Source organism: Orbicella franksi, chromosome 1 (assembly GCF_964199315.1).
Source record: "Orbicella franksi chromosome 1, jaOrbFran1.1, whole genome shotgun sequence".
NCBI lineage: Eukaryota > Metazoa > Cnidaria > Anthozoa > Scleractinia > Merulinidae > Orbicella > Orbicella franksi.
This window is the reverse complement of record NC_138145.1, coordinates 17,549,893-17,694,071: the sequence shown is the minus strand read 5'-3', so window position 1 is coordinate 17,694,071 and position 144,179 is coordinate 17,549,893. Positions and strand designations below refer to the sequence as shown.

Below are 144,179 nucleotides of genomic sequence, written 5' to 3'. Positions count from 1 at the left end.
ATAGTTGACGAGGGCGCAGCCCGTGTCAACTATCACACATAGAAATCTAGAGGTAATAATCTTGTTTTAGTATAAATCCAGTTGTTCAAAACTTTTTCTAATTCCACTTCAGAGACACTTCGAAAACGCAAAGAAGTGGCCGCCAGTTTGTTAACAAGCGCACACTCTTAGGCTACTATGTACAACAGAATAGCAACCTCGTTCCCAGGGTCTTTTCCCTGGCTTGGGGGTGGGGCGGGAAAAGGCCCTTTTCCCGCCCCACCCCCAAGCCAGGGAAAAGACCCTGGGAACGAGGTTGACAGAATAGATAGCGAGTAGCGTAATCATTCAGAGAACGCCATTCGTGATAGAACGCTAATAGATTTATACTACAATACGATAGAAACACGGTGCATGTTTTCTATTTCTCAAATAGAAAGGTACTAACGGACCTCACTGTACAGTACCGTTGAATTGGTACAGTACAGTTGAATGAGCCCAACGAGAGTTTAATATATTGTAAATGTTGTTTGTGTTGTTTTCTAGTTGGAGATAAAAGCTCAAGTGGAGGAGTATGCCAGACAGAGATCGGAAGAACAGGCGATTTTAAATGCAGCACGGCAAGCTAGACAGGAACAAGAAAAATTGGCCAAAAAAATAACAGCAGAAGAAGCTGCAAAAATACAAGAAAGAGTAAGTTGAATTTAGACGCCTACTTCTTGCATGATCTTTCCCGTCACTGCTGCAGTTCAGTGAAAAAAATGGTACTCAGTGAGTCGAGGATACCCCGTACAAAAACAGCCCAGGGAACATAGAAGGGACTGGACTAATGAATTATCAGTGGCTTATATTTACAAACTAGGGTAGATAGAGACACTAAAGCGCACTACATGGTCAAACGTGATTCCTTACTCCGAAGTTATTGTACTTTCGCCAAGAGGACAAGTGTTAAATCTTTTAAGTCCCAAGGTTGGAATGGTTTTAAACGGTTCTTACTGATTTCAATGCTTTTCGTTTACTGTTGGTTCTTAGAATTTGTGGTACATTAAGATAATATCTCTGGGTTTGTCATGTTCTCTATTCTCATCACGTACATGCTTCACAGTGCGTTGATGTTGTTGGGAGAAGTGAGAATTTTGTCTCAAAGTTAAAAACGTTTTAGTTATCTTGAATCTTTCACGGGAGACTACAGCCTGTGACTCCCTTGTAGTTGGTTATTATTTTGTTTCATGTATGCTTGGACTTGTTTTAGAGTCAAAAGATGTTGGATGAAAAACAAGTCAAGAAGAAAGTGAAGGAGGTAGAGAAAATGGAGAAAGAAAAACGACTTCAGAAACTGAAAAGCCAGGTGAGTTATCGTTATGGTTAGCATAGTCTACGGGAAGGTTTTCCACTAAAGGGTTAAAAGGGCAAGTGGTGGGGTGTGGAGATGGCGAAATAATAATAATAATAATAATAATAATAATAATAATAATAATAATAATAATAATAATAATAATAATAGGGCATGGAGTAGGACAATATTATGGGACATGCCAATACACACAGACAGGAAAATAACAGCCAACAGACCCGATATAGTGATTAAAGACCACAAAACGAAAACCTGTAAATTTATTGAGATGGCAGTACCATCAGACAGAAACACATCCGTAAAAGTCAGTGAAAAACTATCCAAATATAAGGACTTGGAAATCGAAACAAGCCGAATGTGGGGCATGAGAACGGAAACGATACCAGTTGTCATTGGAGCACTTGGAGCTATCAAAAAGGGACTAGAAACTTATCTTGGAAGAATTCCCGGCCAATTAAGCATCAGTGAACTACAAAAGATAACCTTGCTACAATCTTGGACAGAATAAAATGGAACAATTATCCCCCATCCCCCCCAAAGCAATGATGAAGGCGCGAAGGAGCAAAAGCGCGCCATTTTGGCATCATTGAAATGGGGGGAGGGGTGGTCCAGATGTTCCATTTATTTTGTCCAAGATTGTATTTAAGGTTTCAACGTGACAAGACAAAGGGAACCAGTAATTAGGAACCAATATGTCAACACATTTATCGGCAGTACAAGGAAGTGGTGTCTGTCGCAGTCACGCGCGTCAGAGCTCAATGGTAACGCTGATAGCCTAAGTTTAGGCACTACAAGTAGAGTGTATTTTGATAACAATGAATAAATAAAAGCGTCATTCTAACCCCAACTTTCCAGAGTAGTTCTGCGATTAATAACGAATCATATTAGTGCTCGAAAAGCTCACTACAAACATGCCATTGAAAAAAAAAAGAATACCGAACGAAACACTGAGTTTCAGTACAAATTCCTGAAGACAACTTCGAATTTCACATTAAGCGAGATGTTTAATACAGAACAATCTGTCGTATTTCACAGGAGTTGATCAATAAAACTATCGAGTCTGTGAATAGTCGTATCACTGCCACAATACGAAGTAATGACGGAAGACTGAAGTCAATAAAACTACCGTTCTCTATAGGCACTTGCACCATGTTAAAACGATGCTTACACGTTTAAGTGACGGTTTACGACATATTTCCTACGATTTAGGTTGGTTTTTGGACGGTTTAAAACGGTTTTTGACGATTTAAGCGATCAATAAAATAGAAACTAAGCTAAGAATATTATTTTACTGCCCTGCTACAAAACCGTGCTAAACCGTAAAAAATCGTCAATAAAAACTTGTAAATCGTTGAATTTGATTTCAACGTAGATAAAAATCGTGCAAGACTCTTTTATAAAGAAAACTATTCTACAGAAGGAAAATACTTCAATAGGAAAATATCCAATAACTGCCTGAAAAGTTAAGGCTTTCAGAAAAATAATGGAACGACAGCGTGAGGGCTTACGTGGCGCACTGGAGTAGCGCGTAAATCGCGGGTCAAGGTGGAGTGTGAGAATTCTCCCGGGTTCGAGACCGTTCTCCTCGTCTGCTGTTTTTCTTTCTTTCTTTTTTTTCTTCTTTCTGCGGGTAAGTTGAAATCTATTTTTTTTTTTTGTCGTAAAATCTGCTGGCAAACAGTGCCAATGCACTGCTATCAGTTCACTCTGTCTCCCTCACATCAATGAACCCTCCCTCCACGTGCACCATTGCCATCCACATATTGCCACCACGTCAGAGGTGCAAAAAAACAAAACAGAAATCAACTTGTGAAGGTATCGATAAGGTACTTTTAAAAGGATCGCAATTCAAAATTAAATTCTGAAAAACTAAGAAAGCGAGCTTAATCAGAGATGTGCAACGTTTAATATGTTTATTTCCCGCGCGCGTAGTACCAACAATAAAAATATATTCGGCTTGGCTAAAGAAATAACTTTGCTTTTGGCCAACGCTTCAACACGCACTTATGCATATTCAATTTTCATATTAATAAAGTACATGACACACCAAAACTAAACCATGTCGTGATTTTATTTCAATTCTGCTTCAATCGCTCACAGAGATCATCAGATTATATTTCGGCTAACGTTCTTTTCCCTTGGTTATCGAACGTGCGACAACAGATCAGATGTGATCTGCATAGCAAAGATAGCTTCTTGTAACGCCAGTGTGGTCCTCAGACAATCTTGGACAGAATAAAATGGAACAATTATCCCCCATCCCCCCCCCCCCCCCCAAAGCAATGATGAAGGCGCGAAGGAGCAAAAGCGCGCCATTTTGGCATCATTGAAATGGGGGGAGGGGTGGTCCAGATGTTCCATTTATTTTGTCCAAGATTGTAGGTACAGCACACATTTTGAGGAGGGTGCTATCAAGCTAAAAACTGGCTATCCCCTAGTGTCCCAAGACCATGGTTTGGTCTCGGCCCTAAGGACTCTAAGCAAACATTACGTGAGGACGATAATAATAATAATAATAATAATAATAATAATAATAATAATAATAATAATAATAATAATAATAATAATAATAATAATAATAATGGCATTTCGGGCAGTATATACACAGGGTGGCTCTTCGCTTGCCCGATGCTAACTAAATTTACAATTGTAAAAAGGTTAAAAGATATCAAAAAATTTATATCTATATGTAAACGAGATAAAATTTTAAGATATGCTAAAATAAATAAATGAATAAATAAATAAAAGGCGAAAGACTTCTCCATGTCTTACGCTTGAGCAGGAAGCCTTTTCCTGGACTATGCAGACGCTGTGTCAGTGAAGTCATCATAGAATACCTGTAGAATCTCTGATTAAAAACTTGACCTCGTTGCTTTGTAGCCTCCTACCCAGACATGACATTCTCTAGGGGTAAGATTGCGTGACGAGCCCATAACGCGTCTCCGTAGGTTAAGTAACGCTCTTTGGTAACATTCGTACCGAGTTCTTCTTCTTGTGTTAACAGTATACCTCGTTGTGAAACAAGGGACAACCACTGGTAGCCTCGTCAAAGACGACATGTGAAACCGTGAGGCCCTGAAGTGAAACCACAAAACCACCCCCATAAGAATCTTGTGGGTCCGTCCATCGCTTATGAGAATTACTTTAGAACTATATCAACTAGCACTTTTTTTATTTTCCAATACGTTGAACAAGGCTTGTGAGCTAATATGGTTCAACCTTTACCTTTTGTCTTAGGTTGAAGTTAACGTTTCACGTGACCCATCTCGACTTTATAAGCTCACTGCGGGCTGGGAGCAGAGGAAAAAAGATGGGCCTGGGGCAAGTGGTTCAGGACCCACCCTTCATATGCCACACAGGTACGTATGTACGTCATCAGTGATGGACCCGGGTGATGGACTTGAAGTACATTCTTTTACTTGCAATTTTTCCCTTTATTACTTAGCAGGATGTACATGTTATAACACTACTGACCAGACACAAACGAACTGCGACAAATGGTGATAATACATAAGAACATTTATACTATGCCATAGAAACCTCAGTCAATGAGAATAAAGGAGAACCGTTGTATATTCGACGGTATTACATCCAACCTTCCCATCATGCGCCGCGCGTATGTTCCATTGATTTTGTTGGCCATTGTTTTTTCTATGGCATGGTATAAAATGGTTATGCAACACTTTCTAGTAGTATACCATACAATACCTAGTCTCCTTCGCAGCCGTGTTTTGGGATGTCACGCAACTCTCCCAACGAGCGTTACGTGACATCCAAAAAACGGCTGCGAAGGAGACTATACAATACCCCACTTGTATTTACTTGGTAAACACACTCCCCTGAGGGCTCTTGTGTACACCGAGAAAATACCTACTACTACTAATACTACTGATGGCACTTTTAAAGCGCATATTAACATGTGGATATGATCACATGCGCTTTACAAAATTATTGATAAAATTATTCACAAACAAAAAATTAAAATGAAAATCATAATCCTAATTCTAATCATATTTACATCGAAATAAAGTAAAATGCATCACAATCAGTGATAAAATAAATTAGAAGAACAAAAGGATAAAATAAATAAACCTAAAAGATTGTCTCTATATATCATCGTTATGAACATTGCTCCAATATCATAAAATATGTGATTAACGTCAGTTTATATTATAAGCCACTTTGAATAAATATGTTTTTAAAAGAGATTTAAAAGTTGTAAAATTGTCTGTTTTTCTAATGTTCAGTGGTAGTTTATTCCGTAATGAGGGTGCAGCTGCTGCAAAAGATATCTGTCACTTAACGTCTTGCAAGTGACTCGTAAGATATTCCATGGTATACCACTCGAAAGCGTTGAATAACTAGTATTTAAAGGAGCTCAGTCACGGTATTTTGAGTTGTTTTGGCCACATACAAAATTACCTTTAAATGGTAGGAAACCTGAAAATAATACCTTATTACATGAAATTTTCGCGACACGTTAATTTCGCGAATTTCGCGATTTAAAAAAAATCGCGAAATTTAAGTGACGCGAAAATTAAATGTCGCGAAATTATGATGCGAAAATTGAGTGACTCACATTACGTCAATAATTAAAAAAGCGACTTTATTACCATTACACACGTTTATAACAATCATTTTGAACTATTCTGTGGTAATGTTCTAGTCCTCTTCATCACTACTGCTTTCCGTCTCCACTCCAGGTAGCACTTCGTTTGTACAATCCTCAAACTGTCCATTTACTGGCTCCTTGTAGTGCTGTTCCACTAGTTGCTTAAACCTTTCAATTGCCTTGTAGACACTGTGAGAACATCTTTCTTGTTACTGTTTACATAATCGGTAGCGTTTCTGTTTATTTGGACGTTGTTAATTAAGTTGTTTGATCAAATTCAGGGACATCTTAAATGACATTGACAAAGAAATATAGTGTCTCATTCAAAAACGCGAAATTAACGTGAGTCAAAATGCAAAATTTTCGCAAAATCGCGAAATTAAGGTGTCGCGAAATATGCGAACCTCAAAATCGCGAAATTAACGTGTCGCGAAAATTTCATGTAATAAGGTAGTTTAATAGGATAGAAAAACACCACAGAGATAATGATAAATCATAAAGGAACAAGAATGGCTAAGGATGGAAAAGATTAACACGGATTACAAACGACGAATTTGAAAAATTGAGGCTAAACTTTTCAATATGTGCAAACCGTGACGTGCCTCCTTTAACATCGATTAACAAGGCACTCTATGAAGTGGGACTCTTCTTAAAGACACTGCATTTCCTAGTACACTTGACTTGGAACATACAACTCTCAACCAATGGCAACAAACGTCAACCAGCATTTTGCAAACGACGCAGTCAGGTTTAAACCAACCCGACGGACGAATTTTGACTTGAAACAGAACTGACAAGATTTTGTCTTACAATAGATCGAAACCAATAACAACCGTCCAATCACTTTTTACAAACTGTACTCAAGTTTCATCCCACGGCCTGTAACATCATAACAAAACTGACCAATCGACTTCAAGGGCCAGATGATGACACAATACAGTACAAAATACTGATACTTCTGGGTTCGAACCACTTACTTGGATAATATTTACACCGCAAAATTAATTTGCCTCTTTCACTTTACCTGTGTTTGTGAACATGTTGTTGGTTGTCTCTGATGGAGGATTCGCTTTCTTTCCATCACTCTTGTTTTCTTTATCTGTGTTCCTTTACTGACCCAAGTACCGCTTATAAGTGATACCAGTACTGTTTTGTTGCAGGGCGGTTCCGTCATGGCGGCAAGGCTTGTCATAGCTGTTACTGTACACAGCATTCGTCGCCTTCGGACTCTCACTTCACTTGTGACTTTTCCGTGGAATATTCAACTCTTTTAGATCAATATCAAAATTGTGCTTCCCTGACCTGGCGTGTTTTCTGTAATTCTCTTTGGAACAGTGTTTTTAATACAAGAATTTTCCTCTTCATTCTCACAACCTGTGCGCTCGCATTCAGTACGATATGGTAAGGAGGAGACGCAAGTTAACTATCACTGCTGTTAGTCTCTTTCACGCCTCATATATCTCTTTGGTCTCTCCTGGGTCGCAAAGAGATCTGGGTAGGAGGTTCACTGTGTGGTGAGCTGGGATGTGGAAAGAAATATTTGATAGTGCATAATTTATCAAAGACCTGTACATAAATTATACAGCTGCGAGCAGAACTGTGTTTCACCACTCGTGCAATAACAAAGAAGAAAGCAAGAGAATAAATAATGTACAGCTTTAAATCGAAAATGTGTAAATAAAGTATTTATTATTCCATACCGGGTATTTTCAGGGCCATTTCTGAAAATCAATGCTACTTTCTTTATTTTGGAAAGTCAATGTTAACACTGCGACTATGCCAACCAAGTCCACCCAACAAAATGCTGCGCAAATTGATCTAAGGGAAAAAAAAATGATGTTCACAATTAAGATTTCCCAAAAATTATGGAGCTGATCTTTCTTTGAGACATACCTCATTTACTACTACAATGAATTTTCTACTATCCCAAAAGTTCATGCCAACCCTTCAGAAACAATTATTATGCATGCTCTTTATACACCTGGATACCACACTTGCATGCTACAAAGGACAAAAATGTCGGGGGGAAAAAACAGTCCAGGAAAAACCATCCCTAACCTTCCCCTACCACCTCTTTCGTTTAGTTTGGCTTGAAGCACTGTTGAAAAGTACACTTTTTTCTTTTACTCGGGTGTTGCCAATACACATGCGAATTAAAGTAATGTGTACCACAAGGATGGCGAACAACTTTCTTTAAACACTCCCTACATACAAATCTACTACATTAAATACTACAATTACTTACTACTACTTACTACTGCACAAAAAGAACAGTTTTTGGACAAAAAAAATTAAGTCTTTGGACAGTCCTAATACAGAAACTTGAAAACAGTTTACATGTGCCGTGTTTCTACCGAGTTTTAGTATAAATCTATGAGTGTTCTACCATGAATGCAGTTCTCTGATAGGCTACGCTACCCACTGTCTATTCTCTCACTATATATAAAGTTTTATATAATAATCAAATCAATGCGCGCACTCTGATTGGTCAATCAGCAATGGTTTATTGTGCCAGTAAACTCGTGGAAATTTCGCGTGTCTTCTGTATTATTATATAGAAGCAGAAGCATATCACCTCTGATAAAAGCAATAGACCACAAGTTTCTATGGTTTATAGGCTGATAAACCACTTGGGATGTTGGAAGAACACGAGATGAATTCGTAATTCCTATTTAATAGATTTGTACGAAAACAATAACATTATTCGCTCTCGATTTCTATGTGTGATAGAAACGTCGAGCGCATAATCTAATCGCTTAATAGAAACACGATTTTAAACCAATCAGGGCGTGTATTTTCTTTAGGTAGTTATCTACATCACGACACCAACTCGCGCGGGTAACGCGCGAGATGAGTGGACATTCCCAACATTCTTTGCAACGACAGTTCGTCCATGTTGCTCGTTGTTGAACCGCGAAAGTTGAACGAGGCCAAAAAACGGCAGACTAAAAGGTTAATTTGTTCTTATTTACTGCATAGTTAGTACCTTTCCTTGTAGTGCTTTCATGCTTTGTTCGCATGAAGGACTTTCTCCTTATCGGTGTAACTGTTGTGTGTTCAGGGAAGAACTGCGCTTGGAGCTGGAGAGCTTTGTTGGCGAGCGATTGAACTCGGATTGCAAGTAAGCTTTTTGGACAAACAAAATATATTTGATTTATTTACATTGTCAACTGTAGTAATATGTATTTCTTCCCCTTTTCATCGGGTTCCAGCTTGCTTCTAAGTTAGCTTCGTTCTGCATGAAACGTCATCATGTCCCCCACCCCTCCCTCCCCCGCCATATGGGTATTTTCGTGAATGTTGCCCCCCACCGACGGTATCTTCAGTATTCTCGCGAGTGTTGCCCCCCCCCCCCCCCCCCCCCCCACACACACACACACACATACACAAACACACAGCAGGCAAGATCAAATAAAAAGAGTAGCTATACCTGCCTTAGAAGGTGAGTAATTTTATCTCAGATGAATTATTTGTCTTTGTTTAATCATCACAAGATTTTTTAGAGTGATTTATCCAGAATGAGACAACACATGACAATTAAGGACATTCGCGCAAAAATTTTCCAACATTGATTCTTTTCTGAGACTTTTACCACTGTAAGATGAGTAGTTAGTTATGACAGATATGTTAAACAAATGGGGGATCACCATTTGGAGAGAACATGCCCAGAAGAACACCCTAAATCTGAAAAAATTGGGCTTCGTTAGCGAATAAGGCCACAGTGTCTGTAAGCCCAAAAATATTGCAGTTAGATTAATTAGCTGCAAGATGGCAGAATTCGATGCCCCGTGGACAGAAATCTTGAAATTTTTTTAACTTCCCACATTGATTGTTTGTTTATTTTTGGACAATGTAGAGATAATAATATTGTACATAGATTCTGTTGCTGGAAAGAAAAGTAGGGGTCACCAAACGTCCAAGATCGTTAAATCCAATCAAAGCTATACATATAGCAATGGCCATCGGCCCTATCACTGTTCATTTTAGTACTTGGCATGTGCACTCGATGCATGACGTGGCTTGTGAATTTGTGTGCGCATAAAGGATGCGCTGAAACAATTAGTGTGAACATCCTTAAGCTTATGTGTAAACTGCTGTTTTCGAAATTAATTTCTTTGAAATGCTTTTACTTGTAATGTACATATTTGTATCAGTCAATTTGAAACCACCAGATTCCTTCCCTATGCCCACAGGGGAGGGGTTACTCCCAGAAAAATTGGGTGGGGACATTTCCGAAAACCCTTACCCTATTTAAGAGCAAAATCAATTTTTTTTTTCACTACAATTTTTCCTACCCTATTAATGCTCGGACCAAAAATTTGATACCCTATATAATTTAAGATTGTTTTGTACACACAACGTAAAGCTTGCAAGCGATGTTACCATTTCAGCCAATTTTTTTTATCAAGATAGGTTAAATTAAAGCAAGAAATTTCGCCAGCTACCCTATTTATTGTACTAGTTTTCTCTAAGATTTTTCTCGATGCTGATTCATTATCAGATATTTTGTTGCTTGCCTTGCCTGTAGCCGCCAACCACCAAATGTATGATATCTTATCCAAAATTAACATCTGCTTAAAATGCTAGTTTGCAGCCTGATATGTATTTTTGATTGCAGTAACTGATCTCAGAGACCTAACGACAATTTTACAGGAAATTAGACCTACAGGCAAACATTTCTGGATAAATATTGGAGATAATGATCATGGTATGAAAGGTCAAAAAGTCAGGCAATTAGCTTATAACAAATGCATAGTCTTTAAGATGCTCTCAATATTTGTTTTTTATAATAATATTTCATTTTTTGTTTTGCCCAAGCTAGATTTGCAATAAACCATGTACCACGAAATTGGTCCACAAAATTGAACTAAATTTTGACATGACACAACATTGTCAAAGCATATAATTTTGAAAATTTTATGAAAGTTCAGGTTTAAATCACATACAAATCTGACAGTGCTGAATAACTGCTAAATGATGATATTTTAGTACTGTGGGTTAGCTTTTCCAGCCACACTTATTATTTTGGCTTGCTAGCATTTCTAAAAAGTGTAATTTTAGAGGTGGGTTTTGCTTTTTCCAGGGCAAAATATGTACATGTAAGGCTGTCTCAACAAGAAAATAGTATTCAAACAACCTAAAAGTTATAGTTTTGAAACAAGTTACTGAAAGTCTCCTTCCTGACAAAGTTTGAGAAAATCAGTTTTTTTCCTCACCTGCATAAGGTATAGGTGATTGTTACAGCAAGCTGCTCTTAATATCTGGTCGCAAACACCCAATTTTGGATCTCATTGGTGACCAGAGAATCGCTATTTTGAGCCTTGAAATCACTACAATAAGCAGATATTTAGTAATTAGTACATTAAAACAATGATGCATGTAAATAAAAATCACCTCAAGCTAAAACTATTTGACTTTTTTTCTGTGTAAATCCATCCTCTTTGAACAATGTTAAAGGATATGTAGATTTGAAAGATTTCCATGAAACTTAAGGGGACATTGTAATGAATTGTGCATGTGGTAAGTTTGGTTTACAACTTAGAAGTTTAGGCTGAATTTTTCAAACTTTGACAAATTCAAAATGGTGATGAGTAGTGGAACAAGTGGAAACTAGCCGGCCAAATTTTCATGGCCCGTTGGTGACTGTATTATCGGGGTTCCACTGTAGGTTGCTGGTATCAATTTATAATCCTTGGTGAAGTAAGTTACTGTTTGAGTAAAGTGCTGTGTTCAAGATCATAACTCAAGGACTTTGGGAAGGCTTCTTAATCTGGGGACCATTTCACCTGGTGTTATGCCACTACACCATAAACATTTGTACAGTATCTAAATTTTTCTATTTCTTCTTTTGAACAGCTGAAGACAAAATACCTGAGGATAAGACAGGAGGAGGATACTATCCACAAGCTTATTTTAGCATGACAATTTTTTTTTTTTTTTTTTTGCAATCCAGGACCAGGTAAACACTTGTGTTCTTATGCAATGATCAAATCAAACCTTAATCTGGTTCCTTCAGGGGAATCCCCCAAGGGCATCCTACAGGGTACCCAAGTCACCAAATTCTACAGCAGAAAAATATTAATTATTGTTGCAGTTCCTAGGGAGTATGCTTTAAATACCCCGACAATCACAAGCAATAAACATGCATTCTATGGTGTAAAGGGGGGAACACCGCTCCGCAATTGGCAGGACAGACAAACTTCCATTGCGTGACCAAATGCCAAACTTATCTCCCCAGCAATTAATTCTGCACTGGATCAGACAAGTCAGCGAGGCCAAAAGCTTATGCGTCCTGGAAGTCTAACTCTAAACGGCACAACCAGCTGACCTCCGGTTAGCATTGTGCTAGAGTGTAGACAGTTCTCAAGCCTTACTTATCTGCCCAGCACTACGAGCCGATTCCGCCGGCATGTGCTAGATTGGACAAGAAGAGGCATAAAAGAATGTTAAATAGCGCCGCTAAATTAGCGAAAACAAAGCTTGGGGATGTGGCTGCAGGACTTAACCGATAGCGTGTCACGAGAGGTGAACCCCAGCTTATTATTTATATTAATGAACAACAACAATAAACCTCCAAAGGGAGGGAAGGGTGGGAGTTACAATTTCGAGACCTAACAAAAAGCTACAGTAGTGATATAACAAGCGAATGATGCTCAAGTCCAAGCTAAGACTCTTTTGTAGGTAGACAAATGTCTGGGTTTAGAGCAATATAAAATCGTGTACCATGAAAAATACAGAGCCCATGCGGCCTTGAACAAAACAAGAATAGGGCTATTTAAAAGACTAGCCATACAAAACGCATGATATAGTTAAACCAGACATTGTTGCGACATGCATGCGTGAAAGGCTATTGTGAATATTGTTTAAACTAGACAAGAAAGACTTATATAATGTTCTAATGCGTAACAGTTCCATTGCATTACATTTAACAATAGTAAGCGAGTGACTGTATGTAAATAGCGTCACGCTCCATTAACTGCGCTTTAACAATTGACTTTAAAGCTTTATTAAAATGCACCACTTTTTTTTCCTTTTTAACTTGGAAAATATTTTCCAAGTTGTAGTGGTGGAACGATTTCACTCCATCACTCCTTCACTTCCCGTTAGACATTTGGAAACTCGGGAGGAACTCCCATATGAAAAGGCAGGGGATGCTCGTTGCAAAATTTGAATTTAGCTCCTAAAGGAGATTAATGTGGACATTGCTTGAGCTTTATTAGACCCCTAAGAGATACCACTTAAAACGGAATAGGTTCAGTCACTAGCCACTGTTCAAGAAAGGATCCCGCCCGCATTTGTAGAGCCGACTCACGTACTTGAGAGATCAGCAGAAATCAAGCCTGAAACCAGAAATTAAATGAGAGCATTTCTTTTATTATTTCCTCGAGTGCACCTTAAAGGATAGTTTGACAGCTAAAATGGTGACGTTTCGTCATCACCTTCCTAAGTGAGACCAGAATTCTTGATTTGTACCTGAGACAACGAGCATGCCCTCCGACCTTTTCATATAGGAATCCCCCCCCCCCCCCCCGCCTTGGCTTTTGAACATCAACCGTCTGAGGCCGTTTTACAGTTGCTTGCAGCGTGTCAAATTAATTATTTTTGAGAGGTAGAAGGTATAACTATTTTTTTTTTATTGTGAGGAAAATACTTATGGTTCTTCCTTAGCGATTTGATTTAGGGAAAGTCTTCGTGGTTTTTCCTTCACAAACCTATGTGATATTGTGAGTTCGAAAGCAATTGATATGAAAAAAATGATTAAAAGCTCCAGACGATTTTTTTAACTAAAGAAACGGAAAGACAAACGCTACCTATTGGTAAATGGTTTCTTAACAGAAAAAGAAAAACAATGAAGAAGAAAAGGAAAAATAATCAGTGGTTACCATTGGGATATGAACTCCCAATGTCTCGCAGAGGGCGAAAGTATTAATCTTTTATCTACGTACTGCAGGCTCGAGTGTTTCGCTCAGTCTATACCTCACTTTTGACCAAACAAAATAATCTTGCCGTTTCTGGCTACAGCACAAGGAAAACATGTGCAGATACATGTAATGTAAAACATGTAGGCAGGCCTGAGTAACAAACAGTTTCTTAACATTGAACTTTTTCATTTTGAAATATCACAACACATCCCTGTATGGAAAAAAGCTTTATGGGCTTGTTTGAAAGCTATACTGCCCTCACATCACAAGTTGTTCCTTAATGAGCAATGCCTCATAACACCTTTTCATAATTTATTGTCCATGTTCAGAGGCTCACAGCAACTTTGTTTAATTAATGCACTATTACTGTATTATAGGATCCAAAATAGTTGGGGAAATTTTTGTTTTTCAAAATCAGGGAAAGTTCAGGGAATAAATGGAGAAAATGGGAAGGTTCCCTTTTGTACCGTACCTTTGAAAAAAAAAACTAGACCAAACTACTGAACTAACTCCATTCAAATTAAAACCTATAGTACAACACACTTTCAATAAGTGACCATCAAACTAACTAAGAACCGACACTACTCAACTTATACCAACAACTACTCACCCCTACAGTAGTCACTACGGTATTTCTTGACCTCAACAGAACTCACATGACGTTCTTCAACCAGCCTCAACACAAACTTCACCTAAAGTAAACCAGTTGAATCAGACCATAACCGATCAGTCACTGATTACTACCTTTTCATAATGGCTTGACAGGTTCTCAAAGCATCATTGCTTTTACATGTACACTAGACAAACTACTTAATGATACTTGTCCACTTTTTTTCTTTGTGGTTGGCAACTTGACAGTTCTTCCTTTGGGTACCTCAGAATGGGACATACTGTAATGACTTCCTCAATGCCCACCATCCCTTCCCCCCCCTCCCCCCCTTACTCTCCAACCTTGTCATGATTCACTATTTCCCAGGGTTCCCCAGGTTAAGGATTAGTTTTGAGTTGATCATTGCATTCCTTGACGTAAACCAAGTTCTGCTTTTAATTTTGAAATACCACAGACATGTAGAGAATTTAAAATGCTTTCATTGGCTCAGTAAGTAAATTACATGTAGTTTTAAAGTGGATAACATTTCATTTGGTCATATTTTATGTTTTTGCTGTATTTCTTCCTTGAAACCCTTGTTGGACTTCCTGATTTTTGCCCATACATGTATTTAAGAAGGGAAGCAGGCTTACATGTAATAGTAATATCAAATATCAAAACTGCAATTTGTGGGTTGAAAAGGAGATTTGGAAAGACTTCATTGTTAGCATGGAGACTCGATACAATCAACCAATTCAAAGTTCTGGGATTGTACAAAACTATCAGATGATCTGTATAAATTTATCGTTAACACCACCAGAAAATTCTGTCCTTTTTGACCTCAACTGGAAGGGCTTAGAAATTTATGGCTGAAAGAGTGCTGAGCTGCTGTTTCACGGCTACTCTGTAATATGATCGTGAACCCACCATATGGATCAAAACAGGAAAAAGAAAGAGATTGGGAAACTCTGACTAAAATTCATCATTTTTAAAACACCCCCTCCCCCTTCATTCTCCCCTTTCAAAAACTTCAAGCAAACTGCAATTTTTCATTGTTGTTGAAAAATTGTACTGGGCCAGGGATTGGGTTGGTGTCCTAATTCAGATGGGCCTGAGGATCAGTGGAAGAGATTATTCTCTGATAATGTGAGAAATACACTTACATGTACCCCTGATTGGTTTCACATTCTAGACAACACCCTGCCATTTAGATCATTAGAATCAAAAATAGATTGGCACAGGAGCAATTAGGGGGAGGGGAAAAGCATACTACAACATGGCAATCCTGCCAGTGCATAGATAATGTACACCTGGGGGTATGTACATTGTATGCTTTCTTGCTTTCAGAAAAAACTACAAAACTTCAATTTCTTATAGTTGAAGGGTTGCAGATAAACTTTAAGGCAGGTTGTCAAGAACGAATTCCATGGATGGGTCAATAAATCTTTGACCCAGAGATGGTGAGACTACTTTTTGGGGGGTGGGGTGGGGTGGAGGGTATAATTCTGCTTTTATCCCTGATAGGGGTACTGAACAACAAGTACAGTGTAAAAGTAAATGGGCAGGTTGGACTCTAAAGAGGGAAGGGGCCAACTGAGGAAATACAGTAATTTTTCAGGAGAGTGAGAACAATTTTGAATGTAGATGACTTGTTCTACATGTGCATGTATATTTCAAAATATTTCTGCAGTCCAATTGCAAAGAAAATTTTTTCAAAAAATTTCCTTTCTAGCTAGTGAAGGGATTTTTTTCAACTTAAGAAGTGTCACTCCAAAAAGCTTACTTTTTTGTCTTCACCTGTAGCAAGTAAACATTAGGTTTTTCCTTTCATCGAAGTTTCAACGTTTGAAGTGCCTCCTATCCTGAAGAAATTTATCTCGGAAGAAGCGACTTCATAGGCCGCTATTTCAAAACTGTACTTGGCAGCCAGGCCGTGTTTATGTGACGTCATTCCATTTGACTTGAAATTGGTGGAAAGGAGAAACACCTGCAACTATCCACTTCACTATCTTCAATGCTATCATTTCTGAGTCTGGAGCATGTTTGGCTCAAAATAATATGGCTCAAGAGCAGCCATAACCTAGAGTGGTAGTTAAAAGGCTTGTTGGAAGCCATTTGGACAAAACCTCTTGAACAGAATGATGCAATGGAAATGCAGCCTGGCTGCTGAGAACTGTTCAAAATGGGGGCAACAATGTCAAATTTTGGGCTTCCTTGGAGAGGAATTTCATAAGGAAAACCTGCACTTTAGAAGCTGAAACTTCGGTGAGTGGCTAGACTTAGTGCAAGGTTTTTATTAGCGTTGACCAAAAATATACGTTTATTTACGTTTCTTGGAGTGACTGTCTCCTTTAACCATTTCAAAACAAACAACAAGAGATTTCATTTTGTAGTACAATGAGTATATATTGACATGCTGAACAAAAACTCGCCGGTTGCAGGCATAGTGTCTTGATAAATTAATTGCTAGGAAAGTGAATTTAATTTGGCAAATTGATAATTGAGTAACTGCTAAATTGAAGACTCCTTATCAAAACATTTTAAGGACTGATTGATTTTGGGTGATGTAGCAGCCCTCATAAGGTCTCACATGAATGGCTTGCTACTCTTTGAGAGAACAATAGAACAAAGAACAGAAACAATGCCCCTAGCCCTAAAACAATAACAGCTGCTAACAATGAACAGAATTACAAGCTCACAAGAGCTGCTACACTTCCGTTGATTTTAGCAGTGGTTGTAACAGTTGACAACTAGAATAAAATTATTGAGCAACTAATGTTATTACTCTCTGAAAAGCTGTTTTACAAACTCTATGGCTTGTCTGTAATTGTTTTGAAGAATTCTTTGTTTATGTTTATTCACATTTTTCTCTGAGGTGTTATCCACTTTCAACAAGTTTATTTAGAATGCATGATATTGTTTGCAATGTCTGTTAGACTTCAGTTGACCTCTGTTTGGCTATGCATGTCTGTGGTATTTGTAGTTACTGTACAGTGGCCCATAGGTACAAGTATGACTTCACCATTAAGTTTATATATTAACACTTATCCCTTCAGCATGAGTTTCAAGACAATACATTTTGCAAGTTACCCAAATCTGCAAAATACTTGGAAAATATGGCGACTGGCAATGAAAAAGTTTGAAATATTTTGCTTTGTTCAATCTGTTAATCACCAGTAAAGTGCAATGTGCAAATGTTAAAATGAATTGTTAATGAAAAAAAAATAATAATAATAATAATGGTAACTGCACTTTGGTATTCAAAAGTCCTACAGGGCAGGGGTACAAGTGTTTTCAAGTTCCAAAATGTCAGTTGTGTATCACCTCAATCAAAGAGATTTAGTTTCGATTTCTACTGAATTCCAATTACTTTGACTACAAGGCTTAATCAAAACGAATTATTGATCAGTAGAAAATGAAAACGGTGATTCCACTTTGCTATCCAGTGGTTTTATCGTTGGTTTTTTGTGGAGTGCAAAAACGACTTGCAAGTTTTCAAAAAGACTTAATTTTCATTTCTGCCAAACTCTCATTACTTTGACTATGCAGATTTATTACAATGCATTATTGATTAATTTAGAAATCAAAATTGGGATTTCACTGTGTGATTCAGATATTTTATTTCCTTTTTAAAACTGAACTCACATAACTTTGTTTGAACTTTCGCTGAAGTGATAAGCAGAAAATAAATGTCGAAAATCTGTTCTATTTATGAATCCCTTTGAAATTAGGCTGTGAATTCTTGGTTGTTTTATGGTCCAGAACTCATAGAAAATCCATGAAAATAATTACACTCCATTTGGGTTGTGTTTTAAGTGACGTCTCTTGACAAAACAACATGGGCCATTGTAAAGTTAGGGATATGAGCGTACAAGGAAATCGCTGCTGAAACGCAATGTATGTTATAAAGCTCTCAGAACCACAAAGATGCACAACTTGGGGATATAGCTGTCCCTACATTTCGATACAATATAATCTCGAAATCATATTTACAGATTCTCTTGAAATATTGCAAAATTCTTTGTTATAAATTTACATTTAAAGAGAAAAAAATTAAAAAGGCACTTAATTTTCTTGAGGATTTAGCCGTCTCAAAACTTGGATACAATTTAATGTGTATTTCATGTTTAAAGATTTTCTTGAAATACTTGAAACTTCTTAGTTATTTGAAAATTTACAATTACAAGGAAAGTTAAAAACATGCATTTAATTTCCTTGAGGATGTAGCCGTCTCCAAAGTTGGATACTATTTTAATCTTTAATTCATATTTTACAAAATTAATTGTCTTGAAGTAATTCTTTAATTATTTGAAAATTTACTCTCACAATTTAAAGTTTGTAATCCCGTTTATAGTGCGTCTTTGTGTTTAATACCTCATTTCATTGCTGTATTTGTGAGACACCAAATGTGCTTAGTTGCTCAGTTTGGAAAATGGCTTTTCCGGATTATTATTTTTTTCTGGACCAACGCTTTTGACGTCAACATCGGGCAAAAAAGTCAATTGTCGCGTTTCGCCCGTTTTTAAAAAATTAGCATTTTCTTTGACATGCTGAAATTTTATCGCCGATTTTCAAGGAGCTACAGTGAGTTACAAGTTCATATCTTGCAAATTCGAGGGGATTTTCAATCGTCCGTACTTCTATTAAATTAGGAAAGCCTAATTGGAGTTTCCGATGTTACGCATTTTTACGCCTGTGAATTGTCTAGATTTCTGTAACCAAATTATAGCGTGACATGCAAAGACTTATCTCACGCTTACGTTAAGACGTTCTTTGACAGTTACGCAAAGTGTGAATAGGGAAGGGCCAACTTATTTTAAAGTCGACTTCTGAGCAACTAAGTACAGTTTGCAACTCGCAAATACTACAGCGAAAACGCGATAGAAGTACAATGAGAGTTTTATGGCAGACATTTTTTTAGGTAGTGGTTTTCTTAAAAGCAGAACTTGGTTTGTGGTCCTCTTATTCAGTGTACTCTCTTACGCAACTTATCTCTTAATGTTTTCTATGGCGGCGTGACAAGTGCGTTGTATGAAACATTGGGTCGTTATCATACCGTGTAACGGACTGAATTTATGCGAAACAGTTTCTACAGCGGTTGGAGAGAGTTGGAACTTAGTTCTACTTTCTGTAACTGTTGAAGCGACTTGTTTTGCAAACGTTGTGTCCGTTGCGCGTTGTGTTACACGGCTCGATGTTTCATTAATTTGTCACGCCGTTTTCGAGAAGATTGCGGGACAAGTTGCGTGACAGATTACACTGGAAATTGGGACTTAGTCATGGACACAAGTGTTTACCCGGTTAGTTATGATGGACTGCTGGTAAAAACGACAACACACAAAACTGTCTCTTTGTCTCTATTTACGTTTTTATTGTGTAAAAACAAAAATAAAAAAAATCTAGCCGATCTTGTCCCTGCTTGTCAGGTTGTTTCCACTGTTCTCTGAAGCGTTTCTTCTGTTCCTCATTAATATTCCAACTTTAAAATCCTGGTTTGTTTATCCGCTCCGCCATGTTTGATGACGACACTTAACCACTTTAATGATATGGCCGCTTGCTCTCAAGTGGAGATGACATAGTGAGGGGGGTGAGAGTTTGTTCCCCATGCCTCCTCGGTTTCACTCAACTACGTCATAATACCACACCATTTGAATTGGAATTTTTATTAGCTTTGAGAGCCGTGAGTAATGCGCGAAAAGAGCAATGCCAAAATAGTAAAATTTAAGATGCGTGTTCCAAGCATTGTATCTAGAAATTTATGTTGGAGGAACAAGGAAAACAGGAGCGCTAAAGCACAAGTCATGTTTAGTAATGTCCATGGATACCAAGAAAAGAATCGAACGCAAAAAATCATTGATCTGACTTGCCGACCAAACCTCCTGCCGACTGTCCTCTTACAAACTTCACCAAAAGAACACAAGTCACTTGAAACTCTACGTCCAAGCTGATACAAGTTTAGGAATTTTCAAAGTTAAAGCGATGAAACATTAGTAATTCGTTTTCATGTTTAAGCGTATTTTGCTAAAGTAAATAAATACTAATGCGAAAGCAAACGGGCGATTTTCGTCCGTTCACATCACCTAGAATTGCATTAACTTTGTTTCGATATTTAATTTCAGTTGTTTAAAATCGATCGAGTCTAAGTTGTACAAAAAAAAAATCCAAATATTTTTCGAAAGAATCGTAGTGTAAATATTCATAGTAAATCTTATTAAATGTTCACAGTTAAAAAAGGCAAACACGGTGGAATTTTGAAATTTATTTCTGCTTTTGTTATTGTTAATCTTGGCTTTGAATAACATTAAACAACGAAGGATCCTCGGAAACTTAGGGCATTTAGTCGGAAGAGTCGACGTAAACCGAGCGGCAAAATCGACTCGACGAAAGGTTTTACCGCTCGGTTTACTTCGTCTCGTCACGACTAACTGCCACTGCATCCCCGAGGATGACAACGAAGTTGAGCAAGTATTAGGCAAAAAAACGATGAGAAACGTTTCCTAGGTTTAGTTTGTTTAAGACGTAAAGATGAACAATTGGCCTACGAAATTAAAAAAACAAACAAACCTCTATGCTTGGTTTTAGAAGATGAATTTATAGTACTGTTTTGGAATGCAATATTGATAATTAGCTTACAGTTATGTACTTAGAGTTTTCGCGGTAAGTCTCAGGTTTTGGAAATCAAAATGAGCAATTAGCCTAAGTTTAGTGAAAAAAAAATTAAATTAAATACTAACTTAAGATTAAGTAAGTTAAAGAAGACAAGATAAACAATAGGCGTACAAAATTCATATCGAACTACTGTATGGATATGTTTGGTTACAAAGAACGTTTACGAGGTTAGTTAAATGTTTTGGAAGTCAAAATGAACAATTGACCTACGCTTTGAACTTTGATCACGGAAAATGTAACTATATGTTTAGTAGCTAAGATAAAAGTTTTCCAAAAAGAAGCCTCCTTCATAGGTGTTACATGTATTTGTATCTTCACGCAACACTACGGGAAGAAGTGTTGCGTGACAACTCAAGTAACGCCGGCGCAGGAGTTCTTTTGGGTTAACTAATTCGTGGAGTTAATCAGAAAAAAAAGCCAAAGTTGTAATTCCAGATAATTTTAATTTATATTTTAAGCCGTTAATGTTCTTAATTTTTCTTTGAACCGTGGACTGATAGTGTTTATAAATTCTGTTCTTAAGATAATTATGACTAATTTATTTCTATTTGATACCTAATTTGTTTTTATCTTCAGAATTTAAACGAAAAGAAAATTATTATTTTTAATTATGAAAAGCCCCAAACGAGAATCAGCTCTTTCAGAAGAATCCCAGATAACTATCAGCTCAATCTAGTGTCGCTTGTGAAATTCCAGTCAAGCCAGATCAGTGACCTTTATTGTTCAAAACTAACCCCAACATCCTGGAAATGTCTAACCGTGACCTGCACTAAAGCACTACTCTTTTACGTCCTCAACAACAACAAAATTTCTAGAAACACTGATTGAAGACAAACATCTTTCAAGCCAATTGGAATAAAGGTGTGGTTTTCTGACATAGTCAAGTAAAGCCAAAAAGACATGAAAAGCAAACCCTCACCTTCCCCCATGATGCCTTCTCCACTTGAGAGCAAATGACCACACCATCAAAGTGTCCAAGTGTCTCCATCAAAAATGAGTGGAACAGATAAACTCACCAGGATTTCTCAGTTGGAATATTGCAGAGGAATATCAGAAACACCGTCCTCAGAGCAAGAGTTTCCACAACCCTGCAGGGACATCGATCGGCTAGATTTAAACCTGACCATTTGTGTTGTGTGCGGGTGTATGGGCCATCTCAGCTCCTGAAAATAATCTAAAATATACTAAGTTCAGTGGAAAATATGAAATCCACAAAGAAAAAAACTAACAAGCTCATTAGCACAGTAAAAAAAAAAACTATTCACTTGAGTGAAAAGAAAAAATTATACCCTAACTAACTAGTTCGGCTATTGAATAGATTCTTAAGTGGTAATAATACTTAGACATACTCAATCTGCCTTTTCTTTGGAGAAAAGTAGGATTAAAAAGCCTGATTCCCTTAGTGGTTTTGAACTACTGAAAACTACTGCATTGAAACCCTAACGAAAATAACCATAAGGGTTAATTTTCTCTCTATTATACATGTACTATGATGCCAATATTATGGCTGACTAGGAACGCCCACTAGATCTGAAGGGTTTGTTCTACACCTCTGTTCTTCTGACTATCCCATGTTTGGCCTATCTTTAACATGTTAGTGTCAATGCTAATGTGAAGACCTTGTGACACCAAAATTTGTAGTGTTTTCTTAGCTGAGTTAATTAGTAATTGTTTACTTCTGTGCTTATGAGCTTGCTGTAGCACCTTTAAACAAAGGAAGCAAAGAAATTATTTTAGAAAAAAATCGTTTTTTAAAAACTGATCAAGTAAGAAATAACAATTTTATATGACAATAAATGCATGTGAAATCCTACAGATTGGTATTGCATTGATTTCATAATTTCTTAATCCTACAATTGAATATACTTTAAATGCATTATTTTGGAAAAGCATAGCTCAGAATTTTTTGTAGTACTGATCGAGTAGTAAATACCAATTTTGTATTAGTAACACTTAGTGAATTGAATAAATTTGTGAAAAGCAGCAGATTGGTATTGCATTCAATTAATAATTTCTTGATCAGCCAATCAAATTTACTTGCATTACCACAAAAGGGTAGTTTTAGGAAGCTTCCTTTGTTCAAAGGTGATAAAAAAAAACAATACTATAGTTTCAAGCACCATCATGCTATTGATCTGAACAAAAAAAAAACTCAGTGACAAAAATGAAAATGTTGCTCACCCAAAGAAAATAATTGTGATCAGTGAAAACCGAATTAGCCAATGATTTTAGAGCATGATGCACGTTGAAACTACAAAAAAAAAAAACAAGTAAAATATTTTCTTGAATACAAGTTTCCTATTGAGCAGCCACTTTCCAAAAACAAGCTTATTTGGATTACAAAAATGTATTTTATTTTTGAAAGTAAATACAGGAAAAAATTTTCTCAAGAAAAGCAAATAGCTTAGCATTCTGGCAACAGTATTTTAAGTACAACATACATGTATATTTTTTTCAAAATCAGACAAAAATGAAGAGAACCTTAAAAGGTTTCTTATGTTGATGTTGGCAAATTTAAGATTTCTGAGGAAAACAAGTGGAAGTGAACAGATTTCACCATAAAGCTACTCAATAGGAATCTTGTGAGAAAGAGAAACTAGGTTTTCATGAGCAAATAAGTGGCTTCTGTAAAATCAAATTTACTGTAATGATTATATCCTGCTGTCTGATTTCTTTAGTGGTACACCAAAATGCCTGTACATATATCAAAAAAGTGTAACTTCAATTTTGTTTTAGGTACTGAAATAAATTGTCGTTAGAACTCAATAGGAATATTTTTAGCTTTGCATTTAAGAGCATCCTAGAATTTAAAAATGAGCATTTTTAATGAGCACTCAAAATGTCTGTACACGTGTGAAAAAGAAATGAAATGGTAAATAAGCTTTGACTGTATTTTCTAGTTACAGAGGCTTTGGGCAAACAATTAAGAATAACAATCAGTGATAATAATTTTGAATGACGTTTTTGATGATTCATTGATCATTTTCAAATTCGTAAAACTAGAAGTCAGATTGAGTGTTCAGTTTAGGTTTCTTTTCTTGGATAAAGAGCATTTGATAAATTATTTCTAATTGAAATATATTTTAGTTTATTTTCTGCATGGGTTTTTGAAATTTCATGGTCTGTTTCTGAATTTGACAATAATAATTGCAAAAATTTGCTTTCTAAGGCAATTTTGAACAAAATGTGGGCTCTTTTTTGTTTTATGTCTGTTCGCATGAAAATACAACAAGAATTACCAAACTTTTAATTCACTGAAACAAATTTTACCATAATTGAGTTTCAGTTAATTTTTAGTGATGATCACTATTGTCATAATTCCCGGCTCTGATATAATGAATTGTGTGGAGAATGTGACAAGCAAGCCACTTATTTACAAATGAACAACACCCACACAACACACTGGTCAGTTCAATACTCTGTTTACATGGGTACTAGTTACATGTGCATCAAAGTGGTATTGGAATACAATGTTAAAGATCTTCAAATTGCAAAGTCTAGATACATTCTAAGACTGGAAAATTGCTCTTTTAGTCAGCTGCATATCGTGGGCTTTTTATCTTAACTATTAATTGAGTTATTGAGTGATTTTTTGATTGATTGATTGATTGATTGATTGATTGGTTGATTGATTGTTTGGTTGGTTGATTAATTGACTGATTGATTCAGTGATTGATTGATTGATTGATTGATTGATTGATTGATTGATTCAGTGATTGATTGTTTGATTGATTGATTGATTGATTGACTGATTGATTGACTGACTGACTGACTGACTCGGGAGTTTCCCTTTACCTATGATTAAAAAAGAGATCTTTGAAACAGACAGAAAATAAATAAAGCTCTTCCCAATTTGCTCATTAACTAAAATAAGAGCTACAAAGGAGACTGTGAAACCACATGTGCACATGTAACTAGGAAATAAACAGAGAGTAATAAATTGGTATTACAAATGTTTACCTTGAGTAATCAAAGAATTTTTCATCCCAGTTGGCCCACAGCAATGTGTCACCAATTTTGTTAAACTGGAATTTGGTAATGTTGGTTTTTCAGGAGTGAGGGAAACCGGAGTACCCAGAGAAAAACCCTCAGGGCAAGGTGCACTGTGCCATCCCTGCTGCCAGTAATATCTCATATACCTTAATATATCTATAATTCAACTTACGAAAGTTTATCATTCAAGGCTTGCTTTAATCTACTGTCCTTGATCCCCAGTTGTTGGTCCTCAGTCCTATCCTTGCTCCTTGATCCTCTGTTCTGAGTCCTCAGTCCTCTGTCCTGGGTCCCCTGTCCTGGGTCCTCTGTCCTAGGTCCTCTGTCCTAGGTCCTCTGTCCTGGGTCCTCTGTCCTGGGTCCTCTGTCCTGGGTCCTCTGTCCTGGGTCCTCTGTCCTGGGTCCTCTGTCCTGGGTCCTCTGTCCTGGGTACTCTGTCCTGGGTCCTCTGTCCTGGGTCCTTTGTCCTGATTTTCTCTGTCCTGGGTCCTCTGCCTTGGGTCCTCTGTCCTGGGTCCTGGGTCCACGTTCCCTGATCTTGTGCTGTATGCCTCTAACAATTTGCCTGCAAATCCAATATGTAACTAGTAAGTATTCTGTACATGAAGTTTGCGTAACTTGCATAAAAACAATGTGCAAATAATTCTTTTCTCCTAAAATTTTGCTTCAGAGTCTTAAGAATTTCACAACCTCCTAAAGGATTTCCCAAACATTTGTACCCCACCAAAACAAACTAATTTCTTGTGCAATCAATCAGTGTTTTTGCAGAAGAATGTTAGCCATGAGCCTGGCAATGATGTTCGTTGTTGGGATAAATGATTCTGAACCAGACATTAACTCTGAAGTCAGAGGCAAGAAATTCTGAATCATTCCAAGGAATAATATTGACCCAGGAATAAATAAGCTTGAATGAGAAACTTAAAATCCTCTGAACTGGAGGACATCTCAATGAAAGAAGACTCTTCTCTGCTCATTACTCTCCTTATTATGACAACATAAAATTTAAATAGTTTGCATATACATTACCATCTGAAATTTTTAAGTGCCTGAAATTTTAAGCATCCAAAATATTTACAGTGCAGTATAAAGTACATACCTTCTTCTTGGACAGTGCCATCACATGCATGATGAAGCAAGAACTTGAATTAGGATTTGCTTGTTCTTTTTATCACCTGAAAGGAAAATTTTTGTTTCTTTTATGAGAACATGCATGTAATGCAGATCAATTCCATAAATTTTCCAGTCTGACTCAAGTTTTGTAGGCAAAAATTTAACTATGCTATGTTCTAGCAAAGCAACCCAAAATTAAACGTCCAACATTTTTTAAAGTAATGTACCTTTGGCAATTATTAAAACAAAATTAATGCTTATCAAAAACATATCACTGTCAAGCCTGCAAATAACAGTCAGTCATCGGACAATTGTCCAGTAAATTTGAGGTTTTGACAGGTAAAAGCTTAGCCTGGTCAGACACTGACCGGGCATTTCTGCTACAATGAAAACTAGTAGTAATCGTAGATTAAAGAGTGCCTTCAAGTTTTGGCAGGTTTGGTACGTTAAAAAAGCAAAAATCCTAGGAACAGCATTTTGTGCCTGAGCTGTTAGGTAGACATGAAATTGGCCTCCATTCAGCAGGGGGGAAAACAAATGGATTGATTGAGAAGCACATACACACGAGATGTTTTGTTCTCATTTATACGTGTATTATGACCAGTCAGTAAAAAACACTGACTGCAGTCGGTAGGTCGCATTTAGTCCACAGTCTGCATTTTACACCTGAGTCCGCATTTTATACCCAGTCCCTAATGTTTAGTCTGCATTTTGTACCGAATTCTGTAGTCCACAAGACTTTCCACAGTCTGCAGTCTGCAGTCCATATTTATACTGACCATGTAATGGTACATTTCACTGACCCCTAGTCCATGGACTACCCCGATGGACCTGGTCCATAGACTACTTGGACTACCCATGGACCACCCTAAATGGACCACCCTGAAATTTTTGACAAACATAAATTTAACGATGCTAGAACCCGAACAAAAGATGCAATCAATCGAAAAACACAATTATGGAGCACTTGCGATGTAACAGATTTCACGATCATGGCCGTGTAGTTTGGAAGGCGGTTAATTCTAACCCAGGATTAAAAGTTAACCGAAGTATAATTTTTCTTGTGTACAAACTTTTTTGACTGCTTATGTTCTGTGTATTTTGAGACTATTCAAACTCAAAACAGAAGGCCAAACAATAAAAACAGAAAATCTCACCGCAAAGTTACAGAACTCAATCAAAATTCTCGCCAATCCTAGGTTAGCTCAATCGGGCTTTGAACAACCCGGCCCAGGGCTTCCCTTTTAGCCTTGCCTAAATCTAGATATTATTATTTTCTAAATAGTTATCTACATCTTGCACAGGTCTCTCATGCCTGATTAGGATAGAAGCTCTAATGGCTCTTCAGTTCTAGATTTTAAAACTTGATGATCTATACTTTGTATTATTCTGCTAAATCTGTAGGCAGCTGGTCCACAGTCTGTTTCATGTGTTCTAATATGCAGGACTGTCAATAAGGGCTGTAACCTGTAACACCTGTTACAGCTGAGCATGTTTGATGGACCCTTGATGTTATGGGTGAACTGGCCTGTAGCTGATACAGTCGAAGCTCTCTTAATGGACACTCTCGTAAGCGGGCAGCTCTACTTCCGGCTGCCTTACTCAAAACCCTGTTTTAACTCCCATACAAACTCTGTATTTTTACATTCTTGTAAGAGGACATTCCCATAAGCGGCCACGGACACTTTCAGAGATTATGACTTAGACTTTTTCTTTGTTTTTAAGTTCCTGTAAGTGGACACCCCAAAGAAAATCCTATTGACAACCTCTGTATCTTGTTTTCATCAATCAACTTCACATTGTCATTCGTCACAATGATTTTACAGTAATTACAGTACCATATTTCAGTGTTTGTTTTGTCGTCATCCACCTCCAGTTACATTTCGAAACACCACTTACATGCAAAGGCTCCCATAAGCAGCCATCTATCCCCTACACCTCTAGTGGCCACTTACGAGAACCATTCTTGTAGTGGCCAACATCCCGAGGGTGTCTGCTTATGAGAGCTTCGATTGTACAATTCACCCATACAGTAACAAGTTTGCTATGGGTATCAAGATCAAGGCTACAGGTGATTTAAAACTTAATGACAGCCCTGAATATGAGGCCCACATAAAGACTAGCTCGTTCAACATAACATTAATTGTCTTGCTTGTCTGGCAAGATTTTACTTAAAAAGAAAAGTTTTATTTACAGTTTCTCTCAATGTCCATAGTGGGGGTCTGAGAAGCGAGGGTCTGTCTTTGGGTTACCCATTTGAGATGCAAAATATGCAGTCTAAGTGCTATGTTTTGGACGTAATTGAAGTAAAATGCTTAACTTGTGTCTGACTTGTATTATTTTGATGTTTCTGTGTTCCTGGAAATTGTCCCTGGGTTTTATTTCCAATGAAGAGTATTTTTAGTGGGAGAAAAACCCAAGAAAACATAACTGGTTTTAAACTTGCTCCAGGAGCACACAAACATCAAAATAACACGACAGGCAAAAGGTAAGTCAATTGTAATCAAATTCTTTACGAAATATAGCATTTAAAGGGTAAGCTTATTTCGTGCATTTTATGACACGTAAGCTTACTTCAAAGAGATTGGCCTTTGCATACAGAGCCTGAGCCACCTGCGCAGAAAACACCTTTTCTCATCCAGCAATAAGAGTTAGATATAAATTCCTCGTACTGACCTTGTGCTGACCTTTAAAGCTTGAAGAACTCTCCTAAGCCAACAAAATTTGCTTTAAACACTGCAACAAACACCCACTTTCCAGCATCTTACGCGCCATCGCGCGCCATTATTTTGAAGATTAATTAGTAACCTGGCCTCTCTGGACTGCGAGCACCTCCTGGATCCCATCAAGAAGAACAACTTTACTTGAGTCTGAAGTTCTGGCAAAAACAAACCAAGGAAAGGAAATCAAAGTGCTTGCAAATAACGTGTCTTTATTCGCACAACTGTATGTCGCAATGCAGAGTAGAGACCGTGATCTGGATGGGTTTTTCTCTCACGAAGTTCAGGCCTTTCCACCCTCCCTTTCTGATCTTGGGAACTCATTATACCTTCCTGGTACGAAGTGAGAGCTACTTAAGAGGCTGTCCGCGTAAGAACGGATAAGGTAAGTAATATGTTTACTCTGCGCTCTACAACCTATAGTTTACGCGGTAATTATATTCTATCTCTTCCTGATCCAAAAACAACAACTTACGGCCTGCATTCCTTTTCATTTTTAGGTACTAAATTGTGGAACTTTCTTCCGTACTCACTTGGAACCGCTACTTTTGCGGACTTTAAGCGAAAAATACTACAATATGACTCTTTTCAGTCGCATTACAACTTGTCTCTAGTTTTATTATGTACATAGTTTAGCTCTTTCATTATTTTAGCATATTTATTGTATAAGTATTGGATTTTGTTTTATTTATGTTCTCGAAGATGTTAGCTAATTTTAGTTACCTAAAATTCGACAGTAAATAAAGTATCTGTATTTATTTTTTTCTCAAGCATCTGAACGGGCAGGAATCCTAAATCCTCGAATTTGACTGGCTAATCATAACCACGTGACCGGTCCAGCTTTTACGATACAGCCCACGGGCCGGATTTTTTTCCCGCTGCCTAAATTTCGCTCCTTAAAGTCAGCGGTAATCGTCAATCTTTTGCCTTTTTTACACATCCATCGACGATTAGTCAACGCAAGTTTATCTCTGTTCACTTTAAAATGGCAAGGAAAGTCACTGTAAGTAAATTCAATTGAGTGTTTTGAAGTTGTGAGAGTTTGCTTGGTTGTTTGTAGCTTGGCGCTGTAATGGCGCGTAATCCTGTGTTTCTTTCGCCGTAAAATTTGCGTCAATTTCAGTCAAGTTTACCTCTTTGATCGTTGCTGTATTTAGGAGAATTTCTGTGGAATACACTTAACAAATTTCCTCGCTTTCTGCTATTCAATTTACGGTAGAAAAGTCTGATTTCAAGTGATTTTAAAAGCAACGACTGACAGTAATTGTTTTTGTGGTAAAACATGACGAGACGCACGGGGCTTCTACTGTAAGTACCGCACAGAAATGGTAGGAAATTTTCCTAGCATTCCTTACATACTCTCACTAGGGTTCTTCGTCTTGCGGCCAGGGAAGGCGTCATAATCTGTGACATGCCGATGATATTAAACAAAAAATAAACCAGAAAGGGCCGATGGAATATGAGACAAGCTTTAAAATGAAGTCACGATATTAATAGTGCTTTAAAAGTAAATAGTGCGTTCGAGTCATTCCCGATGCGTTCAAATGATGGCGGACTCCACCGACGCCAATAATCTGGAACAAAACAAAGTCATTATATATTGGATCACGTCTAAACACACGTGAAGAAAGACTTGGGCAGGGCAAAAAAACGTGACCGGACAAAACCGGGGAATGCCGATAAATCAAGTGATCTCGCAATGATGAACGAATTACACAACATGAACCTCCCTCTGCTTCTCCGATCCCCCTGAACCAAGTTCAGATCTACGAACTGAACTTAAAGATACCAACGTGCCTACGAATGGATGTTGAGCGCGGCGAGCAGACGTAAATTAATGTCTTGTTTACCCAATGAAAGCCATGACAATAAACTCTGAGCTTGCAGCGAGATGCCTGTCCGGGCGTAAAGAAGCGTTTGATTAATCAATCTAAAACAGATCTTAACCGAAAGTTAAGGAATGAAAACCAAGATGATCTCGAATACTTGTCTGAGTATGTCGTTGGCAGTGGGAGCCACGTGCACTATTATCATGCTCGGCAATTGAAGTTATTGTGTAGAAAATATCGCAATATTACACAGCCGAGGGCAAAAAAAAAAAAGCGTGAGGAGAAACTTAGCGCATGGAGCTAAGATAGATTGTCAGTGCTTTAGGTGACCATTCACGGCTACCAATGGCTTGGCCAATGGCTCGTACACGCAACGAATCGTAAAAGTCCGTAAGTAACGACCTCCGAAAGAAGTGAGCCCACCTCCCATCCACTGAAAATAGAGGAACTAAGGTTCAAAAGTATAATTATTTCTCCAATCAATAACCTGAATAACGTACGATAAACTGATGACGATTCAACTAGGGAAGGTATAGCTTATTCCAGGAGGCGTCATGAAGCGCCCTGGTAAAACAAACCCCGCAAAATTTTCAAGTACTAACATGAACTTTTCTTCAAATTGAAATTACTAAAATTGAAAACTTTCCATCATTTTTAACAGGAACGCATAAAAAGAACGTTTAATCATAATGAAATTAAAAACTCGACTAAAGCAGTTAAATATTTATAAAGCAGATTAACGTAACAGTGCAGTAGTTTAAGGTATCTTACATCACGGCCAACCCATGTGCCAGCAACATAAATTAAGAGGAGATACTTACAGTAGAAGTCATTTGCCTCCCCTCATGGGGTAAGAGATTCTCGCCCATATCAACTTTCTTTTCTCTCGTAAGTTCTCGCGCGTTTACAGATGCGCCACACTCGCGTTTTAGGCGCGGGAATCCCAACCAATGCTTACCAAACTTTAAAGATGCTACTTTTAGCCCTCCCCCACATCTACACACGTGTATCTCACTTGTAAAACACTATCGACTTGCACAGTGTTTGGATTGAACATTCTCGCCTATACCAACTTTCTTTTCTCTCGTAAGTTCTCGCGCGTTTAGAGAGGCGCCACACTCGCTTTTCAGGTGCAGGGTTCCCAACCAATGCTTACATAACTTTTTAAAGATGCTACTTTTAGCCCTCCCCCAAATCTAAACACGTGTATTTTACTTGTGGAGGTCTATCGGTTTAGACAGTGCTTGGGTGAGAGATTCTCGCCCCTGTCAACTTTCTTTTTTCTCGTAAGTTCTCGCGCGTCTCGAGATGCGCCACATTTGCATTTTAGGTGGTGGGATCCCAACCAATGCTTACCTAACTTTTTAAAGATGCTACTTTTAGCCTTCCCCCAAATCTACACACGTGTATTTCACTTGTGGAAGTCTATCGATTTGCACAGTGTTTGGGTTGGGCATTCTCGCCCATATCAACTTTCTTTTTTCTTTTAAGTACTCTCGCGTTTAGAGATGCGCCACACCCGCGTTTTAGGTGCCGGGATCCCAACCAATGGTTACCTAACTTTTTAAAGATGCTACTTTTAACTTTCTTCCAAATCTGCAACGTTTAATTCACTTGTGGAAGTCTATCGATTTGAACAGTGCTTGGGTGAGAGATTCTCGCCCCTATCAACTTTCTTTTTTCTTGTAAGTTCTCGTGCGTCTAGAGATGCGCCACACTCGCGTTTTAGGTGCAGGGATCCCAATCAATGCTTACCTAACTTTTTAAAGATACTTTTTTTTAGCCCTCCCCCAAATCTACACACGTGTATTTCACTTGTAAAACACTATCGATTTGCACAGTGTTTGGATTGGACATTCTCGCCCATACCAACTTTCTTTTCTCTCGTAAGTTCTCGCGCGTTCAGATATGCGCCACACTCGCGGTTTAGGTGCAGGGATCCTAACCAATGCTTACCTAACTTTTTAAAGATGCTACTTTTAACCCTCTTTCAAATCTGCAACGTTTAATTCACTTGTGGAAGTCTATCGATTTGAACAGTGCTTGGGTGAGAGATTCTCGCCCCTATCAACTTTCTTTTCTCTTGAAAGTTCTCGTGCGTTTCGAGATGCGCCACACTCGCGTTTTAGGGGCAGGGCTCCCAACCAATACTTACCTAACTTTTTAAAGATGCTACTTTTAGCCCTCCCCCAAATCTACACACGGGTACTTCACTTGTAAAACACTATAAATTTGCACAGTGATTGGATTGGACATTCTCGCCCATACCAACTTTCTTTTCTCTCGTAAGTTCTCGCGCGTTTAGAGATGCGCCTCATTCGCGTTTTAGGTGCAGGGATCCCAACCAATGCTTATCTAATTTTTTAAAGATGCTACTTTTAGCGCTCCCCCAAATCTACACGCGTGTGTTTCACTTGTGAAAAAACTATCGATTGCCAATGTGTTTAGGTTGGACATTCTCGCCCATATCAACTTTCTTTTCTCTCGTAAGTTCTCGCGCGTTTCGAGATGCGCCACGCTCGCGTTTTAGGTGCAGGGATCCCAACCAATGCTTACCTAACTTTTTAAAGATGCTACTTTTAGCCCTCCCTCAAATCTACACACGTGTATTTCACTTGTGGAAAACTATCGATTTGCACAGTGTTTCGGTTGGACATTCTCGCCCATATCAACTTCATTTTCTCTCGTAAGTACTCTCGCGTTTAGAGATGCGCTACACTCGCGTTTTACGGGCTGGGATCCCAAGCAATGGTTACCTAACTTTTTCAAGATGTTAGTTTTAGCCCTCTTTCAAATCTCCAAGGTTTATTTTACTTGTGGAAGTCTATCGATTTGGACAGTGCTTGGGTGAGGGATTCTCGCCCGTATCAAGTTTCTTTTCTCTCGTAAGATCTCGCGCGTTTCGAGAAGCGCCATACTCGCGTCTTAGGTGCAGGGATCCTAAACTTTGCTTAACTCTCTTTTTGAAGATGCTAGTTTTAGCCCTCTTCCCAATTTCCAACGTGTATTTCACTTGTGGAAGTCTATCGATTTAAACAGTGCTTGGGTGGATATTTTTAACCATGCAATTTACTTTTCCCTTGTCTTTTCTCGCGCGTTTAGCTCTGCGGCACACTCGAACTTTTTCTGTCGGGATCTTAAACTATGCTCACTGGGCTTTTTAAAGATGCTAGTTTTTGCCCTCTCTTAAATTTACACCTGTGTATTTTTTACTTGTGCGAGTCTTTCGATTTGGACAGAGTCTGGGTAAGAGATTCTCGCCCATATCAAATTTCTTTTCTCTCGTATGTTTTCGGGCGTGTAGAGATGCGCCACACTCCCGTTTTTGGTGTGGGGATCCCAAAGTATGCTTACGGGACTCTTTAAAAATGCTAGATTTGGCCCTCCCGAAATCTACACACGTGTATTTCACTTGTGGAAGTCTGTCGCTTTGGAGAATGCTTGGGATGTATTTTTTTCTGTCCCGTGTTTTCGCGCGTTTAGAGATGCGCCACACTCGCGATGTTGGTGTCGTGATCTCAAACTATGCTTACTGGACTTTTTAAAGGGTCGATTTCCAGGAACTTGGGCGATTTTTCCGAGTCCCAGGAACTCTAAAGTAATTCGAGAAGACTTTAGTTTTCAGTTAAATGGACAGAGGAAAAATTTTTGAACGCTTGGTAATAAGCAGTCTGACCGAAATATAGGCACTTAGTGACTAGAACGTCGCCCAGACCGGGCTACGCGCAGCGTGATTTTGACCAACTTTGGGTCGATTTCCAGGAAGTTGGGCAATATTGCCGAGTCCCAAGGACTCTAAACTAATTGGGCGTTCCAAAATTTTCCCTTTGTCCAATTCACTGAAAATCAAAGTCTTCTCGAATTAGTTTAGAGTCTCTGGGACTCGGAAATATCGCCCAAGTTCCTGGAAATCGACTTAAAGTTGGTCAAAATCACGCTGCGCGTAGCCCGCTCTCGGCGACTTTCTAGTCAGTAAGTGGCTATATTTCGGCCAGACTGCTAATAACCAAGCGTTCAAACATTTTTCCTCTGTCCATTTCACTGAAAACCAAAGTCTTCTCGAATTAGTTTAGAGTCCCTGGGACTCGGAAATATCGCCCAAGTTCCTGGAAATCGACCCAAAGTTGGTCAAAATAACGCTGCGCTGCTGCATCCATCCCAGATTTAATACTCATATTCCCAAGGAAACTGTTTGGAGACTTTGGCGCTTTTGTCCACTTTGTCACGATCCAGCTCAAAGAAGCCACTAGACTACAAGTTCAACGACGAGGAAGAAGAAAAAGAGAGAGAAAGACTGGTGCCGAGGTTGCAGGCGATAGCGTGTGAGGTGTGAAGTGTGACGTCATATAGTCCAAAATAACTTGGAAACCCAACGTTCGCGCGCAGGGAGACTTCTCAGATGCAATGGTGTTGCGAAGAATGTCGCATTATATCGACCACAAAAAAAGTTTATTTACCCCCTGAAGGTGTAAAATATGGAAACACTGTTGTCTTGACAGCCAGAATTGACGTGTAATACACCGACTTGAAAGGTTTCCTTCAAATTGTTCGGGTTAGTTTGATGTCAGACAGTCCATACATCGTACGATTGTTTGACCAGGCATCCCTACTCAATTAAGTGCTCATCCGTTCCGTTTTCCGTTTAATACCAGTTTTTTGTTATGGTTTTGGGTCTCGTTTTTCGTCCCCTTTCAAACTCAGTTTTTTCGCATCAGAACGTACGTGGTAACCTATGAGGGAATGCACGAAGAAATGCATAGCCGGGGGAACCCCCGGGAACTGAACCATTTGGGACGCAGCCAGCAACCAACAAGAATCGTAAAGGTATGCCTCGGGAACCGTTTGGAAAACGTGCGAGGAAATGCATTAGGGAACGCAAGGTAGAACAGACAAGCAAAAGCATGGAGGAACCTAAAGCGAATCTAATGGATAACGTAGAAGGGAACCCACCTGGAACCTAGGCGGAACATACAAGATTGAGTTGACCGGAACGAACGGGGATATTGGAATGTAAGGTAAACGCATGGAAACGAACGGGAAATGTGGCAGACGGGATCCACAATGGTGCATAGGGAAAGTAACAGTACGCCGCCAACCGATAGACGATCGTAACCTAGTGGGGCAATGCACGAGCATGTGTACAGCGGAGCGTACTGTGGGAACGTACTAGGAAGTATATAAGGTGCGTACAGAACAAAAACATAAAGAGGAATGTACACATTTTATTTTCTAATCACTTCCAACAGAAGCATAAAACCATACGCTTCTGCCTTCACATATTTTTTACATTTTTTTTCACATGGATGTGCAAAATAACCCGCTTTTAAGTACGACTTAATTTAACTATTAATTTTAGGTAAACCAAGTTGAATTCAAGATTGCCAGTTAAATACATTCGACGACCTACCTACAGTATTATCTCAGATATCCGAACTCCTGAAACACCAGACTCGATGTTTTATTAACCTAAATAAACCATTGCGTTAGTAACTAATTTCATGTTCCAAGGGTCCTGAATTACGTTAAACTAAACTTTATAGGAAAAAAAAAACATTTGAAGTAAGACATCATCAGACTTACATCACACATCCTTCTACTAAGCTATTCGTCAGTCAAACCAATAGAAATTTTCTCCGCCAATATTGTTGTTAACCCAAACTCAAAGACCAGATATTTCAGTACAACAGATAAACCTTTTTATTCTACTACTATTTGCGGCAAGGAAAACCGCTCCACACCTTCAAGTTTCTCTGAAAACAACAGCAATGCACCTATCTAGACTATGGACAAGAAATTATGATCTTTTAACTACTCAACGACCATGACACTACAAAGCAGAAATTCATAGTACAATATCTTTTCCGGTTTAGTCATTAACTTGATATAATCGTTGACAACAGTCATGAGATATTTGTCATTTCCATTCATTCGTAACATACCTAGGTATTCTCCAGCAGAAAGACTATTGGCAGATACAACGTGAGAACATTTTACTACTGTATTTAGATCATTTAAGCGAGTTTCAATGGAACACGTTTGACACGATCAAGTGAATCAATAGTGAAGTGGAACAACACATGAAGTGTCTACTTGAGATAACAATGTCTTTGTAAATCACCACCAAACTAAACGGGCAATTAAATATCACGAGATTAAAAAAATTGAATTGTCTTTAAATCTCGCTAAAATATTTACATAACCGTTGACAAAAAAAGTAAACATTCTTTCATTTTTCTCATTTCTATTAAATCTTTTCAATGTAGTTACTGGGAAACAGTCCTTCGCGGCCACGTAGCTTCCCCGTCCACCATCCTGAAGGATCTGGGAACGAAAGAAATAGAGATCATACCAAAGTCAGAATGGACAAATACCCTCACAGGACTTACAATAAAATCTACCTTTATGATAGTGAGAACCTGTAAATGCCATTGAAATTTAAACTGAAATGATATGAAATGTCTGGGTAGGTTATACAACCGCCTCAGTCCTAGGGTACCAATCTTTTCCAAGATAATTTTTGAAATGCTATGCAACCAATTAGGATTGAGTACAACTAAAAGCAATCGTGATTACCGTAAGCGCGTTCTTCCACGCTTGGTGCCGGTTGCATATTTACAATCTGAAGTCTGATTTGCTCACTGCATTATTGCGTTTGTTATGCTTTGTCAGCTGCTATCAATTCGGTTCAACCATCAGAACACTATTCTACCTCTGAAAAGCTGACACAAACAACGAACACAATGATATCTCTGGAACAATGTCTTAAGGATGCCCTACAGGAGGGCCCACTGTTCTGAGGTTTTCTTACCTTCTTTAATGATTTCAATAATTTCATCCGGTTGGAAACTCAGCTCATCCACATCAGTTGCGTCATAAGGGTAAATCGTCTTGCACTTGGGTAGGGACGGGGTGGGTTTTGGTTTTAACCTGGGTTTGCCCGGAGCTGGAGGACGTCTAGACATGGACTTTTTCTTGGAGTTTATCCTTTCAATGCTAAGTAAAAAGCAGAAAATTTTCAGTTGTTCAATACTTCTGCTTTAGAAATTACTCCAGGGTGCAATTGTAGTGTTCGAGAAATCGTTGTGTAAACACCAGAAGAGTTACCGACTCAACTGTGGAACGGACACTCACGATTACTCACGAGGGACCTTAAGATTGGACTACGGGTACAAGATTAGGTATGAGTACGATTTCCGCGCTCTTCACGAAGCTTATAGGATGAGATGGGTATGTGACGTGATAATGTGGAGCCTGTAAACTAGAATTGAAAAGTCATTCTTGCACTCGATCTCGTACTCGTCCTCAAATCTTAATTCCCCTATTGAGCCTGCAGTTTCCATCACTTGAGCACTTAAAGCTTAGTCAATTTTTCGTCCGAGAATGACTTGCGTAAGCAAGTGCACAATACGCCTTACTCCTCCTTTAACTGCTTTGAAATAATCATCAGAAAAACTTTAGATTTTAAGGCACCAGCTCGCACAAACAAGGACTGTTTTGCGGTCTAGTGATTGAATACTCTCAAGGAGGGTTGAAGAATGTTTATGGCTAACCTCAGGATTAACGCGATCGACAGTAAGAGAATGGGACTGAGATTAGTTCAGACCTTTCTAAAAATGTTGCTCCTCAGGATCAGTAGGTCAGTGATAACTATTGTCGTCTGTCCTGTTATGACAATGAATTTCGTCATAACATTGTCAAAATGGCCGTGGATCCACAAGGCGAGTGGATCCGCAAACTACTTTCACAATGGTATGACAAAATTCGTTGCAGGGCTCGAAATTGCGATTCACTGGTCGCCAATGCGACCAAAAATTGAGCACTGGCGACTAAATTTTCAGAACTGGTCGCCAGCTGGCGACTCGCGTTTTGTCCGATAACTAAAGAAAACCACGGCACAACTTTTGTTTTTAAATCTTTATATTAGGAAATCAATCGAATATGGTAGCTAGTATACTACTCACCTTTCTGTCCCCAGTAAGATAATGTCTGAATATTACAAGATAATCGAAAAAATTGAATGTATTTCGACACGTCGATACTGCGTTCACGGCGTGCCATATTGTTTTAGCGGCTTCTTCCGTAACTGGGATCGCAGGCGCACTTCACCATGTGCTTTTCATTTGCCGCGAAAATGGCGGCAGATACCAATCAGTTGAAGGAACTACGTGAGTTTTTACGTGCGGGGAATGAAGATTCAAGCATGGCGTTGTTTGTCGGCAGCGAAAGGCATCGAGGGAAGAAAGTCGAAAATAAAGAACGACATTTCGAAGCAGTAGCAAAGGGAAAATACGCAAGGACTCCTGTTTGTCTCACAATGAAAACCACGGACTTGAAACGTTTTATGCTTCGCCTCATTTAAAATGACTATGGAGACAACCGTCTCCTTCGGACCAGAGACATATCACCTGAGAACAACAGTAGCTCTATAACTTAGTGTTACTCGTGTTGTTTTTAATTGTTTTCGCTCTTCAATTGTGACTTTTCTTGCATGCGAAGTGACGTATAAAATCGTGTTCTTGTGTAAGTTATATATAAAATAAGTTGGCGACCAAAATTTACGATCTGGCGACCAAAATTTTTCCGTTAGTCGCCAGCTGGCTCCCGAACGAAAAAGTTAATTTCGAGCCCTGCGTTATCGATACCACGACAGACGCATGAAAACCTGACCTCACCTTTTTTTTTACAATGACAAATTGTTAAATTGATCGCTCTCGCTCGTTGCGTCAAAATCACATAAATTGTAAATTCATGTGTCTGTCCACTCATTGACAATGAAAACTAACCAATGAGCGCGCGAGAATTTCTGCAGGTACCGTAAAATATATTACCGTGTGAACGGAGACTTCACTATGAAGCTTTTTATGCCTCATGTAACTGCTAAAAATCTGCTACATCGACACAGGTTAACTCACTTGGACAGTAAAGCAAACGTAGACGACACAAATACACAAACACGGTGGTCCACAAGGTGAGAAATTGAAAACAAAAAAAGATAAAACTCTCTGCCGAGTCCGGCGCCAAGCAATGGTTTAAACGTATCTTTCTCCAAGTCAGAATGATATTATGTTTAGACATTCCGTTAAAAAAACACACTTTGTATATGACAGCAAATCCAGGATTATGTTAATTGCTTTAAGCCATGGAAGAAACAGGTAAAGGTTTGATTCATTGTTTAGGTCATTTTATACGTGTAGGATTTTTGAGGGCATTGTAAGTTTTATATCAGGCAAGGTATGCAGGTAGCTTATGACTAAAGAGGAATTGGAATAAATGTTTTTATGCTTGAAGCTTTCAACTCAAAACGAAAAAATACAAGATGGCAAAAAATGAATGTAATCAATTCCTATACGCCACGACATGGGGTGTGAAGCTAACGACTGGAAAAATCGTCGCGCGAACAGGGGGAGCAAGATGCACATCTCGCCTCCAGTTTTCGCGCACCATTTTTTCCTCGTGATTGCCTTTTCGACGAACTAGGGAGATAGGAGGGAGAAGTCGTATTCAACTTACAAAGAAAAATCAGCTGCAACAATCACAGACCATTAGAATGGGAAACCATTAGAACATTATGATGGTTATAGGGTTGGTTTACTCACAACGAAGTAAATGAATTTAAGATCTTAATTTACATGTCATCACTTGCCGAAGGTATTTTATAATTACGATTTAAGTAATATATTTGTTTTTTTAAATGACTTATCTCCAACCAAATTCGACGACTCATTTACAAACCACAGTTTATAAAGTGTTCTTCATTTTAGCGATTGGTCAGTGCAAAAACATTACTTTAACACTATGTGTGAATCATCTATTTTATGAGTGCTCTTTCACAAACCTAATCTGCAATGAGTTTGCATCCTTTTGGTCTCCGGTTTCTGGCAAAAGAGTCGACCGCACGCTACAAGATGTGTTATTACGTAGATTAGACGCAGAAATAGAAATACTGAATTACTTTATTACACTTGTTAAACTACATATTTGGATAACTTTAAAATTACGGAATTAGACAAAGTAAATATTAGAAAGTTCTGAGAAATGTATAGCTATGAAAAACAACACAGAACTTAGATGTCTTCCAAACTCTGTAGTTACTTCCCAGAACCTCGTACTGAGGTCTATTGTTTTAGGCTGAATTTGAATATATCGAAATTGATGTTAATAATGTCACGTGTGATTAAGAATATGTATTTTTTTGTTTTTGACTCCTAAAAGATGATAACAAAAGTGGAAAAGTGAAAAAAACTTATCTTAACGTTAGGTATAAACATGTTAGCAAAAGACACATGACGACACGGATGTACAAACGCTCTGCAGCACACCACACAACACTACATACAAAATAAAGTAAACATGGAACTACTTACAAAACTGTTAATGTTGAATACAATTCTTATTTCCGTAGAATCACCTATCCTGGTCGTTACTATCTACTTAACAAATAGATTCCATGTTGCTGTGCGTCTGTTCAGTAATAGATCACAGATGACGTCGAAATGTGGTAAGAACAAAAAAGTGGCACACGAGGCGATAGCCGAGTGTGTCACTGATGATCTTACCACATTTTGACATTGTGATCTATTACTGAACAGACACACGGTAACATGGAATCTATTTGTTTTATATAATAAAGAAACCAAACAATTGTTTCCGACATCATCTTTGCGTCTGTCCTCCAATGGATCATAATAACAACCAATCAAAATGCGAGAATAATTCGACATATAATATATAAATCCCAGAATAAATTCGTTTTGCAAGAATACCGGGTATTAAGTTTCTGCCAACCAACTGTGGCAATGTTCAATTTATCGACTCTAGAGCACTTTTTGATTGACAGGTGTTGGTTTTACAACTACGTTCTAAAACTTGATAAACCGGTTCCGAAACTCGATCAACGTCCTCTAACCACAACGAAAACTTATTGTTATGTATGGTGTTATGCAATCTGTCATTGGCCATATTGTGATTTGTCATATAAACAGTCCGCAGTTATCTATACAGAAATGTGTAAAACGTTCTCTCGCTCGGCGTGGCTCAGGATGGAGGGGGACCCTCCGTCTAAAGACAACTTTTTTCTCCATGAAAAGCAAACCCTCGTTTGTTATTGTCACAGATTACCAAGCATTATAAATGTCATTAGCATTTCATCAAGCTAAAAGGAGATAATCCTGTTTACCGTGGATTGATTTGCGTTCGAAAGAAAATAGTGAAGACGCATCAAACACTCGAAACAGTGTTTACCACATTTCCAAACACCTCGAATGTCACCAAAAATACTAGGCAACGCGTCGTATTTTCAAATTTCTTCTCGGCATTTGGAATGTGATGAAACACTGCATCAAGTGTTTGATATACGACATCTTGGGTAACAGACAACATATTTTCCAACTCTCTGGTTAACTGCATGTCAACATTAGTTTTCGTTTACAAATTCACAGTTTCAAGTTGAAAATCAAAATTTATTTTTTGTTTTATTTGAGACAACAGGCCATATTAGTATTCTCGGTATTGGACTGGCACTAGCTTGAAATGGAGGTTCAGGCGGGAGAATATCATTAAAAAGCGATTAGAGTCATTTGCATTTGAAAAGGCTCCCCGCATTAGCCTCCATTGCACGCTAGTTCCAGTCCAATACCGAGAATACGAATATGGCCTATTTGGGAATTAATTTTACTTTTCAATCTGTTTTTGAAACGTTTAGTTTTTTACCTTTAGGGATTTTGAGCAGAGAGGTTCATAAATTTAAAGCTTATTTGCTCCGAGCAGTAAGTGGTAATTAGAAGTTTAGCGTTTCGTTTTACTTGCAATTTTCTCCGTTACTTCAAGATTTCAGAAATGTTAAAGGAAAGGTTAGCTCACCTATCGTCTTGGTTAGTTGAACTGTTAGATCCGTTTTCAGCATCATGCCACTGCCTCAAGTTGACGTAATCATACTGATCATCACCATCATCGAACTCGCTATCAGAGCTGCTGTCATAGCCATCATACCCGTTCTGCTGCGGAGCCCCATGGTTACCGTCATAGCCATCATACCCATTCTGGTGAGGAGTCGAACTGTAGCTCTGGGGGCTGCCTCCTTGCTCATGCCCTCCTTGGTGATGTGTAGCACTGTATGAAACATTTGGTTGGATTGCTGCAACACTATACGACGTACCATTCTGTTGCGATGGTGCTGTGCTATATGACATGCAGTGCTGCGGAATTGCTCCCACAATAGTACTGTACGGTGTTCCATTCCATTGACTTGCGGCCGTACTGTGTGGCATACGATTCTGTCGAGTACTGTAGGGTGTTCTATTCTGCTTAGTCGTTGCAGTGCTGTATGGCGTTCCATTCTGTTGCGTACCTGCAGCATCGTATTGTGTTCCATTCCATTGACTTGCGGCAGTGCTGTAGGGAATTCCATTCTGCTGACTCGTGGCAGTGCCGTACGGTATTACATTCCGTTGCGATCCTGCAGCATTGTGTGTAGTTCCATTCTGTTGCGTTCTGGTAGCACTGTACAGCATTCCATCCGGCGAACTTGCAGCAGGACCGTATGGTCTTCCAGTATGCTGACTTGGGACAGCACCGTATGGGGCCCCATTCTGTTGCGTTGTGGAAACTCTGTATGGAGTTCCATTCTGTTGAGCTCCCGCTGCGCTGTATGGTATGCCATTCTGTTGATTTCCCGCTGCGCTGTATGGTATGCCATTCTGTTGGTTTCCCGCTGCGCTGTATGGTATGCCATTCTGTTGATTTCCCGCTGCACTGTATGGTATTCCATTCTGTTGAGTTGTGGCAGCACTGTATGAAACTCCATTTTGTTGGAATCCCGCAGCACTGTGTGGAACTGGAGGGTTGAGGTACAAGGGAGCCATTTGCTCGTATCCCTGCTGAGCTGTGGTACGCTGATCATTACCTGCCCTGTATGTTGTTCTCTGCTGTACAACAACCTGAGCATTGTACTTTACTGCTCCAGGAGCATGCGGATTTGACATTGTTACATACTCTGGACTCTGCGGGGCTGGAGCGTATGCATTTTGTCTGTTTGAGCCACTGGTTTTACTGTAATCCACTGGGTTCATCTGCTCATATCCATTCTGTAAAGCTCTAGCCTGCCGACGGTTTGTAGTGCTGTACCCGGCACCGTGCAAAGCATTCCTGGCTCGGTAATCTCCTGAATATGCTGTGTCCTGAGCTGTGGTATTCCCTGAGTGGGGAGGTTTGTCTGATCTGTACGAACTCTGTTGAGGGGCTTGGTTCAGATGATATCCCGCCCTACTGTACCCACTTTGATCGGGCGGTCTTGCTGAATACTGACTTCTTTTAGCTGTTTCTGTCCACTGCATTCTCTGCTGCTCGGTTGTAGAACTGTAAACACTTTCGCTCTGTGATGCCATGGTCACAGAGCGAGGGCGTTGCACTGTTCGGTGTCCACTCCGTCCTGCAGTTCCCCTGGCATAAGGATCTTGCTGTGATTCACCTCCTTGATGCAATCTTTCATCGTGTTTCTCACTGAATGGAAAGACATGAATTACCTCTCGTTGAGAGGTAATGTTGGCAGAACGCGGGCGCTGCCTGGCTTGTCTGGCGGCATTCACGTGGTCGTCTTCAAAACTTACCCTCCTCTTACCATCCTCAGACGTTCGTCTCAAAGTCGTTGCGTTGTGCGGCGCATTCTGCCCACCGTAAGTTTTCCTATACTGTCCATAGACTGCAGTATCCCACTGCTCAGGATTTTTCCCATATTGACGGGAGCCGTCGCCAAACTGCAGGGAGGATGCCGCATGGTGGATATGTGGTGGAGAGTCCACATGGCGTCCACTGGGAGTGGGATAAGTCGCTCGAGTTCCTCCTCGTAAAGTAGTGACGGGTGGGTTCATGCGGTTAAATCTGTTTATGGTTTAAAGGTCGTGAATTCAATAAAGGCGTTGAGAAGAGTTATGTCAAGTAATCACAATTACCTAACTGCTTCTATTTCAGCGCAGCGTAAGTTGTTAACTTGGCTTTAACTGTAATGCATTTGGATAAATTTTAAAATTGAGGTAGTTTATTTTCCTGTAAATTTTAAAAGCAACTTTTGAGTCAGGTTGGGTAATAGACGGCACTTGACAGTTAAACCTGAAAATTATCGGTTTGGTATCTAAACGTGTTATTTCGTTGATCAATCTCTTACAGTATAATTATGTGTTACACCGGTTATTGTTTTATATTGCAGAATACGACGGGAGGAAATTTAATTCTGACAAGGAATTTATCACTCAATTTATCAACAACACACCCAAAACATCACAGACAAAAAGCACCAAAAGCACAGCACACTACTTACAGTGTAACACCACACAACACAACACGGCAATAAAATCGCCTATTCCCCTTTAACTTTTATAATTACTTTGCCTGTCTGGTATCTTTCTATGATTACAGAATAATAGTTCGTGTACACTACTGTGATCTTACATGCAATATTGTTCTGCCTATGTTGTAGCACGCGGTACTGAAAGGTCTTTGGAGGGCTTTTTTCAAGAACACTCAGCTATCGACTTTTCTCGCAGTTTCTTCCAGAAATCGTATATGTACCGGCAATAACAAAAACCGCGCTCCTAGGATATAAGAGCTCCATATTAGTGACATGGTACCCCATCAATGTCACACTGAGTTACTTTGTAACAAGTTGGATGAACATGTATCATTTTGGCGAAATCGTCATCTAAGACAACACTGAACACTCGAACAGTTTCCAACTCTTTTTGTCCAATGAACAACTAACACGAGTTCCCACGGGTACACTGAAAACAGTCATGGAATAGCGTAATTTAAACTTCACGATGCTAAGCAATTCTCGAGACGAAAACCGCGGGCTAACAATTGCATGTAACATCACCCTAACTTGCTGCTAAAAAACAAAACGTAACACAAACTCACCCACACACTCCTGACTCTGGAGTTCGCATGAATTCCTGTTGTCTGACATCAATGTTAGCAGGACCTCGGGCCAGGTGTTGTGCTCCAGATCTCGGCAATGAAGGTTGTTTGTGCGTTTGGGCATACCTATTGAGACTCGACCCTTTTCGGCCACGCACTTGGCCGGGAGCTTGTTGCTGCGAGGGGTACCCAGGGCCTGCACGACGGGGTTTACTTGGGCCAGAACTGGCTGCGACTTGACGACCAGGTCCTGACGAAACAAGGGAAATATGGCATAGTATCAGTACTTATGGTTTTCCTTGGGCTTCAATACTCGTATCTCTTAAAGCTGGGTTCTGGTGACATTTTAACTTGTTATATTGTGGACATTAAATGGCTTCCTCGCAGTGCTGGAAGAAACATAGTATGTATAAACGCGATCTGTCTCGCAGACTTACTTGTGTCCTTGGGAAGTCCTCGTGCAATGGAGACATTGAGTGTTTTGCCAGCAGGCTTGAGTGCAGGGAAGTCGGAATCACCAGGAGAGAAGGTCAGAGTACGTGTCCCTCCTCCACCCCACCCTTCCTTCTTCACCGCCACTGTGATACTGAAAGGTTCAACAGAAACGACAGGCTGTCAAGGAAATGCGCTTTTTGCCAGCAATGGTTAGAGCCCTTAGTAGACATAAACCTTGTTCTCCAACATACACAGTAAAAAGAAAACAATACATATTTGCAGACTATTTCTTTTTACAGTTCTCCACACGTCCGATAGCTCGGGCTTGTACATTTAAACCTTTTAAAGCCATAACACAGTGAACGTTTAGAAACGATTTGGTGGGGTATGAGGTGATTGCTACTAGAGGTCTTGGGTGCCATGCACCAAAGAGACAGAGAAGGACCAGGAAATAACACCGGTTGTAACGAGCCTAATCACGGTTTTCGACGCCATCGTGACAGGTAGACAAAGCGGTCAGAAATTAGAGTTTGTATGGGAATGCAATGGCAAAAAACTTTTTCAAAAATTGAATTTTACACAATATGAGAATAACATACTAGGTGGAAGATTGTATTCAGCTTGGCTAAAAGACGCTCAACTAATTTTTCTAACTTTCGCTTTCCTAACATTTGATTGTAAATTTGGCTGGGTAGACACGGTTCGCGGGAAACAGCTGTGGGCTGTTTCAAAAAGTATTACGTGCAACAGTTGGCGGTTGACTGGATAGAGGAATATTACATGCATTTTGGGTTATAATACCGTTAAAGGGACATCTTGCGCATAAACCTTTGAATTTATCATACCTGCTGACGATATCCACTTTCAGCTGACGACTCAGAGAGTCTTGATATTTTGATGACAGAAGAGTAAGAAACTCTGTCTTGAATACGGTTTCTAGAACACTGTCATACTCGCCAGGAATATGAAGCACTATAAAGTCATCTTGAAGAGGGCTGGAAAAATAAATTACATTATAAACATTCATGTTAACACAAAAATATCTTGCTCTTTCCTGAGATGTATTTTAACACTACATATACACAGGCAGGGAAGCGCGGTGACCTCATGATTAGTGCGCTCGTCTCCGGGTCAAGCGGTCCGGGTTCAAGCCCTGGCCGGGGACATTGTGTTGTGTTCTTAGGCAAGTGCCAGTGCCTCTCACCACTCAGGTCTATAAATGGGTCTGGACGAATTCAATGCTGGGGGTAACCCTACGATGGACTAGCATCCCAACCAGGGGAGGCCGGGGGAAAATGGAAATACTCCTAGTCAATTCATGTTACGGAAACCGGGATAAGCTCTGGCCTGATGGGCCACTTGGCTCGTATCCAGACTTAATCTACCTTTACAGGTGGCAGGTAAACGCGGGGTGTTAATACAATGCCAAGTAGTGTACTTACTCTTAGTTTTTTTGTCCCAATGCGAAACTTACAGTTATTAGAGAACCTCAACAATGTTGGCAATGTTAAAGGTAAAAAGATAGAAAACGTTTTTAGGCGACATAGCTATATTTCAATTGCTGTGATTTACAAGCAGCTTGAAGTAGCTGAAAACTTTAACTGGTCGCCAGCTCTAACTCGAAACCTTTAAAACTGTCAAAAAGGTCACATTCCTACTTCCCATTAAAGTTAGTCAACGTTATTTTCCGGACAACAACATTGAACTCACTAACTGATGTAGACATGTCAACTTGTACGTCAAACCTGTGCTGATGTTGCAGTCCAACACAAGGCGGGGGGAGGGAGAGGTATCACTGCGAAAAATCTCTTAAATCATACTAACCTGAGTGATACCGATCCTATACTCTTCATTTCTAGTTTACGCTTCACCACTTCGTACACTTTACCCTTCTCTGGTCCTTTCTTCACCTAAAAGTGAGAAATTACAACACAGATTATTTATCACAACATTACTGTAAACTTCAGTCTCTACTTTCAGCGCTGAAAAAAGAAACGAATTTTGAAGAGTTTTGACCAAAGTGGAATTTACTGGTGAAATTTAAACAAGGATTCTAAGTATAGGGGCCATCAGAGTACATTAATCAAGTTTTGTTTTTCATTTTTTGGGATTTAGCGCGGAAGATCATGAGAATTTTAAACCTAATGCTTAGTTGTAAGAATAACATTTCTTGCCAGAGAGAGCATTGTACCTCAGGATTCCCAGGATACCAATAACTAACGTACGCGTAAGATAAAGATAGATGAGCAACTGACGTTTAACAATGCTGAAAATATTATAAGTTGTTTCTTTTTTTGACCACACTTGCCTTTTCTCTTCCAATGAGGTAAATGTGTTTGCTTGATAACAGAAGGTCCCGCTTCATTGCCTGTAAAAAGGGTCAATTCTGATTCATTACACACAGAATGTATGCACACGTTCAGTTTGTAACCTACGTGTGTCAATATGCATGATGGAAGAGTTAAGTCAAGAATAAAGTCCAAACTACCAAGAATCTCATCAAATCAACATCCCACCTTGAATCTTCTGTCATATTTGTTCACTGTCACAGCAAATTCGATCCTTTCTCGCTTTTCTAAAAGAAGATTAAAAGGGTGAAGCATAAATACAATAAATATTAATTCCATGTTGCACTAAAATAAATGAGTCCATACCGACTAAACTTCTCAATGCTGGGTTCCCATCATAACCAATGTAATCACCAACAAAGTTACGGTTAATGCTGCCTCTTCGTCTCTCTTTCTTGTTGAAAAGGATGTCTGATGCTGAAAGAAGCACACGCATAGAACAATAAAAACACTTTAGTGCCTTTTGGACTTCAGTAATACCTCGTTTGAACAGTTTAATTAAATCAAAATTACTCAGAAGCTAATTTCCAATTTATATTTCGATTAGTTGCTTTGATGCCACAGTATACTAGGAGCCTTAGTCTGCGTGTAGGTCCTGTAAATGGCAAGTGATTCTAAATCACAAACTAAGGTACTCAGAACACTTGCCAAATACTGATGAGTGTTTGCCTCATAATGAGACAGGTTTTCCCTCATAACGGAAAACGAAAAAGTAAAAGCTCCTCAACAACCAATTCTGTCACACAGACTCAATCGAAATGCTACCACTGGAGTTTTTAGCTACCAAACTACTTATCTTTTGCAACTTAAAGGAAGCCACCCTCCCTAGAGGTACTCACCACTCACTGTCAATGTACATTCAAATTATGGCTTGTGTACATGTAGTATCCTGAGAAGTGGACATCAGCCAGCACCTCTATGCTTGACTTACCTTGTTGTTTGAGTTCAGCAAAGTACTGTCTTGATTTGTACATTCTGTAGGCTTTCTGGATTTTTCTGGCATAGCCATCAAACTTTCTTTCCCTTAGTTCCTCAAGCAAGAAGAGCTGAAATTCAAGAAAGTAATCAAATTAAGAATCAAGATGCAGCCATGGTAAATAGTAGTTCCTTAAGGTGGAAAGTGTAATTGGCAAAAGGAACGCCACAACACTTTATTTTGATGCAAGTTGCTTATCTTCTCTTCTGCCAATTTACGTTTTGTGTTACAACGCTTTTTCCTCGACCTTGAACAAAGTGCTTGGCTGGCATTTTCCTTCTGCCTTTCCTTCTTGGCTTTGGTCATCAACCCAAAAGACTGAATTAGAAACTTACTTTAGGTATAAACTGTAGGTTTTACTGTAGGTTAAACAAGTTCAGGCTGTGTTTTTAGAATGTCCCCTAAAGAGTAAGAATGTCCCTAATGTCCTCTACAGTCTCTTACTGATTCTGGCGCTTTGATGAACACTTTGCTCTTTCCCATCTGCCACTGATCTGATTCCATATTGACAGCTTTCATCAGGTGTTCCACTCCTCTTCGCACATCTCCGCTCCATCTTGGCCAAGTCTCCTTGGTGAGGATAGCATATCTAAAGAGCAGATCAATTCTCGTGGTTGAACTGTGTTACCAAATGAACCTTACATATGTCAGTTACACAGTGACAGAGTCAGTCAATGCACTTAACAGGTATTTATTTATATATACATCCTGTTGAAAACTACGACATTGAAAGGGGAATGAGGGAGGATTGGAATACCACATAAAATCGATAATAATGATGAACTCCAAATTTGATATACGATATGTTGAAATTTCCTTGACTACCTCTGTCACTGAATGTTTATCAACTTCAAGTTCATAAATAGGTAACCATATACATTGATGTTACTTGTCACATGTCATCATTGCAGCTTTTCACAAGGATTCCAGAGTTTCAGTGCTTTGTCTTGGGTCTATGCTTATTTGCAACCAATTTTTCAGGTATTTGTAACTGCACACTTACCTATCAAGAAATTTCTGAAAGGGTCTTCTGTAGGCAAAACCTGCTCTTCTAACACGGATGTTTTCCTTGAGACCAAGATATTCCACTTGATGCCGTACTCTGTCTGCCTCCCAATCATGAGCCTTCTTGCTCTCATTTGGTTTGATACAACGGATGTAATGTGGAGTACACTTCATCAGTTTATCCACCAGTAGGTTGGCTTGAGTCTAAAATAATACAAAAGAAACATGTATTATTGACAGCCATTGTGATGGGGGTGTGGCAAGACTCATGCTGCAATATGTAATAACTAGCAAGCACTGTGAGTTACTTGTTAGCATAATACATGTATGTCACGTGGTATTCATTTAAGGGTCAAAAGTAATCTAAAAATTTGCTCTACTACAGTCTGTAATTTGCTTAACAAGCTTCTGTGACCAACACAACAAACCAGATGTGAAACTGACACATGCATTTTCTTCAGCTCGGTTCTGGTTACTTGTATTCACCTTGTATTGAGCGGTCACTGATTCATCATGTTGGTTACATTTGTTGTGATTGGTCGTTGTGATTACTTTGGTTTCCCCTTAAGTGTAATCAACTGAAAACTGCTCAGAGCTCCTCCTGAAGTAAAAAGGTAAGGCCTGCCTCAGGCTTAGCTGGGAGTATGCAGGGACACTTTCCCTCCAGGGCTGCTAATCCATGGCAGCTCCTAAGCATAGCTCTAGAGTCTATGAACAAACTAGCACTTACAAGTCCTATCTCTTTTTTGATATTTTCCACTGAGGGATGATTCACACGTAATACATGTATGAACATGATAACATCTTTACCTTGATTTTATTGCTAGCTGTCGTGGGTCTTCCTCTCTTGTCTGTACTTACATCTTCAGGGAAAAGATTCCTTATGAAAGGACTAGAAAGAAAACCCTATTGTTAGAAAGTTCAGATCAAGATCAGTTTAACACCAGCCTTCAAAGCTAATGGCCATTTATCAGCCTTAAAACAAAAGCAGTAGCCCTTTTCTCACAGACAGATTTGCATATCAGGAGATCAAAGGGAACAAAAGCCCGTTCAAATCACAAATCACATTTGATCAGAGTAAGTGAGAGTTTAAAGTGATGTTCCCTTTTCAGTTCCCTTAGTTAGGAGTTCAGCTAAAATTTTAGAGTAGAGATTAAATGCATAAGATTATCAGTTGCCAGTTGTAAGGACTCATCAGAGTCTTCACTGACTTCAGAGACATACAACACAAGGTATAAATTATTTTATTTATCTGACTGGGTGATATGTACATAGAATTGAAAAAACCTGATACACTAAATTTTGAACTCACTTTTCACTTGTTTGCATAAGCTCTATAAGATCCTTAAAAAGAACATCACGATTTCTTTCACAGAATCCAACAACATCATAAGTTACCTGAAACAAATCCAGAAAAGCTCTGTTTGAATCATGTATGTTGCCACAAATTGTAATAAATGACAAAAACAATTACCTTTCCTGCATAGTGGTGAATGATGAACCCACCACTGACTCCCTGAAAGTGTTGATGTGTCCCCACAGCATTGTTCAGTTTCTACAAAGTCCAAAAAATGTATACATGTTGAACATACTGCCAAAGAATACATCCTAAGAAAGTGTGTGATGCTTATTATATACGTCAGTTATGACAATATTCTGCATTACAGCTCAGTATAATCTATAATGTTGCACGTCCAAAGCTTATTAGATAATGAGTAATGAATTGATTTATAACTGGTCCAAGTGTTTGAATTGTATACATGAAATTGCACAATCCTGTTTAAATAAATACTACACCTCAAGAAGAGTAGCATCAGCACCCTCACTAACAGCATGCATTGTGGCACATACATCATCAAGGACACACATGATACCTGGAGGTTTCTGTCAATACAAACAAGCCATTGCACAATATTAGCCTTAATCCACTCACAGCAATGTCGCAGAACAAGTTGTCTAGCATTAAATAAATTCAGTGTCTGCAGCATCATTAATTAGTACCAACACTTTGATAACTGTATCATGGGGTAGTGATTCCTCCTTTGCTGACCATGCCCAGAATTTTTTTATAAAATTTAAGTGCAGGCTGGAGTCATTGTGTCATGTTCTTAGGCAGCTCCAACTCTGTGCTACCTTGGCCTGAAAGCTCATTTACACTTTTGTCTTAAGTACATCACACAAACCATTTATGCTGTGTCTAGATCTCTACATCCAGGTCCAGCATCATTTGATGAGAAAGTGCTTGTGATCTTACCTTGCTTTCAATAACATCACAAACAATTTTGTTGTTGAAATAATCAATTGGGCTCCAATTAATTCCTTCTTCCACATACTCCTCCTAAAAGGAATAAAATGAAATGGTTCAAATAACTTGTTAATGTACATAGCTGAAAAACTGAAAGTCAGACAGCAAATAGTGAAGCTAATGAGATGAAGTAATATCAGTTTTAAATAACAATAGTAATAATAATAATGATAATGATAATGATAACGATAATGATAATAATAATAATAATTAATTACTTTTATTATATGGCTTGCTCCGCGAGCAGGCAAGATGAATCAAATCCTGCGCTGTGATTGGCTACCCAAGCGGGCAAGATGGAGCTATCTTGCCTGCTCAGGATCTACCTGCTGTGTCCCACAAGAAAAATTTCCCCCAAAAGCCATATAATAAATCCTTTATTGACCAAGTTTGTTTGGTCAAGATGGCTGGATATTGGCCTCGTTCTTTTTTTGCGAGTTTACGGACCTTGACTCCGTCTCGGTCCATAAACTTGCAAAAAAAAAGAACTTGGCCAATATCCAGCCATCTTCACCTCACACTTGGTCAATAACCCATATATATTGCGCCTTTTAACATGCAATGATCAAAAGGCACATTACTGTACATCATAAATTCAGAAAAAATTATATTAAATTTTAAAAGCCACTAGCATTATAAAATGAACTAAGAAAATATAAACTCAGCTCTGATTAGCTTAACAAATAGTTAGGACATTACATCATGCAAGATTTGCTAGCAACAGGTTAAAAAGAGTGCACAATACAACCTGTTGATCTTACCTGCTCTGCTTTCAACGTCAGCTCAATGAAGATTTGCTGGAGTTTTTCATTCACAAAGTTGATACAGAATTGTTCAAATCCATTTTTCTGAAAGGTTAGGAACATTTGCATGCAGCTTCAACAAAAGAACTTACAAAAGAAACAGAGGCAATGCATATGCATTTTAGTTTACAATTTCTGGATACCACCGATGAATGGACATCTCTCATTATGGTACATAACATAGTTTGTATCGGGGGACACAAGCCATCATGGAACTCCCGTATAAACTGACAGTTGTTCATAATAATAGCATGTTGCTATAGGGAAGACCCACTACAAAATTCTCAAAAGGAATCACTTCCTTACATGGACACAACTCATATTTAATACAAGGGACCCCTCACATGAGGTGAAATCTTCCAAAAAGGAGAGGAAGGCCTGCTCTAATAAGACATGACACATAAAAGGACACTCCTTGAAGGGGAACTCTCTCAAAAGGTAGAAACTGTGGTTACAACCAACTGATGTACAAGAATCCTATTACAGCTGCATAAAATGGGAAACATATCTGTAATTACAAGGATTATTAGAAATTTACCTGGAAGATTTCAAAGCCATAAATATCAAGGACACCAATTGTGAGTTCATCAACATCCTTCTGCATGGCTTTGTTTACAGACTGCAGAGAGAATGATCATGTTTTGAAATTAAACAAGAACAGAAGGAAAGTTTCAACTGGTATACATGTATCTGGTCAAATATTACATATTAATTTATTGTATTCTTAAGAATGTAAAATTTGAAGAGAATGCAAGCAAACAAACAACTGCGGTAGGCTTTTCAAAACTAAACATTGCAAGCAATCCTTCAAATATTTCATACTAACACTGGAATAAAATTGAACATGGAACATAAAAAAAATTGTATCAGTTACCTGAACTAGATAATCAAACAATCTTGAGTATAGAGCTTTGGCTAAGGCATCCCTAGTGTAACATGCCTGAAAGATAAAGAACCAGAATTGGACTCACTTTAAGTTTAATTCACACAGGAAGTAATGTATGTATCCCAGTGTATAAAAAAAAAAACATTTTAGCCATCATGATAAACAATTGTGTAGTTTCTTGTGTTACTATTTAACAAGCAAAAAAAGTTGTTAATGTTGAGAATGTTGAGGAGTCTGCTTCTTTTTTTTATAGAAAACTGATGACCAATACAGAGTACAAAATATGACTCAGGCTAAAAACAAACTTCCACTAAAAGTAAACCAAAGTCACCTGAAGAAAACCAATTGCTGTTATTTTGAAAATCAAACCTGCCTACTCTGTCAGTTTTAAAAAGATAACTTGAAAGTATGGTAAATACATTATATGTAGGAATGTAAAAGAATGACCATGCTCAAAGAGTTGGGAAAGCAGCCAAGGGTTTTTTACATGTATAATCACGGGACTTTGGTGAGTCCAGTAGTTTGTAATTTGCCTGGTCCTTTGTGTGGTAACAAAACATCTTAAGATTTTCACATACCTGTTCCACATTGAGTTGCATGTTGATGGTTTCTGTCTTGCCACCCCACTTGCTGTCCATAACTCGGCTAAACCAATAATAGTGAAAACTTAGTGAGACAGACAGGGTAAATTGCTTAAATACTGACCCCAGTTCTCACAAAACCTACAAAACTACTACAAACTACATGTTCTATTGTCTTATAATGTACACGAAATGATCTATCTACACATTTTACTATATCGTTTAGACAGCAGGGAGGGCCAATTACTGACCAAAACCAGCCACTTGGAAAGCTTAATTGCCAGTCCAATGTTTTCTAAGTATTAGACTGGGTTATGTTTTTGTAGTTCTTACATGTATTCAATCATAGTGTCATGACTAACCAATTTGTAAACTGGCAACCCGGCATTTTTAACCTAGTGGTAATTTCCAGTTGCCAGAACCCTAATTTTAAGCAATATTTTATATATTTCTGTATTAATTAATGAAAAAAGGGTAATAAAGAGGATGTTGTTGTTGTTGTTGTTGTTGTTGTTGCATGTACACATGTAATAACTTTACCCTGCAGGAGGGGAGAACAACGGTAATTGGTCTTGTCTTTACAGACCTGACTGTACCCCATCCGTTCTGTCAAGTCCCAGGGTAAGACTTAGATAGTGTTCTATTGGGATAAACCGTTTCTGGTTGACTGGGTTGGTTGAAATTGTTCTACTGGGGAAAAACCGTTTTCAGTTGGTCTTGTTGATCAACTTTTTCTTGAAACTGGCCTCAAACTAGGTTGAAACATTTGAAAGAGCATTTGCTTGATTATGTGGCATGATTGAAGCTCATGTAAGGACTCTTCCCAGGAGTTACCACATTTCAACCAAAAATGGTTGGGAAGGTGTTCTATTGAGAAATGTCAACCATATCAACCTAAACCGGTTACAGTTGAAACGGTTGATCCCAATAGAGCACATCCTTAGTATTCTCCAAATACAGACTCTGCACTCTGTTAGTTACAGACTGTAATTTTGTGAATGGACCTCTCCAAAACAGATGGTTGCCATTAATTCCTGAAGAACAAATTCTAAGTCTATGCTTATCATTATAGCCATAATTTGTGTGGAGATGCAGTTCTCAACACATTTATGCTGCGGTGCTTTGCTTCACAGTGTTATTTAAAAATGATGTCATACATGTCAGATTGTACATCAAATTAACAACTTCACATTACTCTTCAACACATCAGTTTAACTTACGTGGCTGTATATTATGAATGGCATTATTTCATACCTGATCAGTTTCTCTTTTAATAGCATATCATTCACGCCCATCAAGTATGCTGGATATGCCAAAACTGTTGAAAACAACGGGAAAAAACATGCTCAAATACTTTCATAAACACAGTAAGGCATTAATACCATTATCTACATGCATATAAGATAAATAGATAGACTTTATATGACCAGGGTAATAAATAACTAATCTATAACTAAAATAATGTAAAATAGCTGTTTTCAATTAATGCTGTGCCTTGCACCTCAGATAAGTGATATTAAAACAATACCAGTACTCATTAAGTACTATATAATGGACTGTTGCATGCATACATTCATCATCACTTGGTACTGCATAGTTTCCCTGCTCATCAAAGGAAATATTGCCCAAATGAAGGACCCCAGCAACAATCTGCACCACGCTGCCTTGGTCTTCATCAGATATTCCTATTACATCCATTGCTTTCTGAAAACAACAGAGGAAGAGATTTTCCCAACAGGTCTATAACAATCTTGACTTAAATACATGTACAGTAATGTGCTCAATACACATTGTACAGTAATGTACTTAATATATACTGTGCAGTAATATACTTTAATTTACATTGTACAGTAATTTACATTAGAAAACAGTCCTAAGAAAATATGTGCGCTGACTGGTTAAAAATTGTGTTTCTATAACTCGATAGAAACACAAAACTAGCACGAGCTGTTGACGTAATGATGGCGCGAGCAAAGAGAATTTACACTTTGATAATCAAAGTTAACAAGTTGTTTTATTTTTTTTTCGTTGCAATGTTTTCTAAAAGAAATAGAAAACATGTTCTCTGCGTTTCTATCGAGTTATAGAAACACTCGTGGAAGTTTGGAACTCTGCCAGTAGTCTAAATGGACACACACTAGGCCCCGACGAACTGTAAGCTTTATCTTTAATGCAAGCGAAATCTCCCCGTAACGAGAACTAGATACAACCAAGATGGCGGACAAATGAAGGCTGATCGCACGGGCTTTTATACAACAATGAACGCCGCTGACCGACAGACTACAGCGGAGTGCCGCTGGACAACCAGCCTACTGGCGCTCGAACATCATTTCTCGTTCTCCCAAACTTCCACTCGTGTTTCTATAACTCGATAGAAACATGGTACATGTTTTCTATTTCTTAATTGTACAGTTTATTACTTTTCTGCTCTATTTGCCTAATCTGTGTAGAACAGAGCGGGATTCATTTGAAGGCTTCCTGTTAAAATACATTTCACGCCAGGACAGTACAGATTTTCCCTTCTGCTGAATCCTTATTGGTCAATTCAAATTTCAGGCACACTGGCATACAAGGAAAGGCACAATTATTGTACTTTTTGGTTAAATATTTAATAATATTTTATCAGGAAAAAGTACCAACATTGGCTAAACTAGTGAGTACTCACCCTTGTTTCCTCATACTCCTTTACATCATTAGTGCCGTCCACTGAGTATGTACCACTTTGATTCAGATAGTAGTAATAGCTGGGTTCTGTTAGACCTAGCTGACCTATTGATCCCAAAAAATACATTCTATTAGCGTATTCATACATAAAACTGCAGTATCTCATTTTGAAAATACGCAAAACAGACTCATGAAGTTGTCAGAAGCAAGAAATTGCTAAGCTGCAGTTAATTTCAACTCAGAACCCAGTGTCTTGTTGCACTGTGTTTAAGAAATTGTTTCATTGAAATAATGGGTAATGCTCAATTGTTTCTACCAAAACAGGTGTATCTAGTCAAGAATTTAGTGGTAATTATTACTTTCACCTTTTTGCAAATGGAGGGAGAAATGATTTTGAATTTCCGAAGAGCACCCTGAGATATGTATCTACCAGTCGATTAATCTGTTCTAGGACAAGTATGTACACATAAAAGTAAATTGTGTTCCAAGCCTCCAGGCAGGTGAAGTCTGCATCAAGCGATAGTGTTTCTGCATCACGCTCCTGGAGCAATTCTGGGTTTCTATAACAAGAGGTGACTAAATGTATTGCTGCTGCCCCCCTAGATGGGATGCCGGTCTATTCAAAATGACTCTGGTAGGGCTCAAACTATTGACAGGACTAATCCAGAGTCCAACAAACTAACCATGTTGGCCACTGAGCCTTCCTAACTCAGTAAGTACCAAAGCATAACTCTGGGCTTCCTGTGTCATTTGGAACTAGAAGAAACTAACTTCTCCTTGTGGATGGGTTATTAGTCCATTGTAGTCCATTACATTTTTGTCAGGTTGCTCTCAACTATTGAGCAACACCCATTTACACATCAACTTTTAATTAGTAGAGAAAGACACTGCTAGAATAGGATAATGTGGTTCCCCTAAGAACAAACCTTATAAATACTATACATCATTTCTCTCATTAGAGGGAGTTGTAGAGTTAAAAAAAAAAATTGAATTTGAGAGTTGACAAGAGTTGAGGCACAAGTTAGAGTTTTCTTAATGATCCATTGATTAACATCACTATGCAGTGAAACAGGCCAAGTGGACGAGACTGTTGACGTCATCTCCCTTGTTCTGATGTCTAAATGTATGATCAAAATGTTCTCTGCATGTTCAAATTGAGGGGTATCGACTGGGCTTTGCGAGCATTTGAGCAGAGCGTTTATTTTTGCATGCATGAGATATGATCAAATTTGTCTTGCGAGCAGCGAGCACCTTAGAAAATACAGATGGCGAGCAGCAACACTTTGTGAATTTTCTACTTGCCAGAATCTCCCTTTTATTGAAAGGAAACACTGTTTTGCACTAGGAGGTTCAACCAATCCCAGCAGCTTACAGCCAGTAAGGCCTTGTTTGATGCCAAATTATGGACATAGCTTCACATGAGTCAGTGGGTGGACGCTCAAGGAGATCTAAAGCTTTCTAACTTGGTGTTGTGGACACACAACAAGAAGAAGCAAAAAGCTTCCAGACTCCAAAATCCGAGCATGCAAGCAGTTGCAAAAATTTTGCAAGCACAAGCAAGCAAGCACTCATCTAATTTTTGCAAGCAATTCGAGCAAATGCCAAATTTTGTGAGCAATTTTAAATTGAATAGGACCATTCAATACCCCTAAATTTTTTCCAGTGATCTTCATTCAACAAGAGCAATACACGTAGCTGGGAACGTTAATCTAAACTCTTCCTGACTCTCATTCTTTGTTCTTTGAACAAACCTTTGTCTTCTTGTGATGCACCAGTGAGAAGTTGGTAGAAAATATGAAAGTTCCTTTCTGATGGATTTTGACTCACAACTCTGGACTAATAGAACAAGAAATCAACTCATTAAATTATTCAATATTAATATTCTTTTTGCATGTGAAGTTTGAAGTTGTGTGATCTCAAGTATCCAATGTAGTACATGAAAAAGAGCTCATCAAAACAAACAACAGGCAGCCTGTAACAAGAAAAATAACAAAAAACCCAAAACCCACTATTACCTTTTCTAACAAAAAGTTTGAAATCTTGCCACCATCAGGCTGTCCACCCTTGGTAAACTGAATCTCGACATACTTGCCCTAAAAAAGCAAGGCAAAAGCAAGATTGGAATGAATAACACGTATAAAAAAAATGACAGACTTGGGGGAGAAGGGTGTAGGGGTTTTTGAAAATGTTAGTCTTGAAGGATCAGAGTGCCAAAAAGGTCTAGTCCACCCATTTTTGGTGACAAAAGGGCCTTCCTTCCACCCCTTGTGCAAGATAAGACCAGTCTTCATTTCCCCATCTCCCTGTTCAGCACAACTGGATCCACCACAATAATACTAGATGTAGTTTTTCATCATGATCTGTCCTACATCTAGTATTTTTACAGCATAATGGCTTACTAGAAATAGGACTTGGAGATAAGTCTCATCTCTAAGACCTACATGTATACTGCTTTACAACAATGAAACCATTTTCTTTAAAACAGTGATTGTTCTATAACTGGCTACTGTCCGTAACGGTTATCAGGGTCATGTTTGACAAGCTAGACTTACAAATCGACTGGAGTTGTTGTTTCTGACAGTCTTGGCATTGCCAAAAGCTTCTAAAAGAGGATTGGATTCTAGAATGACATCTTTGATTTTCTATGGAAAATAAAAGAGAAAGGAAACAAAATTACATTCTTCTAATTGCTGTTCAAAAGAATCAATATTGAATGCCATGTATTTCAATTCTCAAGACCTGACTACTTCAATCTGTTACATTTAAAGGTAATGAGAAATCACTGTTTAATCACAATATCTGGAATATACATGTATAATTGCAAACCTGTACACTTGGGCCTCCTCCAGATACTTTAGCTAAGTAGTTCATAATGAACTTGGCACAAACGGTCTTCCCAGCTCCACTCTCTCCACTACAAAAACAAACAAATTGCTTATTTCAATTCAGGAGAAAAGAAAATACTAAGCCGGAGTATATGTAAGCTCATGCTGTATTTGGAATCAGTCTTATAAAATGGACATGGATAGATCTAGATAGAACATTGGATGGACAGTAAGTGGCTAACCAAACAAAATGATTGCATTTGCAAGCAAAGAGTTAGTCAAAGTATTTATTACATAACTGCAGTAAATGTGATCATGAAGTACATACTAGTTATTTTTAAAGAGCTGACTTGAATGAATATTAGAACCTTGGAGTTATCTCTTTACAGGAACATAAAAAACAAAGGAAAAGACCAGTTCTACAGGTGATTACAGTCACTTATGAGAGCTTTTAAACAGGATCTCAGTGATAGGTTAAACAGGCTTTTACAATGGTGGTCATAGCAAAAACTGGTCACTTGCAAGACCAGTCACAAAGAGAGCTTTGACTGTATTTCATTTACAATACAGTTGTCACAACTTTGTACCTGATAATAACACATTGATTTTCCTGATCAATCAACATGTTTCTGTACATGTTGTCTGTAAGGGCATAAATGTGTGGAGGATTCTCATAGGATGCCTGAAAAGCAGAGTGACATTTTAACAAAATTTAGTGAACACAGTTTCTAGCACAGTGATTGGCTCAGGTTTCTACAGGACGCAGCAACTATCTTCTGTTTGAGAACTTCTAGTTTAAGCCTGGTTTCTAACATGACATAAGCACAAGCACATGCACAAGCACAAGGTTGTGAAGACACACAAAACCTAAGCATAAGCACAGGCACAAGCAGAAATTGTTCTCCTTGTGCTTGCACTTATGCCAAATGAGAATGTGCTACTGTAAGCATAAACATAATCACAAGCATAAGTCCGCCATCCTTTTTAAAATGCTGTTTCGAGGAGGTATACACGGAACCAAAAATAAGCCACTATCCATTCTCCCCATGCATCTAGTGGACATCCTCACTACCATTATGCTTATACTTGTGCTTATATCGTGGTGAAAACCAGCCTTTAATTAGTGTCTTCAGGACAAGATGTTTTTACTCACAGCTCCCTGATACTGGTCAATCTCTTTGTCTGTAAAGTATGGCATTTGTTTGAATGGATTGACAGAGATCAACACTGGACCAATGTAGGTCTGATCAAATGGTTAAGGGTATAAAACAATCAAATATAAACTCTTTCTAAAGTTAACCATAAACTACAGGTAACATATGCAAGTGGAAGGAGCGGACTCTGCACTATATTTGGTTACATAATGAAATATATGCTTCAGGGGAGGGGGGAGAGGGGGTGCAAGGGCCAGTTTTGGCAAGTTATCTTGAGTTTGTTAAAGTACACGTACATGTACTTGAGAATATTATGAAGAGTTTATGATTCTCATTCTCCAACCAAGAAATGGCAGGGTTCAACATTTTGCAAAAATCATCATGCCAGGATAGTGCAATAAGGCTACCAACTAAAAATTACCACATTGGCCAATACCTAGAAACAGTAATTCACTAAGTAAAGTGGCACTTGTTGCCTCAACTGAATAATACAATCAGAAATTGTTCTAAGTGCACTCTTTTACCACTAATATTAATGCCACATGCATGTTTAATAATGTCAAATTTCATTCCAGTGGTAAGTCACAGAAATAGTCCCAAAGGAATTTGTCAATCAAAGTGCCACATTCAAATCAGAACGCATCCTGTAGGCAAGCCTAGCTAACCTCAATACCGTTGACTGCTCAACCAAAACATATAACACTATAACTGAACACTAAAATTATTGTGGGAAGTTAAAAATAAACCTGATAGAGCTTTAACAAAGTTTGTCACAACCAAAATGAATGAATATTAGTTGTCCTTGTATATTCATGTAAATTCCTTGCAAAGGAATTTTGCTTCAAATGTTATTCAAGGTAAACAATCATCAATTTAGCAACAAACAATATATTTTTCATTATTTCATACTTGTGATTTTTGCATCAGTGTGGATGCATCTAAGCCCCCTTAAAAAACTGTACAATTTAAGCTCATATATATGTTTATTGAGCTTCTACTTAAACCCGTTATGTATAGATCCTTCGGCAGAATCAGATATTTTCGCCAGTTCTATAAATTCTAGTAACTTGTTCACTGCAGAAAGGTGGCTACGATTGAACGAGTAAGCTAATGGATTGTACAACGTCTGTCTTAAGGAAGATTCCCAAATCTTGAAAACGACGCCCCACTGAGTGAGGCAAAAATTGTGACCAAACTTTAATGGACGGAAATAATTTTAAGGAGGATTAAGCCGATGTTTAATACAAAATAAATAAATAAATTCAATTGGAAATATGAGAAAAGGCTCGTTTTGGGCGTTAGAGGAAACTAAAATTATGCAGCTGATATGTGGTTTTCGTTTGCTTTGGTTGACGAGACAGGCAAGCTGCAGCCTCACAAGCGCTTGACGACGAAAACCACCATATTTACTCTCATTTTCTGTAATTTACTCACGGTAAAATTTATATAGAAGGTTCTAAGCAAAAGATAAAGAGTAACCTTTCACTTATATTAGACTTATAAATATCTAACTTGTCTAATTAGTGTACAGTGGAATTAAGAACTTAGTAAGGTAACTAAGCTTACATCAAAGGGTGAAGTAGTTGTGCACAACGCATTCTTCACTCAAGAAGATGTGTAGTGAAAGGATACGAAAATAAGGTCGTCCATATAACGTTTCTTTAGGTTCTCCACAATCGCCGCTTCTTGGATCTTCGGCAGAAGAACCATATCTTCCACCCCACTCGCTTTAACATTGCCCTTACTCTGCCAGTGGTAGTTCGAAGGCTGGAAAATAGAAAATTCCGTGGTGTCGCTGTTACAAAACTTAATCCACACATGGTCAAACATTCTAGAACAACAAAACTCACCATTTTTTCGGCTTATTTTCAAGGAAGTTTTTCACTTAAGATCAAGACAACAAGGAAGCTAGATACATTCTCAACAAAGAGGAGAAGTATTCACGAAACAACCGGAACCTCCTCTAGTTCGGAAGTGATGTTTTCATTTGGCACGCATGATCATAATTATTCACCATATACGGACGGAGCAGGTTTCGAATACCAACACCCCTTGTGATTGGACGATCTTAACTGGGTAGCCAATCAGAGCCGTGTTTCTTCTGACGAGCTAAAAATAGCATTGACTAGGACATCTCCATAGTCTATGGTGTCTTCTTTTTTGCGGTGAATTTAATGTACAGAATTTCTTATAAACTTTAAGCGTTGGATATAAATCTTATTTAATTGCGACCACATCGAAAACTTAAAAAATGAAATCGTTTTGTCATTTTTACGAGTTTGGAAAATCGCCAGGAAAAACACGATTGTGGCTATATTTTCATTTTAGAATTTCGGACTAAAATATTTATAGAAGGCGAAAACACATGAGGGTTTGAATAGTTTACATTGACAACTCACAATCAATGGAAAATTACAATATTTTAAAATTCATAGATACTTGGGGCATGATATCATTTAATAACAGCTGCGGAATAATATCAACTATTCTAACGTGATGAGCGTGGGTTTTTAGTTTTTGAACACGTACACTTTTTTAATGCTTCAAATTAATGCATCAATAATTTCATTGAAAATATTACACACTTGTAAACTAGTTTCCACCAAAAATGTTAAATTTTCCTCTTTGGAGAGATCAGATTTCGGACAACTGCTGTCAGAAGCTATCTACGTATTATTTGAAAAGTTTTATTGTTCTCATGTTACAACTATACCCATCAAAACAGCTGAATTTTTTTTTATTGAACACTTATAAGCTGTGGTCCTAAAATAGTCTCCAGGAATTAATTTTGTAGAATTGAGTCTGAAAAGGGTGATTTATTTTAAAAGAAATATATTTTATTTTTGACATCTTTTAATAAGAACAGACTGTGAACTCCAAGATAGGTAAGGGGACACCCTTTTTTTCATTGGTTTTATAACGTACATCTCAATAAATCCAACCCAGTCTTGTCCACAATTCTTTTTAATCTTCTATTTCACAAACCTCCCTCATCCAGCTGAGATCACTGGGTAAAACTGTTTGAAACTGTCTCCCAGGAAACTTGTTTTATTAAAAAGCATTTCAGTTTTCTGTTGCCTCTGGACAGAATGTCTTGAATATAAATAACACTCATCAAAAGAGCCTTGGGGTAAACCAATGCCAGCTCTATTATGTTGATTTATGGTCACATTAGCAAGTTAAAAACATAGGCACGCATGGCGTGCAAATTAAAACAGGAAATAAAACTCAAAATTTACCAGTCCAGCTAGTTTAACAATATTACTGAAATTTCTGTTCCAGAAATTAATCTGTGCCTACAATTAGAGTATTTACAGCCTCACTAGTTTTGTTCTTTTTCAGCTCAATAAACATATGATAAGAAATGTTCAACAGGAGAACTGGAAGTGAGTACAGGAAGGTGATGGCCAGGGGAAGTTAGTCCAAGGGGATGGTAGGGAAGAACCAAAATTCTACACTTCCTTCAATCAAGGTTTTTTGGGATGATTCCTGCCTGGTGACAATTTTTCAGTTTCCCATCAAATGCCTTTATATTAATATCCAGTCAGTCAATAGGAAAATTTACAGACATGTGTCAAGAGAACTAATTAAAGTAAATATGCATATCTTCTGCAACTGCCCCACAAAGAAAGATGATTAAAAAATTAAGACAATGCTTTTCTGGCCAAAGCAAAAATGACACCACCAAATTTAAAGCTCTATGCAGCCAAACCTCTCGACAATGGCCACCTTGAGGACAGAGGAAAGTGGACATTGTAGAGAGATGGTCATCATGGGAAGGTAGGATTTTACATGACACCTGTGTTTTTGAGGGTGGAACATTGCTTCTCTTAAAAAATGCTTATTTTAGCATACAAACTGTATGTTACACAAATATTATCAAAATAAATCAGTAAATCAGAAACTAAACAAAGACCAACAAAGTGTGGTACAGATAAAGTTTGGTGAACTTTTACAATAAAAAATGAGGTTTTGTATACACCATTCATCAGTTATTGATTTACTGGCCATTGTCATGAGGTTATCTTTCCAGTCAGTACACATTTTAGTGGCCTTTCCCATTGTGGAGAGGTTAAAATAAGGGAGAATGTATGGACTGTCCACTGGGACCCCAAAAAGTGGCTGTTGTAGAGAGGTGGCCGTTAGTGGAGGTCTGACTCTATTCTTAAATACAAAGGTTGGCTGATGGTTCAACTTATACATAGGCAACTATTCAAAAACATTTTATTGCACAGTTATTACCTAAGTATACAGGGTCATTGTTCAATTATAGACCTAAAAAATACATTTTATTTGACCTTCTGAAAGTTAAATATATTTCTCTTAAAGCATCCAGTAATTGGTAGCAAGCCCTGATGAAATGTTCGCTGTACAAAGCTATAATATACAAGTGCTACATTACTTAAATCAAATGCCAACATATATTGTTGAATTGATTACCATTCTATGAGAAATCCTATCGTTCTGTCTGTTTGTACAAACACATTGTATACAGAAAAACTATAGTCAGTCAGTTTTCTCTTGTTTCCTTATGTCACCCAGAAAGCTAATACATGAAAACCAAAAAAGACAAGCCAAGAAGTTGCCTAGAGTAATACTCATTCCTAACCTGATAAACGATTGCTGAAATAATAAAATAATTTGGACCATCTGAAGAGGAGTAAGGAATTGGTGCAAGTCAAAAAGTTGCAGGATGGAGACAGAGGGAGATAAAAGCACAGTCTGTGAGAACACCTCTCAAGTTTCCTAGCCTTTAGCCCCTCCCCCTCCCCTGCAATTCCTGGTCTGACTACTAGTCTCATTCCTCTTTACATGATCCAATCACAGAAATGAAGAAAGGAAACAACTACATTGACAACTTGCTGAGGCAGAGAGGGAGACAACAGTGATTTTTCACGCTGTGCAGATAAAGATGATTTCCATTTATCACTGCTGTTCATCTGATGACTCCTCATATTCACTGCTGTCTTCCTCCTCAATAGTACTGCATTCTTGAATTTCAGTTGCTCCACTGGCCAAGGGCAGACCATTTGCAGAAACAGGTGGAATATCAGTGGGATCTGGTCCTTGAGACTTCCCTGACAAGAGTTGTTCTACAGAGATAATATTGAACAAATGGACTGTGTTCAGCAGGTGAAATGTCTGTTATTTAGATTCGATAAAACAAGAGCCGAAAGCTGTTATTTAGAATGGTAATTTATACATATTTATAAGTTAACTGTGGCAACTTGCAATTGAACAGGAGCTAATAAACAAATAAAAACAACTTGTGTTGGCGTTAATGGGGGAACACTGCCCTACGTTTGGTTAGCCCATGCGACTTCTGGCGATAGCGTGACAAACAACCTAACTTATCTCCCCTAGCACTACGAGCTGAATGACAAACAGCACGTGCTGAATGAGACAAGAGTATCGGTTAGTGAGCGATACTTAAAGGCGATGAAAAAACAACAAGCTTGAGGGAAGTCTCTGTGTAGACTTAACCGCACCACACAGGAGTGACCCTTTGTTTCTTATGCTGGAGTACATGACCAACTCCATCTCCAAAGGGAGGGAGGGAGGGAAACTTTAACGATAGAATTACAATAAGTAATAACTGCGCTGCTTAGTCAAACACAAAATGGACTCTGAACAGTTGTTTGAGCTGTTATATAGAGACATTCATCTGCTGGTAAGCCAGTAGAAAAAGCTGTACCACTGGATAGCTTACCCTAGCACGTGTAACATCTTTAACATGAATAGTACTTTAATGCTTTGCACCAATGCTATGGATCGTTATATCGCTCGGAAGGTAACAAAGATATAATGTTTCAGGTTTAGCTACAATGAAGCTTACACTTTGCTGACCTTTGAAACACAACATACTGCTCAATAGCTCTATAGAAAGTGCTGCTGCCATAATTGGCTCATTGAGAAGGTAAGTCACGCTCCATTGACTATGTTTTACCGGCATGAAACTAAAATCTTATTTGAAAGCACTGCAGTTTAATATAAACGCCAAACTGTAAAATGCTACAAGCAACACAAATTTACCTTTTCCAATGAGATGGACATCACCATAATATTCCTGACACTGCATAGTTTCTTCATAAAAATCAGAAGAACCTCCATACAATATGAACTGGTCTCCTACCAGTGTTGCTGTGTGTACCCCCCTGGCAGATGGTTTGTTCCCAGATGATAATGGCTGGAGCCACTCATTTGTGTCTACAAATTCCCAGTGATAAAAACAGTTATTGCTAAAGGGTGGAATACACCAAAGGACTTTGATAATAATAAATTACTGTATAATGTCTCTAATAAAAAAATTGTGAAAGAAAACAGTAAATAAATAAATAAATAAATAAATAAATATAATTTGTTTACAAACTCTAACAATGGTAATGACATTTAGGAGAGGTACTTGTTATGCATTATTTGTTTTTAATAGAAAAGTTGACTAAAAGTACATGGTACAGACATTTAACTGGAAAGAGTAATTTCCCACATCTGTCTATTATGGAATCAAAACTACATGTACTTTCACAAACAGTTGTTGGTCTCTCTACTGTCATATTTTGGTTGGTTTCAGTTATTTAAGTCAAAAGAAAGACTCACTAATGTTACGTTGTGTTGCATGCTTGTTTTAAAATAAAGATAGTTGCAAGGAATACTAGTCAGCCTTCTCCTAGAAAATGTTCCCCTTATTGTGTGCACTGTGGGGAGCAAGACAACTAATGCCCAGAAGAAACAAATCTAGTAATTTGGCTTTATATTTTTGTACATATATAAACAACAGTTGCTGTTTAATCACCTGTGTCAAATATATGAAGATCATCAAAATGTGCATTGTCCAGGCTTCTCCCTCCAAACACTACCACTCTGTTGCCCACAGCAGTGCAAGTGTGAAATGAACGAGGCTCTGGTTGTTGTCCTGTGGTTTGGGTTGAAATCCACTCCATAGTTTCTGAGAATGAGTAGTAAATTGTTACTCTGCTTCAAGGTTGCCAAGAGTAAATGGTTACTGGCAAAAAAACGCCATCTACTTCATCACTGCAGCCAGCTACTTTACACAGCTATTGGTCTGATTCATAAATAAAATGGCAACTACTCTGATTTCTCAATCTGTAATTCTGTATAATTCAGAACTTTGTGACAAACCTGTGTTTAGAAACTCTAATACTTTAAATAAATAAATTACAATATTTATGGAAGAATCCACATCAGCCTTAGCTGGTTTTTATGCGGGTCCTCTATCCTGTTTTTTCATAGAGAGGAAAACCAGAGAACCCAGAGAAAAACCCTCCAAACAAGGTGAGAACCAACAGCAAACTTGACCCACATAATTATGGCACCAGGCTGGAATTGCACCCAGGCCACATTGGTGGGAACTGAGGGTTCTCACCACTACGCCATGCCTGCTACCCACATACTATTCATGTCTATTGGTTCTACTGGGCATTAAAATGTAAATGGCTTCACTTACAGTGATATTAATCAACACAAAATAAACAAAAACTCACCCATATCCAAAATGTATAGGTCATTTTTCCTGCCAACACTGTCTCTGCCTCCAAAGATAACAAGTTTTGATCCAACAACACACATTCCATGAGCTGCTCTAGGTGTTGGACATCCAGTAAATGAAGGAGTCAGTTTTTCCCACATGCAGTTCTCTGGAAAGGTATTTACAACAACACACAGTCAAGCCAGACTTAATAGTTACATTTATGCCAGTTTTGTGAGTGACAGGTGAATGAGTTCTTTTAACCCCTTTTAGTTTAAGATATCCACCCCTTAGAATTAAGATCTACCAATAGCTGGGGTTTCATTGAGGACTGTAAACTAACTCAGTCCCCTTTGTGCCATGTGGCATATAGGACCACACAAAGGATTACAGAAATCACTACATTAAGAACTCCACACCAAGCAATTTGACCAGCTATGAGAACCATTTTGTCCACCTGGTTTGACAATCTTTGAAAGGTTTGCCTTACTGCAGAAAATAGTCAATGAAACCCCTGCAACATTGATTGAAACTACAGTGCTGCTCAAAAGTAAGTTACCACCTCTCGTCTTGTTTCCCCGAGATGAGACTCTCATCTCGCACTCTTGTCTTGTGAGACGAGAATCTTGTCTGGCGAGACGAGAGTGTGAAAGGGTGGTAACTTACTTTTGAGAGGGTGGTAACTTACTTTTGAGCAGTACAGTAATACATCCATGTAGTTACACTTGATATGAAACTTTCTAATTGCTGGTGTCCCTGATAAGGGTCCTTCTGTTGTGCTCTTAGGCAAAGGCTTTTTATTCTGACCTTTTCACACAATGGGAATTGCTGGGAAAAACTGACAAACTGCTGAAACTTAACAGTGGGACTAGCATCCCATTAGGGGGAGCACAAATAATTAACCTTAGTCATTTTGTTACAAAGAACCGAGTTAATTGATGAGCCATCTTGTTTCTCCAATCCTCAAGATTGGGAACCTTTTGGTTTGAAGGTGACCCTTGGCACATTTTAAAGCTTATGTAATGAGTTAATGTGATGACTGTCTTCTCTGCACTGGAGGGTAAGTGCTAGTGTGTAATGTACCTGTGTCAAAACTGAAGAGATCATTAAACCATCCAAACTGTGCTTGATCTGGCTCAGAAGCGTCTGTCTCAGTATCTTCCACAGGACCAAAGCCACCAAAGAAGAGAATCTTGGTTCCCATAGCAACACATGTAAGCTTGTCACGTGGAGATGGAGGAGTACCTTCATATGCAACATTTTGCCATTGCTTTGTTTCTAATGCAATGAAAGAATATTACCCAAGTTATTTAAACGGGGGTGGAATTTATTTGTTTCAGTGTTTCTTTTTCACAGACAAAACCTTAAAAAGCAATGGTGCTCATTTGAGGACTATTGAAATTTTCAATGTCATACCAGTGTCAAAGGCATAAAGATCATTAAGCCATCCATAGTCTCTGCTTAGTCCTCCAAAAACATACAGTTTACTTCCAACTCCAGCCATAGTAGCAGAAGATCTTGATGATGGTACTTGACCTCCAGTTACAATCTTGTTCAACGTGTGAGAATCTAGACAAAATAAACAGAAATGTCATGAAATGTTTGTTCACTTCATTCATGCAACGATGCGGGGTCAATATGGGGAAGGCCTACGAGACAAGTTGGAAGGGGCCTTGATGTGTCTATTGAGTTTCCTTCTGCTCCTGTCTAAAAGAACTAAATGTAAGAAGAAAAATGTACATACATACAGAGGTCAGAATACACCCTCTAATGTAGCTCACATACAGTACAAGTAGGAAAGGCATTTGTATTCAGGGCTTAAAAGGTGTCTTAACTTTCCTACCTAAGCTTAACTCCTCACCCACACCACATGCATTGAATGCTTGACACATTACCACAACTAAGCCGCTTGGCTGCCGAGAAGAAAGAAAATAATGCAGCAAGAAGCACATACCAGCCCACTGCACAAGTATCCATAAAGCATCAAAACTATCAGAAAATGCACTTTCATGAATTCACACTTAGAGTGTAACTTGTTTACCATTGAACCTGACTTTATCAATCTGTTTGCTGTCATAACATTCATGGTTCAAGTTGTCATTATGCACAACAAAAAGATTCTCACTCACATAAAGGTCCTGAATGTTCTGAATTTTGCAGAGGGCCCAAAAGAGGGCCAATGATAGTTCGTTGTGTTTTGTCTGTTTGCCTCAAAACAAGGCACCAATGGAGTGCAATGCATTCTGGTTGCTGCACTGTGCATTCTGGTCGCCACCCAATACAATCTGGTTGTCGCGAAATGCATTCTGACAAATCTCGATTTTGCATAGGTTTCTTATATATTCTGATTATAACTGCTGCTTGCTCACTGTGCTTGAGCAATAAAAATCAGATATAGCAATTAAGAGGGGTCATTAAGCGATCTTCCATTGTGACTATCGATTTTCATTGATTAATAGAACCAATCAATAAAATCTTTTGATTTTTATCGGGTTTTTTTCAATTATGTCGATTGGCAATCCATGATCGAATTTCATCGATTGGGCATGCCGGGATCAGTGATCCAAGATCACTCGGATCATGGTGCATCAAAGGAATCGACGAATCCACTCTGGTCACGGAGTCATCGGTTCCTTCGATGCACCATAATCTGAATGATCTTGGATCACTGATCCGATCCAGATCATCCCAAAGGAACACACCCAATATTTTCAATCCTCAACAGAGTTTTCATATGACAACATTTCGTGGCGCTTCCAGAAAAAAATAAACTTATGATAACCCTTATTATTATTGCATAGGCTTATTCTTATTTCTGCTTATTTGCAATTGATCTTGTCGATGTCTGCTCAGTCGATAAATAATCGGTCATATAATTACAGTAAGCTGAAATCGCGATCGCAAATCATTTATAACATGATTACGAACTTCGATGTCGTAAATGCTTACCAGCGTCGAAAACAAGAATCTCGTTGGATTCTGCTGCTTCGCCGATATCAGAAAGCCAACGAACTCCGCCAAACACGTATAGTTTGTTCGCCATGGCGGCGGCACAATGTCCATCTCGAGATGGCAATTTGGCGTCCATTTCTAGCTTTTTCCACGCGATATTTATATCATTTAGTAGCTTTGTTCCATAGTGAATCGGTACCGAGGATTCGTTTCCCATTTTCGGCTTAATGGAAGCAAAAAATGAAGGAAAATTTCTCCTGATGTTCAAAACCGTTGACTGTCCTGGAGCGGCGCGCGAACTTAGATTTTGGCGCGAAGCGTTCAATCGATATTTACATCTACTTGAATGACCAATCAGAACGTGCAAAGGCAAGTCGATAATTTCCATCATGGCTGACACTGCGGGGGAAATTTGCTGAGGAAAAAATGCCTTTCAATTTCTTCAAAAAAGTTCCGAAAATTGTAAGAATTTTAAGCAACCTTTTCCAGTGGTATTGTTTAACATTTCGAAAAGAGCGAAAAAAAGATTTTTCGCGGAGATGACCACATATTTCTCTTTACGGTCTTTACGTTAAAATGACTTGTCAACTTTCAGGAACTTCATGCTCATATAAACGGATCTATAAGCGCCGAGACGATCGAGAAGCTCATCAAGAGAAAGTCTGACAAAGTAAAAGAAAACTGCTTAGTGTCTAAATGGCAAACAACAATTCAGAAAGGAGACAAGAGAGATTTAGACGAGTAAGTGCCTTTTGAAAATAAATGGACGGTGCTTACAACACAAAGGTGTTGCATATAAAGGTATTTTCGCCAGATTATAACCATGTGGAAAAAGTAAATATTAGCAGCGGCTATTGGGATCCACAAAGAAAGCTGGGGGTAGCCATGCATTTTTCCGAAATAGTTAGCTTTGAATCTCGTTCCAAAATGCTGAGGTCAGCTTTTTTTCTGAAAAAGAAGAAAAATGTATTTCTTCACAGATTTCCCTAGAATTCGCTTTTATTAAGATCTCTAAACTACATGGTAAATGGTAACATAAAAACTGCATCTCTGGCTGCTCTCCCCTGGTTTTGCCAAAATACAATCTAATAGCTTTTCCTGACAACCAGAAACTAATCACATGTTGAATAAATAGGCTTGCCACTTCCATGGCAGAACATCAAATCAGGGTTCCAGATAAGTTTTCAAGGTGTGGTGCCAATGAGGAATGCCAACGGGTCATTTTCCAATGCTCCCACCAAATCATCAGAAATTTTCTATTAATTTGTCAGGTCATGTTGCTGAACTTGTCGGGTTTTTGACCAGAGACCCCTTACTTATCTGGAACTCTGCAAATAAGGGGTAAACACATGCCTTCAAGGGTGAAGTGAATTGCTTTCATCTTTTATGGTGCCTGTTACATTTTTTCCAGTCACCTACCCAGTAAGTCAAACATTTGCATCTCTCGCACTTGTATTGCAGTTAGATTTCAGTATAATTACCAGTTTTTCAGCTGGAAGCATTTTAGGGTTATTGGTTAGCAATATGCCATTATTTTGATGTTCCTGGTTTCGCAAGTAAATTAAGCTTGATTTGGCCATGGTAAGAAAATGATTCTTTCATTTTAGTTGCACACTTGGTAGCATAGTTGACTGCATTGATTTCAACCATGTGGCATGTAAACTATGCTTTGCATGATGCACAGAAAGCGTGCACAACAACAAAAGTAGGCACACTCCCTAAAAACTTCTTGCAGATGTTGTTTAAATCTCTCAGTTCATTCATTCCTTCCATCCATGTACATGTATCCTTCCTTCCATCCATCCATATTCCAGTCAATCAATCAATCAATCCATCCATCAATCGGTCAGTCAGTCAGTTGGTCAGTCAATTAATCAATAAGTCAATCAATCAATCAATCAATCAACCAATCAAACAATCAATCAATCAATCAATCAGTCAGTCATTAAATCAAGGACTATCCCTTCAATAATAACAGTCATCCATAAAGTATAGTGTGAAAAATGTACACACACCACATACACTTTGTACAACATACAAGCTGTGTAATCTGTGACACTTTCTCTTTCTTGTGTACAGGTGTTTGACCATGTTTGGTATTATTTACCAGCTTGTAGATGACACTGATGCAGTGTTCTTGGTAAGGTTATAACCGTTATTCAGTTAACACTCTATATACTCTTTGTAATAAAAGCAATATATCATCCATCTCCTGTCAGTGGAGTGCAAACAATATGCAAATTAATTCTTTCTAACACATGAAAACAGTTCAAAGTCAGGATTCTAGAGAAAGGAATCATTGGACCCTAAATCTCTTATGTGACATATTTGTGCAATTTTCTTGTTACGGGACACTTATCAAATGTATTTGACAACTGTATTGATTATATCTTCAAGGTTACAAAAAGTGTTATTGAAGACTTTGAACAAGATAATGTAAAATATTTAGAGCTCAGAAGTACTCCAAGGGCTAATCCAGAAACAGGTATAGGAATAAAATTGAATATAAGATTTCAATATTATAAGCTAGGCTTGTCTGAGTGTGTGGGAGGACCAGATGAGAAAATATTTGGGTCAAGGTCATAGCCTATGACACCAAGTGCAGCAAGGACCATGCAAAATTGATGCCTGGGCAACATATATGACTGGGTTAAATATTTTACCACCTGGCCCAACCCAACAAAGGTGATGAGTATTTTATCATACCACCTTTATTGAGCTTGGGATTTTGTTAGAAATAAAGTTATGAAAATGTCACATCAACCAGATGGCTTAAACTGCAGACCTGCTCATGTCAACTCATCCAACCCTACACAGTGCTGTTCTTGAGAGGTTTCCCTTGGCAGGGCTCAATATATGGCAGTATGATAGTAAAGTTGACTTTATTTAAACTGGGTTGCCCTTTCAGCACTAGGCTGCTATCAGCATGGGCCCTGACTACTATAATTAAAGTGTCTATCATAATTATATAACAAAGTAAGAAAGTCTAATAAGGTAAATGTAACATACAGTAAGTGTTAGTAAAATACATCTCAGGATTATCAATGATATAATATAGGTTATTTATGAAATTAGTATAAATCTATGTCTAGCATTTGAAGTGTCACTGAAAAAGATTTAGATAAAGTTTTTTAACTTCCTGTAGATTTATACTAAAACAAGTACATTACATGTGTATCTACTCTCTATTTTCTTTGCGTAACAGCTGACTTGGGCTCCACCCTCGTCGACTATTCTGTGACAGAAATCTTTTGCTCATAATCTAATTGGTAAATAGAAAATACCCATGCATGAGCAAATTTGAGAGAACTAAAAAGTTGGCAAAATGTGCAGATCACTAATAAAATTATTATGAATTCTCGCCAGTGTTCTCAACAGCTTCATTTGCCTCCTTGCATTCTGGTTATGTTGACAAATTTCCATTCGTTTGAAAAATTCTCAATTTAGGTGAAATTGACATCTGCTAGAATAAACTGTTATTCAGTGTGCAGTTTTTTTTTGCCCTGGAAGTCAGGGAAAATAATAAATCTTTAAAAAGAACTTATTGATATAATTATTGATTAGTTACGTTTACTGCTTGAGTGGGTACATAAACTGATTAAATCTATAGTTACTTAGAATTTGAGGTTGGCTTGGAAATTAGTAAATTCACCACTTGGTTTCATTTTTAGTGGTAGCTCCCAGAACAATTAAAATTTACTATCTAAATTTTTTTTAAAAAAATTACATCCAACTGATGTGGATAACTTAGTAAGTTGTACAATCTTTTTCTCCTACAGGGATGACAAAGCAGTTGTATGTAGATGCAGTGTTAGCAGCTATTGAGGAGGCTAAAAAGACAGCCCCTAATATAATTGTGAGGTAGCAGCAACTAACATGGATCTATGCATTTTATAGCAAAAATTTGCAAGGTGCCAAAATCACTATCTTTTCTGAGAGAAATCAAAACTCTAAGGTGTTTTAAGAAAATTGAGACTGAGAGAGTTACAAAATTTGGTTCACATTCTGCAAGATCCATGATTTTTGAAGGATCATAGGAACCCCTAGCCCAGGGGGGGACTCCCATATAAAAAGGACAGGGGTGCTTGTCCAAAATTTTGAAAAAAAAACCTAAGCCAGTTACAGAGATTCTGTTTTGTGGGCATGGCTTGAAGTGTTTTTCTCTCCTAAGAGGTACCAATTCTAAAACAACAAATTATCTTGTGTCTTATTTTTTGAGCTCAATACCCTAAAAGGTAACGCAAAAGTTGCCGCTGTGGACCTTTTGAGGCTGAACACCCTAAGAGGTACCAAAAGTGTGTTTTTTAACCCCTAAAAGGTACAACAATCACCCCTGTCCATTTTATATGTCCCCCTCCTGGACCCCTAGGTGTCTGGTTTCTCAGCTGACACACCACACCCTAGATTACAATGGGCTGTTGATGGTCACGATTCCAGACAAATTTGTGGAAATGAACAGAGTATTCTTACTTATTCAACTAAAACATTTACTTGGCCTTGCTTAAAGGGTACCCAAGAACAACAACAATCAACCTTTAGCACCTTTAACGTAATGACTTGCAAGCTTAACTAAACCAGAAGGTGACTTTCAATCCCTTCCTTCTTTATCATTTGCTCTTCTACTTACTGATTCTCCCACCTTGCTCAATCAGTCTTGATTCCCTGACTTTAGGGTTTGCCCCTAAAGAAATTTGTAAGATGTCACTGACTGTATTGTATCTGTCAGGTGCCCATATTTTTGATAGAATGTCTTGATCAATTTTGCTGTTACTGTTTATCTGCTTCCCTGGAAGGTTTATACTTGCTATAAATCGCAAGCTTGGCCCAGATGATGCCCTGGATACTGTGCACCTGGCGATTCAATACAAAGAAAAGGCCAAAGGGATTGTAGTGGGTCTTGACTTGAGTGGTGATCCTTCAGTAAGTGACCAATCACTGTCAACAGCACAGTGTTCCAGCTGATAATGATCTACCATGTTCTAATAAGTACATGTACATAATAGCCATACATATGAGCATGCGTGAAACTTCCTTCATTATCTCACAATAGAAAGATAAAACTCTAAAAGTAGTGGACACAGAGAAAGATCCAAAGTTTCACCAGTATGGTTATTTTGATTTCCTGAAATCCTGTCACAAAATTAAATTCAATGAAATGTAATCCTGTACTCCTTCCTCTGAATACTTGAGACTGTTCTATTGAGCTCTGTCGAATCTTGTTATCCAATTTGAAAGGGAAAGGGAACTTTATTCAGCCTGTACAGTGGTCTTTGTACAATGCAATACAAATGTAAAAAGAATTCCATGAAGGTTAAGAAATATTGATATGTTTGACAGGGTCTGGGAATTCAAACACATTCAGCTTCTATCTTTCAATTAAAGTTGAAGTGTCTGCTACTGGATTCTTTAAACTAATAAATTTCTCAAATGTAATATGTTTGTCTTGTTACTTACTGTATTGTTTTGCTAGTAGTTAGCTGAAAACACTTGTGACAAGGGTTGTAGAGATCTGGGTATTAATAGTGTTTAATTGGTAACCTGTTGCCTTAATTTAACCAGACATCTCTTGTAAGAGGTGGAAAATGCCAAGCACACAAGAAAACACATCCCTGATTTCCTGAGCCAGGCAAAAATATTAATCTGGTTACTTACCTTTTCAATCATTGCTTGCCCTATAGAATTGAGTTCAACAATTCATGGCCAAGATTTAGAGCACTGATTCTTGATGATACCCACAATGTTTCAATTTTCAGACACAAGATTCCAACAATTTTGTAGCAGCACTTAAGCTTGCACGAGAAAATGGCCTTAAGCTTGCTTTACACATTGCAGAGGCAAGTACAGTATGAGTCAACCATGCATGAGATGAGCAATAAGTAATATATCAAACACAAGAAACAGTGTTACATCGGGATATTCAAACATCAAGAAGAGAGCTGAAAATACAATGCGCAGCAGAGTATTTTTGACAAAATTTGAGGTGTTTGGATAGCTGATGAAACACTGTCTTGATTGTTTGATATATCTTTTCAAAAACTAAGGAGTAAACGGAGAAGTAAAATCATCAAAGTCTATACTTAATTAGACAGGGTATCCAAGCCTCCTTCAAGTTTGTGATTTTCTTTGTTTTAACGTGATGAATTATTAACGAGTTTGAGAACTACATATATTGTATGAAATCATAGTTTTTGCATCAAGAATTTCGAAAAATTACAGTAATTGAGGAATTCAACTGTCTTGTAAATACACCAGTTGCCTCATGTGGAAACACTGCCCCAGCAGCCTGAGGTTTCATCTGTCCCATTGTGTCATGCTAGAAAAAGCTGTGTGTCAGCTATGCAGGGTTAGTTTCCAAACCCACCTGAAACTGACAGACATGTTCTCCTGACCTGACCAAAATCCAGTCAGTCTTAAGGTCATTCCCCAGTATTGCATTGCGCATCCCTACTGCACATAATTTCACGCGAGATTAGCACGTGCGCATTAAAAAATGGCAGCTTTTTCTTTGCAGCTGGACCTCGCCATAGAGGTAAATCGTCATTTTCTCGAAAACGAGTACAGTGACCTATCATTTTTTTCTGTTGTGTTGAATTGAGTAACAAATTTTTCAATGTAAAATAAATATGGGCCAATTCTCAGTGTTGAGCAAGAAACAATTGTTGGAAACGTGAATTCAGCAAGCAATCGTGACTATAATCATGGTGCTATTGTAAGGATTTATATGGTATAAACAAGGTGCTGTTGCTCCCAGACGAACATGGGAACCCCTCATTTTTATTTCCAAATTTAAGTCCCTACAATATAAATGGTCAATAGGCAAAGTTTGACAAAAATCTCAGTGCAGGCTCTATTTCAGTGGAATGAACTTAAATGATTACCTTGAGCGATCAAGAAATCAAAAAAATTTTGGTGAATCCTTACAGATATCATGGATACAACTTATTTTACACTTATATTGTTGTGATATTTGCAAAATATAGCATGAAAACTGTAACCTTTTTAACAGCTTCCTCATAATTACCTGAAAGGTTCCTGACTTGAAGGAAGCAAGAGTCTTGCTGAACTTAATCCCAGATAGAATTGGTCATGGAACGTGCATCCATCCTGAGAATGGTGGTGCAGAAGATCTTGTGAATATAGTGGAGGAACACTCTATTCCTATAGGTGAGTTTGAAATACAAAGCATTAAAAATTAAATGAATATATTTGATGATTATTACCTTGCATTGTAGGCACGCAATGTGTGCAGAGGACATAATAACAGTCACCCTTTGCATGTATTGCAGGCTATAACTACATTATGCTCTGTTTGTATATAAGGAAGCAATATTTTTATGTACCCAATATTTGTACCTGATTGTACCTTTTTGGCGTGCTTTGGTACCACGTCTGGCAAGTTTGGTCAAGCTATGGTTCATATTTCGGCAAAATGTAGTTGAACCAAAATGCCTAATGGCGAGGCCATACAAGCCTGTTATGTCACCAAAGTGTACCAAAAAAGTGATGATTACCTTACCCAAATTCGGCCAAGTAACCGGACTTCTCAGCATATAAGGACAGTGGACAGGACTTCTGATTGGCTAATTGTGAATTTGGGTGTGCCAAAAATATGTACATAATGCCAGTTGGACAAAGGTTAACAATGCTGCCACAAAATATCCAAATCTTGTTCTTTTCAATAACATGGCAAAGGCTTTCTCCCTACAAGGCATGTAATACGTGTGTAAATATTATTGCAGGCATTTTTTTCCATCATTGCAACTTTGCAGTTGATTCACTCACACTCTGATGTTTGATTTACAGAACTGTGTCTAACATCCAATGTTAAGACCAGGACTGTTCCATCATATGCTGATCATCATATGAGTTACTGGTACAATAAACAGCACCCTTGTATTGTTTGTGTAAGTACCACTATACATCCAAAATTGCCACTAGTCTATAATAGAGCAATTCTACACATATTTTGTACATAAAACTGTTGAGATAAATTATATACAATCATGTGCACTTTAAAAAGTTGAAACGACAGAATAAGTTGGAGTGTGCATTGTTCTTTGCATGAGCAAGTAAAGATTCTCATTTTTAACCTCTAGGAATTAAGATTTGTGAAATCATTCTATTATGCACCTTAAAAGGCCATAGATTAGTAACTTCTTGATCTAACACAAGAAAATATCACATGGAAGTGATATTGGTGAAATGATTCATTTTAACTTTTACATTGACATCTAATACCAGCAACCTTTCAAACTAAACTTTGTGTTATCAGTGAAGTTAATATGCAACAATTTACATTATTTTTTTCAATATTAAACTTGCAGTAGTATGCGATTCATCATAACTTTAGCTTGGCAGACTGAAATACCTTACTTTGTTTTAAATATCTTTTCAACAGACTGATGATAAAGGTGTTTTTTCTACAACACTGTCAGAGGAGTACTCTGTGATGGCCAGAACATTTAACCTGACTGAAGAACAAGTCTGGAACTTGTCATTTATGAGCATTGATCATATATTTGAGGGAGAAGCCTTAAAAAATTATCTAAAAGAACTGTGGAAAAAAGAGAAAGGAAAAGTTATGTTTTTAGATAATTGAACAAATATACAAAATGTGGAATGTTCATTTGATCCTTACTATTAAATTTTGAATCTCTTTCTTGAGGTCAACTCTTCAATCTGAAGCTACATTTCCAAGACATTTCAGTCTGACTTCTGAAATGGCTGATAGTAACTGCAGTTGTAGACTGTTAACTCTGAGGGCAGAAAGAAATAAAATTATCTCCCTGGGTTTCAGCCCAATGCTATGTATAGAACAAAATATTTATCACATGCAGCCAAAGTTCGCAACAGTATCTTGGGCCTGTGGGTCCGGGGAGGGGGGAAGCAAGGGGGCGGTGACTCCCATATAAATGCTTGTCTGAAAAATTATTTGAATTATTTGAATTAAACCCTCAAAGGACCAGTCTGAGTGTGGATCATTAGCTTTATTTGACCCCTAAAAGATACCACCTAAAATGGTCCAGGCTCAGTTAACAGCTGCTGTTCAGAGAGGGAGCCCGGGCTAGTAGACTGGACTCAAGAGACTGGCAGGAATTGAGCCTTGATAGTGGAAGTAAAATGATATATATGATGTATATAGTTAAAGAAGTCCTTAGTCTGCAGTCTGCATTTTACCCCCGGTCTGCAGTCTGTATTCAACCCCCGGTCTGCAGTCCGCAGTCCACAATCTTCATTTTACACTGACCGAATTTGCAAGCCAGACCAGTACATGTACACAAGTCAAGAGTTAGTGGTGCATGGTACAAGTTCTTTAAAACCGGAAAAAGGCAGTACTTAATGCTGAAATGTTGGTTACTTGGTCTGATATATTAGACATATTACAGCCCCCAAAATTTAGTTTATCTTTCTAGTTCAAGGTACTATGCAGTATTCATTTTGATTTTCATAAATTTAAGCTTAATTTGGTCTACCTCTTTGTACCATGTGCCCGCATGTGTTACCAAGCAGTCACGCAAACTGTTTCAAAAGGCTGAGAGAAACGTTACACGAGAGCATTATTATTATTTTAAAAAATAGTCTGCAAGCACGAAATGAACTTCTTGTGGTATATATCAAAACTAGCCCTTTTGTTGGAACTACTTAGATGGAGATAACATTCGAAAAACCACAAACATGTCAAAGAAAGGAAGATTGCGATTCCTGTGAAAAATATTTTCATCCAACATTAGTATTTTTAAGCTAAAGTCACAACGGGCGTGTATGAATATCACAATTTACCTGGTCGTAGTTGTAATACAGTTTAATACATCGCTAGTCAAAATGCATTCCACCCATTTCCAACGAGGATTCCCGAGACTGGACAAGACTGTACTTCTAAAAATATAGTCAGCTGTGCCATGCAACCTGTTGCGCGACTAGCCAAAATTTACTATCCATGTAAGCGGCATGATGTGTCTAACAATCGCGCTGACCATCATGGATTGCTTGCGCGCGTGCCCTTGTTGCTACTCAAAATGGCGTACGCAGAAACGTCGCGACTGAAACAAAACAAAAAGTCTAAATACGCTTCTCCAAGCGATCCTCTCGAGAAGACGCTCAGCAATCTTAACCTTGAGACGAGAGGCTCCGCTGAGGAAAGTAAATCGTTAATTCAGAGGGAGCGCAGTCCGGTAGCTGGTAATCGATATTCAAGATACTCGGGTATACCGGGTATCAAGCCAAGAACCAGCGCCGTTCAGAAATCATCGAATTTGAATCCAAAACGTGGGCGACCATCGCAGCGGCAGGCTGCAGAGCAGCAGAAGCCACAAAGAGCTGTAGTTCCGAAATCGAAGGGTATGTTGGCACCTAAAGGTTATACCATGCGTCCAATCATCCCCGCTTCTAAGCCAGAGTTACTGCCAGTAGCTAGAGCTATGAACGGCGATGATTTTGCACCGAGAGTCAAGAAGCTGTTTGATCCCGAACGCGAGGCGGCGATAGATGCCATTCAGAGTGGAGTGTATATAGGTTGGAGGTGTTCCGAGTTTCAACATGATTGTATTCGTGTCTGCAAAAGTTCGAAGTGTTTCTGTGGTCATGAATTGAGTGATCATGCGAGTTACACTGGAAAAAGCGTGATGGTCCCTTGTGGTGTGACACGCTGCGAGTGTAAAGCTTTCGCCTTCATCCCGTCCCGTCCCGAAGAAGCAGGTGAATTTTGGCTCCAACGCCGCCCGGGATATGATCCGAGCACCTGGCGAGCCAAGTGTAAGTGTAAACACACCCATGAAGAGCATCAACCTACCGGACTCCGGAGATGTCGGGTCCGAGGCTGCGGATGCTCCAAATTTTTCTCGAATTTTCTGTGTTGTGCATGCGACAGACACTGGGAAGAACATGAAACCTCATTTGAAACGACCACCATGAGGAAGGACGCAGGTTTACCCTATGGTGAAGCCTACCTCCCGTTTCACGAGTTTCCGGAACTGCGTGACGTGGTCTTGACCGGAAGGGAGGATGACGATAGCCAATACCAAGCCCTTACTTCCGGTCCTTATGCAATACCAGATAGTTCACCAACAGACTTGGCATTGAGACTAAGAGGAACCAATCCACAAGACACACCATTCAGGTGGTAACGCACACCAGCTTAACGGAAATGAACAACATTCGAGTGGTAACGCACCGGGGAGGGGTGTATTCCCATATATTGGCTATATAGGTATGTGCCGCGTGATAGCGTATGGTTTTTGAGGTTCCCGATCTTTAATAGGATATCATTTTTTCCCCTGTTGGCATTGTGCTCCTAGTGTGATCCATAGATAGGATACCTAAATGTACCAGCCGAAATTCCAGTGCATAAATGCCCAGCTAAACGAAAAACAAATTATACGTTTGATGCTTAACTTCAATGTTACAGAAACGAAATAAGGTTGAATCGCTCACGCCATTCTTACTTTTTTCTCTTTGGACAGGGTGTCATTTTTCGGGTTTGTGCCTTACATAGGCTCTAAATTTGCGTTCCTTTGATTAGGACAACGAAACAAAGATTGCGTGACAAAGGGTGGAGCGGGTGGGGAAGGAGCTATGCCTTTTATAGGGCTGTCCCTTGTTGAAAACCATTCGCGGCACACGTCTACCCGAAATTTACGGGAGTATCCCCTGGTAACGCACATTATGCAATTGGAAACACACACAGAGGGCCTTTTCTCAACTGTGAAGTTTGAACTAATACTTAGAAATTGGAAGTTCTGGATCAACACAACACTTAGTCTGAGCGTTCAAACCAGCCATGTACCACAACTCCTCATCAAAACTTTCAATAATTAATATCCAGATAGTCCACCAAAACACAACAGCCAATCAAAAGTAGTACCAGATTTGCTCGCGAAATTATGTTACGTTTGGGGTCACGTGGTACGGACCAGTCCTGGTAAGTCGAGAGATGAAGATCTGAAGCAACGCCTTCGCACCTTCTCTTCCGTGCTGGATACAGAGGAAAATGAAGCAGAAAAAAAAGCAAGGAACCTTAAGAGAACTGTTTAAATTAACTTTTTATTTTCTCTAATCATTTTACGAAATCTTGTTTTCTTCTTTTTCTCTTATTTACAAAAAACGCAAAATACATCACTTCTACATTTTAGCTTACTTTTTCTTGAAACGTGTTCACAAGGCTAGATTCTTAGAACTCTCTTAGATAATGACCGGGTGACAAAGTTGTTTCAATGGATTGGAAAAGTGTTCTTAAATAGTGTCAATTCAATAATTCAATAGAGGAAGACATTTAATTTATACAGAAACACCCAAAGCACAAAGACTATGAACACTTTCTTTGGCTGCAGAGAAAGCACGCAGACAATAAATGTTCTCCTGTGTGAATATCTCCTTTTTACGGTATACTTAGATGACCTACCATGGCTTAAGTTTAACGAAGTTGTGTAAATCTTTCTATAAATAAGGAAATTTTAAACTTCTGACCGTGACAAGTAATCTTTCACTTAAAGCAACTACCGTGTTGCGAAGAAATGCTCACGGTAGGCGTCGAATGACGACCCAACTTAACGGCTGCGAGGTAGACTGGGTATAAGGAAAACACTCAATATAAATAGCGAGGGTGTGAAATTACAGATGACCTTTCCACCTCATTGGGTAATGAAAAAACTGCTTTAGGAAATTTTACGCCTGTTTTGCACCTTTACTAATTTCTAGTTGCCTGCCTTCAGCGCCTTCCCCGTTTTCACAACAAGTCACGCGGTTGAAAGAAGACTCTTTCTCACTCACCCCTATGACCCTTTGTCGGGGTTACCACACTAAAAAATATTTTCTCAAGGAAATCGAATTGAAGGGAACTTCTTTGGGGTCACGTGCAAAAATCAAAACTTCGTTTTAAGCTTAAGAGCTTCATTATTTGAACTGACATTAAAGCATGTGCACTAGTTTGCATATGGCTTCTTCCTCCTTTTCTCTCTAAGCACTTCATAATTTCTTCCTACAAGGGAACCGATCTTGCTTTGAATTAGAATTCGCTCGTCTAGATTAACCCTATACTAGCCATTTTTCCGGTCTTTGGATTAATTCAAAGTTCTAGACAAACAGTACTTTCAACTTTCTCCCACAGTCTGTTCAAATGTAGTTTCTTCCGTTGTAGTAATCGATTGTTCTTCGCCATCAGCGATGATAGTCGTCGTTGGGGACGTGACGATCTGTGTGACGACATTTGATTGTTCTACGCCTTCCAGAGGAACTTCAACTGTCCCGGCATCTTGTTCGGCTGGAGCTGATTCGGGGTTTAATTCAATCGATTTCTCTTCGGGGCTTGTTTCGACTGGACTTTCTTCTGAAACCGATTCGACAACTTCAGCAGGTTTCTCGTCAGGGATAATCTCGACAACTTCAGAATGCTTCTCGTTGGTCGGAATAGTGGGTTCGTCAGCGGTTCCTGGCTGAGATGCCGGTTTCTCGTCCTCCTTCGTCTCCTTTTCTTTCGTTGGTTGTTCCGCCTTTTTCTTGGGAGCAGCTTTCGCAGATGGTTTCCCGATTGGAGTCCCAACGTTCGGTTTCCCGCTAGGCTTTGCCGATTTTGGGCCAGTCACCGTGGATTTGGCACCGGTAGCATTCTTAGCAGCCGAAGATGGCCTCGTGGTTTCTTTCTTAGTGGTGGTCGTAGTAGTTTTCTTATCACCGCTCTTCACTTGAGTCACCGTTCTGGTGGTAGCAGTCTTCACAGGAGCGACACCACTCTTAGTTGAAGAGGTCGTCTTTTTCACGGTCGTTGTTGTAGTGGTTGGTTTTGGTTTCGCACTTTGCGGTCGTGAAGTAGGATGCTTAGCGGCACCGTCTGTTTTGTCGCCAGGCTTTGCACTCTGAGGTCGGCTTGGTTTTGCAGCAGCGGGTTTCGTTGCAGGTGCGCTTGTTTTCAAAGGCGTTGGTTTGGCAGAAGTTGGTCTGGAAGTTGTCGTCTTTGGCGCACTTTTCGGTGGACCAGCATCCTTCACGTCTTTACCTGGGACCTTAGCGCTACCTGGTTTCGAGGTAGAAGCAGGAGGTTTCTTTGTAACCGCACTACCAGGTCGAGCCGTGCCCGTAGTACTGGTAGCCGCTGATTTCATCGGGGGGCGAGCTGTCGCAGCACTCTTGGGCCTCTCTGGTTTCTTTTCCTGGTCTGCCTTCGCCGCTGTGGTTTTAGCTGCGGGCTTCTTAACACCAGGAACCGTTGAAGTTGTCGTCTTCGTGGCTGGGGCTTTAGCAGCAAAAGAAGCCTTGGTAGCTGGAAGTTTGATGTCTCTTTTCGCCGCTAAAGTGGAGGGCGCCTTCGTAGATGATGACGTGCTTGCAGGTCCTGTTGGTTTCTTCGTTGCAGTTGGTTTTGCCGCCGGGGCTGCTTTAGGGGGAGACTTCGTCGTTGCAGTAGCTGAATGAGGTTTTGTTTTTGTACCTTTTTGAGCGCGTTTCTCCGTTTTAAGAGCCTCGCCTTTCGAAGGCTTTACTGTTTCTGCAGGCTTGGCTTCTGTCTCCGCAGGCTTAACTTCTGTCTCTACTGACTTAACTTCTTCCTCCACAAACTTCACCTCTGACTCTTCAGGCTTGGCCTGTTCTTCAACAAGCTTAGGTTCAACCTCCGCAGGCTTGGCTTCTTCCTCAACAAGCTTGGCTTCATGCTCTACAGGCTTGGCCTCTTCCTCAACAAGTTTGGCTTCATCCTCTACAGGCTTGGCCTCGTCTTCAACTGGTTTGGCTTCATCCTCTACAGGCTTGGCCTCTTCTTCAACAAGTTTGGCTTCATCTTCTACAGGCTTGGCCTCTTTCTCGACAGGTTTGGCTTCATCCTCTACAGGCTTGGCTTCTTCCTCTCTAGTCTTGGCTTCTTCCTCTAAGGGCTCGGCTTCATCCTCTACAGGCTTGCCCTCTTCTTCAACAAGTTTGGCTTCATCTTCTACAGGTTTGGCCTCTTCCTCAACAGGTTTGGCTTCATCCTCTACGGGCTTGGCGTCTTCCTCTTTAGTCTTAGCTTCTTCCCCTAAGGGCTCGGCTTCATCCTGTACAGGCTTGAACTCTTCTTCCACGGACTTAGCTTCCTCCTTCCCCTCGTCCACCTCCACTGAAACGCTCTCGATTATTGTAACAATTTCTTCCGAGCTTTGTTCCTGCGTGGTTGTCTCGTCACACACACGAGAGGCTTCATTACTCTCTCCTTCCAAGTCGACCAGAGGTTCCTCACTGGGAATGGGCTCTTCGACTTTGGCAGCTTCTTGCCCAAGTTTTGGAGAATCCAACTCAGATTCCAAAGCAGGATCTACCGCAATGGACGGGACTTCTTGTAAGTTGTCATTCAGGACAGTTTCGTCGCGTTTTACTTCTTCTGCCGTGTGGATTTCTTCAAAGGAGTTCGTAACATCTCCTTCTGCAACTTCAGGCAACTGTGCTTCAGGCATTGTGTGTTCTTCAGCCGTCGTGTGCGGAGACTCGATCAAACTGTCTTCCATCCGAGCTTCTGTAGACTCACCCAATTCTTTGTCCGGTATCAAGTCCTCCAGAATAACCGGAGGTGAAGACTCGACCGTAATTTCTTCTGTCTTTGTTTCCGCCGATTGTGAGTCCGCTAGTAAGTCTCCCAGGTCAATCCGAGGTGTAGATGCAACCTCAGTTTCGTCTGGCTCAGATGAAATTTGTTCAAACCCGTCGGTGGTCTTCGGCTGCTCCTCGACTTTTTCCGGTGTACTAGTATCGATCGAAATCAGTTCGTCCTGGTCTGGTGCTGTAGCAAAAGGATCAAACGACGAGATATCTATAAGATTCTCCCCATGAGGCGCAGCTTGGTAATTTTCGGTCCCATTCATCGGACCACTTTGCAAATCCTCAGTCCAATTAGAACCATTTACGTGATGCATAGAGGGAAAATCGTCGCTGGGCCCGGATCCGTCAACATCGTCCGAAACGATAGGTTGTGAAAGGTCTTTTTGCAAGGTTACATTCCCTAGCAAGTCTTCGCTTGGGGCCGCGGACTTTCCCACTAACAATTCTTCAGTTTCTCTGGACTGGGTTTGCTTCAAGTCCGAATCATTGTTATTAGCATTGGAAGCTTCCTGCTGATCTTCGTTCACTCCTCCGTCAAATGCAAGAGATGAAGCGATGTCCGCCATGGTACAAGTGTCGCTCAAACGCCTTGAAATTTTCTTGCCTTTCACCGAAATATCTGGAGATGAGGTTCTCCTACTCGAGCCAAATATTCCCTTGTCAAAGCGACTTTTAAGCTGGTGGAAAGTCTTGCTAGTGAAGCTGGCGGGTCTTGTAGCTAAATTCTGTGACACGGAAGACTCGATTTTACGAATCGCGTCTGTGATGTCCTTCTCGTCGCTCTCAACCAGGGACAGCTTTTTCTTTGGCGTGGATTGAGCTGCCGATAGCTGGCTCAAGCTTCCTTGTGAGGAATAAACTGGCGAGTCTAGAGACGGAAAAAATTAAATATTAATACACCCTGACAAAAAAGCGATTGCCATCAAATATGTACATTTCTCAAAGGCCGCGTCGCACAATAGTAATAGTGAAAAGCTAACAAGGGAAATTCTTGCGGCTCGCGCGATGGGTGCATTACGGGAATTATTTACCTCTGATAATTCCAATTTGCTCTTTCTTTTTGACCTTTTCGAACAGACTGTTTCTGTTGCCGCTGCCTGCCGATATAGAGTTTCGTGGACTGGCAAGAGCTTGAGAACTTGGCACACTTGGATTGTCAAGACCTGCAAAAAACAAACCGAATCTTAATAATCGCTGTTGTCGGTCAACATACTGCTAACGATCTGATGGCAACAATTACAGAGCTGTTTTGTGAAACAAGTGAACCCACCGCAAAGTAACACACAACTCCCGGATTTTATTAAAAACCGCATGCTATCACTTTTACCTCGCCGTTCTATTCTCTGACACACAAAGGAACAAATGCGACCGTAAACAAAATATCACGCGGAGTTTTAACTGAACCACGCAATGTTGTTTAAATTAAGAGCAATTAAAGTCTTCTTGCGTCTAATTTCCTTGGGAGATCAAATCGTGAAAATGCCAAAACAAACTGGTCAGCTGTAAGGACTATAGAGGAAAACACATACAATGCCAAAACAAAACGAAAACGAGAAAAGTTATAAAACTCAATTATTATAATAAGCGCAGGCAAACCTCCAATTCAGGGCGTTTCTTGATTTCAAATTAGGTATACTATACTAACGATATTGGCCTAGACATAACATATAGTCACTGGTGGTAATTAACAACTTTTGTACTATGGAACCGGCTGAAACTACGTTTTACAACTAGAACACATCAAAAAAACCTTATATTATACTGGATTCAGCTGACAAATGTTGGCATTTAACCAAGAAAATAGTGTCCTTCACTCAGTGGCAAAAGAGTAGTTTGATAACTTGCAATTACTCAAATTACCACCTCACATTAAAATTGTAAATAGGGCATCTGAAATAACTTTGAATTAAAACGTTTTTTCTAAACAACACCAAGAATAATTATTCCTGAACTAAGTCACCAGCCCACACAGTACAGTGAAGGTGTAAGGAAAATCTCTGTCAGTTACCACAAATACAGCAAAGACAATGAGAATAATAATAATGAGCCTTAGGCTACTGTTTTAATGATGGCTTTTGGTTAAACTTGAACTCAGTGTAAATAGGTCTTAAGCAAGGTCACATCCCAAGCTGAAAAATTCACCCCTAAGTCTTAATTGCACAAACTTTTCTCACAGCTCTTGCACCCTCATGAGGCCCTATTTTTGGGATGGGATATTCAGGTAAAAAAATGTACCTGGATACATCACATTTCAGGGGCACCCAACGGATCGTTTCGGTAAATTTTCTGTTCAGAAGGCCTTTAATCCCCTCTGATTTTCTGAAGAGAATTGTCACCTCGAACTTTCGTGATATGAGAAATTTAATGTCTGTTGTTTTCGAACTATAAAAAATGTTGTTTTGGGTACCGAAAAAAGGTCAGCTTTCATTTTCGGAAAGGCGATAAGACCTAAGGTTTTCGGGGAATGGACAAAAAAGCCCTAATAAATTCAAGAATACTCAAGTTCCCCTAGAATAACCGAACAGATAAAAAAATTTTTAGTGCAACCTAAAATTAACACACAGAGCTTTAAAAGTATTCCAGATAGCCTAAAACTGCGTTTAAAAGCATTTGAGAGAAAACGGTCGTTGGGTGCCCCTTATATTTGGGAGAAAGATTAATGAGACGTGGGATACTTGGAGCAGATAACCCAGGATATCTAGTACAAATCTTTTTAGCTTTTGAAAGATTAAATTATCCCGATACAGGATACTAAGGCCAAAAATTTACAGGATCTGAAATACTCAGGCCCCCCTACCAATGAGGCCTCCTCTGTGTGATTTCATGTGTGTGTGTATATATATATATATATATTTTTTTTTTTTAATTTTTTTAATTTTTTTTTTTTCATGTTAGCAGGTTTGGGAATTTGTTAATGAGAAAATTTATAATTTGCATTTTCAAAGCAAGACTTGGTGGTGAAATTAGCTAGTCTGAACATGGCATGTATAAGGCCTATTATTTTTTATACCTTCACCCTTAAAGAAAAAAAGAATGAAACTTAGTTGAGTCTAAACACTTTACAAAACAAGATAGAAAATTCCATTTATATCATATCTAGTATGGCCATCCAACATGATGGTAACAGTGGCCTTACTACAGCATCAGTTTTGCCAAGAGCTTGCCAACTCCATTCTTTAAGAAAACCCAGCACTTCTACACATGAATATCCAGTGTTCAACCTCATTTAAGGCCTGATATTATCAATGCTGTAACATGCATTTGCTAAGCTTACTTTTAACTTCTGTCTTTGCCCCTGTAATAGAAATCAACTATGCTATAACTGCATATAACTTCAGGACAAAAAAAGTGATTGGTTGTTGGGAAAAAAACATTTTCCAAACGTTTTTCAAACCTCCACAGCACCTGTGAGACTAATCTACGATTGGGTCACTTGTGGTTTTTTTAAAATAACTTGGATGAATTCTCAGTATTATTTTGAATGCTGTTTTTGTTTCAATTGTAATAATTATTTGGAGCTGGGATTGACAACAAATTGTTTCCACACTCCCCTTGAGAATATCTATGGGAAAATTAAACTTAGAGACATTTCAATTATTAGCTGAAAACTATGTCCCATCTGGGTGTGGTTATTTGCTCAGTCTCAATAAACATTGACTGCAGCCTCTTATAGACTTATTCAACAGCCTTAAGATTACCCTTAAATATATTCTGCATGTGTAAAATCAGACACTATTTTTCTCTGGCTGAAAATACTTAATAAACTGCAATATAAAATTAATTATATACCAAAAACCTTTCAGACTTAAAATGACATTATGATGAAAACATTTTCATTTGAGGTCAATTTGGTGCCAAGTTAATGTTAAACAATCTTACAGAAATCAGTCGAGAAATCTGAAAAATATATCGCGCAAAGTTAATAACACATTTCAAATTATGGTTGACAAGCTTGATATTGTAATTACAAATTACATTGCAAAACAAATACGACAGGGTATATTGTTTACCACAGAAGAGGGCAATAGTTATAATACGCATTCCAATGCAAGTTACAGTATTTCAAACTGAAAATGTATTAGGAGCATAAATAACTTAGCAGTTATTTTTTAATGAGGTTCTTTCTCCATCGCGTGTTGAGGTGTGATTATGCGATGTACTTTAGTATCTACATGCACATGGGTTTGTTTTATTCTCGGCTGCTGGTGCGACATATTGCAAAACTACGTTCAAAGAATTCAGGAGAGCACAATTAGGAGATCATACTTCCTTCATACAGTAAAACAGCATTCACTACAGCTAACAGAACGTCTGAAAGGAAGTCTGCGTGAAAATTTGCACGCGCTGATGAATAGAAAATTACGGCATTGGCGATTTCACGCCTTCCACTTTCACTTTATTATTTTGTCTGGTGCGTTGAAACGCGATTCGAACTTCTTCCACGCGCTAAGAATGCAAGCGTAAGAGAAGCATCTACAATCATCGTGACCAGATTCAGAGTCAGTTGATTTCAGACTGAGATTATGCTTCTAAGACGGACAAGTCATTCGTGTCCGTGAACGTTACATGACTCGAACGATATTGCGATCACAGCAGGATGACTCTTACAAATGGCGATTGGCATGTTTTTAGATTAGCATTCAAGGATAAGAAGCAAAACCTCAAGTTTACGTAGTTCGAAAGAATTATAAAATCAATCAACGTTCCTCTATACGAGGTCCAACCCAACTACAGAGAAACTTAACTATCTGACTTAATCTTTCACAACATTTCAGCATCGTTTATCTCAGCGAAAATCCCTGACTTGAAAAACATCTGAGACGGAGAGCGCCGATTAATAAAGCGTAAAGAAAACAAAAAAATCTTGACTAATAATGTTTTACCTTCAAGGATGATGTACTGAGAAAGACTGGTCAGGAACAATGCGGCAGAAAGATGAAGAAACCGAGAGTCAGACGACTCCAACCGATATACAACCTCGCAAATAAGACAGAACTTCTTTTATTACGATCGATCTAGTCGAAACGATCTTGGGCGAGTCAAAGAAGAAATATTGATAGCCCAAGGGCGTGTTGTGGATTTCGACCAATCAAAACATCAGAATGACCAAAGCTGTCAAAATAATGTCCAGATCAGCTGTATGCAAATTACAATATTTTCATCGGAAGCTTGCGAGCCAAGTTTTTGAGCTTAAAAAAACATATTTCACTTCCAACTTTTTCTCCTTCGCTAGCAGACATCGTGGAAGTTCTATTGTTGCATTTTTCTTCCAAACGCGTCGCTGTGGGTCTGGAAAGATATATTCCCACGCTGTTTCGATCTTTGATGGAAAGAACTAAAAGAAGGTAAGTTAGGCTACATAACTTCGTCACCTGTCATTCTGTTTATAAAAGTTGCTGAGGTAAAGAGAACTGCAAATTTTAATTTTTTTCCTGTGACGCTGTGCATTATATTTTAATCCATGTTCAATATCGATAAAAAATGAGTCAGCCAAATCATGCAAGTACAATGTACTGTGCCTGGCACTATACAAATTGTACTGATTTTCTGAACGATCGGATTGATCACACAAAAGTCGAGATATTGTCGCACCCGTTTCTGTTCACTTCAAGCGAGCAAAAAAAAAAACAAAACATTAAAATCCATTTGGAAATTCACTGTGATGAGCAGCATCGGAACAATTTTCTGCTTCATAATATAAGCTTTAGATGAAGAGCAGGTTATTGATTGCACTTGTGTTAAGTAATGATTCCTAACTAATTAGAGATGTTCGTATAGTAAGCGTGAAAGTATAAAATTAAAACCAAAAAATGTGACTCCCACAACGTATTTATTTCGTGGCGATTCTCGCCCATCCCCTTCATTCACAGCCTGTGAGCAGAGTTCCGAGGTGGAAAACTCTGTTTATGGGGTAATCCAACCATATATACGTGCAATTTTTTTGTGAGAAAAATGATTTTTTTTTGTTCAGTTGAGTTCAAGACCTATATTGAATTTTCAACGGAGAGTCACTTGCTCTCAAAGAAAGATTGACCTAATTATAATCAGTGGCAATATTTGCGAAAAATAAATTCAAGATTAATAAATATTATGATTTTATTTGCCTCTGGTACCTTGTTTAGAGGGTACATGGGTCATGAGGTAATGCTCCAATGTGTCCCATCCTCCACCAATACGTACCAACATGTGATCATTCAACATCTACAGTGGATATACAGATATTAAAAAGTAACAATATCTATAGATCAAAGCATGATAAAAAAAAAACTGTGTGCCCTGTGTTCTGCAGACCATATGGTGCAAATGGGAGCTGGGAAACTAGAGAGAAAATAAGTACATAGTATGCATCAAAATTTCTTTCCCATCTCCACTCCACCTGCTGTTCCTCCTTATCTGATGAACCTTAAATAGCAGCCCATTTATAAAAAAAAAACTAAAACTGGTAAAAATAGGGTACACTACACACATGTGAAATAATGTAATATCCAAGAGACTGATTAAAGTGCTTTAAGACCCTTTAACGTTTTTTTTCTAGAATGTAACAGTTCCGGTCTCCATAATGATCATCTTGGTGCACAGGCAGGGATGAATACCTCTTACTCTGGTAAATATACCAGTCCATATTTACCACATAGATGGGTAATGAAAATAAGACTAAGATGTTGTATTGAACAGTAGCTATATTTTTATTCTAATTTCTATGCCTTCTAAAGGTAAGCAGAGAGATGGGAACTCATTTTATAAAGAACAAAGTTCTACTCTCAAAATGAGTAAAACAGCAAAATATAGAGAACCTTTTGTTAAAAAAACCATTAGTAAAACTGCTATAAACTCCCCCCCCCCCTGCCCCTACCAAAAAAGCCCCCTGTTCCCTCTGATATCAAGCTGTCTTAGCACATTATGGTCAGAGAATTTTAAAATTTTCATTTTGATGACTTATTCTGTCTTTCTCCTCAGACTGAAATTGTATATGGCACTACTCAATATCTCCCCAACCCTTCACCTTTCAAACTGCCCCCAGGGTTCATCACAGGACATTTATAGCTGGTATCAATGCTTACCCTAACAAACATGACTCGACCAAGAATTATGTATTTCCCTTCTTTTAGACGATGAACAATCTTTATGTTGTAGTCTTGAGCAATCTTGCACACCTACATCAATAATTGAGACAAAAAAGGATTTTAGGAGAAAGCATGGATAACCTAAAGGACAAACAAAATTTTTTGAGTGGTGGAGAAAGACTCAGTGGAACTTAATAAGGAAATAACCGAAAGCCCCCCAAGGAGGGTAACATAGTAACCAATAGATCTTTTGTAAAAACACAAGCTATGGATTCTGTTAATTATTCCCCCTCCCTCAAGTTACCTCCATATCTCACCCCACCCCTACAAGTGGAGATCATCTCTATATATTGAAATAATCTGCCAATAATTTAGGCAACTCTCCTGGTAATTTTAAATGCCCTATTTAATTTCAAAACGTTTTTGGATCTCGATTTAACACTTGGGTGGTACAAATAATATTGACGTTTTGGTTATTATGTTCAAACATAGATGCTCTCGACAATATATTGGATTCAACTACTATCATGCAAATAAAATTATTTTCTTAATTAGAAAGCTATCATTTGACAGTCGCATTTTTAAGAAATACAAGAAATTGTTTCAGGGACATGTTATAATGTACATAAAGGCTAACATCATTTTTATGGGGATCAATAAAAGGTTTCGCCTTTGCGAGATCCATTTCTCAAAATGAGCGTTGATTTTTTTTCTTTTGGTATTGAATTGATTTTCTCTAGAAGGGAAATAAAGTGCATTGCAGAAATGGTTAAGTTAATTTCAGAGCCATTAACTTTGCCAAAAGAACTTTTAACCTTGATATGACGTTATTATTCGTTTACCGTTTTGTAAAAAGCCTCCCGGCTGTTTACAGGCGACAGATGTTCCTAATTTGCCAAAAAGTGCACGATGCTAAAATTAATTTTATTTTAGTATCAATATAAAACCTATTACTGGCATAAAGCTGAACAATTTTTACAGCTTACAACTAATTATTTCCGTAATCCAATTTATTCTGAGAAATGTGGAGTGTTCGCCCGCTAAAATGCTGCATTTAAGACGAGACGTGAGGCGAAAGGTGATATGTTGTTGTTACCCGTTATCAATCCATCGGCATAAGTTGAGTAATATTTGCATAATTCGTGGACAGATGAATGAACATGTAATATTGATAAAACTGTGCTCCTAAATTTTTATTTAAGTTCTTGCCTCAAAAAATATTTTTCTTCAATATTGTGACACCAATTGGTAGTATGTATATATGAAATTCAACCCTCCTAACTAAATAAACTGTGCTGAATATTCTGCAAACACTTTCTTGAAGTTTCATCCATGGCATCGTTAATTAGAAGTACTTCAAATTTTGTTAACATGAAATTTAACGAAAATAGGCGTAACAACTTACCTGTTTATCTAATTCGGATTTTGGTTCCGTGCTCTCCAGTAGAGAAGGCAGTTCTTTTGTCTTTGGCCGAGTCTTTGGAGTACTTTTTTGATCTTTTGGTTTCGGTGGAGTTTGTTTTCTTGTCACGGCTGTGGTTTTCTTTATTTCCTCGGGTTCTTCCACAGAAAATTCCGTAAGGCGGGAAGCCGAATTTTCCCCTTCTTCTTGATCAAACACGGAGTCAACCCCAGAATCTGAGTCCAGTGAGCTAGGGCTTTGAATTTCTGGCTGATCTGTTTGCTGAACTTCAAGGTTGTCAATTTCAGTCATGTTGTTTATTTTCTCCACGTCCAACACTTGCCCTTGTCCGTTAGTTAATTCCATATCACTGTGTGCCTCGTCCTCTTCGATTTCTTTCTCCATTTGAATTAACTGCGGCAGCTCATCGAGATCAAACTTTGATGTCCTTCTAACAATCTCCATTAGGCAAATGATTACACCTCTGCAGCCCTCTCTGTAATCATCAACCTCCACCACATCGTTCGATTCGAACAGTATGGCTTCGGGAATACCGTGACTTCGACACCATGTGAGAAACTGTTGCACATTTTCCCGGGAGCGAAATAGTTTGATCTCTCTACCACACTTACTCATGGTGTGATAGCGAAATTTCCTCCCAGGCACGGGAACGTTTTGCTCCCGAGAGTACAACTCCGCTTTCTCTTGTATGTAGTTCGCAAGTCGACAGAGTAACGATCCATCTTCTAAAGCGTAGAAGAAAAACTCCGGAGAGATAACCACGTCGGGAAATAACTTGGCTAACCACTCGCTTTCGTCCTCCATCATGGCGTAAAGGAGCTCGTTCTCTTTTTCCCATCGCTTTACACTTTGTATGCTGTTAGTTTTGAGCCTTCGAAAGTTGGCCCTGTTTCGAGGAGTTACAGTGACCGCGACTTCTTGCGTCGCTGAAATCATCGTTGGTACTGTCTGATTTCCGGTAACCCTCTTGAAAATTTGTTCAAATCACCATAATACCTTGTTCTTTAGATCTACGGCGATCCTTGCTCTGTTGCGTCGTTACTCCATCATCGTAGTTTTAAACCTGTTCGATGGAACTGATCTTTCAAGACGACCACTCAGCGATGTTCATTTCGATTGTTGCATGTGAAATAGCAATTCCGATTTGCCTGTTAAATAATTCCCACAGACGAGAATATTAAATATTGTTTATGACAGCTAGGGTGACACGATGTTTTCTTTTCTGCTCAATTTCATGCACCGCAAACCCTGTTAATTCTCTCGAGAAAATTGCCAACAGGAAATATCAGGACAAAAATTCCAGCTAATAAACACTCCAAAAGCACAACCAATCTATTTATAGTCGTGCGATAGCTTGGCGTATATTGACTCAACACAATTAGCTACAATTTATTCAGTTGTTTTGTGGCGATAAAAGGTTTGGAATAATATCCCAATTTGAATAGCGTTAGAGTCGTTCGTTCCAAAGAATAGCCGACGACAAAAACATCAATCGATTCTATTGTTTCGTCGAAAACAAAAGTCGATCTCAGACGAAATTAGAACTTATCTGTTTCCAGAGGAAAGCCAGTCCAGTTTCTACTTCTGTTCGTCAGCGCTAAGAGACCACTGCCGTTTATAAAAATGTCAGGTATTCACGTCAAAACAAGACTTATTAAAGATGCATAGATGAGTGCTGATTTTGTTGTCCGAGAGATCGTTTGGCCTTGGACGTCTTACAACAGGTTCTATCTTGTAGCATTCAAAAAAGACACGATCATTCGCGACCCTGCAACCGGAAACAGCGGGTATTCCTTTTCATAGACCGGAAATGGAACAAGCGGAAATGACGGTTGTATTGCAGAATCGTGTGATTTGGTCACACAGTGTACAGTTCTTTATTTTCCTTGACATGTCAAATGACGGGTTAATTGTATTACGGCGTTACTTCTTTTATTTTTCAAGAGGGTAAATAAGACTTTTCAGTGTGTTAACTGATAAATGGGATTAATCTGTCATCAGAAGTGATCGATTCTTCGACTTATGCCTTCCTTTTCAGTTTGGGGATTTTCGCTCTGGAGCTGTTTGGAGCCATCTTATAGAGTCCTTATAGCGCTATCGTCTGCCACTGGTGCCTCGTGACTATCAGATTGAAATCACGCCAAGAGTTACACTGTCATGTTAGGGCCAGGCAAATCTCATCTTCTTTCCCATTTGTTGACAATTACATTATTACAAGTTTCTTTTTTTGTTATGATGATATCTAAGTATATGACATCACTCTGATCATACGAAATGAGATTCAAATGCTATATTCTAAAAAACGAAAACAGCGGACAAAAGTGAAAATTTCTACGGCTCGAAACCTCACGGATTTCGACCTTCATTTTCAACCAAGAGAAAATGAGGCCAAATTAAAAAAAATCGCTTTCAAAAGGCAATGATGGTAGGAAATTTTGATAAATGTGTGGGCATGAGTAAAGGTGTGGAAAGGAAAAAAGGTAAAACGATACCGACTTGGATCAGACAAAGAGGCAGCCTTGCGGTTGGAATATTCAGGCAAAGGAAATATGAAGCCAGGAAATACAAGGAAGAGACTTCATGACGTCACTGGTCGGACTGGAGATCGAGAGTGCGCGCTCGTGTGGTTGATATTGTACTACAGTTTTCGAAGCTTTTTTCCTTGTACGTCACTGTCGGCTTGAGGGACAACATCACGGTAGCTGAAACTGTCACGATTTGACTAGCCAACGACAATGCTATTTGGACTAAGTTTTGTATTTTGGCCCTCTAAACCCGAATCTTTTTGACTAACAAGGGATGCGTGACAAATAGAACCCACTAGGCTGTGTCCTGTGAGGTCTCATTTAGCATTAACAAAACACCAGATATTGTTCCAGTCACACTACTGAATTAATATCAGTGACGCCTTTGCGGTCGTTAATAAGTACTTGAAACAACCGACTAGAATACTCTGGCGTTTTATTAAATGTGGCGGGGTAGGTGTTTAAAACATGTTGAAACGTACTTAAGTACACAATTTATAATTAGGCAAGACTTTCTCGATTAGGGAAAAGACCATGGATTTCTGCCTTATTCCAAAGCTAAGCCCCCCTTCCCTCCACCCTAACTCTGGCTTGAATAAGGTTACCTCAGAGTCGTACAAATTGACCAAAGTTAATATCGTGTATTATATAGGTGTACTCGTATCCACACATCCCCTCCCCTTTCCCCCTTCCCCCCTTGCTCCCAAGGATAAACACCGTTCTCTCCGTTTCGGTTACATTCGGGCTGAATTTAACGGAGGCTTAAGAACCAAAATCATGACGCACCAAAAAAGTGAACTTCAAAAGGAGCACGGCGCAATAACCCGCACATAATGTTTACCAAAGCACCTCGCTGTGTACACACATGCTAGGTCGGCTAATTAGCGGTCAAACAAAGACTTTGTCACCCCATGTAGGGTGTTGTCCATAAACACTTACTCTGTTCCCATGAGAAAAATTAGAGAGACAGAACGAAAAATTCAATGAAAAGTTAGAAAACTTAAACTGTCTGGGTTTTGAACATGGTCCAGGTTTATAACCACAATTGAAAGTATCAAGGAAACCTGATGATTCGAGTTTGGGACTGAAGTGGTCAGTGAAAAAATCCTATGGTGTTGTACTCCGGATCAAGTGGTTCAAAATCAAGCCCGGGCTCGGGTCATTGTGTTGTGTTCTTAGGCAAGACACTTTACCCTCACAGCGCCTCTCTCCACCAAGGGGTACAAAGAGCTGGCGGCAATTTGCTGAAGAAACTTGACGAAATGTTGTGGGGTATTAAACGTACGATAGACGGCTTGCATCCATCTAGGGGATTAGGGATAGTGCTAGTCGCTTAACGATAAGTTCCGGCAGCGTGGGCCTGGAGCCTAGGTGCGACTTATGTTTAGCTAACTAAGATATCTGAAAGAAATAAGTTCCAATCGTCTTCTTTCTGAAAGATCCAGAAACCAACAAGGAAATGAAAGGGAAAATATACTTCAAGAAATTAATTGTACAAAAATATGATTTATTCACTCTTTCACGCGCGGATAAAGTATACGAAATCTACAAAGATTTGAAAAGAGCATGAAAAAGATGATGCGCTATTTTGCTAAATATCTTTGCACACTTTCTATCTACCGTTTAATTCAAACAAGTTTCCCTATGGTGTTCTACGATTGCTCTATAGCGAGTAACGGTTAATCAGCTATTGTCGTCAAACTGTCGGTGTTTTAGTTATATTAAAAATGATGATCTACTATGTTGTCATAATTGTCATGCTACCCAAGTCACTATAGAAAAGAATTTCATTTTAAGTACATTATTTTGTCTCCGATCGCACGCTTCTATTTACATCTGTCTAGGTTACTGAATGCGAATATCTTCATAACGGGAAAAAGAACGTCTTAGTCTTAGCCATATCTGCAAATAAAACAGGGAATTTATTAGAACAGAAGAACTAAGTGCTGTGTACTGTAAATGAGAAAAACCATGAAAAAGGCTTTCTCTCCAAAATTTGTGACTATTATTTTAGGAAGGAACGCTACTTTGCATAAACGACTACAGTTGTGGTTAGAATGTATCCACCGCACTCCCAACCTTTGAATATCACCACACCTGTTTATCAATGCTTCGAAATACTTTTGTGTCTTTTTTCCCTACGAAACACAGGTAAATGAACAATGCCACGTTACCAACTGGCTGTTGACCTCTTTCCGATGGCTCATAGCTCAGCTGTGTTGGAGATGACCATGCAATTCCCCGGTGTATGGCGATTGACAAGACTGAAGGGAATAACCTAACATTGTTTCTGATAAAAAAAAATCATGCCATATTCCAAGCTGGTTCCATCTTACCTATCAGAAATAAATAACTTCTTGCGCTGTGCCCGGACTCTTGTCTTTTTGTTCTCGTTCCTTGTCCTCCTCGTCTTTAGGAAGCAGGCGCGCATGGCGTTGAGTACGGGGTGATGACAAGTGAGGCAAGTTGTGTTTGAGCCTGCTGTGCTGATGGTCAGCTTTAATCTGCTGAGGCGGTGACGTGTCGCCTCGTACGGGCCTAAATCGAGCACTTTTGACAGCACTGAAGAGTTTGTAAACAACATTTATATTAAAACAAGTGTCGTTTGCTATATCACATTCCCACAAAAGAAAAGAGAGCTAGGCTACAGGTTTAGAGTCTTCATTGGTGTTAAACGAAACAAGGCCAAGAAACATATCCTGGTTACATCAACCTTGATCATGATTATATTTTAATAGCTTACCTATCGCTGTCTGTTCCGGCTTCAGCCTGTTGAAAAATATATCCGCGAACGTGAACAAGATGTGGTCAAATCAAGGGACATTTAAAGTGACCCTACCAGAAGATATGCGACAAGCTAAACTTGAGAGCCCAGTCCTGTTAAAATTACTGTCGTTCGTTTCCTAGCAACATCAGAACTAAGAAAACACTAGTTTATCAGAGGAATTACTGGAATTTGGATATGGACCAAACACGTAAGCGTATTCAATGAAGTACATCTGTATATTAGAAAGCATAAACCTTTGCAATACCCACTGTGTGGAACAAACACCAAGGTGATTATGGCTGGACCCCTACACGAAAGGATTAATCTACAAAAATTCCGAGCTCTATTTTACATACGGTCTACTTCATTTGTACTTCCTTTGTTCCTAGGGTCAGGGGCATTTTTGACATTTCCGTTTCACAGTGATCTATTCTTTTTCTGGATCAATCTCAAGGAACGCTGCAACCATGGCAGACCGCCTCACACTTACAAGGAGCAGCCAGTGATATATCTTGTTTTAAATGACTTTGTAAGTCGCTGGTAGCTTAGTTAGCTCTTAGTTAACCAGTTTGAATCTCTTACATTGATTCAACAACAGGACTTGGATCATTAGAATAATTTCAACAACAGGACATAAATCTCACCTCTTGTCCAGGCAGAGGTGAGGGCGTAGGAGTTTGTGTAGGCGAAGAGGATGCCGAGTCTGAAGCCAGATCACCTGAAGGAATATTGACATCATAATTACAACTACTGGAGATAAGACACAGTGCTACCCCTCCCATGGCGTAATGATGACTAGCGATTATTGATCAGCAGCCAGACTGACCCTCTTTTCTTACATCTTAACCTGCTTAATCTGAGTCAAGCAAGAATTTTCTTCTTTTCCTTTTTCCTGGTCATGGCTGGTTTGTTGGCTGCGATTCAATCACTGTGCTTTTACCCAGAGCCACACAACTCAAACTTAATATCAGTTTCCTAAACAATTGCGTATAATGACAATCAGCAAAGATTCGTAGACCCACCCCCCCCCCCACCCCCACCCACAAATTCTTATACCTGTAGATCCAGTCTGTTCCATATGCTCCTTACTGCTGCTTTTGGGCAGAAACGACCAGCCTCCTCCCCCACTGGAACGTCGCTTGTGTTTAGTCTTTGGACTCGCTCCAACCACGGGACTAACCGCACCCGGAAGCTGTCTTGACGGAAATACCATCCCAGGTCTCTCAGTTCTCATGGAGCTCGCTCGGTTTATGTTGTCGGGTTTTAGTTTGGTGTCAAAACCGCTGAAAGTCTCGGCCCTCTTGGGTCCTCCCCCGGGCAAAGCCAGGGACGAGGAACTTCCTTGAGTATCACTTTGGGCCTCTTCTGACGAGGGCTCCTCGCTGGACAGTGTGGATTGCACCTGCTGTATAGCGGCTACTAAGGACTCCCTGAAGTGAAACAACGACAAGGAAGTCGCAAATGAGTATTTTTCTGCGAACTCTAGACAATTGTGACTTAACAACTCAGCTTTTCTCTTTCTTGTTACTTAAGATGAGTACCGGCAGGATGAAACGACTCAATCTCGTTCCCAGAGCCCACGTGTCTTTTGGTCAGGCGCTGACCAAAAGACACGTGGGCTCTGGGAACGAGATTCGAAACGACTTGGTTGGTGTGGCAGTATTGCAGTGACATAATACTTTGACTAAAACTATAGTCTAGATGCTTGAGACCACAGAGAGAGCTGATCAAATGATCGCTTGTAGGTAGAAAAAGTATTTTTTTTTAAATGTGTTACTTTAAATATGTTAGCTGATCAACATACTTAGCCTTTGCCAGTTCTTTGCTGTGTTCAACATCCAGTTTGGACTGAAATGAAACACGAACAAAACTGGTAAGTACACAAATAACTGACTAAAAAACGCAATGATGAAAAAAAGAACAGTCCACTTAAACGTGACGTTACTTTAAAAACTAACCTTTTCCAGGACTTCAATTTGACAGACGAGTTCCTTTAAAGAAGAAAAACAAAATTGAACATTAGTAACCGCGTTGAATAAACCATGGAACTAGATTCGAGACCCAAGTGCGTACAACGAGCACGCATCTGCGTGATAACGCGTGAGTGAATGCGTGTGCGTGCGTGTCTTCAAGTGTGGAGTGCTCATACCTGCATCTCAGCCAAGTGCTTTCCTCTATCCGCGCATTCAACCTCTTTGTTTTGAATTTGCTCTGTAACAAAAGATAAAATTTCTTGTCATGGCTAAGGCCTCAAAATTAGACCTCAGTAGAGATCGTAAAAGAATAAAGCTAAAGTTCCGCATCCCCAAATAACTGACCAAAAAACTGACCGATCAATATATTGATGTCAAGATGGATGGGTATTGGTCGAAGTCCTTCTTTCCGTGTTATGCCCTGAGACGCAGTCGAGTTCAATTATTACCGCACACAAATAACGACACCAACCTCCCGTTTGGTCAATAAGGGATTTGTTATCTGGCAGAGAGAACAATATTTCTCTGTCGTCCCGCCGGCCTAGGTTCCCACTCATAACGTAGGATCTGGTTCATCTTGTTCGCTGATAAAAGGCAAACTGCAGACGTTAAGTTTTGGTCGCCTGCTTCCAGGCGTTTGTAAACTTAAGTAAGAATATCTGTATTGCCGTGAATTGGAGATTTTTCCTGTTTTTTGATTAATCGATTTAAGGATTACAGGAAATGAAAAAAATAGACGTTTTTTTTTTTTTTTTGTGGCCGGCCTCAAAGGCAAATGCTTACCAGTAAGGACGTTGGCTCTACGGATAATAATCTTCCTTCTCTCCCCCGCAGCTGTGGTGAAAAGACTATCATCCAGGTCTACGGAAAAAAACACTTGGAGTGAATATGACATTTCCTACTCATTTTACATAAATACTTTAATGAACCTGAAAACGATTTTGCACGCAAGGGCTAACTGCATGTGGCCAACAACACAATACTGACTCAAACAATGAAGAAGGACTGCATGAAAAGACAGAAGATAATTTTAATGGAGGCTGAATATCAAACGCACTGAATCAATGTCGTAACAGCCCTTCTTGCAAACATCATTTATTATATATTACAAGCAGTATCGTTGCACTGCGACTGACAGAAGTATTGTCAACCAACAAGCCAAGACTAAACGAGAAAGAGAGCGGGGTGGCCATGTTTTTTCCTCGCGTTCTTAGCTTGTCGCTGTACATTTCCAAAGAAGACAACTTACTTTCCTCCGCAGGGGCGTTGGCCACAGCTTGATGGATAATCGCCATCCAACTAAAGGCAAACCACACAAGTAATGTTAACCACAGTATTGTTTGTTTGAAGGCTGAAGCAAACAGATGTCACGGATGCCTCTCAGTCCTAACGAGTTCAGTTCTTTCTCCGCTTCAGCAGCCATTCAAATTTATCGTAACAAACGAAAGTGTTTGAAAATAAGAAAAGAGTTCAACTGCAACAGGATTGGTTTGGAACATGGCTGCCGTTACGTCATGTGAAAACACTCTATACTGATAACAGCTCTGTAGAGATTCGTGCGCTTTGTTTAGAGAAAGACTGTTTACTCAGTAGGTTTGTTCATTTTATTAAACTTTGTATGTTGGTCGATTGATTGATTGATTATTTATCTGATTGTTGGAATAGCGGATGCATAAGCCTATAAACAGTTCCAGCTGGAAGGGCCAAGAAACAACTGGCTGAGAGTGAAGTAGCCGAAGGGGGAATAGGGTAGGGTTGGAGCGTCTCCCCCTCCTCTCTCTCCCCTCCTCTCTCTCCCCTCCTCTCTCTCCCCTCCTCTCTCTCCCCTCCTCTCTCTCCCCTCCTCTCTCTTCTATCCTATTTCATCCCGCTTTGTCTTCGCCCCATCCTCGACTAGACAACCTGTTCACAGGCTACACATGTATTACAACCCCGTACCATAAAACAAAGAAACAGAGTCGTCGAACCTATCATTGACGAGGTTTCTCTGTATCACAGAGGTTTCATGTCTACAAGGAAATCCACTCACCGTTTCATTTCGTCGGGTGAATCAAAGACTATCTCGTAGATGTCTGGTCCTTGACTACTAGTGCTGACAAGAAAGATGGCCTTCGGGTCGGTAGCAACAGCTCGCACAATCACCTTTTTAAGCCTGAGTATAGGAGCCTATAGATGAAGAGTATATGTCAAGCTTAGATCAATTAACAGTCCCCTGAAAAAAGACCCGATTGACGCATAAGGAAAATTCTCTAACCTTCTGATCTAATGAAAGCAAACTGTACTTCTGGTCTTTTTCCTGAAGGAAAACCAGCATGTCTTCCATAATCAACACTCGGGTCTCTGCAATTTGAAATTGATCAACATAAGTCAAAACTATGGGCACTCTCCATTCGAGCCAAAATTTCGGTTTGCATTTCAGAAATTTCTAGTGGCGGCGAATGCAACATTTCCGGAAAAGAGAACAACCTCGCGGGCTAAACACATATTTCCGAAAATGTCTTACCGGTTATTTCTGTTCCATTTGATTTTCGTCCCAGAATTTCCGGAATTTTTGGTTGAATGGCTCACTTTTCGGAAATTTAACAATTTTCGGATTTTCCGGAAATTTGTCGAGGAAATTTCCGTACCACTTGTGCTCGAAAGTACCGGGTTTTGTTTGAATAGAAAAGACCCCAGGTCAGTTCCACCTCATGAAAAAGAAACAATCCATAGCCAGACCATTCCACCAGGTGACTAATCATCTACCGATCTCAGTAACAAGACTCCGATTCTTCTCGTACCTCCTTTGACAATAAGCCCGTTCGATCAAAATAGATTTTTAATCTATCCCTTGGTGTTGAACAAGTATGTTAGATAAGTTACATTACCAACTAGCTTTCCCTTGTTGGTTTTCCACAGTAAAACACCATCGTGGAGCAGTTTACTCGTGGTCGATGCGAAGTCGATGTTCTACGAAAACAAAAACGATGTTCTTAAAATGGAGCTTATAGTTCCCTTTGTACCAGAAGTCTCCCTTTACGATCATGATTTTCTGTTTTTGCGTATTTTTCAACACAATAGACCAATTTCGAGATGTTAAATTTCAGCCTAAAACAATAGACCCCAGTACGAGGCTCTGGGGAATAACTACAGAATTTGTGGGGTTTATTCCCCTAGAGCCTCGTGCTGCGGTCAATTGTTTCAGGCTGAATTTTAATATATCGAAATTGGTCTATTGTGTTGGAAATTGCGCAAAAACATGAAATCATGATCGTAATTCCTACAGAAAAAGTTTTAGCAACCCCCTGTCCCCCTTTCCAATGTTGGAAAATGGTAAAATACAAACTTGTGTTAGATGAAAGTGATTTGTCAACATTGCACAGGGGTGGGGAGGGCAAAATGTGTAAAGAATGAAGTTTTCCAACCCTTGTGACCAACATTCAAGTTCCAGTCCGATCCTCAGACTACAAATATGACCTAATGATTGGCTTATCTTTGTTTACCTTCACTTTTCCGTTCTTGTATGTCACAGTTCCTTTCAAATCCAACTTCATTTTCATATCTTGTAGTTGCTGTAAAAGAAGATGTGTTGTGTCAGACTTCTGTCGATTTTCAGTCATGTTCAACATCGAGCTACATCTTCATTTTATAATGCTTCTATTGCAGGTCAGCCCGGGAAGTGAGCTATGACACGCTGAAAAATCCACAGAACGTTCAAAGAACTCTCCTGAACTGACATTAAACACTCAGGCCTTGCTCTATTTGAAGGACAACGCCCTCCAGCTTTTACCGCAAAAGACAAATATAGGCTGCGGATTCACACTATTATCCAACCAGTTTGAGTTGATTACTCATAAAATAACTATTATTAAACAGCTTTTTAGGGAAAAAAAATTAACTCTATCAGTCCTTTCGATATCAATTCTCTTTAATTATTAAATATGTTTGTTTAACGTTAGTTCCAAGAAACTGTTGGTTTGTCAAGACAAATATTTCTCCTCGATTGTCTAATTGACAATGAATTTGATATTATACGGACAAACAAACTGCTTTTTACGTACCTTCTGTTTTTCGTTATCTTTTATCGTCTGATCGACACTTTGTAATATTTCCTGCCAATAACAAAACGAAACCGATCAACTTCCAGCACTTGTTCCCAGTTGGCTGGTAAATCACAAAACCTTCCTTACCTTGACAAGGGTCATGGACTTCTTCAGTGAGCTGAAATCCGGTTTGGACTCTGAAAAGTTCAAACCATTTAATACCAAGTTGGAAAGAAAATTTATTCTGAGTGGGTGGGAAGCCCCAAAACACATGTATAACATGTAGTATTATAATAGCAAGCCGGTCTTGAAGTAAATCCGAGCGTTCTGATTGGTTCTTTCTTGGTCGGGCTTTGACATACGGACCGTTCCATCATAAGCCGTAATTTTGTTTCTTTTCGAATGTCATGTAATAAACTACTTACTAACCTATCTTGTTCCAGCCGTACTTAGGAATATTGGCCCACGGTCGTTTTTAAGCGGACCTCGCTGCGCTCGGTCTGTACTGCCACGTCTTTGGGTCAATATTCTCCAGTACGGCCCTCGCGCTCGGTTAGTAAGAGATTAGTTTTGGATCACCACGATTACAGTCCAGTTTATCACAGTGGTAACAAGAAAAGGCATTCGGTGCAATGCGATAAAACAGCTTTGTCTATTACAAACAAATCGTGTGGCACCCGAGATTTCCCCTCATAAAGAATAACCAAAAAAGTCACTTCTCCAGTGATAACATTGCACTGATACATTTACTCTATCCAGGCCTGTTTAGAACACGAAATTGCGAAATGTCACCACAGTGAGCTTAAATGTCATTACGGTTAGCCTAAATAGCGCTCAAGTTAGCCTAAATATCACTGACTTGAAGGTGGTTAGCTCTCAATTGTTGTATGGATTATGACTCATCCTTATCCCACATTGTTAAGTGCCATTTCGTCATTTCGTGTTTTAAACACCTCTACTCTATCCCGGATGTTATGACGTACCTCTGGTAGTTTTGACGATAGCTTCAATCAGTATTGGATACTTGGTGAGCCTCTGGGTGACAAGCGTAATGCACTCTGGGATGGACAGTCGTCGACAGAACTTGTTCATGTTACATTTCTAGGTGAAACAATAGTGGAAGAAATTGTAAAAACAGTGTGTTTTGTCAGCCTGAAAACGAGACGTTTTATGCCCTCCAGGAAAAGGTGGCTACCACTTTAAGTGTTCCTCAAGTACATATATGCCTAACACAAAACCAACAGTATCTCCTTAACGAATACAATTGAATATGTGAAAAATCGTATATCATGTCTTAATATCTCCTTAGATACTAAATATTAATTCCCTTTACTGATTAGCACTAGTCGAGAGAATTTCATTCTACATCAAAAAATGTCCTCCCTTCGTTTTCGTCACCTTTCTGTCTGGTATCGCAAAATGAAACAAAGCAAGTGGGTCTTAATGACGCAAAATGTTTTCTATCACGACTTTGCCTCTTCTCCCACTATAAAAATTGATGCCTTGGCACCATGGCACATGATTAACCACGCTCTCAAATTCAAAATATACAACTGAGAATACACCTACACTATTTCCTTGAACTACTTCGTATACATACCTTAATAAAGTCTGCAAACTTCTTATCCGTTCTGAGTAATTTCTACACGGCAGAAAAAAATGACACGACATAAATTATGCAAATCAACATAAGAAATTCAGAAGAAATTTCACTTGAAATTTATTATTTTTTTTATTTCCTTTTCTCATACAGTTGCAAGATTTGCTTGCCCCTGCAACTAGTTCCAGAACTAATCGAGGAAGGGGCAAGAGTTTATATCAAGTGACTACTGAAGCCATTTTATACGCCGTGGTGATTGAAAGAAATTAAAAGAACTGTGTATCTAACAAATTTGTAAAGAAATTGGGTTATATTGCTACGTAAGATTGCAACTTTGCCTAAACAGTCAAGGCACCGGACCCTTTCCACACCTCAAAGCAGAAAAAACAACGGACATGACCTGTGATGGAAGCTTAGAGCGGACAAGACAAACATATCAAGCAAACAGAGCCTCCTGAAAGCAACGAGCTACTGTAACTTGTTACCTTGTAAAGTTCCACACCGTCCATGTGATTGCTACAAAACTCGCCATACGCACTCTTCATCTTGTCACTGTTTTCTCCACTGAACTGAAATGTGAATTGGAAAAAACGCAAATAACAAACTAACGTTGCTTATTTTTTCACTTGTTGTTATCTACAGATTAAATTCGATCTCAGTTTTAGCATTCCTAACCTGTTGTTCCAGTACATCTCCAACACTGTTCACTACAGTGTCCTCCCCTTCGCTTGCTTTCAGACGGTCTAAGAAATCCCCTGAGAAATGAAACACAACACAAATTTAACAGGGTTCTTTACGTATCATCAAGCCACAGGGAAGACAAGCAAAGACAATTACGATATAACATCACAATAGCTCTTAACCGAGTGATATGAAGCACTGTGTTAGTCGAAATATCATCATCAAAAATCCTTGCCCTTTCCATGTTTTTTACCGGATTTTCCTTGACAGAATTATCAGGTTGTGGATCCATCAAGAGTGAATCTAGTCAGTGTCGAAATTTCTTCAGCTCAATCAAGAAAACTTCCTTCCTCAACGAGAAAGACTCCATGAATCTGAGGCCCAAGATTAATTGCAGTCTCTTATTAAAAATGAAATCGACGAAAAATGTTGTTTTCTCACCATTAATTTGAAGCAGATCATTAAGTCTCGGTAATATCTGATCTACAGTTTCCTGCGCTAAGTAATTCAACATCCCCTTGTAAAATATCTGCAAATGGACAGGATCTTAGTGAGGAAGAGATCTGAATGTTCTAATTCTCAATACTACTAATAATAAAATGATATAATATAATAATAACTTTACTAATACTACGACTAATATGACTGAACTAAAGCTCAAACAAGAAAGAGAATCAGCGTTATATAATTGCCTCCTAAGCAAGAGTGATTATTTTGACTAATAAACCTCCTTAAGTCAAACATTAACACAAACAAAGATAATGTTTGGGCTGTCACGCAACACTTTTTCCTACTAAGTGCTGCGTGACTTTCCAATAACGGCTACGAAGACGACTTTACATGACTTGACTTGACTTGATTGTTTTAAAAGATAAACCTCCTCAAGTCAAACATTAAACACGAACGACGATAATATTTGGTTTGTCAGGTAACGTTTATTCTCACTAAGTGTTGCCTGCCTTTCCAATAACGGCTACGATGAAGACTTTGTCATGACCTTCTCACTGTTTGCCATGACAGTGTTCACTAAACATAATGAAAGGGTTAATGACATGATGGCAATGAACAAACGCCTTCCAACCTTTTGCATGATTTTTAGAGTCCTCACGTGATGGACTTCAGTCTGAATCAGTTCTGATAGGAAACGAAAAAACAAAACGAAATTGTAAAGCATGTCCTACACGATAGCAACACTAGAACTCACCAGCGATGGAGCAATGATTTCTCAAAGTGTAAGTACAATACGTTTTAAGTCTCACCGTGAATGACATCTTGTCTCTTGATGTCCTTTGCTGTCATCTTTTTGAGAATCTACAATGAAAGATTGGCGGGGAAAGTAAGACTAAGTGTTGCTTGGGCTCCTATTCCCATCAAAATAATGTGCAAATGTTGTTGTTCATATAAGTGGTCAATGCGCTAAGGAACACCAAGGTAGTTCACAGGCATGCCACTTAAACTGAAAGAAACAAATATATCAACTAAACATAATAGGCTTAAAAATCCCAACTGGCAGAAGGCAGACCAGTTGGCTATTTACAAGTATGACTGAGGAGTTGAACTAGGGTCTACCGAGAAACAACTCCACCTAAGCGCTCAGAGCGAGACTTGAACCCGCAACCTCCGCATTTCAAGTCCGCGCCCTAACCACTCGGCCACGCTACCTCTTAAAAGCTCTCGTAGATTAAATTTCGTTTCTCTTTGAGTTTACTGGTAGAAGCTTAAAAGAGTGCAGGGGACAGTAAGAGAAGAGCAACAACAACTAAAACTACAACTGAACACATGAACGAAAGTTGTTGATGTGCACCTTCTTTTCGACTGTAACGCTCCACGCTTCTGGTTCATCTTTGATATCAAGGTCAGGATCACCTTGAAACTGGATAAAGACAAAAAGCAAGTGAGACGATAGACTAAGAAATATTTGAGAAATACTATGACTAGAAAGGTACGGAACTAAATCAGTAAACTGCAATGGTTGAATGGCTCGACTTGTGTGTGTTCACTAATGTGTAATGAGACGTGAAGTGATGAAAATTTAACGGTTATTCTGATCTTAAAGTGATAATCGATTATGCTCACCTCATCGTTCATTTCTGGAAAGAAAGGAAAACAGCAGAGAATCATTAAAGCGGCAATGTATCAGTGTAACGCTTATAAGCATCACGTTTGGCTTAATTCAGTTTCCCAGTAAATTCAAATTAAATGAAAATGGAATTACAATTTTTGTACACAACTGTCAAAATGACCAAAGCCTTGTTTCTGAATATAGATGAAAAATATATGTAGAGGGTTTTTTCGTGCTGGAGCAGAGTTATAGAAAAACGAATAGAGGTCTAGATGAACAGGAAAAATGGCTGTCGCTCGTGCTTCTGCGGTTTCCCTGGATTCCTTTCGCCCGTCTGATGCCGGCCGCTCCCTTTCCTCAGACGAGCAGTTTCACACGATATTGAGGGCCTGTCCATACTACGCCGGAGAAATTTGAAAACGCAGTTTAAATCTACGGTTTGGCCTACCGTCCAAACTAATCCGAACCGAAAACGGAGCTTTTTGAAAACGCTGTTCAAACCGGAGGAATTTGAAAACACCAGCTTTGCGGAAACATTTTAAAAACGGCGCTTTTCGAAGAGATAACCTCACGATGAGAATGTGATTTCCCTGACCGACTTTTCGTCAAACAAAAGTCCAAAATGAACGCTGATTGTTGTCCTTTTAAATTTCTCCGGCGTAGTGTTGACGGAAAACATTTGCTACGTTTTCAGAGTGAAAACGCCGTTTTCAAATTTCGCCGGCGTAGTGTGGACAGAAAAAGCTGGAAAACATTTGATGCGTTTTCAGAGTGAAAACTGCGCAGTTTTCAAATTTCGTCGGCGTAGTGTGGACGAGTCCTGAAACAAAGAGATTCTTGTGCTGAAGAAAGTATACATAACCATCGATGCTGTTTGATTGACGGGACACCCACCTCCTTCATCCTCATCTTCATCATCTCCAGACACATCTGGCGACACAGCAGTACTGGGAAAAAAGGCAGACATGGTTGGTTAGCTATTACTGGCCACGCTCCACTTGTTTGTCTTAATTAAACTGACTTTAACGCGGACACCTATCTAAGGTGGCCAGCTAGAGCTGGTGTCCACCTTCCAAAGAGCTCACTGTACGACCATAAGAATAACATTGGAAATAGCATCAAAGGAGTTCTGTAACAGATAATGTAGATGGCACCTGTTTTAAAAAGAACAGCCTAAATTTTTCAAGTATTTCAATAACAGACTAAGACATTGTTAGTCATCCTTGGTTATTTAATTGTTTTTTTCACTTTGGGTAGCTATAGGTTTCTTGGTTAATTGATCATAAATAAGCAAATAAAAAAAAAATGCAATATTTAGAGGGAAAGCCACGTGAGCCTTAGCTGGTTTTCGTGCGATTCTTCTAACATCGTCGAATTGGACTTTGGAGTGTTTTTGTACAGGGAGGAAAACTGCAGTACCCAGAGAAAAACCTCGGAGAATGGCGAAAACCAACAAAAAACTCAACCCACATATGGCGCCGAACCGGAATCGAATCCAGGCCAAATAGCTGGCAGGCGAACGCTCTCGCCACTACGCCATCCCTGCTCGCCTCTCCCCTCTAATCATGAAGTAAGATTACCTAGGTTTGTCTTTCCCCTTGTCCTTATCTTTGTTCTCTTCGTCCATTGTGAAGCTCCTGCTTTAGAAATAACAACACAACAGTTGCCATTAATTATCAATGGAAGATTACGACTTACCAACATTAAATTCACTAGTACACAAACGTACTTAGTTCACGGTTTACCTTCTAAAAGGCAGGGGAGAGGCTGGCTTGGCATGAAGGCTAGATCTTGAAGAAACAGTGCCGCCTCGACCACTCCGTGTTAACAAGCCAGGGTTGGGAAGCATCGGCACCTGAAACGAAATGAAATTTATTCTACCCAGAAAATGTTTCAGTGTCAACTAAAATCTTGGGTAGTAACAAAATCTTCATTGTAAGCAGGTATATACGTTCTTTTGTGTATAATAATATTAAACATTTACATCCCTCTGAAGTGACCAAGATCTAATTCAGCTCTCCTGGGGCCCGTTTCTCGAAGGTCCCCGAAATTTTTCGCACCCTGAAAACCATAGCAAAATCTCAAACCTTATGATTACAGATTTGTTTTATTCACGTATTCTGAATGTGAACAGAGGTTCCGTTCATGCAATAAGTTTCAGACGTATACACTTCTCCGTTTTCAGAAACAGATGAGCTAAAAATGGCTTTGCGAGCCCGAAATGTGTCCGGGGCTGGCCGGATAGATAGGTCTAGATACACTGCTGACAAACAGGTGTCGAGAATGTGTATTTAGCTCGTGAAACACGAAATCAAGTTTCTTGATGTCGTGAAGAGACCCTCCCCCTTCCTTTGCCCCTCCTTAATTCTGCTAATAACTATTAAACGTATATGCAGTTTCTTACCTGCTCTCCAGGTTTAGACATTTTAGCGGTCACACCTGAAGCTCTCCTTCCTAGCGCAGTCTTATGCTGTTCTTTGCCATCATTTGTCTCCTTTTTACCGTCTTCATTATCCTTGTTACGTGCTGCTGTATTGAACAAATTACAGATGTTTATAACCGTGTAAAATTATAAATTGGCTTGTTTATTGTAGAAAATTCCCCAACAGCGCGCAATATCATTGGCTACTTCGAGGCCACATGACATCTAACAATGAATCCGTTTCCAAAATCGATGACGACCGCCATTACACATGCATATACCAATGTCTTTGAAGCCTTACTTTACAGCAATTAATATTCCCAATGGTTTTACGAAATTGCCAGACCTTTTTTTTTCTAACAAACACAGTGGCCCTCCACAGGTCATAAGCTACTGCATTAGTCAACAACTTCCATTAGGATCAGTAACAGTAACAGTAACTTTATTAATGCACAATTGAATTACAAGCCTCGGTAGCAAAGCTATTCTGGGCAAACTATTTACATTAGTTACTTTTAGTTACTTTTAGAATTTACAGTATTATGTAGTTTAAAAGAGAGAACAAGAGAAGAAAAGAAATTAAAGAAATTTGAGTCACAGAGTCTGGAGTAAACTTACCGAAGCTCTTGTCTTTTCGTAAACTACTTCTATTACTTCCCTTCTGCAGCTTTGGAAGTTCTCGCTTTAATTGCTGAGAAAAATACAAGGGATATTTAGCATCGCTTGATTGTATAACGAAGAACATAACATCACCAAAGTAAATAATGATATGTTAAGAGCCCTTGCTGCTCATAAACCAACCACGTGACTATTTACATTACCCAGTGACTGTTTACATTAATAACGCGGCAGAATTTAAATGAGCAGGTTTGGAGCGCCAAAGGGGTGTGGTTCTTGGCTATGTATGAGTGATGTGCACTAATTTAAGAGATATCAAATAACGTATTATTTTTGGGTCACGCCTGAAATAGAGGAGTGTGCTTGGGTCAGGCCTGATATATAGTATCAAAAATGACATATTTTGGTCTGAAAAAGGGTAAGGGTTTTGTTTCAAGAAACCCACGCACACCCCCACCAAAACTGATTACGGAGGATATTTCCCTCCGGAAGGGGAAGGGGGGATACATTCCTTCACCACAAAACAAACAAATCTTGTACCTTGGATGATGACTTGTTTCCAAACAGCATGCTAAAGCGGCGAATGCCTTTTCCAGATTCAGGTTGTGGCTGCGGAAATTCAAGTCAAGATAGGATTAGAAAACGGTATTTATTGATAATGTCACAGGGAAAAGCAAAGCTACACACTGTAAAGAAATGGAGAAAGTTATTTCTTAACCATTATAATCGTAAAAGCCCTCAAGTACAAAATGGAAGAAAATCGTTCAAATTTCCAATTGCAAACGTCAAAACCGGGCAAAATACCAAATGAACGTACAGTTTAAAAGATTAAACTGATTTGTTTTCACACCAGGTTTTCGTTCACAATCCTCAATGTTAGGACTCAATCAATTCACTCGAGACAGTTTAGCAAACGCAACGCAACGCAACATGATCGTCAAAAATATGTTGGCTAAAACAATTTTCAATTATATAAAATACCTATACCTGACAGTAAAAAAATTCAAATTTAAAATTCGGTTGCGAAAATGAAGCCATTTCATGATGTAGTATTGGATGCAATGAAAGATCAAACACTGGAAATAGTTATCACCCTCTTCTCAACTAGAAGATTCATAAATGCAGAATTTTTTTCTTAAAACAAACTGGACCAACGTTTACCGTTTGCTTACATTAACAGGTGCCCATTTTTTTTGTCTCTTAGCAGAAATTTTGGTGAACATCTCCAAGAACACCGACGGTTCAACCAGCTTGTGATATTGCAAGTGCATTAATTAACTACCGTATCGGTATGAACTAAATCTCGATATTTCCTACCTTTTCGGCTTCTTCTGAATCTTCAGCACTCAAGTCGGGACCACTGCAATACAAGCAACATGACATTACAAACATTTCTACAAAAGATGGAAAAGTAAACTGTTCATTTCCCTGAAATCAGTGCGAGAGACAAAAAATATGCTGTAAAAGTGGAATTTCGAAAGAAGCGAGGTTGTTACTTTCGAGTTTTGGAGACCCCTGGGATCGCACCTTCAGAGTGGATGTGAGTGGATGAATATATTAGAGTTGTAAATACTTTAATGTAGATTTCATCCTATGTTAATATTCATAGCGGTGTCATTATGGTATATTATTATTATTATTCATCCGGGTGGTTAGAGACTTTACAAGCAATTGATTGTAGGGCAGTCTGGAACTTCCAGAGAAGATCGTTACGTTCAGGTTAATCAAAACCCGACTTTTGTTTGGTCAATCCTTGAGTTACTTTCGGAATAGCGCGGTCTTTAGCTTCGTTGAAAAAGATAAAAACATAGGCCCTTGGTTAATTTAAGGTCGGCACACACTTAAAGACATGTTAAGGGAACGTGAAGCGGGGACAAGCATCGTTGTGTGTACGCGTACAATAAACAGGGACAGTAGGCAAGTACAGTACGCCAGCTGGTACACACCAAGTGGTTATTGGTTCATTTCTATGTAAATGTAGATGTCGATGTAAAGCAATGCGACATTGAAAATGGAGGTAACTTTGTCCCTGCTTCATGACGCACGAATTGAAACCAGCTGAATTTCATTTTTCGCAAAGAAAACAAGCATGCCACACGAGGAAAACTGTCGCTGTACCATATCCCCGCTTTATGTCCCTTAATGTGTATCTTTAAACAGCTTGGTTTACCATGCATGTACTCCGTTTACACTCAGGTTTAAACATGTTTAGCTAACAGGGTCATCTAACAGTACTGTAACAGTACAAGAGAGACTGATTCAGTTAAACCGTGTCGAAAACTCAGGGTGCAAATTTGTTATCATTGGCTGTTTTTCAAGTTTAAACCAGGTTAACCTAAAGAGGTTGAGTTGAGTAGTGTGACCAGGATATGAGATTTCAAGGAAACACACTTAATCAATGAGAAGTTCTCTTTTGTGAAAATCAAAACTTCAGCGCACTTACTTTTCGCCCAGGAACTCTTCCAGTGACAACCTGTTTTGAGCTTTATCTTGTGATTCCCTGATAAAAAGAGAACTGCTGTCTTAACAACAAACCCCCTTTTTTCTCGTTTTTTCATGAAAATGTTTTGTTCCAGCATTAAAGTTTGTTGCAACGGCAACGCGAGATATAGGTAAGCCTTAACAGTAAGTTAATACACGTCATTTCATCCGAGCCAACGTAGCTAGAACAAGTGTTTTTGGTAATTTAGAATAGATAACAGTTAGTCTTCACTGATGAAGAGGCTCTCGAGTAGAAAATAACTATAATCTAAATTAAGATTTTACCTTCATTTATAAAAAAACGTTTACCAACATTATTCCGGGCTTTTATGGGAAAAGAAACCGTTCTCTTAGGGCTTGTGGCATTTTCTCTCTATTTGATCTGATTTTATGATCTGAATGCATTGCAAAGCCAAAGGCAATTAATCAGACACTGATGAAATATTATTTCCTGTGTTACTTGCTTTCTCCTGCTAAAAAAAACACTCTTAGCTGTAAGGGTAAAATTTGACACGTATTCAAATCATTTAAAAGTGTTATCCTTATTACAATTCAGCAATTAGGGCAGTTTTCAATTGAGTGTTTTAAACCGAAACCAAAGTAATCACCAATATGAATAACCAATCACAAAGGACACAGACAACACAGTGAACCAATCAAAACTCGAATCGCAAATACGTGTAGCTGACGCGAAGAAGAGCGGGAAAACGTGTGCGAGCGGGTCACGATTGGTTTTAGTTTTGGTTTTACTTCTGATTGGATGAAAAAGTGGCGCGAGTTTTTTTAAGCCAATCATGTGGCGTAGTAATGTAAAATGAATCAATCACCATCAGTGAGTTCGATCAACCTTCGTTCCCAGGGCCTCTCATCTTCCCACCCTTCCACTCTTTATCTCGCGTATGAGTATGCGGAGTGTTGTTTGAAAAGTTAATTGATTTTAATCCTTTAATTCTGATTTCAAGACAAAGGTTAAATAAAGTAAAATTTAATTTAAATGTTTAAACTTCATTGATGGCTTTCAATTTACCAAGAGCAGTTTCCAAATGATTGACAAAAAATGTTCACTCCAAATTTTCCCACAAAGCCAGTCACTGCAGCTACACATAGCGAACTGGTGTCGAGGGTGAATTTTTTCGAATGTGAATTTATAATATTTGCCTCATTAGCACAATAGCAGGGCGTTTAGGTCACGATTAATTTGCTCTTCAAATTTGAGCCTTATGTATAAAATAAATATTGTGTGACATGGGCTCAAAAACTTGAAATTATACAAAGCATGTATGGGCTCGATGGCATTTTTGTTTGTTTCAGTTTTTAAAACACAAGTCTTCTTCCACATAGCAAACAAGGAGTTAAAAATCTTGCCGATTAGTTAGCTTCACATTGCCTAGTACCTGTACGGTTTTTCCCAGACCTTCACGGTCAATTGATTTCGGTGACGTATCCGAGACGAAGAGCCGGGAGCACACCTTTTGCCTCGGACCACGTGACCTGCAAACGATTGACCAAGGCAAAACATATAGGCCTAGAAACTAGGTAAGGCTTGACATACTATTCACAGGTTTGGCGGCAGTTCGCATATAGATAATACGGTGTCCTCTCTGACCAAAGTCTTATGCTAATGTGGCAAAATGTAAACTCTGACATCACCAAAGATTGGCCTATATCTTAGCTTAGCACTGATGGTAATATTCAGCGCAAAACACCATCTGAAAACTGCTCTGTGACATATTGTTATACGTTACCTTATAGTAGCTAAAGCATGCAGGGAATGCCACTTCTTTGCTGCTTTAGCATTTAATTGAAGTTGACGCCTTTTTGGACTGAACAAGAGAAGAGTGGTAAAGCAAGACAGCATGCAGGTTATTTTATCAAAGATTCTGGAATGCCTTAATTATTTTCATTTATTGTAAATTATAGTTTATGATTATTCCTGAAATTTGTGAATAAAATTCTTAGGAGAAGGTGCTCGCTTAATTTGAAGAATTTTCAGGACGCCAGTTGACATTAAACGTCTTATTCAACATAACCTTTACACAATCTCTTGATGATTTAAATATGCCATTTAACTGAAGAATTAAATCTCAAACAAATGTTAAATGTATTTTCTAGGTTATCATATGTGAGAGAGTATGGGTGGTAGTCACAGTATGATTAATTTAACTCTTTCAAGTGCAAAATAATTTTGTAGTTCAATATATTATTGATGTAAACATTACCTAGAATATCTTTATACAAATTACATTTATTTTGCTTTGAAATGCAAAGATTGTTGATCTACTGATAAGAATGGTTTAAAATTAATACATGTTGAGGACCTATGTTCCATTAGGAACGAAGAGGAATAAGTAAGTAAGTAAATGAATGGAGCGAATGCAAAAATTGTCTTTGATTTCTATCTTTCAGCTAACATAAATAACTAAATAGCAACTTGTCAGATTGAAAATTTGAAACATAAATAACTTACTCATCATTGAGAAAATCCAGCAAAGACATCTGTGTCTCTGCTTTTGACAAGTTCCTTTTCTGAATTTCCGGGCTAAATTGAGATCTAAAAACAAAACAATATAATACACAGTAAGTGAAAAAAGCTATACTGAAGGATCAGATCAAATCTGCTTAGAAACATAACCTTGTTCATGCTACATAAAATTTTAGAGGGGAAGAGGGTAAATACAAATAAAATTAATGCTTCTGGTTGAAGGATCAAAAATCACTAAGATCAATATGTGCAGAGGCCAGTATGGAGGTAGCCCTTTATACACATCAAAGGCCTATGGTGCTGCTATTTCAGAAATGGACTACATTCTCTGTGTTTCAAAAAACGTTTTAGTAGTCATTCAGCTGTGTTTTAATGGAAATCTGTGAATCTGATTGGTTCTCTAATTGTTTACTATTTAAAAATTAGATTATGAGCTCAAGATTTCTATCGCATGATACAATCATGATAGTTGATGAGGGCACTGCCGAAGTCAACTATCACGCATAGAAATCGAGAGAGAATAATCCAATTGTTTTAGTATAAATCTACTAGTCGTTAAAAACTTTATCTAATTCACAGACACTTCGAAAACGCCAACAAGCAGCCATCATTTTGTTAACAAATGCACACTGCTATGCTACTCACTATCTATAACAGAATAGATAGCGAGTAGCATAGCCAATCAGAGAATGGCATTTGTGATAGAATGCTAGTACATTTATCCTAACAACGTTTAGTAGCCACTCAGCCGTGTTATATTGGAAATCTGTGAATCTGATTGGTTCTCGTTGTTTTCTTATTCCCTGATAATGGAATGTTGACTGCTCTTTTAATATCATTTCAGAAAATTATATATGAGATATACAACTTATAAAAAACTTTGTAAGTAACATACCCTTGTTTCTTATTATCAACAGGATTCCCTGAGGAAAAGAATTTTGTGTAAATAATAACCTCACAAGCGTCAAAATACATGTAAACATTACAAGTTATTTTCTTACTGACTGACCGAGCAACTGACTGACCACCTGACCACCTGACCACCTGTAAACTTCTCAATACAAATTTATTGTAAGACAGTGATACTTAAATCAACTATTCTGTAGACTTATTTCCAGTTTTGCTTTTACTTAGAGACAGGCATTTCAAGATTACCTTGCCTAAGAACAGCACAGCATTAGCATGCCAGCCAGGACTGAACCCCAGGCCCTAGCTGCTCAAAGGCTGGATAATGCTATCCACAGGATAAATCACCATCCGGTGGATATTACCTGCCGGATAGTGATTTATTTGGCGGATAGCATTAACCACCTTTCAAACAACCCAGGCCAGAACTGTTAATCATTCAGAGTCCAGTCATGTGCTTGTGATGTGGTGTTTGGGATCAAGACTGAATTTAGACTGCTGGCAGCCAGTTTTTTTTCTAAGGGTCACCTAGACGAGTGTTTAGACATCACAAATGCAATAGGGCAACATGGCCAAAAAACGTTTCGCCTCATAACCCCTGCTGAATTTCGAGAGAAAAACAGTCTGACAGCAGTCTAGACTGAATTAGAATTTGGAGTGCTGGTTCTTGTGGAAGAAAGAAACCCAGCAAAAAATCATCCTCAGAGCAAGGAGGACAACCAACAACAACAACAAATTCCACGCACTTATGATGCAAGGTACAAAAATTGAATTTGAGCCACAGTGGTAAGATGTCAGCATTCTAACCAAAGCGACCCCTCCCACTGCTCCCCAAGTCACCAACATGCTTCCCCATTAGAATTATAAATTAAGGACTTACCATCTTCGCCTAGTTTGAGATCAGCAAGGCAGCTGTATGAATATGACTTCGTCTGGAGATTACTTTTGTTGGGATTTAAAAGCCCACCTTCTTTATGGTTCACATTTAAATCGACATCATTCAATGATGTTATTGACGTATTGCTCGATGACTTGGCCATGTTTTGTTTTCCATCGCTGGCTTTCTTTATAGAATCTAAAATATCTGCAAGTTTATTTCCCTCCTCTTTGGGAGTGTCGAGATTTAACGAAACAGGTCTTTTGCTTTTGAGAGCTTGTATCCTGCTAAGTGGTTTGCTGTTTTTAACTTTTTCTTCATTGTCAATGCCCTTTGTTAAGTCATCAAGGCTTGAGCTTCTCTTGGTCAATTCTGGCTTTTCCTCCTGTTTTCCCCAGCTGCGTGTCCGCCGCACATCACTTTTATTGTCAACAGAAAGGAGCTTATTTTTTGTATTATCGGATGAATCTTCTTGACTCTGAGTTATATCCTTCGCTTTCTCTGCAATAGTCTCCTTTGTTTGGGAAGTTCTTAATTTATCAGTCAGTAGACCACCAGGTTTTTTATCTTTTTGCTCTAAAGTGCCATTCATGACCGGTTTCTCATCTTTTGCTTTTATTCCTAGGACCATTAAAAATGTGCCACCATCAGAACTTATATCCAGAAATGCAAAAAGACATCATGTTACACACAAAAAAAACGTTTTATCATGGTTATCATTAGTAGAAAAAATAGTAAAGATGAAAAACCTTCTGCCAAAACCTGTACTCTTCACAGAACCTCAAAAAAAAACCTCTACTCATGTTACAAAATTTAAATTCTAATTACCTGCGATAACATGAGCTTGTTGAAGGTCCTGTGCACTTAATGATGGACAGGACAAGCAACGCAAATGCTTTCCTTGCAATCCACCTCTACCAGCCTACAAAATAGCAGTGTGATGGTGTCAACAAATAAATAAAAGCTACACATTGTTCTTGATTAATCCCAAGGAGATGAGTTAGTTTTGCTTTCTAAATTTCCTTGTGCAAAAGAAAACAAATCATTCTATATAATTCATCACAGAACAATCATTTAGACTCTTTTTATATACTGATAAATATAGTAATAAACGAAAAGGCTATTTTAATGATTACAGCAAATCATATACATGTAGTAGTAAACTGTAAACCACATTATGTGATTTTTTCTTAATACAAGCTTAATATAATCTTGTGCAATTGCATAATACCAGGGCTCAAAATTAACAAAAATCCTTAAGTCACCATTTGGTGACTAAGTGGTAAAAAATAGTCGCCAAATACAAATTTTTAGTCGCCAGATGGTAAAATCAAATAGAAAAGACACTGCAATCTGTAGGCACACATGACCCACTCAATGCTCAAGGGTTTGCAATGCATTATAAGGTGATTTCGAACAGGGGTAGGGGACTGGAAAAGAGTGAGTTCCCATGGGAACAGAATTTTTTTATAACCATGGGTGTGTTTCCTGTAGAACTATTAGCCTACTAAGTTTCAATGGTCTGCACTGCAAATTGGCCTAGGAAGCTCTATTTATATACTTGATATAATATTGGGTTGACTGTATGACATCATCAGTCATCTCATTTGCATATTTTACACATTTTTGCATGAACTAATGCAGATATTTGCAAACAGTAAACAGCATTTTTATACTTTCACAGAATTCTATGTGATACACCTAAAACGTCAAGGGGTAAAAATTTGATCATGGTACCACTTTGAGGTATCAGATGAAATTCTTTTTGTACATATATTTTTTTTTTTTTTTGCTTATTTCACTGCCTAAATCAATGTGTTAACCAATTCAATATCAATGTACTTATTTATTAACACTATGAAAAAATAAGTGTATGTAAACAAACAATTCCATCTGTGTTTCCTTGTATTTTGAAACTTTTAATATTCACCTTCATTGACATGAAAATTTATCTCCATAAATACTCACCAATGTTTACTTTGCCACCAGATAATAAATATTAAATATTCTGTCCTAACAATGCTTAACATGACACAACACAACATGAAGTCACATGATGTTTACATTATGTTAAACCATGCTACCCAAGCACTATATTAAGGTACAAAACATAATGGAACATAATAGAACACAACATCACACAGTACCTCTCTGGGACCTCTTTGTGAATTAACCATTCGAAGTTTTTGTATTTCCTCATTGATATCTCTCAATCTCTTGAGGTTTGCCTCTGTAAGTAAAATACAATTGACTTAAGCTTTAAAGAACAATTGAAAAAACTATCATGCGCTGATGGAGTAATAAAATGTGTTCTGAAAATGTATAGATCCGTATAACAGCACATGCAGGGACAAATTTTCTGGTGCAAATGGTGTGAAGCAAAACTAGAGTGTCTGGGATTACTCATACAAATGCATGCTTGCATTTATTTAGTTAACTTTCCTTAAAAAATAGCCCAGATAAGTGCCCAATCTGACTGGCTAAGAGCCAGGTTACTATAAAATTATCTCTTAGACACAGAAAACTTTCACCAGCTATTAATTTAAAAATGTATAAATTTAAATTTTACTTCTAGTGTCTTTCATTGCAAGCAAGTTGTATTTTTAGCTTTTAGCCTTTTATATTATCATAGAAGAGCCAATTTTTATTTGGATTTGCTAATAAACCATCATCATTATTATTTTTATTATTAATTTTTTAAAAGTGGAACACTTCCCAGGTCTCCATTGCTTGTGTTCCAACTGCACTTATTTGCAATTGCACTCCAGTTGCAAAAATTGTTCTCCCAAACATCCACTTGTTTTTTTAATAACTGTACAGTTCTAACCATGGAAAATGTTGGCTTTTTTACCAAGTACTAAGAATATTATTGTACCTAACAAATGTCGGTTTCCACCCCCAGTATTTCTTCCAGAAGTCATACTATTCAGCTGGCTTGTGAACTTCTTTGATGAAAGTTCCCTATTGATTTGCTTTAATTCTTCATCACTGCTAGATGCGTCTTCTGTGAAAAAATAATCACATAAGTTGGGAACCTGTTTTAATGGTAAAGCTGTGGTGCAAGAAATGTGCTGATCCAGAAAATATCCAAACCCCTCCCATGGAAGGCTTTTAAGTTTGAAAATTCCGGTTTAGTTTCATACATTTCTTTAAAAATTTAAAACAACATACAACAGTATGGGTAAGCATTTAAACTGGATCAATTTTCAAATTCGGTAAGTCTTCATTCCCTTTATTCAGAATGAGTGTCTGATGTACATGGAGCAGATTTCCCAAGGAAAGGGCAATTTGTTTGCTGTTTTTGTCCCATTGAAGGAATGAGGTTAAATACCTTCCAGTCTGAGCACAAACTAACCCTTCAAGTAACCCTATCTATATATATAACCTTATCTATATAGTATATCAGAACTGGTTCACTCCCCCAGTTTCTGCAGCTGGACATGACCAAGACTATATCTACATGTACCAAATACTCCCTCTGGATCACATGCTAGTCCTTGACAGGTTTCCTGCCAACCCCTACCAACCTAGTTCCTACTACTGTAGCAATAACGACAGCGTCACCTAGGACAACGTCTTGTAAAAAATGTATTTATATCTCACCTTTGAATGTTGCAACTGTGCAAATCTGTTCAACACACCTATCAATCTAAAAACTTGCTCAGGCTAAACACGCAATGACAGCATTCAATTCCAATGGAAGTAGATACAAAAAATTTGCCATTGCAGTTCATGTTCTCCAAAATATGTAGAAATTGGTCATTTCACATTGTTGTTTTGAAGAAAATGGTTGAGAAATGTACCAATGATTCCAAACGCACATGCAGAACTATGGTTCTGTTCATTAAACCTTTTGTTTGGTTTTGTTCTTGTCGGCGTTGCCATCATGGTTTGCTAAAGCTCCCTATTATGCCAGGTGTTTAGTACCATGTTGTAATCTGGACATTATGGGGCACTTTTACTAGGGCTGTCAATAAGGGTCATAACCTGTCGCACCGGTTACGGCTGAGCATGCTTGATGGGCCCTTGTTGTTGTGGGTGAACTTGGCTGTAGTTGAAACAATTCACCCATAAAGTAACAAATTTGTTATGGGAGTGAAGATGAAGGCAACAGGTGAATTAAAACTTAGTAACAGCCCTGGTAACAGTAATATTCCTTACTCAAGCACACACACACAGCTTCATTAAAGAGCATGAAGTGAAGTTACACTATCAGACCTGCTGTATCCTTAGTTTTTCTTCTGACTGGCCATGAGTGACGAAACTTAGGTATTCTCTTCCTCATCTGATAGGAAGAAAAAACCACAGTCATTGATCAAATATTATTAAGGGTAAGTGCATATCAGTACCAATATTTCAGTATCAATCATATCAGTACCAATATTTCAGTATCAAAAGAAATTTTGAGTAAATATCTGGCACACTTACTTCTTCTTCAACAAGCGAGTTAATATCTTGCAGCATTTCAATGTCCTTCTCTGTAAAGAAAATTGGTTCAAAATTATATAATCTAGTTGCCATACAGCTTCCCTTTAGAGATAAATACTAATACATGCCTACATTTCAAAACTATCTCAAACCATAAGATTACACAAAGTTCATTTACAGCTGAACCTACAATAAGTGACACAAATTGCTAGAACAGGTAGACCCCCATGTTACCTTTGCCCACCTTAAATGTTGGAGTGAAGCTTAATATGTACATGCTGGGTTTTTTAACATCATCAAGATGGGAATTAATCTGGTCAGCATTCAAATAGATTGTCAGTGGCTGAAGTTTTAATTGCTTACCAAGTGAGTTCTGTTCTTGAGATGTGTAACTTGATATCGTGGTGGTACCCAACTCACTTTTCTTTACTTGCGGTTTCGTTGTGTCTTTGGGTGTTCTCTTTTCACAATCACCAGGACCCCTAAGAAAAGTAACAACCAGTGGTTAGTACACATCGAGTCCTGACAACTGCAGTGTCATTCACTTATTATCAGACTCTTCATTTTGATAAAAGGCAAAGTTAAGAACAAGAAGGCCATCAATACCTTGAAAGCATGTCTGCAAGCAGCTTCATTCCTCTTTCCCGTGCGATATCCTCAGGTACTTTTCCTGACTTGTCTTGTGTGTGAAGAGCCTCACATGATCCTGGCTGATCCAGAAGGTAAGTTGCTAGTTGAGTGAATCCCAATCTGGCCGAAAGATGAAGTAACGTTTCCTGGCCTAGTAGAAAGAGAGGATGCAGGTGTTGAGAATAAATCAACTTGAGACTTTGTCAGACGTGATTCATGTATAACTACCTCAAGTAAGTTAGTTTGTTATGAGGAAACTGATAGATTTTCAAGCACAACACTGCCTAAGAGGATGATTCATAGTTAAACTTAAGTTCTGCCGTAAATAAGAAGAATCTGCACAGATAATTACTGTGCACATTTACCGTAAGTTATCATCCAAGGTGCTTATCAAATTCTTGGATACAGGTTACTTGTTCAGGGGGGTTGATTATCACCTTCCCTTGAAACAGGCTTTTAGCTAGGATTTGAAAAGTGGGTGTCCAAAATGTGCTATAGGGCCTGCTCAAATGAACAATTTACAAGGCAATGTATGGAAAATAAAACAGTTTTCTTTAAAAAGTGGCCGTCCACAGGACGCCTCGACACTCATCTGGCTAAAGCCTGCCTTGAAATCTCTAAAGTGCTCAAATTACAAACCACAAAGTAACGAAGGCTCTTAAGACTGATGGATTTAATAAACTTTAAACTAACAATATTTAGATAAATCATTCTCAACACAAACTGAATTCAATACTTTTTTTCTGAAAAAACCATTAACTATTAACTGAATTTAACTTGGCACACTGGACACTGATACAGGAAAATAGGCATTTATCAGAAAGGGGTGATTTATTAGAATAGTGGCAAGTATTGGAATGGGGCAGCATGCTTGACCCTTTGCTGTAGTGGCCCGTCAGGCTGGTTTCCATAGCATGAAGCAATTAAGAGTATTTTTTAACCCACCCGCAACCCCCCCCCCCCCCCCCGTCCAAATGAGATGCTTGTCCATTGTAGGTTTATCCCAGCATTTTATTTGCAAGTACCATTACCATTTATGCCTTAATGCCCTGTGAGAGTAAATTTTCTTGTCTATAAAGAATACAGCATAATGACCATGGCAAGGACTGCTTGATCTGGGGTCCAGCATATGACCAGGGTTTCATTAATGTTTTCACAGGAGGGTAACCGGTTTTCACAGGTGGGCAAAACTAATAGAACTGAACTCCTTTGTAAGAAAAACTTTCCTCTAGATGGTCAAAAACCAACCTGGCAAAATTGTCCTCACAGACAGGCAATTTGCCCAGTGCCCGGCCCTTAATGAAACCCCTGACATTATACTACCGCCTGGTCAGCTCACAATTAGAATCTGAATGTAGAATGTACACTGCATTACCAGAGAACTGGCTTAATTTCTATTTTTCCTATTACTTCTGATATCCATAGAGCAGTTTATCCATGATACATTGCCAAAATGTACAGCAGAAAAAGAGCTACAACTATATCATACTCACCATTTACATTCTGATAATTCTCCATCCCTTTTTCACCAAATAATGACCAAGTAGGAGACAAATCCAGAAACTCAAATGCATTCGTTATTCTGGAATCTAATGTGTCTTTAAGTTCCTTGGATAAACTATTTGATATTTCTGACAAAGATGTGAGACATTCAAAAAGCTTGCTATCTGATGCACTGTCTGCCAAAAGTTGTGCAATGATTTGTTCTGTCTCCAGCAAGTACAAAAATTTATGTGACGAGAGAGAGCCCACTTTGTTTTCTTGGGCGCAGTATACAGTAAGCGAGACTCTTTCTGCCTGGTCATGATCTGAAACAGGACAAAAACATGCCTAATGAGAGTGCTGTTTTCAACAACAAGAAGGGTAAATTTTATTTTGCATCTGACTATGGCAATAAATACAGTTAAATTAATACACTGTTTCCAGCAGAGAGTAGCCAAGGTCCAAAAATGTATTTCCCTTAGGTACTGTAAATTATACCCTAATAAGCAGATGCAGATATCTAACAAGTAACTGTAAGAGTGGTCAATGGGTCTATAATAACCATTTTACTAATATGTGGTATCTTCACGAGAGTTTAACTAATGTCTGGAAATCTTCAGCCAAAAGCAAACTTTAACAAGTCCTAATAAAACATGTTTTTAGTCAGTTACAGTATGCACAGTATAGATCTAAGTAAATACAGTTGAACCTCCCATAAGCGAAAACCCAAAATGTCAAGCTGAGGTGGTCGCTTACAAGAGCTTAGACCATAGTGGATCAAAAATTTGGCACAGATAGCATAATTATTGTAACTACAGACTTACCCCGTGTTTTAAACATTTTATTCATGAAAAAAGTCAATTTTGAGGGAAAAAATCCAGTTTCCCAATGATTGAAATATTGTTGTCTTTTGTAATACCTGGGAATACGATAATGTTACAACACCTTATTATCCAATTTCCTCTCTATTATCTGTCAAGTGGTCGCTTATGGGAGGTTAAAAACAAAAAAAAGTTCAAACTTTCAGCTCTAAAAGTGGTCACAGTTGCTTACAAGAGGTTCCAAGTATAGTGATTTGGCTTGGAAACTTTTGGTATTTTGGAAAACTGGTTGCTGAGGAGAGGTGGTCGCTTACTGTATAGGTGGTTGCAACCGGAGGTTCGACTGTATTATTGCCATTACATCCATATGTAGTAATACATGCATAGAGGGATTATTTTGTACCTGGCACAACTGCACGTAGAGTATATGCATTTATTTGTTGTGCTGTAGTTACATGCCGCTGACTTTTTCCTTCAAATACCAGGTAAAATTCTCCATTGTCTGGTAGTGGAAAATCATCTGAGTATGTAATAAATATCACCTCCCCACCCTGGAAAAGAAATGGAAAAAATGAAAAACTTAAATAACAACCAAAACTAGGGACACTCTTAGAGAGTCACACATATGTGGCACTTATAGTGTTGGCCACCATATTTTCTATGGCATGGTATAAAATAGTTCTAACGGCTTGTGTGTATACCAAGAAAATACAAGGGACTTGTGAGATATTTTATGGAACACAACTCGAAAGCGTAACATAACTTATGTATTAATCAAGAAAAGCAGTAGCTGTATAAGCTAGAGATGATGTCATTTTAGCAATATTGTCAGACAATAGTCTGTTGCTTATATTCCCAGTTGGAAGATCTGAATTCCAAAAAAAAAAATTTGCCTTAAAATCTTAAAATTGAAAATTTTGAGCTAGTCATCGAATTGTTGATTGGGTGCAGACAATACAAACAAGAGAAATTGATACAGAAGTCAAAATAATCTGGGAATGCCAAGAAACTTTGGTAGTGTTTGCATTCCAATGACTGACTAAAACCACAAGAATAAGTAGCAATATGTAACTGTTGAATTGCAAATGTTTTGCATGTGATGCAGTATCGTATGTATAAGTTGTCAAACGAAAAGCAACTAAACAGAGACGATGACAGGTTATACTATAACAAAATGATCCGATGGATAAAAACAAATTTCAAAATTAGGGTTCTATTTCAAAGTGTGCTGATATAACAGCCAAACAACAACAAAGAGAAAGAGGAACGTTTGTAGAGATAAGATCCGAGTTTACCAAAACAACAGGAGGTTCATGATCAGCTATATCGACACGCCAACGAACTTTATTTACAAATCCTAAGTCGTTAATCAGACCAGAGGTGTACAAATATGCAGCGGACAGCTGGATTCCAGCTCATAAAGGTTTTCATTTTATCTGGACTGGGTTCCTTGACGGAAGATTAGAAAGTTCTCTTTGGACAGATTCGATCGCGTGACATAATGGTGCGAGTGTCTTCCACACTTTGAAAATCGACAAAGTCAACTAAACATTCGAGCGATCGAATCTTGCACCTTGTGTAAACAAATATTCCGAACTTGATGTGAGATTCGAAATTAACTTACGATACATTCACTAAAATCGCGTTTTATTTAGCGATCTTTCAATCAACGGAGTAATCTGACAATACCAAGGTCAAAACCAAAACTTGGACCATTCACGTAATTAAAACGATGACCTAACATCAAGCATTGTGAGCGCAGACCTAATAAATTCCATTGAATCCAAATAGAAGATGTTGGAAGGTGCACTAGCCCCGTCTAATGCCAGCAACATGTGAAAGTAATATAGCTTCTTTCGAAGCTTTGAAGTGGTAAAACAGATAACACAAGAGATTGCACTTACACGGGTTGGCGAGCTCTGTGGAGTGAAGGCCATGCAACATGCCTCTGTTGAAAGAAAAGAATATCATAGAATGAGAAATCGGGGTTCCAAAATGTAACTTAAATGATCGAGTTGGGACCTGGAACTTTGTATACCCTGAAACCTTTCAAATGCAAATTTCGACCTTAGCCCACGAATAACATGACTAAAGCGTAACAATCTCATATGAAGAAATAATTATTGAAAAACAAAACAAAGAGATTACGTGAATGTAATCGAAACTTATGAGAGAGCAATTCAGTTATTATAAACTAGGTAAAACTAAAACCTTGAGATTTTACGTTACGGAAACCTTTCTTACGTTTGATGACTTTGTTTATTTGCTATGTGACTCGTCGACAGATTTCATCCTAATCTATTTGGGGACTTTAATCAGGCAGCTAATTTGTAGCCTTAAAGGAAGGAATTGCTTCCCCGAATCCACGTAAAATATTCTAGAAGGCGAAATAATAAAGACGACCGAGACTGGCTCGAACGCTATGAATCGTTCCTCCTGTAAAGCATTCAATTAGCAAAAATTGTCCACCGATTTCCTTAGTCATATGTTGTGACCCACATGATCGTTTCATGTTCAACAGCAATTATTTTGTTCCAGTAATCACAACTTTGAATGTAACGTAAACGTTTAACGTAAAACAACAAATATTGCAATCAAGTTTGAGCTCACAAATAACAGGACAACATGAGCGAAGCGCGTGTAAAAATGTCGTTGGATTGATCTTAACCTCCAGACTTGACCTTGCTTTCAAAATACTTTTTTCGACACCCGGAAAGATTCCAGAAAAATTATTAACCAGTTGGCGTATTAAATTGTCCGTTTATGGGTATTTTCGAAATACTAATTTGGTACAAACGTTATGTACGTTCGAGATGATCGTATTTAGTTCGCTAAGTGCTTTCAATTCAACACTTGTGGCGGGCTAGTCTGTACGTATTGTGGTCTTATTACGAGGAATAATTAAGTCGCGATAATTTCATTTTCTGAAAATCAAAGGTGAGGAAGAAGAAGCATTATGTAGTTCTGCACTGAAGCCACTTGAACTAAAAGTTCAGCCCTGCGTAACACCTCATCAGTTGGTTAATTATGTCCAACAAGTAAACTCTATGGCATACAAGCTTGCTTGGGTTTCCAAAAACATATTATAGATTTGAGTGTCAAGGAATCAGTTGTACTGCTATGTCGAAACACTATCGGGGCTAGACGAAGCTCAAGAGTAAATCATAAAGCTATTATATCTTACCTGAAGCCTTATCCGAGTCCTTAGCCTTTGTAGAGTTCATTTTAAATCGATGATGACACGACTTCCCTCAAGGACCCGTTGAATTGAAATTTAAACCTTCAGCCGACTTAGCCTCTAGCATCAAAACCACGAAAGTCTTGATACAGTAGCAGTCATGATATACGTTAGACAGCTAAAGGCATACACCGAACAACAACATAACGCTTGCTTGTCAGAAAATCAAGGCCAACGATGAACACATCGTTGCCTAGTACCACTAGTACTTCATTTTGTACCCGCCGCCATTTTCATCACGGCGGTCGCCATCCGGTAATTTCCTCATTTACAAACTGTTCGTAGCATTCCACCAGAATTTCAACGTTGAAGATGTGTAGCCTTGTCTCTTTTACGGTAAAATGATTTCACGTGGATAAAAAGTCACCAGTCTTCCAGTTGAAAACAAGCCGATCCAACTAAACAATTCACATAAGAATCCCAAACCCTCGAGCCTCCAAAACCGCTCTGGTGACGTCACGTCCTCGTTTCTCTCCCCCCATCCCAGGGGAAAGCTGTGTCAACTCAGCGCAACCTTACCAAAAATAGTTAGCAATTTCCTGTGTGGTAACCGTTGAGTTCAGGCACCATATCATTGCTTTTATTTTTTTTTTATTTCAAACTTACTACCAAACTGATGTCTCTACCACGCCAAATGAAATATCTTGAACAAAACCGAAGGTAAGAGGCCTTAACCACTCTTAATAATTAATCTATTGAACGGAATAGTTTATGATACTGTTATCTTCTTTAAACGCCCACTTGTTCTTACCTCACCCCTCAGTGTATATATCTAATGCTTGCTAGCAGACTAAAGTAAGCTGTACACAGGAAAAAGAAAACAAAATCATTTTGGCAATCTTGACTTAAAGTGGCGGGAATAAAGAAATAAACTTTTACGTTCTATAGCGTAAAATGTTTTGAAATGCCCGAGATGGGAAACTTAAATAATCACATTTTTTGCCAAAGTTGTTTAGTTCCATATAATTCCTCAGTTGCATTTTGTGATGCCCAAGGTTAACTCGTATTTAAGTGAAATTGATAATGTTTGATATTTCTGTGATGTTATTTGTTGATGAGCCACCTAGCGGATGGGGTTTAATCGGTATTTCCGCCCCGCAGAAAGCCCAGTCTTTTCCCGTCTAGACCATTGACAAACCTAAGGTTTTGCCCTCTTTCATTTCAGTTATAATATGCTACAATACCTGTCTAGAGAGCAAAGATTAATACGCCCAATTATTCTCACTATGTTAATCCTGTCGGCATCGAATGTACTAGAGCTATTGCTAATTTCTCGTTATTTTGAAGTACTTTGCTAAAACTGAATAAAGCGAATTGTGCTAATTTAGAAGCGTAGTGATTGATTAACCATAAGAGGGCTTTAATTAGCTTTTGGCTATAAAAACATTTTTTGTTTATTTTGGTGTCTGAAATATATGATACTAGTTTTTGAGCACGCCCTCATTAACCTTTAACAGAAAAAGCTAGAGAAACTCCTTCGGCTCATTTGTCTTACAACTTTCCTCATTCATAGGCGCGGAGAAGGGTTACAGCCCCCCTGTAACCCCCCCCCCAAAAAAAAAGAAAATTTGGGGACTCAGACCCCCCCTTCAGTGCTGAAAATATTGCTAGCGCCGCATAAAATTGGTTTGACAAAATATTCCGTTTCGTGATCTTTTCACAAATCTTTTCATCATGCTCGCGCTTGGCGAAATAACGTTTCGTAAGACTTTTTGAACAGCATCGGTGACTTCCGAACGCACATTTTCTGCTTAACGAAGACTAAAAGCCTGCCTTAGAAGCACTATGAAGGAGCTACGATCGTCTAAACAAATGCCTTCTCCTGCATTGTCATAAGTCTATTACGGACACATTGAACACCGTAGACATCGCAAAGAAGCTTTTTGTGCAAACGAACAACGCAAAAAAATATTTTGGAAAATACGAGCAGATGTATCCGCTTGGCTTAACGATGAGGCCCCCATGTTTCAAAACGGTACGCTGCCTCTTTCATTCCTGAACGTAAAATTCATCTTGATGATTTATATAATACTGCCAACAGTCGCTCTTGTCGGATTTGTGTAACAGAAATAATAAAGGCATTACGGTCAAGGTTACCCGTTTACAAAAGATCAGTTAAACTAAAATTTAAGGCTTGTTATTAATATGTCTGGCTTACAGACACGAGTTTAAAGAAGTAGTGGAGAGAGGGATGGGACGAAGCGGTAGCATGCGTAGCCGGGGCATTTTGTTTTTGGTGGCAGAGCAACCATGTTGTTCTCTCGCGGGAAAAAAAGTCGCGAGGAAATTCTCCTCTCGCGTTCACAGTCGCCACCTAAACAAAAGCACTGGCGCGCGAAATCCCGCCAAATACATAGGCGCAGAGGAGGAGGCAGGGCGGCCTCGTGGTCAGTGCGCTCGCCTCCGGATAGACCGGACCGGTCAAGTGCGCGTGTTGAACATGCTCTAATCAAGAGTTAGCGTGCGCGATGCGTAAGCATTTCATGTGCGTGACTCGTACTTTAATACGCCAATTTTGAGTGGGGTACCATCTCACCGCCATCAAGTCGAGGACGCGAAAGTGAAGAGGCCTCCCACCTAACGAGTAAGTCGGGCTTAATCCTGTCCGCTTCTATTTTCACCTGAACTTATTACCATGTCATAAATAACAATACCCAAGGTAGAATATAACACTATTTTTACATAGATATGTACATAACAGTTCTAATTTAGCTTTTTTAAAAAATAACTTCATAACGTTTTAGGACGGTATTTACTGACCTCTATTGTAAATTTTGACATCATCATTTCTAGGTTAGTTTATCTTAATCTATACTTTATCATTGTTATTTATTGTTATCTTATGTATAACTCATGACTTATATTTGTGGTGGCTCGAGTAGTAAGGGTCTTGGACCCTTTTTCGGGCTTCCAATGGCTACTTTTATTTACATTTTATACTTTTTCATATCTATTTTTTTCTGTTTGTATATTTGAGCGTTTCACCTTTCGTTTTTGTCAGCCTGTTCCAGGCCTCGGTGGTTGGGGACGAGCGAAAAAAGAGGCGAGCGAGAGAAAAAACGAGGGAAGACGGCATACTTTTTAACCTTCCATGAATTGTAGTAAATAATAGTGATTAACAAAATTGTCGTGTAGTAGGAGACCAACTTGTTTGACCGCGAGTATGATCACCGACAAAATTAGACGAAATAAAAATAAGTCAGATCGAAGCCTGTTAACGAGTTTTTATCTCATGGCAAAGTTTGCTGAGAAAATAATCCATTTCTGAAAAGTAACAGAAAAATAAAAAATTGAGGAGTATTCAATCACATGAAGAAACCAAGTAAAACGCGCGCACAGCACGCGCATTTTGTCATTCGAACCCTTGTTTTTGGAATCGGACACTGTTTATTGGACACCTTTAAATGGAAGCTTGAGCTACAATTTAAGTTGGTGAAAAACAGGATGTGCCAAGAACCAATCAGATTCAAGAATTTTGTTAATAGTTATGAATGACCGAAATTCCAATCCTTTGTTTTCCAAAGTGAACATAAGTTTGTCTTACAATCAAATACGGCGTTATTTTCTTCATAAAATGTGTAATAAATCAGTCAAACCATTGTTTAATTATGGACTATAAAGTGACAGAAACCTGCAAGGAAGTTTCTCACCGATAATAAATACATGTTGAGTGAGTGAGGGATTCAGTGAGTCCAAATTGGGGGTGGGGGAAAAGGGGATGACCGAACAAGTGAGTAACTCAATAAGTGTGTGAATATGCGGCGAGTGGTTGAGTGGGAGGAGAGGGTGTAGACGAAGACCGGAAGTTGGTGCCTTGTTTTTAACGTGCTTCTGCTTCCACCATGAACTGTGAAGCTCTTTTGGCAGAACTTACAAATTGAGGTTTATGACGAATAGTTAATCATACGTGTATACACACGCCAAAGAAAAGATCTGTGTACCTCTCGCTGTAATGCGAGACTAAAATATACCAGCCCCTTGAAGAGGACAAAAACACCCCCTGTGCTTGGTGTCACCATTATAACAGAGACTGCACACTTAAGCTATAACTGAATAGAAAAGATTGTCGCATATGGTACGTAAAATTACAGTGTGCTTTGTCAGACAACAAAGTACATGTACTGTGCTGAAGCTACTCCGTTTTGAGAGTGAAATTTGGAATGGGATAGTAAGGGGGGAAAGGTGAAAAATGAGCATAGAAGGAATTAGAAAGGAAGGAAGGAAACCAGGAAGACCATAATTAAAGGCTGACCGTACGACCAAATAAATCATTGACTGAATAAACATCTGATGAAGGAAGGAAAACAAACAATGATTGATTGATAAAAATGCTTGGACGGAAGGAAGGAAGGAGGGAAGGAAGGAAGGAAGGAAGGAAGGAAGGAAGGAAGGAAGGAAGGAAGGAAGGAAGGAAGGAAGGAAGGAAAGACGGACGGACGGACGGATGGAAGGAATGAATGGGTAACGAATGGATTTAGCTGAATGAATGAATGAATGAATGACTGACTGACTGAATGAATGAATGAATGAATGAATGAATGAATGAATGAATGAATGAATGAATGAATGAATGAATGAATGAAAGACTTTATTTAAGTGTCAATGGTATTTAGCTTAAAAAAAAACTAATTGGGGAAACTATTTACTTATTAAAATATACCTTAGCTCGATTTTCCTTTGATCTTCCTAGAAAAATTTGAAATCGAGGGAGACTCTGTTCACAGGGTAGAAAGAATGAAAAGGTCGACAGGAATTAGTGGAGAAATTAAAAGATGGTAATTAACAACGTCCAGAACAAGTATTAGAGATATAACTGAGCTTACATACTATAAATATCCAAAGGACCCAAAGATGTTTCCAATCTGCTGATGGTAAGTTAGTTTACACAATGTTAAAACAAAAATAGACCTCATTGACAAGGATGCTGATAACAATGTGGTACAGACTGACAACCAATCGAAATGGTAACAGATAGCTTTGTTACATAATATGAAGCCAGTTCTAAATTAATAATAGTAACTAGATTCCTCTTCCCGCCCAAAAGATTATGAACATGTATACACGTTTCTGTAACATAGCTCTAGGTCTCTAAAGACGACTTGATGATCAACCAAGAACGCAGAATGCACTCAACAGGGAAAGCACGTGAAAAAGACGTAGTTGTCATCATTACAAAAATGCGATAATTTGGGAAATAAACAAGTAAAAGTTACAAAGCAAATATTTATGTAAAAGTAAAAACATTTGTTGTGTAATTTATTCTGGCATTTCATCAGATATGGACAGATATTACCATGATACCTCAAAGAAGCTGTTATTTGTATTAAGATAATGAATTTTGGATGGCACATATTGTAGGTGGAAAATTGTGATTGTTTCAAGTCTCGGTGTCCATATTTGGATAAACTTAGGACAGCACTGACGCATATAAAGATTGAGGACACGTGTGCTATTTTCATATTCGAATGTCATATTAATTCGCTATTAGACTGTGAAGAATTTCCTGTTTTAGCTATCAAAAACAAATCACAACGGCATTAGAATTTTCATCTCCGAAAACCTCCATTTATTGCATTGCATAGTTTCACCGAACTATTTCTTATCGTACCGGCGTTGAAGATAAGGTTGTTAGTGAATTTGCGCTCTCCGTTTGGTTCAAAGTTTTAAGACCCTTTTAGGGGGAAAAATGAAAAAGCCTCCTGTTACATTGTTCTATTGTATCTGTGTAATTGATACGAAGAATTACAAAATTAGGCTTGACCTCAAGTCAAATCCTAGAATAAAACAAGTAGGTCGACCACTGCGTTGAAAAAAGCTTGATGGTTTTAGCATAATAACGATTTAAATTTTTTTTTTCCCCGAGACGTACTTGCCGCACTCTCTTCCCGTCATCAAAAGTTATTATCAGATTTAATTCACTCTAACTATGGACGGGACATAGCACAAATAAGCGAGTTAAGGGTTGAGCATTAAGATATGAATTTGGTATTTATTCCCACAGATCTAGACAGGTCGATAAGCCATAAAATCTCTCGTTATGATCGACATCTACCAATCACAGTGCATGCATGCTGGGTGAATAACAAGCGAGGGAAATTCAAGAATTCAGTCTGCTGGAAGAGCGTGCACGAGCAACATTATTTCGCTTAGATCAACACTGATAGGTCTTCATAAAGCGAGATATCACCTCATCAGCTTGGAAGGTAAATTTACTTATGCATTTTACTGAGTTCAGTCGTCTCGTCTCACAAGTAATGCGTTTGTTGAAGATTGGCTGTAACAGAACGAGATTCCTTATTTACAACGGAAACTTTGTTACGAGCGACACGAAATTTGAACTTTTTGGCGGGCTAATTCTACCTGCGCCACAAAACGGCGCATACTGGCGATGGAGTTCAATCAGTTCAGTTCATATCCACATTGGCTAACGTAAATCCCTTTCGACAACGCCTTGGAATCTACGTGGAAAACGAATTATATTTGCCTTGATAGTTGTAATTAAAGAAAACAACCCAGCTTGTTATTAGGTGGATTTCACGGTCAATAATTTTAGGTTGTCAGTCTGTATCGAAGGTCTTGATATTCTTAACCGGTAGGCAAAGTCTATCCTCGAATCTCGCCGATCTATCTGCAGGGACAAGTCTTAGCATCTTATGTTGAATATTCAGAAGTATTTCTACCAAAGGCATTACATAAATGCAAAACACTTGAAAGTAATGTGGTACTGCTATTTTTGTATTATTCGGCAATCTTTTGATTTGGGGGCCATTATAAAGCCAATCTTAATTATCATCGAACCGTTGAAACAAAAGACATGTTGTATTAAAACTACTATAATTCGGACAATAAAACGCGACCGCAATAAACACAATCTTTATTTCGATCAGAAGTCGTTTATCGGTGGAAAAACATCAATTATGATGTTTCGTAACGACAACATTGCGTTTGCAAAATTTAGATAACAAGCTTACGTTTTAATAACTTCCGCTGAAAATCAATTCAAGTGTTGCGAATTTGTGAAGTATCTCTTAAAAAGAGACAGAAACACCGTTTATTGGCGACTTGAATTCCTTGCAAATTGAAATTTCAACTTAATGATTTTGCCCACCCACAGAAAAAATTAAGAAAACCGAATACCCCCAGTCTGTTGTGCAAGAGCGTGTTGTGAAGGGTTAGCAACGTTTTCGTGATTTGAGGTAACTACACACTTTTAATTGGATATGTCCAAATATTATAATAACATGTTGTTTTAGAGGAAGTTGGAACGTGACTTATAACCTGTTAAACCGATCCTGGCGAATGGTTCGACCGGGCTTTCAGACCAGGCCAGTTCTGCTCTCTTTTTGAAGCCACCCCAATCTGATATTAACATTTGTTTTGACTTTGTGTACTACTACTAATTCCTAGCTCTCCTCTGGGAGAATAGGGCCAATACTTTGTGTATTGATACGTAAATGATGATCACGAAAGAAAAAGCTAGATATTATCCTTCCGGACCCAGTCCACCACATGTACGAAAATGGCGCGAAAACAGAACTAACTTCGTCGCCCGGTTCCAGGCCTGGCTGCATAGGATCATAAGGATGCTGCTTAGAAACTGCTTGGATACCTGACGATAAAACTGAAAACGGAAACTTCCGGTTGTATTGCCTGTCGCATTGTAACAATCTTAATTACAAAGTGTGAATGATAATAGCAAGAGGTCTGCAAATAAAGTAAAAAAGACCGAAAGAAAGTTGTAAGCTGAAAACCAAATACGAGACGAAACTAGTGAATAACAAAAGTTTTGTTCTCATTGCGACATATTTTGTGCACAACAATCAACCTTTACTTTTGTTACCTTAACGTTTTTGCTGCTTATTGTCAATAGAAAAAGTAACGTTGGTTTTGACTGTTGTGGGCATTCTTCTTGTTTTGAGTTCAAGGTGACTTTGACCCGGAGGTGTATTTCAGTTTGGAAAACTAAGGATCTTCTGCTGGGCATTTTAGAGCGAATCGCTATTTTTCTTTGCAGTAACGATGTCTCGCAGAGCGTCCCAGGTTCTTTTACTTGTGTTGCTGTGTGCCTTGGTTACAGATGAAGTGCATGGTATTTATTCGTTCAAACGTGCGCCCAATCAGTTCAGAAAGAGAGTAGCTCAAATGATCTACGCATGGGTAAGTGTGATATCGGTTGTTGTGGAAAAGATATATGATTACAGCAAGCGCAACAAAAATCGGAGAACGAAGTCAAAATAGGTGATGCCTGTTCGGACTATGTATTGCTAGTTTTAATCAAAAATAAAAATCGTCACCATACAATAAAAAGTCAAGCCGATCTGGGATATGACAGATGATTGATCATTGCGGTTTTTCATTCGTGGGTTATTCGGAGAAGTGTTTCACTCAGATTTATAAAGCTTTGTATGGAGACGCCATGTTGTGAAACGTGAATACACTAGAGCTCCGACACATTGAAATCAATACCACTTCTAGTACAAGAACTGTTCAGTTCGCAAACAATTAAGTGAGAACTCGATCATCTTTTGACCTACGCGACCGTTTTCTCGCGCGGCCGTTTTAATATCACGCAACGCAAAAGTTTGGGAATTCAAACGTGCTCTACTGCAAAACGAAGAACCCTGTCGAGTTAAAACGTTGTAAAACGTCAAAATCACACAACTTTTTTTGAGCGTGAAGATGAAAGAGCCATCAACGAACATGCGCGCGAAGGAGGGCTAACCGAGAAAGAATGCCTAGAGGCACTAAAAGATATGGGAACAGAAAAGATCCCTCGGACTGACGGTTTGCCAGCTGAATTTTACAAAGTGTTTTGGAATGATAAATCCACCATCCTAGGTACTTATTAGAGCACTGAACTACACTTATGAAACTAGAAAACTCTCAATAACCCAGAGAAGAGGATCAAACTCATTCATCCTTTATCAAAACTGGAGACCCCTAACCCTCCTGTATTTCGACTGCAAATTAGTGGCAAAGTCAATTGCTTATCGCATGGCATCTTCTCTCCCTAATCCTATCAATTACGACCAGACTGGTTTTATGAAAGGTAGATTTTTTAGAGAAAACATTGGCGTTATCGATAGTGTCATTTGTGATACTGAAGAGAAAACTATTCCAGGATTACTTCGAAAAAGCGTTTGACACGATAGAATGGTCTTTCATTTTTTTGGTTTTGGTAGCAGCATCTTGAAGTGGCCGAATCTTTTTTGTTACCACCCAGAGAGCTGTGTTTTGAACAAAGGTTGGGCGAGCAATTTCTTTGAAATTCAAAGACGTGTAAGACAAGGCTGTCCTCTCTCACCTTACTTGTTTGTTTTGTCAGTTGAAGAGTTAGCCAAGGCAATTCGGGAAAATAAAAGTATTTTAATACGTTTATGTTACCTTCAAAAAGGTATCTTCGTGAACAGTAAAGAAATATGCAGAGGATACAACACTCATACTAGAAGAATCCCTAATGGCCTGTCTGCTTTAAAACTAAAAGGAGCTCAGTCACGGTTTGCACACTTTGAGAAGTTTAGCCTAAATTATTTAAATTCGTCGTTTGCAATCCGTGTCAATCTTCGCCATCCTTGACCATCCTTGTTCCTTTATGGTTTATTATTATCTCTTTGATATTTTTCTATCTTGGTAAACTATTATTTTCAGGTTTCCTTCCATTTAAAGGAGACTTTGTACGTGGCCAGAAAAAAAGACAAAACACCGTGACTGAGCTCCTTTAACGATAAAAAACAGAAGGCCTTTGGATTGGAGTAAATTGTGGAAACGATGGAAAATCAATTTCTGGAAGAAATTTTATATATGGTCTAAATCAAAGTTAAAACGTTGGGCTTTTGGTTCTCAATTGATCCGGAAGTAGCAGCATGCAACCTTAAATTGTAGCGAGAACAAATAAATAAGGTTGGAAACCTTTTAAGTTGCTGGAAATAGCGCAGACTTGATATATAGGCAGTTCCTAATTATGGAATATTACAAACGTTACATGTGTCGTTATCATGTTTATAGAAACACCTACCCTTCTTTTTGTTTAGTTTCATTTGACCAGAAATTGTATTAGACTAATGATTTCGTTAGATTACTATTTCAACAAGGCTTTAAATTTAATAATACTTGTTACAGTATAGTAACCTTATCACAACTACTAGCAATTTCATTGGTAGTGATTTTAAGACAGTAGTGATTTGATTGGCCTAGTAATTTATTAGGCTAGTATAACTTTTTACAATAGTCTAGTAACGTTTTAAATACATTTTTTCATTTGATTTTATTATTATTTTCCACAGTGTGACGCTATTTGTGATAACGCAATTTGCCGAGTGGTGGAGAGTTCCGGCAAATATGATCATGTCTATAGTGATTGTGAATGCGGCTTGGACTGTTATTGCCTGTACAGTGAAACACGTTATAACAGCTACATCTACAGATGCATGCCAGCATGAGCAGTTTGAACTTGTGTTTGGAACTGACTGTCAAATGTATTTCTAATTTGTGTTTGGTTTGGCCATTTTGCATCTGAGTTTTATAATGTTGGTTAAAAACCACATGCTACTCGCCTCTACCAATGAGAGCAAATTTACCACGAGGGGCACACGTGATATGTTCAATATCGAGTTCTGATTGGTTCATTTGGGTATAACGTGTGCATGGTGTGGTGATTGGCATTACATTGGTTTTGTTTTCAGCTTTAGTACAGTCATTTAAGAAAATTGTCCTAATAAGCCATTTCCGAGTTGCTTTTTGCCTCTATTTCAAAACGAGGGCGGTGCACAACCTTTCATACGGAAATGAATTTGTTTTGCAAGACAAAGAACGTGCAAGAGAAACTCATTTCAAAATGAAAGGTTGTGCAACAAGACTCGTTTTGAAACCGAGGTAAAAAGCAACTCGAAAATGGCTCATTAAATCGGATGTTTCTTCTTGAACACCATTAGAACATTTCTTCACGAAGATTTTCATTTTTAATGACATTGTTGAATGACACTATAGTAGAGTTACCTTTACGTTAGTTCCCCGAAAAGAAATAAATTAGCTGCTGTGTTTCTCTGACATAACTGAGCTTCGCAGAGAAACGGTATTTAACAGTTCATAAAGCTGTACATACTGTGAATATTTTGGCTCTATTTTAGCGCCAGGAAGGGGTTTATTTAGCAACACAATTTATCGACGAAATACTGTTATACTAGCATACGTGCTGGAATTTTATGTGTTATGTAGTTAGAAATAAAAACACTGAATGGCGAGATGTGTGGTTATATTGCTAACTCAGTTGGTAGACTGGATATACAGTATGTTGGAGGAAGAGGGCGAGGGGGGGCGGGGCGGGGAGGGAATTACAGATACCGAATATCCCTTTCGTTTATCCCTGAGCTTTCCAATTTCGGTAGTACTACTGCTTCCCCTCACAAGGACAAGAGACCCACCCCCCCTCCCAAAAAAAAAAAAGAAAAAAAAAAACGGCTGCCCTTGAAGGCTACATTTGTAGCATTACAGTTATAAAATGTGACGACATATAACTTGATATGACAAACTGTGTAATAACTAAAATGTTGATTGATAATATTTTCCCTTCAACTCAGGCCTCATGGGATTAGTGTTATGGTCGTAAGAGCAGAGAAGAAGTTAAAGTTAGAAGAACCTGTGCAGCTGGGAAGGGTAAAGAATCCAAACCAAATATCGTGACCAGTTTGAGTCAAGAACTTGTCGTCTGGCAAAGAAGAGGGGATGGGTGGGTTGAACTGGAGAAGGTACACGAGCTCCCCACTCCGGCTCTGCTAATAGGCTGATTTAGCAACAGGACGGGAACGTCAGGCGACGACTGCAGGGCGCGCGGAATAACCTGGATTCTGTTCTAATTTGACCATATTTGGGTATTTGTACTGCGCGCGCCGTCGTCAAGTGACGTTCCCGTTCTCTTGCTAAATCAGCCGAATTACACTTAGTTGCGCCCTTAAAGAAAAAAAAAAAAAAACCCTGATCGGCCACAAATCACTTAGCACCGAACGTTTATGGGTGAAC

The 144,179-nt window shown here is 38.7% G+C and overlaps 7 protein-coding genes and 2 long non-coding RNA genes across 14 annotated transcripts in view; 5 read left to right on the top strand and 4 right to left on the bottom strand.

Annotated features, from left to right (window-relative positions):
* Positions 1–7,630, top strand: part of LOC145494322 (coiled-coil domain-containing protein 112-like) — a 14,483-nt gene extending 6,853 nt beyond the window's left edge. The window contains exons 9-12 of the mRNA XM_081473767.1: positions 526–672; positions 1,232–1,327; positions 4,571–4,692; positions 7,106–7,630. Coding sequence (XP_081329893.1) covers positions 526–672; positions 1,232–1,327; positions 4,571–4,692; positions 7,106–7,139 — 399 coding nt within the window. The 3' untranslated portion in view covers positions 7,140–7,630. The remainder of the gene's footprint in view (positions 1–525; positions 673–1,231; positions 1,328–4,570; positions 4,693–7,105) is intronic.
* A 1,005-nt stretch (positions 7,631–8,635) lies between these two features.
* On the top strand, positions 8,636–13,871 carry LOC145494211 (uncharacterized). The gene is made up of 3 exons (XR_014050243.1): positions 8,636–8,897; positions 9,007–9,066; positions 11,802–13,871. It is a non-coding gene; the product is annotated as an uncharacterized LOC145494211 (long non-coding RNA).
* Positions 13,872–35,979: 22,108 nt separating this feature from the next.
* Positions 35,980–63,674, bottom strand: LOC145494141 (unconventional myosin-Ie-like). Of its 2 annotated transcripts, XM_081473605.1 has the most exons (33): positions 63,517–63,674; positions 63,299–63,433; positions 61,666–61,755; positions 61,100–61,194; positions 60,514–60,601; positions 60,240–60,329; positions 59,703–59,780; positions 59,439–59,523; positions 57,689–57,792; positions 56,595–56,727; positions 56,278–56,341; positions 55,021–55,087; positions 54,431–54,496; positions 54,095–54,175; positions 53,515–53,601; positions 52,703–52,786; positions 52,246–52,332; positions 51,923–52,003; positions 51,761–51,846; positions 51,259–51,340; positions 50,447–50,652; positions 49,888–50,032; positions 49,399–49,513; positions 48,774–48,884; positions 48,636–48,694; positions 48,428–48,487; positions 47,944–48,029; positions 46,965–47,114; positions 46,122–46,270; positions 45,685–45,934; positions 42,637–44,652; positions 37,586–37,770; positions 35,980–37,098 (listed from the first exon to the last, which is right to left on the bottom strand). In XM_081473605.1, exons 1-33 carry the CDS (start codon positions 63,517–63,519, stop codon positions 37,022–37,024), a joined length of 5,295 nt encoding a protein of 1,764 aa, XP_081329731.1. In that variant the 5' UTR covers positions 63,520–63,674; the 3' UTR covers positions 35,980–37,021. The 2 variants fall into 2 exon arrangements, with proteins under 2 accessions (XP_081329731.1, XP_081329737.1); XM_081473611.1 differs by lacking the exon at positions 42,637–44,652 and having other exon boundaries at positions 63,517–63,672.
* A 2,181-nt stretch (positions 63,675–65,855) lies between these two features.
* On the bottom strand, positions 65,856–72,495 carry LOC145494183 (kelch domain-containing protein 1-like). Its single transcript, XM_081473643.1, has 7 exons — positions 72,102–72,495; positions 70,569–70,721; positions 70,236–70,430; positions 69,169–69,321; positions 68,460–68,612; positions 67,700–67,873; positions 65,856–66,759 (listed from the first exon to the last, which is right to left on the bottom strand). Exons 1-7 carry the CDS (start codon positions 72,493–72,495, stop codon positions 66,593–66,595), a joined length of 1,389 nt encoding a protein of 462 aa, XP_081329769.1. The 3' UTR covers positions 65,856–66,592.
* Positions 72,491–81,664, top strand: LOC145494203 (N6-Methyl-AMP deaminase-like). 2 transcript variants are annotated; one of them, XM_081473660.1, is made up of 10 exons: positions 72,491–72,566; positions 72,700–72,845; positions 74,184–74,244; positions 74,502–74,589; positions 75,884–75,965; positions 76,898–77,024; positions 77,858–77,938; positions 79,133–79,268; positions 79,908–80,008; positions 80,503–81,664. In XM_081473660.1, the coding sequence occupies exons 1-10, from the start codon at positions 72,531–72,533 to the stop codon at positions 80,701–80,703; spliced, it is 1,059 nt and encodes a 352-aa protein (XP_081329786.1). In that variant the 5' UTR covers positions 72,491–72,530; the 3' UTR covers positions 80,704–81,664. The 2 variants fall into 2 exon arrangements, with proteins under 2 accessions (XP_081329786.1, XP_081329788.1); XM_081473662.1 differs by lacking the exon at positions 77,858–77,938.
* Positions 81,665–81,733: 69 nt separating this feature from the next.
* LOC145494194 (uncharacterized) lies at positions 81,734–84,034 on the top strand. The gene has a single exon (XM_081473651.1). It carries the CDS (start codon positions 82,004–82,006, stop codon positions 83,225–83,227), a length of 1,224 nt encoding a protein of 407 aa, XP_081329777.1. The 5' UTR covers positions 81,734–82,003; the 3' UTR covers positions 83,228–84,034.
* A 90-nt stretch (positions 84,035–84,124) lies between these two features.
* On the bottom strand, positions 84,125–100,069 carry LOC145494176 (uncharacterized). Its single transcript, XM_081473638.1, has 5 exons — positions 96,132–100,069; positions 94,724–94,816; positions 93,776–93,863; positions 88,694–88,825; positions 84,125–88,530 (listed from the first exon to the last, which is right to left on the bottom strand). Exons 1-5 carry the CDS (start codon positions 97,083–97,085, stop codon positions 85,190–85,192), a joined length of 4,608 nt encoding a protein of 1,535 aa, XP_081329764.1. The 5' UTR covers positions 97,086–100,069; the 3' UTR covers positions 84,125–85,189.
* Positions 100,070–100,160: 91 nt separating this feature from the next.
* Positions 100,161–132,879, bottom strand: LOC145494154 (rho guanine nucleotide exchange factor 28-like). 4 transcript variants are annotated; one of them, XM_081473628.1, is made up of 47 exons: positions 132,111–132,879; positions 130,831–130,874; positions 129,330–129,477; positions 128,117–128,431; positions 126,600–126,774; positions 126,357–126,475; positions 125,994–126,043; positions 125,784–125,850; positions 124,441–124,569; positions 123,713–123,795; positions 122,394–122,487; positions 121,569–122,186; positions 120,678–120,705; positions 119,768–119,851; positions 117,263–117,319; positions 116,137–116,179; positions 115,360–115,428; positions 114,820–114,892; positions 114,184–114,305; positions 113,525–113,634; positions 113,360–113,419; positions 112,674–112,726; positions 111,794–111,807; positions 111,522–111,590; positions 110,977–111,028; positions 110,799–110,851; positions 110,159–110,246; positions 109,712–109,791; positions 109,522–109,605; positions 109,037–109,078; positions 108,420–108,537; positions 107,584–107,633; positions 107,455–107,505; positions 106,897–106,965; positions 106,282–106,363; positions 105,669–105,754; positions 105,444–105,580; positions 104,664–104,713; positions 104,198–104,275; positions 103,591–103,652; positions 103,400–103,432; positions 103,246–103,289; positions 102,498–102,871; positions 102,086–102,159; positions 101,418–101,443; positions 101,011–101,236; positions 100,161–100,576 (listed from the first exon to the last, which is right to left on the bottom strand). In XM_081473628.1, the coding sequence occupies exons 1-46, from the start codon at positions 132,148–132,150 to the stop codon at positions 101,014–101,016; spliced, it is 4,620 nt and encodes a 1,539-aa protein (XP_081329754.1). In that variant the 5' UTR covers positions 132,151–132,879; the 3' UTR covers positions 100,161–100,576; positions 101,011–101,013. The 4 variants fall into 4 exon arrangements, with proteins under 4 accessions (XP_081329754.1, XP_081329745.1, XP_081329749.1 ...); XM_081473619.1 differs by having other exon boundaries at positions 114,184–114,308; positions 132,111–132,877; XM_081473623.1 differs by having other exon boundaries at positions 113,360–113,416; positions 114,184–114,308; positions 132,111–132,877.
* A 5,232-nt stretch (positions 132,880–138,111) lies between these two features.
* On the top strand, positions 138,112–143,588 carry LOC145483526 (uncharacterized). Its single transcript, XR_014048936.1, has 3 exons — positions 138,112–138,367; positions 140,179–140,321; positions 142,448–143,588. It is a non-coding gene; the product is annotated as an uncharacterized LOC145483526 (long non-coding RNA).
* Positions 143,589–144,179: the final 591 nt, after the last annotated feature.

Bases quoted from the DNA above. Each gene is read 5' to 3' on its own strand.
- LOC145494141 (XM_081473605.1), bottom strand. The intron at 60,602-61,099 runs GTACAAAGTTGT...TTGTTTTTGTAG, and splicing joins AATCAATGTGTTATTATCAG to TGGAGAGAGTGGAGCTGGGA. The intron at 54,176-54,430 runs GTAACTGATACA...TTCTCTCTGCAG, and splicing joins TGTTTGATTATCTAGTTCAG to TCTGTAAACAAAGCCATGCA.
- LOC145494183 (XM_081473643.1), bottom strand. From the start codon at position 72,495: ATGATGGAAATTATCGACTTGCCTTTGCACGTTCTGATTGGTCATTCA. The intron at 69,322-70,235 runs GTACATTACACA...ATACCTTTCCAG, and splicing joins TCTCTTCAGTTTTGACACAG to AGAACTGCATGTGGGAAAAA. The intron at 67,874-68,459 runs GTGATTAAACAG...GGGAATTTGTAG, and splicing joins TCTTCATATATTTGACACAG to ACACAAATGAGTGGCTCCAG.
- LOC145494203 (XM_081473660.1), top strand. From the start codon at position 72,531: ATGCCTTTCAATTTCTTCAAAAAAGTTCCGAAAATT. The intron at 72,846-74,183 runs GTAAGTGCCTTT...TCTTGTGTACAG, and splicing joins GACAAGAGAGATTTAGACGA to GTGTTTGACCATGTTTGGTA. The intron at 79,269-79,907 runs GTGAGTTTGAAA...TTTGATTTACAG, and splicing joins GGAACACTCTATTCCTATAG to AACTGTGTCTAACATCCAAT.
- LOC145494194 (XM_081473651.1), top strand. From the start codon at position 82,004: ATGCAACCTGTTGCGCGACTAGCCAAAATTTACTATCCATGTAAGCGG.
- LOC145494176 (XM_081473638.1), bottom strand. From the start codon at position 97,085: ATGATTTCAGCGACGCAAGAAGTCGCGGTCACTGTAACTCCTCGAAAC. The intron at 94,817-96,131 runs GTAAGTTGTTAC...TTATTGATGTAG, and splicing joins AATCCGAATTAGATAAACAG to GTGTGCAAGATTGCTCAAGA. The intron at 88,531-88,693 runs GTAAATAATTCC...TTCCGTCTCTAG, and splicing joins GCAAATTGGAATTATCAGAG to ACTCGCCAGTTTATTCCTCA.
- LOC145494154 (XM_081473619.1), bottom strand. From the start codon at position 132,150: ATGAACTCTACAAAGGCTAAGGACTCGGATAAGGCTTCAG. The intron at 120,706-121,568 runs GTAAGTCCTTAA...TCTTTTCCTCAG, and splicing joins TCTCAAACTAGGCGAAGATG to GGAATCCTGTTGATAATAAG. The intron at 104,276-104,663 runs GTAAGTTGTCTT...TTTTTTCCGTAG, and splicing joins CAACGCCCCTGCGGAGGAAA to ACCTGGATGATAGTCTTTTC.